This window comes from Trachemys scripta, chromosome 5 (genome assembly GCF_013100865.1).
Source record: "Trachemys scripta elegans isolate TJP31775 chromosome 5, CAS_Tse_1.0, whole genome shotgun sequence".
Classification (NCBI taxonomy): Eukaryota; Metazoa; Chordata; order Testudines; family Emydidae; genus Trachemys; species Trachemys scripta.
The window spans coordinates 26,567,264-26,711,442 of record NC_048302.1 but is presented as its reverse complement, the minus strand read 5'-3'; the positions used below and the strand labels follow the sequence as shown (position 1 = coordinate 26,711,442).

The 144,179-nt window shown below is 41.2% G+C and overlaps 3 protein-coding genes across 5 annotated transcripts in view; 2 read left to right on the top strand and 1 right to left on the bottom strand.

Annotated features, from left to right (window-relative positions):
- The window catches only part of DNAJB14 (DnaJ heat shock protein family (Hsp40) member B14), a 37,264-nt gene extending 18,820 nt beyond the window's left edge, over window positions 1-18,444 (top strand). For both annotated transcript variants that reach the window (XM_034771804.1, XM_034771805.1), the window contains 6 exons: window positions 1-35; window positions 9,065-9,250; window positions 9,646-9,740; window positions 11,344-11,453; window positions 12,458-12,630; window positions 17,438-18,444. The exon at window positions 1-35 is cut by the window's left edge and continues 111 nt beyond it. In XM_034771804.1, the coding sequence (XP_034627695.1) occupies window positions 1-35; window positions 9,065-9,250; window positions 9,646-9,740; window positions 11,344-11,453; window positions 12,458-12,630; window positions 17,438-17,562 (724 nt within the window). In that variant the 3' untranslated portion in view covers window positions 17,563-18,444. The remainder of the gene's footprint in view (window positions 36-9,064; window positions 9,251-9,645; window positions 9,741-11,343; window positions 11,454-12,457; window positions 12,631-17,437) is intronic.
- An 11,282-nt stretch (window positions 18,445-29,726) lies between these two features.
- Window positions 29,727-38,389, top strand: LAMTOR3 (late endosomal/lysosomal adaptor, MAPK and MTOR activator 3). Of its 2 annotated transcripts, none has more exons than XM_034771246.1 (7): window positions 29,727-29,859; window positions 32,132-32,188; window positions 33,125-33,159; window positions 34,015-34,073; window positions 35,058-35,191; window positions 36,282-36,345; window positions 37,514-38,389. In XM_034771246.1, the coding sequence occupies exons 2-7, from the start codon at window positions 32,180-32,182 to the stop codon at window positions 37,585-37,587; spliced, it is 375 nt and encodes a 124-aa protein (XP_034627137.1). In that variant the 5' UTR covers window positions 29,727-29,859; window positions 32,132-32,179; the 3' UTR covers window positions 37,588-38,389. The 2 variants fall into 2 exon arrangements, with proteins under 2 accessions (XP_034627137.1, XP_034627138.1); XM_034771247.1 differs by having other exon boundaries at window positions 29,790-29,816.
- DAPP1 (dual adaptor of phosphotyrosine and 3-phosphoinositides 1) lies at window positions 37,558-88,646 on the bottom strand. Its single transcript, XM_034771245.1, has 9 exons — window positions 88,231-88,646; window positions 64,976-65,098; window positions 60,406-60,539; window positions 50,907-51,037; window positions 47,934-47,981; window positions 45,153-45,215; window positions 43,571-43,656; window positions 42,816-42,903; window positions 37,558-40,724 (listed from the first exon to the last, which is right to left on the bottom strand). The coding sequence occupies exons 1-9, from the start codon at window positions 88,329-88,331 to the stop codon at window positions 40,674-40,676; spliced, it is 825 nt and encodes a 274-aa protein (XP_034627136.1). The 5' UTR covers window positions 88,332-88,646; the 3' UTR covers window positions 37,558-40,673.
- Between the last annotated feature and the right edge of the window lie 55,533 nt (window positions 88,647-144,179).

Here is a 144,179-nt window from a genome sequence, read left to right as displayed (position 1 = left end):
AAACCATGCACCTGGAGCAACAGATGCTTTTAAAAGTAAAAAAAATCTACAATTAAACTTTGTACATGGAGAAAGCCTTTTAGAATATAAGGGGCCCATCTACTGTACAGAACTAGCTGTGTTAAAACATAGTGGTTTAGTACTGATTAATCCTATCTGCATAGAATGGATCAAGCAACAGTTTGTTGTGTAGGTCAAAAAGGGCCCTTAAATAATTACTTTTTCAAAAAATGATTGGTTGTATGTATAAATTAAGGGACATCTCAATGTATGCATGTAAATAAGGCAAAATGGTTAATTTAATATGAAGACATTTTATATGATTATGCATACTATGCCATCACAACATTTACATATTTACCATTGCTTTTGGTCTGTGAGGCATTTGTAATAAGAAGGGCTTCATAGCTGAAGAACAGTACTTACTGGTGGTAGCTGTTACAAAACCATGTTTTCAGATATTTCTATCTTGTAGCATCCTAGCTAAAAGAACACAAAATGAGAAACTGATTTGCATTACTTAGTATATCTATACTGGCAACGAAAGTTTTATAATGTTAACGTATAAGATAAATTAATTATATTAATTAATGAAGACAAGTAATTTGTTTTCCAATGTAAACATTGACATTTGCCATTCTAAGCATCTAGACTGACTATGCAAAATCACATCAAGAAAATTCATGCTTGGTTTAATACCAGTGCAGTTGGATGAGAGATAAATTTGGTTGTGCTTTTGCTATTGGAGGTTTTAAAAAAAACAAGCAGTTTGCATCAAAGTGCAGTTTTCACTCAGTCACATGATATGCTATGTTACCTTTTCCTTAGTTTTGTGTGTGTGACTCTTTTTTCAGACAAAAACAGGTTTGTTCAAAAGGAACCAAATTCCAACTGCCTTTTGACCAATCCCTAGCTCGATTTTAATATCCAGACACCTAGGACTGCCAAGATTTCTCCTGGAGCAGGCTAAATTGCTGATGGGAAAGCTTTTGGTGAAAAAACATCCTTTAATATTGCATGCTTACTTGAAGGAAAATGTGAACTATTCAGAAATAATTGTTTTTCTCAAGTGCAATCTAACTATGGTATCTTTTCATTCTTTCATTTTACACGGTCTTTTGTTTGGTGATGGAACAAATCAAAATACTATCGAGTCTCTTATTTCTAGTTTAAACCTGGAATAAAACTTTCTGTGTAGACCTTGCCAAAAGTACTAATTATGACACATTAAGGGTTTAAGATGGAAAATACATTACTCATAGCAATCAAGTTAATGCTAATAATTGTCTTAATATAGTTAAACATGTTCTTGATAGCTAAACTTTACTTTATATATTATATAATTTGTTTTAAAAGGTCACTGCCAAATTTTAAAAAGTTTTAAATTTTTTCACCTTGTGACTAATAATACTTCTTCTTCGAGTGCTTGCTCATATCCATTCCATTAGGTGTGTGCGCGCCGCGTGCACGATCGTCGGAAGATTTTCTACCCTAGCAACACCGACGGGTCGGCTGTGGAGCCCCCTAGAGTGGCGCCTTCATGGCGCTGAATATATACCCCAGCCGACCCGGCGCCCCCTCAGTTCCTTCTTACCGCCCCTGACGGTCGTTGGAACTGTGGAGCGCGGCATAGCTGTCCTCCACTCTCCCTAGCTTAGTTTGTTGTTCGCAGTTGTAGTTATAGTTATAGTTCTAGTGTTTGTAGTTAAATAGTTAAGTAGTTTTAAAGTTGTTATAGTTGTTATAATAGTCCAGGGGACTAAGGGGGTCGTCTCCCCCTTTCTCCCCCGGCCGCGGGCCCGGGCTCATGCCCAAAGCTCCCGGCTTCAAGCAGTGCGCCTCCTGCGCTAAACCTATGCCCACGAGCGACCCGCACGACTCCTGTCTGAAGTGCCTGGGAGAGTCCCACCAAACAGATAAGTGCAAGATCTGTAAGGCCTTCAGACCAAGGACCAAGAAAGAGCGGGACTTTCGGCTCCGGCAACTCCTGATGGAGGCGGCACTTAGCCCGGACACTCCCTCTACGAGCCCGGCACCTAGCGCCTCGGTGCGCAGTGCCCCAGCGGCACCGGCAATGCCGACAGCGCGGGTGGTGTCGGACAAGCCTCCCCGGCACCGGACCTCGTCGGCACCGCAGCAGGTACCTCGACGCCGGTCATTATCCCCGGGGCATAAAAAAGCCCATAAGACGGGGGCCTCCGTGCCGAAGACGCCGGCTCCCCCAGTGCCGGGGGTAGAGCCGAGCCCGCCGGCGGAGCACCGGAAACAGGTGCCTCCAGCACTGTTGACTCCGGCACCGAGGCCGTTGAGTCCGGTGCAGATAGCGTCTCCACCGAGACCGGCGGTAATACAACTCCCGTCGACTCCGGAGACCTTCGTGGCGGCGAGAGACTTGATAGCTCTCACAGAGCCGGCACCGCCTCAACCACTGGCACCGACGGCACCGTTGACTCGCCCGGTCCAGTCAAGGGGGAAACCTGCCTTGATGCGCCCTCCATCACAAGGGCTGGAACCTCGGCACCGGTCCAGGTCCCGAAGCAGGTCCCCACGCCGCTCGCAGTCCCGGCACCGAATATCACCTCGGTACCGGTCGTACTCGCGGCCAAGATCTTCGTCGCGGCACCGTTCTACATCTCGGCACAGCTATGATCGTCGGCACCGATCAACGTCGAGACGTAGTTCTCGGCACCGCTACGGTCGACGCTCGACGTCGAGAGGCCGCTCCCGGCACCGGGCATACTCCAGGTCCTCGTCAAGGTCCAGATCCGGCTCCCGGCACCGAAGAGGTCATCGGCACCGATCGCGGTCCCGGCACCGTTCGCCGGCACCGCGCAGAGATAGATCATCTCCGGACCGGTACCGTGCGGCACCGCAGCCCACGGGAATCGTTTCGTCTCTCTCGGCACCGCCATGGCCGTCAAGATCGGTGTCTCGCTCCTCGGAGGACCTGTCGAGATCGGCATACCCCCCTCAAGGGCAAGCCGAGGAACGGAACTTGGGCCATTGGCAGGAGATGGCAGAGGACCACTCTCATGGCCCATCTCACTGGTCGTTTTGGACCCCGTGGGCGTACCACCAGGAGCAAGGGGCTCCAATACCCTCGACCTCTCGCTCGGGTCACTCGGTTAGAAGGGCCCCAGAATCCACCATCTCTCGGCCTCCGCCAGGGGGCATGGAGGCTTCCGTGTCCACGCCACCCGACACCATAGATCCAAGTACAGGTGATGCTCCGGCCCAAGAGCAGGGGGATCAGGACCCCCCCTTGGATCCAGTACCACCGGAGGCATCTTCCTCTTCCTCTCCGGATGAGGCAGTGGCGGGCACATCATGTACAGGTCCCCCTCCGATAGATCTTCGGGCTCACCAGGATCTCCTGCGTAGGATGGCCCGTAATATGGACCTGCAGGCGGAGGAGATAGTGGAAGTGCAGGACCCTATCGTGAACATCCTCGGAGCGGATGCCCCATCGAGGGTAGCGTTACCCCTGATCCGCACAATACAGATCAATGCGGATACGATATGGCAAACTCCTGCCTCTATCCCACCCACAGCGAGAGGGGTGGAAAGGAAATACTTTGTCCCGTCTAAGGACTACGGGTACTTGTATACCCACCCCCAACCGTGTTCACTGGTGGTGGCATCAGTGAACGCAAGAGAGCGCCACGGTCAGCAGGCTGCAGCGCCTAAATCAAAAGAGGCTAAGCGGCTCGATTTGTTTGGCCGTAAGGTTTACTCAGCCGGAGGGCTGCAACTTAGAGCGGCGAACCAGCAGGCGCTCCTGAGCCGCTACAACTTTAACTCCTGGAACTCTATGGGGAAGTTTAAGGAGTTGATTCCCCAAGAGTCCAGGGAGGAGTTTGGAGCCATGGTAGAGGAGGGTAAGAAGGTGGCTCGGACCTCCTTGCAAGCCTCCTTGGACATAGCGGACTCGGCTGCGAGGACCCTGGCTTCGGGTATCGCTATGCGGAGGATCTCCTGGCTTCAGGTTTCGGGGTTGCCCCCGGAGCTGCAGCAAACCCTACAGGATCTGCCCTTTGAGGGACATGGATTGTTCTCGGACAAGACGGACTCTCGCCTGCAGAGCCTCAAGGACTCGAGAACAATCATGCGCTCCCTGGGGATGCATGTTGTGGGCCCTCAGCGCAGACCATTTAGGCCGCAGCCTCAGCGCTTCTACCCCCCCCCCCCCGCCTCGTCAGAGACAGGACTCGGCCCGGAGGCGAGGGCGAGGGGGTAGAAGAAGGTGGACCGGCCCTCAACCCGGCCAGAACCAGGGGCCACCTAGACCACCTTCAGGCCCCAGGCAGAACTTTTGAAGGTGCGGTCGAGGACGGCGCCCCAGTCATCCCCCAGGATCCAGCCCCCTCCTTCCGGGATCGCCTCTCCCACTTCCACCGTGCTTGGTCCCTTATAACTTCGGACCGATGGGTCCTCCGCACGGTGGAGAGGGGATACGCTATCCAGTTTTCTTCTATCCCCCCCTCCCACCCCCCTTCCCCGTCCCTCTTCAGGGACCCTTCTCACGAGCAACTTCTTATGCAGGAGGTTTCTACGCTCCTGGCCATGGGGGCCATAGAGGAGGTTCCGATAGAGTTAAGGGGCAGGGGATTTTATTCCCGTTACTTCCTGATCCCCAAGTCCAAAGGAGGTCTGCGGCCCATCTTGGACTTGCGCGGACTCAACAAATTCGTAGTAAAGTTGAAGTTCCGCATGGTCTCTTTGGGGGCCATTATCCCTTCCCTCGATCCTGGAGACTGGTTCGCCGCCCTCGACATGAAAGACGCATACTTTCACATCTCAATTTACCCACCTCACAGACGCTTCCTGCGATTCGTGGTAAACACGGTGCACTACCAATTTGCAGTCCTTCCCTTCGGCCTATCCTCGGCCCCAAGAGTGTTCACGAAATGTATGGCTGTCGTGGCAGCGTACCTTCGTCGGCAAGGGATACAGGTGTTCCCGTACCTAGACGACTGGCTGGTGCGCGGTCGCACCAAGGAGCAAGTTCAAGCTCACGTCCACAGGATAGTGCACACATTCAACGAGTTGGGCATCCTACTCAACAAGGACAAATCCACTCTAGAACCTACCCAGAGAATAGATTTCATCGGCGCAGTTCTAGATTCCAGACGTGCACAAGCCATCCTGCCAGACAACCGATTTGGCACCATCACGAGCCTCATTCAAGGGCTACAGGCCTTCCCAACTACCACGGTGAGGTCGTGCCTTACCCTGCTGGGTCACATGGCTTCCTGCACGTACGTAACCAGGCATGCCAGACTTCGGCTTCGCCCACTCCAGACCTGGGTGTCATCAATATACCGTCCACATCGGGACAGCCTGAACATGGTGGTCACGGTCCCGAACTCGGTCCTGGCCTCCCTCACCTGGTGGCTAGATCACAATGTGGTCTGCGAGGGGATGCCATTTCACGCCCCACAACCCTCTCTGCACCTGGTCACAGACGCTTCATCTCTGGGTTGGGGCGCCCATCTCAACGAACACCATACCCAGGGCCTGTGGACTGCACCCCAGTTAGCCCTGCATATCAATGTTCGGGAACTGATGGCGGTACGCCTGGCGTGCCAAGCATTCCTCAATCTCCTACGTGGCCGTTGTGTGTTAGTTCTCATCGACAACACCACGGCCATGTTTTACATCAACAAGCAAGGAGGAGCACGTTCGTCAATTCTATGCCAAGAGGCCGTTCGCCTGTGGGACTTCTGCATCGCCCACTCAATCCACCTCACGGCATCGTTCCTCCCTGGAGTCCAGAACACTCTAGCGGACCGACTCAGCAGGTCCTTCCAGACGCACGAGTGGTCTATCCGTCCGGACATCATACATTCCATCTTCCGGAGGTGGGGGTTTCCCCAGATAGACCTGTTTGCATCTCGAGACAACAGGAAGTGCCACGTGTTCTGCTCCCTACAAGGTCGAGCTCCGGGCTCCCTCTCGGATGCGTTTCTCCTTCCTTGGAAAGACCACTTGTTTTATGCCTTCCCTCCGTTTCCTCTGGTCCACAAGGTACTGCTCAAATTGCGCAGAGACCAGGCACAGGTAATTCTGATCGCTCCAGCGTGGCCGAGACAACATTGGTACACCACACTGTTGGAACTCTTGGTTCAGACACCGATCCCGCTTCCATTATGTCCGGATCTCATCTCTCAGGACCACGGCCGGCTGCGTCACCCCGACCTGCAATCACTCCACCTCACAGCGTGGCTGCTCCATGGTTCACCCAGGCAGAGCGGCAATGCTCGCACTCTGTCCAACAGATTCTGCTGAGCAGTAGGAAGCCCTCAACACGAGCTACGTATTTGGCCACGTGGAAGCGGTTCTCCTGTTGGTGCGAACAACGAGCCACGTCCCCGTTACAGGCACCTATTCCTCTCATATTGGAATATCTCCTCTCCCTAAAACAGCAAGGGTTGGCGATATCTTCAATCAGAGTTCACCTGGCTGCTATATCAGCCTTTCACCCAGGGGAACTCGCGTCCTCGGTATTCTCTAACCCGATGGTCGTTAGATTCCTCAAGGGCTTAGACCGGACGTACCCACAACAGCGTCAGCCCGTCCCGACGTGGGACCTCAACCTGGTTCTCTCCAAACTCACAGGTCCTCCATTCGAACCACTAGCCACCTGTTCACTTTTGTACCTATCTTGGAAGACAGCCTTCCTCGTAGCCATCACCTCAGCAAGGCGCGTTTCTGAACTCAGGGTGCTTACATCCGAGCCCCCTTATACAGTTTTCCATAAGGATAAAGTGCAGCTTCGTCCACATCCTGCCTTTCTCCCTAAGGTGGTTTCTCCATTTCATATCAACCAGGACATATTTCTCCCGGTCTTTTATCCCAAACCACATGCCACCCGCCAGGATCAACGTTTGCATTCCCTGGACGTACGCAGGGCCTTGGCCTTCTATATTGACCGCACAAAGCACTTTAGAAAGACTACGCAACTCTTCGTTGCAGTGGCCGACCGAATGAAAGGCTCGCCGGTCTCCTCACAACGCCTATCCTCCTGGATTACGTCTTGCATCCGGACTTGCTATGACCTGGCAGGTGTCTCAACACCGCACCTCACCGCTCACTCCACGAGGGCCCAAGCCTCCTCGACTGCTTTCCTGGCACATGTTCCAATACAGGACATTTGTAGAGCGGCGGTTTGGTCATCAGTCCACACGTTTACAGCTCACTATGCACTAGTGCAACAGTCCAGGGACGATGCTGCATTCGGATCAGCGGTTTTGCACACAGCAATGTCTCACTCCGACCCCACCACCTAAGTTGGGCTTGGGAGTCACCTAATGGAATGGATATGAGCAAGCACTCGAAGAAGAAAAGACGGTTACTCACCGTTGTAACTGTTGTTCTTCGAGATGTGTTGCTCATATCCATTCCAAACCCGCCCCCCGTCCCCACTGTCGGAGTAGCCGGCAAGAAGGAACTGAGGGGGCGCCGGGTCGGCTGGGGTATATATTCAGCGCCATGAAGGCGCCACTCTAGGGGGCTCCACAGCCGCCCCGCCGGTGTTGCTAGGGTAGAAAATCTTCCGACGATCGTGCACGCGGCGCGCACACACCTAATGGAATGGATATGAGCAACACATCTCGAAGAACAACAGTTACAACGGTGAGTAACCGTCTTTTTCAAATATTAACTTTGAGATTTCCAGAATCAAACTTTCACTATTTCACTCTTCATTCAGGTTGGACATTTTAAACTAAATTACTCGTTTTCTGGTTCTTCAGCAAATGCACATTACTTCAGTGTATGGGTTGAAAATGATGCAGGGGAATGTTGGAGTCCCAATTGTTTTAATAGGAGTGTGTATTTTTCTTAACATTTCAGAAGTATCATTTGATCAGTCTCTAGAGTACCGCCAGACAACATGTATTTATAATTTACTAATCAAGAGGGTTGTTGGTTTTTTTGTTTAAGAAAACCTACTTAGTGTAGTGCCTGAGACTAGTAGATCACCTGGTATGAAATAAGAATGTAAGTCTATTTTCTCAATACAAAAACCAGATGAAGATTAAACTCACTTTTCAAATCTCTTGGAACATATTTTACTAAGTTGTTCAAGAGTCTATTCTTTTTATTTTAAGAACATTGATCAGTCTGTCTTTTTATTTCCTCTAAATTCTGTTTTTAAAAACAAAACAAAAAAACCTTTTTGAATTGCTATGATCAGTTAGTACTTTGTGATCTTTCATGGCACAACATAAGCAAAAAAAAGTTACTTTAAAAAATCTTGCGTAAAACATTTTTTGCAATAGGTTTTCTTCCTGTGTATGTTACGAGCTGACTGACTTCTCTCTAATTTCTCTCCACTACTGAGGATGTCAAACTCTCACCACCGTCTTTACACTGAGGCAGAGTAACGTTGATAACTGTATTTGAAGTGTGTGTCCTATAGCAGGGTTTCCGTGTAATCTCTGTAGCTTGGTCTGTCATTTAAAAGCAGCACTGCTAGCAGTGTCACATGACAGTTTAAAAAATATGGCCCTAACTGCACCTCAGTAACCAAGATCAAGCACGCACGAGTCAGGTAATTCCAAAAGTTAAGGTTGATTCACTAATATTAACTCTCATATTGCATGTGTAGTATTTTCTATTTGTCTTATTGAATGTAAATCTTAATGTATTATTCCTATTAATATAACCCACAAAATATACAGGAGATGCTTCATGGTAGAGCTAATGTTGTTGGATCAAGCCAAACTTTTCCAATTACCTGACTTTTGAGTTCACATTAAAGTTATGTTTTTTAAATTGCATCGAGGGGGAAATATTTCAGCAGATTAAGACATTCCTTTGAAGATATAAACATAACTGTCCAGCCTTCTATAGCTACTTTACCATGATACAGGGCCTTGGAAGGAGTAGGAAACCTAAGATGTTTCTGGACACCCTGTTCCACTGCAGTTGATTTTGTAACGTACAGTATCACCTATGAATGATGCTAATCTTCAGCAAGTTCTTGACTGAAATTACAACTGTAATTACAGAACAGCTCTTACTGTTCATTTGTGTGAGCACTCTTTGTTCCCTGTTTCAGAGATTGGAAACGCATATGCTGTGCTGAGCAATCCAGAAAAACGAAAGCAATATGACCTTACAGGCAGTGAAGAGCAAGCATGCAATCACGCTGGCAATGGTAGATTTAATTTCCACAGAGGTTGTGAGGCTGATATTACTCCAGAGGATTTATTCAACATGTTCTTCGGAGGAGCGTTTCCATCAGGTACTTACTCATTAATATTTCATGGGTATTTATCAGAGCTGTACTACAGAGTTAATATGATTTTTAGAATATTTAATCCAAAATATTATTTTCCTAATCTACCGTAAGCAAGTTGTTTTCCTCTGTGTATTGCTACATATTAAAGTTGTTAATTTCCTTTTCTGATTGCTATGGTGACCTCAGGAGCACATGAAATCATAAATATTGTAGGTTTTCAAAAATAAGACCTATTTTATTTAATGCAACTTTCAAAATATAAGAAGTTTAAATATGAGCTATTTTAAATGTCACACTCTTTATATTAATTCCCCAGTCTGTAGTCAAGGCATTTTAGTTTCTTGCTCATCTTGCGTGATTATAACTGCTGTTTTCTTGACTGATGTTTCTTTTTGTAGGTAGTGTACATTCATTTTCTAATGGTCGAGCTGGCTACAGTCATCCTAATCAACACCGTCATAGTGGACATGAGAGAGAAGAGGAGAGGGGTGATGTATGTTTGAGTGGTTTTGACCTGAATCTACTGCTAGAGAAAGAAGATTGTAGTCATATACCTGGCATGATTGCAGGGGAATCTTTTGCTCTTTAGGAACACCTAAATTTGCAAGTGAAATATTTTACAGGCCTAGTGTGGGACAGCCTAGCTCCTTTTGGTAAACAGACATGAAGATTTGCATAAGGTGCAGTAAACAGAACAAAAGGTCCCAAACTAACATCCTAAATTACTTAAATTAGTTTCTGGCCACTAAGAGCTTGTCTGTACTTGAAAATTAATTTGGATTAAGCAGGGCAGATTGATTTAAATCACCAAGTGGAAACCCTTGATTTAAATAATCAATTTTAATGAACTTTTCTATCCGTAGTTCAGTTATTTTCCAAAGAAAGTTTGCATTCTCATTGGTTGATATAACTATTAACATATGTTGATTTAAAACTAAATAGAGTCTTTACACTAGATGTGGTACATCTTTTTGCTACCTAGGAGGGTACACTCTAACTATATGCATTTATTTAAGCAATTATATATCATAACATTTTCAGGTTATTAATTTTAAATTTTAGTATTTTAAAAATAGTGACTGATATATCGCTTATATACTACGTAAATTTTGCTCATGATTTGTGTCAAGCTGAATTAGGATGGTAACTGGAATTTAATTAAACACCACAAAACAACTACAGTATTTATTTTTATTAAAACAACACTAAATGTTTTGGATATATAAACGTCTTTTATCAAAACATGTTGCACATTTACAACTAAATTATGGTAAGTTTAGGCCTTAACATAGTTTGTATTAAATTGAGATTTCATTTTTAAACAGGTTTATTTTTAAAAAGAAACTTCTTATAATTTAAATAACAAAATAAAAAAAAATCCAATTTAAGAAGTCCGTTTTTTTCCCCACCTTGATATTAAGGTAGGAAGTTAATTTAAAACACAATAGCTACTCCTGAGAATAACTTCATATGTGGACGCTCTTGTTCTGGAGTAAGTGTGGCTTATTCCCATTTATCTTAATTTAATCCACTTTTAAAGTAGATTAAGAGCATTCACACATGCAGTTAGTGCAGAACAGCTGTTCTGCACTAACTTCAGACAAGCTCTAAGTGTGGCCTGCTGTGTACCTGCATTTAGCTACTTATTTGACATCTACATAAACCTGGTCCAGTCTATTGTCAGTGAAAAGACTCATTCACTTCGATGGGTGTTGAATTACATCTCTGGAGTTTTAAATGAATCTCTTCAGTGTTGTATGATGCAATATGTATTGCATTCCTGTTAACTAATTAATGCTATTTATACTTAAATTGTAAGCTGTTTGGGACAGGGAAACATTTTTCCTTGTGTGTGTGTGCAGTGTCTAGCACAATGGGGTTCTAATTTTTGTTTGGGGTCTCTGGGCACTATTACAGTACAAATAATAATAATTAGTGGCTTTGGGGTAGGGATATCTGACAGTGCCTAAATTTTGTAGTTGTCTACAAAGTAGTTGGTCTTTTGGATTTTTAGATTATTAAACCCTGCCAAATTTGTGTACTATCTTGATCCTGATTTTATGAAATGCCCAAATCTTATCTCTTCTGTTCCATAGGGAGGCTTCTCAATGTTCATCCAGCTGATGCCTATTATTGTATTGATCCTTGTCTCTTTGTTGAGCCAGTTGATGGTTTCTAATCCTCCTTATGCCTTATACCCAAGATCGTAAGTAACACTGATTAAATTTGTTAAAAAAAAAAAAATACTACTCCATTTTTAAAATGCCCTTTTTATTTCTTTGCATGTCTTTTTAACATCTCCACTGCGGAGTCATCTTCTACTTACACCAAGTGAGGAAGCTGACAAAAACAACCTCCTGACCTGTGTTGTTAAGGTCTGAATTATAATGAAACTGGAGAAATTCTCTATTCTCCCCTTTCCCCCAGAGTAGACTTTGTTACAATATTTTAACCCTGCCTGTCCGGAAGGAAGTACAGGTATTGAAACTCGTATCTATTTAAGATGGAGGGATATCTAAAATGCCATTTTTTTTCTTTCAGAGTAATTTTTTTCAAGAAATTTTTTTCTTGAAAGAAATAACTCCCTTGACAAACCACCCACGAGGTAAATAGTGAATAGATTTAGCGTACTTGCGATCACTGCTTGAAGGGTTCTCACTCTCTTGCAGAACTGCTGAACTTCACAGAAGGAAGGCTCCTTCTCCTGCAGAGTTTGAGCTCCACAGGAGAGAGATGTTCTTCCCTTTTGAGACTAAGCTCCTGTGATACAAGCACCACTCCTCGGAGCATGCACAAACCATGAGGTTTTTAATGCACAGTATGCCATCATGCAGGTGGATTTGTCAAGGTCTGCAGTAAAATATTTTAGAGTGAGATGCTGCTGGTTTTGATGGCTGCAGGGTGGGGACCTAATTTTTTATTTTGCCAGGTTCCAGTGCTGTTATATACACCTTATTTATTTATAAAGTTTTAAAACAAAGATGAGTTACTAAAATGACTTTTGAAGATGGAGAGAGGTAAAAGGCAGAAGTTCTATTTTCATATGAATGTAAACATTTTCTTCTGTTAAACATGACGTTCACACTGCTTTTCATTACAACTCTGACTTATCTGTACTCAGTGAAACCTTATTGCTGCTCTTCACTAATGGCAACATTTGAAACATACACATTGTGTATATAAAAAGAATAACAAGCACGTCTCTTACAGTGGTACAGGGCAGACCATCAAAATGAAAACAGAAAACCTGGGTGTCATTTATTATGTCAACAAGGATTTCAGAAATGAATACAAAGGAGTGTCATTACAGAAGGTGGAAAAGAGTGTGGAAGAGGACTACGTGTCTAACATTCGAAATAACTGTTGGAAGGAGAGGCAGCAAAGTAAGTTTACCCAATGAGTAATGTTTGACACTTCTCAAAAACAAGTATTACCATGAAAAGCTTATTTCTGCATTAGAATAGAATGAACTGATTATTTTTACTAAAAAGTGTTTACATGTGATTTGTATGAAAGAACCAATACAAAGGCCAGTCTTTCACGTTCGTTGCATTTTAAAAATACACCAAGTAGTCTGTATTAATTCCCAGGGTTTTCACTTGATGACTGAGGGAAACGACTGCCACCTACAAAACGATCGATTCTTTGTTCTGTTACCTGTGATCATTTCTTAAAGTGAACTACTATAATTGTTTTGGCATTGAATGACAGACTTACTAATTTGACTACATTAGTAATGGAAAATCAATATTCTTCATTACCCCTACCCTGAAAAAGTTCACAGAGCAGTTCTTAATCTGTTTTATGTCATCCATGTTATGGCAGAATCACTTTTATTCCCACACATCCACTTCCTTATTAGCCATGTAGCTTAGCGTTTGTTCCTCAATCCAAAATGTATCTCCATACCTGGGGGCAAGAATGCTTTGCCTTTATTATTATTTTTTTTTTAATAAACACCCAATGAAGGAAACAAGAAGGAAAACTTACTCTGACCTGAGGTCTGGAACTTTCTTTATTAAGTCCTGGACCAGACTAAAAATGGCATATTGAATTTTCAATATCATATATATCGTTGGGGCCCAAAATAAATGTTTCACATTCTATCATTTTATCTCCCTCCCCAAGAACTAGCAACTTGTGCAATACCAGATCTTAAAAATAAGGTTGTTTAGACTATGAATTTTTTTTCTTACCACTTTAATTCTGATATAATTTAACCAGCTACTTTTTAAAAGGGATAGGGCTCAAATCCAATCCTTTAATACATGTGAGTGATATAAAACATTGTCAGATTCTGAAAGTAGGGCTGAAAAATCACCTCAAAACTGAAGTCAGAAAGCAAAATGACCTATTTTTTAACATCCAATATCTCTCAACCTACCAGGGCTAGATATTCTTTGGACCAGTACAAAGTTTACAAGACTATAAAGTCTTCTACTCACTGGTCATGAACCAATCAACAGACATAAACAAAAATTAGATCCCTATTTTTTGTCCCTCCAACATAAATTAACATCCTTTAGAGTAAAACTTAGAGCTCATCCTCATTAATACTAGAGTTGGCCAAAATAATTTTTTCCCATGGAAGATTTTGAACAAACATTTTTCATTCACGCTTTTTGAGAAATTTTGAAATGAAATTAAAACATTTTAATTTAAAATAGAATTTTGAATTCTGATATTTTCTCCTCTCTCCCCCTCTTCACATCCCCCCCCTTTTTCCCCAATTGGAAACACTGATGCAATAGAGATTTTTTTTAAGTGTGTGAAAGTAGGATGGGGTACACGTCCTCACTTGCTTAAACATGGAAAAATGGAAAGTAAGCGCACACAGTACTTTCTCTAATTAGTTTTTACTTTTTTAAATTTAGATTTTTTTTTTAAAAGAGCATATCCTCTACCTTCTCACACTAAAAAAACCCACACTTCTATCCAACATCATCCTGAGGGGGAAAGTACAAAAAAAAAACATATTAAAATAGGTTTTCCTACTTTCTGAGGTTTGTTAATCTCTACTGGCCTTATGCTTTCTTTTTTCCAGTCGTAAAAGGTGCGGGGAGTAAACAAGGGTGAAAAAGGGTGGGTGGAGATTCCAAAAGTAAAAATCAAAATAGTTCAGTTTTGAAACCTAAACTGAAAGGAGAAGTAGTTGGAAATGAAAACCTTTCATTTTGAAATTTCCTGTCATAAAATGTGGTCAATAACATTTTCCTGCTTAACCTTTTTTTTTTTTCCCCCCAACTAAATCCTATTTTTCTACAGGATACGTTTGCTATTTAGAATAGCAAACATATAGATTTATTTGTAGATTTGAGCTTAAATGTTGATGTGACTTCTCTTTAAAATATTGCTAAAAAAATGAGACATGCTCGGGTACTAAGATAATAAGAGTGTATAGGTACCATCTCAATAGATGCAACACAATCTTTGTGTGAAGTAATACCATATTTTTACACACCAAATTGGGATTCCTGCTTCAGAATTCTTAGGCAGTCCATTAAGTTCACTGTTTCTTCTTGATCTGTTTTTTCATACCATCCAATTTATGCTATATTTCTTTCTCTCTCTCTCTCACTTATTTCTCCTGGGCCAGAAGTTTCTAGCACAGTGACTCAATATTCCACATCAGTAACTTCCTTCTTTACTGCTCCAATCTTGGATGTCTGATCATGTCTTGTAGTCAAACTCAAAGATCTACTCCCTAATGTCCACCCTGGTTGGTGGTTGATTTTCTTCAGCCCACTTATTCCGCCCTGTTTTGGGTTCTATGTCTTCAAAATGAAGTCAGAGAGGCTTCCCCATACTGCGAGCCTGAAACACTTCTTAGTGAGATTTTTTTTTTTTTTTTTTTTAAGTTGGGAATGTTTTTGAATGGTCTTTCCTCTGCAACCCTGTGGTCTGCTTTTTTTGAGGGGGGGGGAATTAGCAGATATGGGGGATGAGGGATCAATTTAGAGGCAGATTACTTTGCTGTCTCCTCAGAACTCAGACATACAGCAGCCATTTAGTTCAGCCACTTGCTGATCCCCTACCTGGATTTGTTATTTTAACCATATTATAGTGAACTAAATATTCAAATTGACACGTTTAAATCTGGAAGAAAATAAAACCCCCAAAGCCCACCCCTGCTTTGATGGGATATTTTTAAAATCAATTTTTGATTTAGAGAACTTCTACAGAATTCCTACCCTCAGCATCCCTTCCCATCTTTTTTTGGGAGGGGGGGAGGGGCAGCAGCATCTTGCATTATGTAAAAACCACTGTAAAATAGAAACAATGGTGTTAACAAAGGGACTACACAATAACTTCAGTTACAGAGTTCATCAGAGCTCTGGCGGGCACAGAGCACATACGGTGCTGGTCTCTCCCACCTGGACCTCTTAACAGTCCTCTTTGTCATTGTGACATTTCATCACTATCAGCAGAAAGATTTAATTATGGGGGAAAAAAGAGGGCATCTGCAGCTTGTACTCAAAGGGAATAAGCTGCAATTTTTCCAGAACCTTTCTGTCCTAACTAGAGCTGTGTGCAGAAGATACATTTTGCAAACACTTTCAAGGTTTTGGAATTTGGCTTCATTCTGAATCAGAATGGAAGCCTAAAACTTTACAATGATCTGTGAAGGAAAATTCCTGAAGAAAATCATTTCAGGTTGAAATGTTTTGTTATGACAATCTGAATGTTTTGTATAGCACATAATACAAAAATTTAAAAAAAAAATCAAAATAGTCATTTCAAAATGAAAAATTTAAATGTTTCATTCCAAAAAGTTGAAATGTGATGTTTCAACATTAGAACTTTTTTCAGGGTTTACTTCGGAAATGAAAGTGAAATTAACCTATTTTTTGCCAATGGTTTCAGATTAGACAGAACCACATGTTCCAGTGGAATATGATTCCATCAAAATTCTCCAACCAGCTTTAGCCCAAGCTTTAAAAAAAGAGGAGAGAGCTAGGGGAGATTATAGCAGCTGTCAGGATGGCAGAGCTCTGCTAAAGATGGGGATTCCCACTTAAATTCTCAGCTTCAAAAATCAGTAGTATATAGTTAGAGACTTTAAACGAGGGGAATATACACTCCAGTTTCTTAGGATAGAAATCCACATTTCACACATACAAGAGGATATCCCAGAGGTAGAAAATACGATGATCTGATTAAAAAACATTGGCAGATTCTGAAACCAGGAAAAGGAGGGTAGGAAAAGACAGTACTCTAGAGTATGTACTGGCAATGGCAGAAGTGAAGCTGAACAAGAGTAGAGTCAGAAGTTTGACTCTATTTAATAAAGACATCAAAAACAATGTGTCCTAGATGGTGTAACGAGGCTCACTCTGTAATATGGTAATGCCCTGTTAAATTGAAGGGATTTGATGATAAGTTCTCATTATGCAGTAATATAATCATTTTGTTTGTGTTGTTTACATGGCATTGATGATGTAAACCTATTAAAACTTCCTAAATAGCTTTTAAAAACAAAAAATAACAAATCCTACAAATTAGAGTTTCTGTATGTGTAGTAAGTTATTCCTGCTTTGTATTTTATTTATGAAAATATCTGCTCTGTGTTCAGTGGTGGGTTTTTGGATGTCATTCTTCGCTATTTTAAAAACTTCTTTCCAAAGCTGTTTGTCTTTAATGAATGATTTTTAACCTGAGACCGAAAAAGACATTGTGCAAATTAGATACTCCACAATGTAGGACTGGTAGGCACTCCTATAAAACAGAACACAGGGATTATTTTATGCCTGAGAAATTGGTATATTTAGTGAACTGGGCAACTAAGTCTAAAAGGCATTTAACTCTCAGAATGGATTTTGAACACTGCCAGGATAACTAGAGGTGTATCATTAAGATCACACATAAGATCGTTGACCACAGGGGTGAAGTGGTAAACATCTTTATTGGTGTACGGTAAGTAAGCCAGTAATGGGGGATAGGGAATCTCTTTGAAATCGGTAAGTATGGATTGAAACTGGCAAGCAACGCTGATGGAAATCCAGCAGAGGGAAGCCTGCAATAAAACTACACATTGATGTCACTATGATTATTAGTTGGGAGCAGCAAACAGAGTGATGCAAGGTGTGGGGAGGTTTTAGATGTCAGATGCTTGGGGAAGTTCTGAGTGAGAGAGTCCTACATACATGTGCAATTAGTACTTTAACCCTAAAAATCTTTTTCTTTTTTAAGAAACGGATTTGCTGTATGCAGCAAAAGTGTACCGAGATGATCGCCTCCGAATGAAAGCAGACTCCTTGCCAATGGACAACTGCAAAGAACTAGAAAGGCTGACCAGTATCTACCGAGGAGGATGAACTAGAATTTTAGCTGTGCATCCTTAAGTACGCTATTATATCTCTCCGGTCAAGTGAGAAGAGATTTAGTTTCATCCTGAAAATTGAAAGGAGGGTGGATTTAAAACTCTACTGTGTAGCTGTTTCCAGAATCCTTATAATGAAATATCATTTAATGGCTTCTTTACCTACTATGAAATATAGAACAAAGTCAGTTTACATATTTTAATTGTTTAGATTTTACTTCAAAGGCTTCCGTGAATTCTTTCAGCAGAGAGTAGCTCAGAAAGGATGCCACACTTGTAGAGGCTTGGTGATAGTGGTTCTCCTCTAACATATTTGTCATGTAAATATCTATGGAAAGAACACTTTGTGTATATACAAGTTAAATGACTTTCTATTTAAAATCTCAGAAATTTAGCTCCATAAAATATTTTGTTTCACTGATTAAATAAATAGTATGACTACATCACTCCTTATTCAGATGTCAAGTGTGTGTAGTTTAAACAAAAAAATTTAAACACTTTATCTCTAACGTTATGTACAATCTTCAGGCTTTACCAGCTTAGAGGAACTTGATATTTTAAAAATATAGCAGTGTATATTCTTAAATATATGTTGGGATAAATTGATTTAGCATAGAGTAGCAGTTAGCTGTTGTTTTTAAGAATTTCTGACCAATACTAAGAAAACCAAGAGCTTCACTAATCTCTTTTAAAAGTAAATATTTGTAAAGTGCTGTACAGAAGTTATGAACATTGCTTTTAGTACTTGTAGTAATTTACAGCAACTCTGTCCTTTGGTATTTCAGTAGTATATAAGTCCATAAGCATGTTGAACATGCATTCCCAGGTTCCTTATTTTTCACTGAAAAGGTAGAGGGAAAACCTGCAATAGTAATTAGAGTTTAAAAAAAAAAAAAAAAAAAAAACGTTTCCTCTCGGGTGATTTTGCAGTTTCTCATTTCAAGCTAGTATCCTAAAACTAATTCCTTTTCACTCATCACAAGTGGAACAGGGAAATCACTGCTCAAGTCAAGCCTTGTGCCTTTTAACACTTCTGACAACTAACTATTAAATGCTTAGCTGGTTTGTAATATTCTGCTGTGATCAGAGCCCCACAAATTTGATCAAGTATAGGAACAAGAGGAAGTCACAAGATATAAAGTTGTTTCAGTCCACAATCTTGCTGGATGGACTTCATATAGATGAGAAAACATACTATTTAACTATTAAATAGAATAAAGTATAATTTAATTCCATGGACTGAACATGTAAGTTATATGTATCCACACATGCTGTCACAAAGTAAAGGACATTTTGAAACAGCTGGATACAGGGTATGTGGTGCCTATAGAAAGAAATAAGTGTTTTGAGTGTAGTAGGTGAAATTTCTACATCATTGGACTGTTTGTCAATGCAACATAGCAAAATATTTTGTCTTTCATTTGCGAATGCTGGCTATTTAGTAATAAGGGCAGTACATTGTTTTAGAGAATTTCTTTAAATAATTTATCAAATTGTGAGGAGGCAAATTGTGCTCTCAGGTTATACCAGTGTAACTACTTAACTGAAGTCACTGGCCTATTCGCTTCATTGGGCTTACTTTAGATTTACACTGGTGTACTTCGTGAGCATAGTTAGTCCTTAGAGCCACATTAAATGTTGCTAATTTGAGTGGCCCTTAAGTCTTGTGTGTGGACCTTTTCTAAAGTGTCTCACTGGAAATGCCCAATACTGTATATGGTTGTGTAACATGGAACAGGCTGGCTAGTGATGTAAAAAGCTAATAGCTAAACCAAAACATTCTTGGTCTTTTGAAAGAGGTAGTCTTCATAGTACAAATCAAAGGTGAACTTCAAAGCGAAGAGCTGAAAACTGAAATGAAGCAGGGTTTCTGTCCTGAATGTCCCCACTAATCAGGTTTTGGAGCAAGAAGAGAGGGATGATGTATCATCGCATTCATCTATTTATTTTAGAAATCATCCAAATGTTTTCAGTTTGCATTAGAAGTAAAGCAAGCAAGCAAATGTGGATTCCCTAAATTCTAAAAGTATCCCAAAAGCATCATAAATATGCTAATTTGGAGATCAAAATAACATCAAAGAACTTGTCAAATTCTCTATATAGTCTTAGTAGAGGAATTTTTTCAATGGTTTTGAACAAAGGCACTGGCCTCCTGTTTCGTAGATACACCTGTATGCTTGTGGGTGCCATTTTTTCAGTGAACACAAAGGGAAATGATTTCATAGTGCGTTTATAAAATATTGGGGCTGTGAAACCACAGTTAAGAAATGTATTTAATAAAGCTGCTTACAATAAAGATATAGTTACTGCACAGTTAGAACTAGGCTGCTACATTCCATTGAATTATAAATTATTAGAAAAATAATTACCTTTCTAAGAATATTCTGTTTAAAAAACATGTTTTGATTGGTTGAAAAATGCTGCTTAACACTTGATAGATTAAGTATTTGCAGTCTCTTACTGAGACCAGGGTATGGGGACTGGGGAATCATGGGTATTACTTCCCATACCTGCCTACCTTAAAGGTGATCTGTAAGGATTCTTTTAAAGTTGGCCATGTGTCCTCTTTTGCTTCTTTGTAATGTATTTTAAAAATAAAAGTCTGGGTTTTTTTTTTTACCTTTTAGCTTAAAAATATCAGGAATGTCAAGTCCTCCTCTTCCTTGGTTTTGCTGAAGGATCTTCTGGGTAGCTCAAAGTATGTTTCTTGTGAGCAAGATGTTTACTGAAGGGGTAAATAACCTTTCTCAAAAATGTTAATTAGTCATAAGTTAAATATTATCATAAAACCAAACCAGAATTTTAAGCAGTCTGACTAAAAATCCCTGCACTTCTTAGCTGCTCAGATTTTACTTTTAGACTCTTATGAGTCAAGTCACTTCACTAGTTCGCCAGTCACCAGAGTTTTCCAACATGCACAGAACCTGAATTTCTCAACTGAAAAATAAGCTGAGAAAAATTTAACAAAACAGATCCTTGCAGGCCAACTTGATATGTAATAAAGAAGCAAAACCAAGCCCATTTATTTCCTTTGCAAAAGTGACCTTTAAAAAAAATCCCCACAAAATAACATCTCTGTTTTAGTCAGTTGAGAACCCTGATTTGTTACCAGTTTAAGGTAATATATATTTTGCACATTTGGTAAACATTTTAGTGGAAGTTCTGTTTGTTTAACTAAAACCAAACTTAAAAGTGAACTTAGGACTTTAAAAAAACTTATTTGTAAGATTACAAAAGACAAAGTTTATAGCCATTAAAATATAGGTAGCACTTTATTTTAAAGGGACAGAGTCAACTTAAAAACTTCCCTCTGGAAATCTTTGACCTATTATTGTTACAAGAAACAAGTAAGAGTGCTATTATTGATTGAAGGGGGAAAATATCTATTTTTCAAGATTGTTTATTTTGTAGTAGTTTCACTGACTAAACTCACTATTCAGGGGAGTCCGTGTCCTCTGTGTGGATCTTTCACACAGCAACAAGCAGAGAAATACATAGGAAAATGCGATAGTAAAACCAAAAACGGACAGGGGAACTCAAGGGTAGGCATCATTACCTGAAACTTTCACCCTTTTTATTTAATTCACCAAAGTGATCATAAGAATGGCCATACTGGGTCAGAACAAAGGTCCATCTAGCCCAGTATCCTGTCTTCGAACAGTGGCCAATTCCAAGTACTCCAGAGAGAATAAACAGAACAGATAATCATCAAGTGATCCATCCTGTTGCCCATTCCCAGCTTCTGGCAAACAGAGGCTAGGGACACCATCTCTACCCATCCCGGCTAAAGGCCATTGATGGACCTATCCTCCATGAACATATCTAGTTCTTGTTTGAACTCTGTTGTAATCTTGGCCTTCACAGCATCCTCTGGCAAAGAGTTCCACAGGTTGACTGTGCATTTTGTGAAGAAATACTTCCTTTTGTTTGTTTTAAATCTGCCTATTTAATTTCATTGAGTGACCCTTAGTTCTTGTGTTATGAGGAGAAGTAAATAACACTTCCTTATTTACTTTCTCCACACCAGTTACGATTTTATAGACCTCTATCATATCCCCTCATTAGTCATCTCTTTTCCATGCTGAAAAGTCCTAGTCTTATTAATCTTTCCTCTGTTAGCACACCCCTAATCATTTTTGTTGCCCTTTTATGTACCTTTTCTAATTCCAATATATCTTTCTTGAGATGGAGCGATCAGATCTGCATATAGTAATCAAGATGTGGGCATACCAGGGATTTATATAGAGGCAATATGATACTTTGTCTTATTATCTATCCCTTTCCTAATGATTCCCAACATCGTTAGCTTTTTTGCTTGCCACTGCACGTTGAGTGGATGTTTTCAGAGAACTATTCACAATGACTCCAAGATCTCTTTTTTGAGTGGTAACAGCTAATTTAGACCCAGACATTTTATATGTTGAGATTACATTTTCTAACATGCATTACTTTGCATTTATCAACATTGAATTTCATCTGCCATGTTATTGTCCAGTCACCCACTTTTGTGAGATCCCCTTGTAACTCTTTGGAATTAACTGTCTTGAGTAGTTTTGTATCATCTGCAAATTTTGTCACCTCACTGTTTACCCCTTTTTCTGGATCATTTATTAACATATTGAATAGGACTGATCCCAGTACAGACCCCTGGGGGACACCACTATTTACTGCTCTCCATTCTGGAAACTGACCATTTATTCCTACCCTTTGTTCCCTATCCTTTAACCAGTTACTAATCAATGAGGACCTTCCCTCTTATCCAATGACCGCTTACGCTGCTTAAGAGCCTGCACTGCAGCCTTCTCGGTTTCTTTTCCAAAGAGAACAAACATCACATTCCATAGATATATTGTAGGTGTGATCGAAATATTTCATTATTTAAACCCCCTATTTTCCTGTCCCTGTAGTACTTGTAGTGTTACTCCTAGCAGAAACCAGAAAATGTGGAGCTCAGATTTCTCAGGCCCTTGGAAGTAATTTTGCTGAAGATACAGTGCTTAATAACCATTTTACATAGCCAAATACTTTCCCCTCCCTCTTAGGATCTGGGTTTGCAAGCAGACTCCTGTACACAAACACCGTGAAGCTGCTTTCATTGAAATCAGTAGCAAAATTCCATTTAATTGAAATCAATGGCAAACATACCATTTATTAAATGCAATTCAGTATAATTTAATTCCATGGACTGAGTATTTACGTTATATGTATCCATGCTGACAAATTAAGGGACTTCCTGAAGCTGTGGGATACAGGGTACATGATGCCTGTAGAGTGAGTGTGTTTTGAGTTTAGTAGGTGACAGTGATGCAGTTGCTCTTTGGGGACTTCCAGTGGGACTGTGGGGGGGGAGGCGGGGGGTGGAGGGAGGAACAAAAAAGTGGAATTAACCAATTGCAGGATCAGGCCCATAGCGCTTGGCAAAGCCATTGCATTTTACTTTAAATCATTCGTGGTGTACAGTAAGGAACAGTGTAATCTTAAACCTCTGTTTACCATTCACTCCCCCCCACCCCCACATGTAGCCATTTTAATTATTCCAGAGGCTCCCATGATCTGTTAATGAGGCTGTTGATTGCAGTTGAAGATTTTACAGGGATCTTATTTCATTGGGAATCTCTTTAGGAGTTACCTTAGTAGCACCAAATCCATTATCTTATCCTATGTTCCTATTAGTATTTTTGGTAGATGGTGGGTCCTCAACTTTCATTAAAACTAATTGCCCTTTTCATATTTTGCAAGAATGATTTGTATCTCTTTATGCCTGACCTGGTGGTTGGTTTGTTTTTAACACAAGGCCAAATACTCAAAAGTATTCAGAATTCGTTGTGGAGCGGGATTTTTCAAAAGAGCTTAGCTCCTATTTAGGCAATTAAAGCAGTCAGATTTTCAAAAGTTCCCAACACCCACAATACAATAAGAGCTGTTGGGTGCTGAGCTCCTTTGAAAATCTGCCCGTGGTCTTGGGGGTTTTGAAATTGTTCTTTGTTACAACCATCTGAACAAGCTAAATACTGAATATTTACAACCACTATTTGTATGTTATAAAAATACAGGCAATCTTGCATTATGTGACACCATATTCAAAAGGGGAAATGAAGTTATGTAATACATATATAGTATCATGCAGATCCATTGTCATATGATCCATGCACATGCAAATACTAATATATGCATACACGTATATCTATAAAAATGCATTTACAGGAAATGGGCCTCAATGGGGAGGGGCAGGTAAGTCATGAACTATCTTTATGAGGTCTCTGAGCATCCCACGAAAGCTTATGCTCCAATACATCTGTTAGTCTATAAGGTACCACAGGACCCTGTTGCTTTTTATAGATCCAGACTAACACTGCTACCCCTCTGAAACTTGTCACCTTCTACTGTTACCTTTGAGAGTTGGCATTCAGTTAAAAAAATTCTTTTTAATCCATTTGCTTTTTGGGTATTAACCATCATAGCAGAAACATTTATAATCTTCTGAAAATGGATAAAATTCCCACAATGCTTGATAGTTAATTGACAAATTTTAAATTTTGATCTTTCAGAATCTTCACCTTTTTCCTAACCGAGTCAGCCTACCACTTGAACTGTGTGGATTGTAATCCACTGAGTAACCATGTGGTAAATTTAGGTTCATGATCATGAACCAACACAAGAGTCCCTTTCGTCCATTAAATCTGCATGAGCCATGGAGATGCATTTTTTTCCTCCATATAGTGGGATAGAGGAATGAATGAACACAGTGATCAGCGTGTCCAGTTTTGGGCACTTAACAGAATAGATGGCTGCATCTACATTTCTAATCCCATTAGATTTAGCTGTAGAAGGCAAGGAGGAAGGGGGGGGGGGGAACTGATAGGAAAAACTTGGAGAAGGAAAAAGAAACCCATCCTTTAACCTTCATGCAGATCTAGTCTGTGTGTTTAAGGGAAAGTAGGTAGAATGAGGCCTCTTGGTATAATCTTTTGGATGACTTTGTAATCTTGAAGGAAAGCTTCAGGTTTCAGGCTCCCTTTTCAGTTTGGTTACTCACTATTAAAGATATGAATTTTTTCCAATGTGTTTAAATAATTTCCTTTTAAGCATGTTGAACAGAAACATAAATATTCCTTATATTAAGGGTTATGTGAAATGTGGTTTTTAAAGCTTCTTTGCATGTATAATTTCCCTGACAAGTACATGATTTCTTTTCACTCAATACCAAGGTTTGCTGGTCTTGGGATCACTAGACTTGTGAATACTGTGTGTGCATGTGTGTATAGGTGTATATATTTCTTTTCCAGTTAATACCTCAAACTTGTGATAGTTTAATATTGTGCCACTGTAAGTTTGCACAGAGCAGAGCTTCCATTAGGAATTAAAATTATCCATCCAATTTTGAGGATTCTGGTGTCACTGATCTTTAAATGATTTTTTTTTCCAGTATGTGGGTAAACATTCCCATTACAGCCGGGGTGGGCAAACTTTTTGGCCCAAGGGCCACATTTGGGTATGGAAATTGTAGGGCGGGCCATGAATGCTCATGAAATTGGGGGGGGGGTAGGGGGAGGTGAGAGGTCCAGTTGGGGGTGCGGGCTCTGGGGTGGGGCCAGAAATGAGGAGGCTCATATGGGACTGGGGATGAGGGGTTGGGGTGCAGGAGGGTGCTCCGGGCTGGGACTGGGGGGTTCAGAGGGCGGGAGCGGGATTAGGGCTGGGGCACAGGAGGGGGTCAGGAGTGCGGGCCCTAAGTGGCGCTAAGCTCAAGTAGCTCCCAGAAGCAGCGGCACATCCCCCCCCTCCAGCTCTTATGCAGAAGCGCAGCCAGGCAGCTCTGCCCTGTCCGCAGGCGCCGCCTCTGCAGCTCCCATTGGCTGTGGTTCCTGGCCAATAGGAGCTGCGGGGGCTGCGCTTGGCGGGGGCAGTGTGTGGAGCCTCCTGGCTGCCCCTCACATAGGAGCCAGAGGGGGCACATGCCACTGCTTCTGGGAGTTGCATGGAGCGGGACGAGCCCCAGACCCCACTCCACAGCGGGAGCTCAAGGGCCAGATTAAAACGTCTGGAGGGCCGGATGCAGCCCCAGGGCCATAGTTTACCCACCCCTGCATTACAGGGTCCATTCTTAGAAAATTATATCCTTTTGCTCTGCTCAGCAATCTGAAATCTGACCAGGTAAAAAGCATTTCTCAACGTGAATAAACTGTGAAATGTGGTTGGAAATCACTTACATTTCAAATGACATTTCTGAACCTGCTGCTGGCATTGGCTGTTTTACTCAGTTCTGACTGATATTTTACAAGTGTGTGTTGGAGAATGTAAAGTCCCTCACCTGCTTTAAAAATCTGAAGGAATTTAAATGCTTGTTCTTCAGACTTTTAAAAAAGCAGTGCAGGAGAGGTTATACAGTCTTTGCAAATCATGTTCAAGACACCTAATAAATGTAATGGAAGCCTTGCAAAAGAAATCTGGTGAAATGAAGGTAGTATCTTAACAAAGAAGATCTTATTTTATTTTGTCTAACTCTATAGCATTTTCAAGATTTAAAGGTTACGTTTAAAAAAAAAAAAAGACTTGTCTGATTTATATCTAATGTAATATTAGACATATCAAAATAAAATTATTTTCAATGTGAAAATGTGCAAAAATCTTACTTTTTTACATGTTAAAGAAAACCCCTTGTTGACTATTCATTGCAGTTCTGTTTTAAATTCAGTGGCTTGCATTTAAAAGGAACAACTATTTCATTGTATGCTCAGCTCATGTAGATATTGAGAACTAAGAACAGGAACATACTTTATCTAAGATCAATTATTCCTTTTTAAGGCAAAGTATTCTAGCTACTAAAATGGTGTCTAATCTTAAATTATTCTTATATATTTTGAAAATACTGAATTGTTTTATAAAGTGACTTTTCTACACAGCCATTAATTACCAAAAGGAAGACTGCCACCTTGCAGTAAACAATTTTTCATTTCCACTGGGAAAAAACTACTACTAATCATAAGCAATATTCTTGTGCAACTAACTCCCTTTAACCAAATGACTTAGAAGGTAAAAGGAACAAGATCGTACCATCTATTAGTTTGTGGTTAGTTTAAATGTAGTTGAGACACTGGGTGATGGTGATGCACGCAAACATTAAGAGCTCTGGACTTTGGCAGACCTGAAACAGGTTCTGTGATTTATATCTGCAAAGGTGAACTTAAGGTGAAATCCATGCCCGACACTGCAATCAGTGGCAAAACACCTATTGATTTTAATGGGGCCAAGATTACAATTATTTGGGTTTATGTATTTGTTACACACGTATCTGAGACTAATATTAAAAATGGGCATAAGATGTACTATGCTTATAGAAGTATGATGACTTTTTATGTAACAAAGTTCCTCTTCAAATTGAAAAGAAATTGAGTAGCAAAATTACAGCACATACGCATACCTCTGGGTGTGGAGGTGGGAATCAGCCTTATCCCTCACAATGTATTAAAGCCAGGTGGGGATCTAATATAATTGCATGTCTACAGCTTATATAATTAAATGGCACATAAACTGCCTTATATAAAAATGAGTAAACTGCAGTGATAAAGGAAATAAGCTACTCAGAAAAGTGGTGTAAAATTAAAATTCATCATTTTGGGGGAGATTTTTCAAACGATGACTGGACATTTCATTCCTGGGAAGGAGCATATAAACAGCAAAAGTCTAAACTTATTGAAAATGACATACTTGAACACAAACCCCATTTGGATAATCTGTCTTCTAGTAGTAAAAGAAGAAAATGATTTTTAAATCTTGGAGAGAAATTCATAAAATACTAAACTTCAACTCTTGTCCTGTTTAATTATATAAAAATCATCAAATACAGCATTTAACTTCACTCTAACAACTGTTTTTAAAAATACAACAATGTGACTTACTAGAACAAATGCTGCTTCCCTCCTCTACGTACCTAATGGCAAACAAAGCAGGTGAGCCTCTGTCACTATTTTTACTGAACTATACAATATCTTTAAGAAACTACAACTTACTTGGTCAGCCCCACTGCAGGTGGAAACACCTCCAACAGGAATAATGGATAAGACATTTGAAAATTTCCCTTTGAATTGCAACTGGCCTGTCATACCCTCCTGTTAGAGAATGTGAAAACTACTTGGGATTGCCTGTTATTTTGCTGTTCAAGCACTATTTTTTTCATGTTAGATGAAAAATTTAGCGTAAGTGACAGATGAGCAAATAGGGTAATTCTAGCTACATTCCAACATAAAAGCTAAAACAATTCATTCCATTTGTTCTTTATCCCTTTTGTTCCTGAATTGATTGGTATTTCCCCTCAAGCGTCACCCATTGGCCAGGCACCTCTAAATATGTATATTTGGCAGAACTTTCTTCCCTCTTTAGAATTTACCGGTATAATGAAAAGAGATTATCAAGATTTATCCCTAGTTAAACTGAAGAGTTATTGATGCAATCATTTCCTCCTGGTTAAGGCAACTCTTTGCACTATAGTATGTGAACACGTGATTTATATTGGTGTAACACATTTCGCCCAGAAGGTCTCAAAGTATTTACAAAATATGTTAAACATTATGCAAATGAGATCACTTTGCCAATCTGTAACATGATACTAATTCTAACATCAAATTTTGGAACTGTTCAACAGTGTAGAGCAACATTATACCATAATTTAGGATGCAAAGTGAAGATTGTCACATGAAACAACTAGTGCAATTATAGCTGGGATGCACATAACATGAATGGGGCCAGGAATTCAGGGTAATGCCCTCTACTCTTAAGAAACATACATGACCTTAAATAAGTAGCAGGACTGCAGTTTTGCGTTTCTGGCACAAGCCAAGATCTTTAGCAGCATATTGCCATCTTGCTGGGAAGAGAGTGACCTACCAAGTTACCACACTATTGTGTGCCGCATCCCTTTCCTTAGCCATTCTGACTCAGCGCAACTATTTAGGTTTACAAAAGCTGATCTGCTCATCAGGACGTGCTTTTTTCTTCTTAAGTCGTTCTAACGCATTTGGTGTAAATATACATAATTTATCTTGTATAACAATTATGCATAATGTCATTTGCATTTTTTTCTAAAGAGGATGGCTGTAAGTGATGAATAAATATTAAAATTGGGAGTTGCACAGGACTACACCTCTAATTCAGCCAAATCTTCAGTGTGTTGAGACGAGATCCCCTTCCATTTTCATGGGCTGGTGTCTCAACTGTAGACCAGTTACCTAACTCCCAAAATCAGAAACCTTGGAAGAGCTGGGCTGCCCTAGCAAGAATAAAGGCAACCCACCTGCTAAGGAGGGGATTATTTATATTTTTAAGATGATGTGTCATCCCTTTACTCCACAGCTGAAAGGAACTTCAGAGGAAATGCAAATAATCTCTAAACTACCTTTGTCCCTGAAATATCAAATTTTCCGAGATTCCACATTGCAAACTATCTGCTATCAGCTGTTGCATTTTCCTGTTATTACGTTGTTGTTCGCAGCGGTGTTGTAGCTCTGGTGGCCCCACGATATCTGAGATACAACGTGGGTGAGAGAAGTTTCTCTCTTCCACCAACGTGGCCCAACTCAGGTCGGTGTCACTATGAGAAGGGCTGTCCATAAACTGCATCGTGCATTAGGGTCTCTAATTCTGTGTGTGGTTCAGGGTTACTAAGTGTTACAAAGGGTGGCAGGGTGCGCACTGAAACCCCCCAACAATGGATTAGGGCAGGCAATTCACGGACAGCCCGAGCCCTTTGCAGGATTCCTGCCAAGCCAGAGCCTGCAGCACCTGCTTCCAGATCCCCCTGCGAATGAGTGCTGGGGCTCACTGCCCAGCACCCCACCCCGTGCCCTTGGGCAGGCGCCCCTAGAGCACGAGCACTACACTGGGGCGCGCGGCTCCTGAGACGGGCCCTGGGCGCAACCGCGAGCCCCTCCTGTCACCTCCCGTGCCGCGGCAATGCAGTCACATGACCTCTGTAGCAGTTGCTTTGGGGCGGAAGGAGGCAGAGACGCTGCCGTGGCTTCGCCCTTGGCTTGTCCCCTCCCGCTCCCACTAGCGCAGCCCTTTCGCTGCGCTCACTGAACAGGCGCCAACGGGTGAGCATGCTCATTAGCTACAAGGGAGACAGATCTGACGCTGCACCGGAAGTGAGGACGGCGCGCGGGGGGGGGGGGCGGCAGCAGCGATCGTTTCTTGGGTGGGGAATCATGTGATCGAGGGTTAAAGGGAAGCGGCCGCTGTCATCTGGGTATTTTGGTGAGGAATTCCGGAAGAAGCGGGCGGCCTGTTGGACCCTGGGGTAAGGGGGGAGTTCGGCTTTCGGGGGAGGGTGGATGGGCGGACCCCCCCTAAAGCAGAGGTAATGTGTTGTGGTAATTATTATTGTAGGGCCTACTATATTGACACACACCCGGTACTGTGGGGAGTCGAGCTGGAGGGGTCCTGCGACCGCCCTCCAGGTTCCCCCCCCCCCCCCAACCCTCTGTCCAGGGGCTGGGGGACTCGGAGTTCCGCAAACCCCAGCTCCTTGGCAGGGCTGGTGGGACCCTTTGTAGGGAGCCGGGGGGGGGGGGTGCTGAGCGCCTTAGAACCAAACTGCAACCCCTGGAGATGATGGAAACCCTTCAAGTCAGGGGGGTGCGGCTGCACCGCTAGTTCCAGCACCTCTGCTCCTTGGGCCAGGGAGCAGCCCAGCCTGTCCTTGCCCACCCCGTGCACAGCTGTGGGAGCCCTGTGGCCTGTCGGGTGCCAGGCCACAACCCAAGGAGGGGCCAGGGTTCTCGGGTAGCTAGCCCCGCTCCTTGACCTGTCTTTGGAGCAGGTGCAATCTGCTCCCTTGCCGGCTCGCTTCCCTCGTGGAGTCAGGGAAAGGCAGGATTTGAGCAACACACACACACACACACACACTACCCCACCCACCCGCAGGAGCAAGCAAACCTAGATTAGCCATGACAGGTGTTTATCCAACCTGTTCTAAAAACCTGTAGTGAGGGGGATTCCACAGTCTCCCTTGGAAAGCTGGTCCAGTTCTCAGCTATCCTGATAGCTAGGAAGTTTTTCCTAGTATTTAACCTAAATCCCACTTGCTGCAGATTAGGCCCATTACTTCTTATTCTACTCTTAAATAGACACAGAGAACAATTGATCCCTCTCCTTCTAACAGCCTTTTACATATTTGAGACTGTTAGCTCCCACCTCAGTCTCTTCTTCAGATTAAACATCCCTAGTTTTTTTTAACCTTTCCTCATAGATCAGGTTTTTTTAACCCTTCCGTTGTTTTTGTTGCTCTTCTTTGGACTCTCTCCATTTTGTTCACGTATTTCCTAAAATGTGGTACCCAAAACTGGACCCAGTACTCCAGCAGAGGCCTCACCAGTGCAGAGTAGACTGGGACAGTTACCACCCCTGTCTTGCGCATGATGCTGTCAGCAGTCAATACTAGTTGAAACTGCCTTTGGAAATAGTCGATGCGGAGGGTGTTTCCAGTGGGAAGGTGACAAAGACAGAGATGACTGTCTTCGTGACCAAAGGAACAGTGTACGTAGGCAACTGAAGAGTCAGTGGGCAGGGTTTGCAACACTGACGCTCCTGCTGTCTGAACATCCAGAAACAAACACAGATTCCAAATGGCAAGCTCTGGTAACAAACCACTGGGAGGCACAGACAGTGCTTTTAGTTACTTCTCCTGCTGTGCTAGTATTACATCTCTCTTATTTGGATTGAGTTAAAGCTGACTGACTTATCCATAGACCCCAGTCTGTCTGATGTGGTTCAGTGATTATAGCAGAGGCAGGAAAGAGATAGTCTAGGTGTTTTCTGAGAGCTAACAGCTGCCTAGTGTTGTCCCATTGAAACATACAAACTTGCTGGCAGAGTGGCTGTCAGGCAGTTTTATCGTGGAGAGTATTCAGGAATAACACGTGTACCTACCCTCACCTTACAGTCATTCCTCTCTTTAGCACCCCATCACTGAGGCCAAGTCTACACTACAAACTTACATTGGTATAACTACGTTGCTCAAGGGTGTGAAAAATCCACATCCCTGAGTGATGCAGTTATACCAAGCTAACCCCCAGTGTAAATAGTGCTGTGTCAAGAGCTTCTCCTGTCGACATAGCTACCCCTTCTCATGGAGGTGGTTGAACTACGTGGACAGGAGAAGCACTACACAAGCACAGCTGTGCTGCTGCAGCTTTTTAAGTGTAGATCTGTACCTGAGATGCTCTTTACCTAGTTTATGCAGCTTTTGACCCATGTTTCCTACTGAGATCGGGGGGACAGTTACAACAGGGCTGCTTGTGGGGGAAGGCCCTCTGGGGAACAGCTTGTGTGTAGCTTGTGGTAAGTCAGTTTCTTTTAAGAGCAGTTTAATGCCAATAATTCATTTTGTTGGGCAGGGTAGCGTGAGCATTATCCTCTTCACATTGGCACCAGAAGGAGAGCTGTGGGATGCTGGAAATTAATAGGGACGCTTCTCCCTCTTTCTTAATTTTGTGTGAGAGTAAGCAAAAGAGAGAGAGGGAGGTCATAAAAGCTTATGTGCATGACTAATGTTGACTCTTATTTTTCAGGAACCTTGACAGTACATCTGATTACTTTTTTTCCAAAAGTTTCTAAACATGGCTGACGTAAGTATTTTGAAAATACACATTTTCTGTTTGAAAATATTTTGTCTTTGTAATTATATGGTTTTGTTTGTTTGTTTTTGGGGGGTTTTGTTTCACTATTTGTGAAAGCTACCAAACAGGAAGAAACTATAGGCCCTGTCCAAAAAAGCTTACTTTACGGCCCCAATCCTATAAACTGATCCATGTGGACACACCCTTATGAAGCCTCATTCAGTTCAGTGGGACTACTGATGTCAGTAAAGTTATGCATGAGCTAAAGTATTTGCAGAACTAAGGCCTTAGACTGTAAACACTTTGAAAGGGGAACAGGCCTTGATTGATTGAGAATGACATGATTCTCATGATCATGTAGGAATGTAAAATATGTTTTGTTCCAGTTGCCAAAAAGAGGGAGAATCTGCTTTGTTCAGTAACTTGTAAGGTGATTATATTTGGAAGACACTAAAACAAAGTTCACATGTGTCTGGGATATGCATTTGTAGCAGTGACTATATTAAAATGTTCAAGCGCTATGTATTTAGTGTGTTAACATGAAACATTATATTTAAAACACTTTGGGAGGACAGAGAAATGCTTGCTGCCACTTCACTAAATGTATTGGATGCATTTTGATTAGTTAACAAATAGTTCAGAGCCATTGAAATGATTACAGAATTAAAGGAATAAGTAATATAAGTACTATACATATGCAAATTCTGGAACTCAGACTATTTTTATATACAAGCCCGAAAGGGGGGGGAGAGGAGGGTTTGATCAGTTATAATTCAAAATACTTCACACAATGCAATTTAAAAGAAGTGTTTTGTGGTAGAATGAAAGAGGAAGTTTTAAAAAAATGACGCAAATGGTTTCTACTGTGATAAAATTGTGAAAGTTTCATACATATGCTTTATTTTTCAAAATAATCATATTTCATGCTCTTATTTTTCTTTATAGGACCTGAAAAGGTTTCTGTACAAAAAATTACCAAGGTAACATAGACATCATGCTACAGTAAAGTGTTCACTTTACACCTGTGCTGCTTCGCAAGTAATATATGTTCATAGTTACCTGGATTTTAGTGGGCTCTAGTGAAAGTAATCCAACAGACTGTCCAGACTGTCTGAACACTTTTTTAAAAGAATCTATTAAAGTTTACATTGCAGGTTCCTGTACTCTGAATAATATTTATTTGGCTGCAAAAACCTATCTTTTGCTAACCCAGCTTAATATTAAAGAGACACTTATCTTGAAACTGAGTACACTGTTATTTTTGAATGAGTTAAGTCAGTTCAAGTGGAAATAACTCAAACTTTTCCATCTGTCCACTCCAAAAGAAATACAGTACGCTTCATTTCATTTTAAGTGTTAAATAATAGTGTTAAAAGCTCCTGTTACTGGAATAATTCTTCTCGAATTCAAGCAACACTTCGTACTGGCTTTTTGAAGAATTAGTTCATCTTGGTAACTTACAGTTTCTGGTAACTGCAAGTAGCTAGGCTAGGTCAGTCATTAGCAGCACTAAATAGTCATACTCTGGCACTGTGTGCAAATATAGTGAAACCTGCACTAAGAACTACCTCCAATAGCAGTCCCCTTACTGAAGCTGAAGGACCTCCACAGTTTCCAATTCCATTCTGTTTGAACTTCTAGTAGAAGTCTGGCAGTGGTCCCTTGGGTGATCACATAATGAAAGCTAGTTTAATGGTGGGCACTCCTTGCACTATCATCTCTCTCCTTGCTACTTCTTCTGTTTTCACTTTGGTACGTGTTTGCTGAATAAAAATGAATCTCACTGCCAACATTTAAACTTGGTAAAAACAACAGTTTTATTTTGTTTTCTCTAGTGTTGAAGGTCTTCATGCTATTTTAGTGTCAGACAGAGATGGTGTGCCTGTTATCAAAGGTAAATCATAACATCTGATCCCTAATGGACATCTTTAATTGAAAGACAAAAAACTGGCTTCCTAATGGAGAGAGGACTCTTCCTCCTGTCTGGCTTTTAGTTTATTGTAAATATTGGAGGTTGATCTAAGCATTTAGTCAGACATTCTCAAATTTGGGACATTTTAACAAGGATTTATTGAACACTAAATTATCTCTTAAAGGGAGCCCTCTATCTAGGTACATGCAGCGTGTTTAAAACCATAGTCTGTAGGCACCTTACCATGTCATCGGTGAAGAGAGTTGGAATCATGTAACGAGTTTATACCTTAAAGCTGCTTTAAGATTGGTAGACAACGCCAGGATTGGTTTAGCAGAAGTCTTACCCTCAGATTGATATGACCAAATGCTACCCACAGAGAGATGCACCAATTGCTGTTGACTTAATTCTGAATTTGTTTGCATCAGGGTTGTGCTATCCTTACCTTACTTTCCGGCACTAGTGTGAGACATCTAGTGCTACAGGCACAAAGGCGTAAGTTAAGAATCTGAAGATTCAGGCATCTGCAGATGGTTTTTATGTCCATCTCATTTAATGATGCTCAGTAGGAGTTGCATGTATGTGTGAATCTGAAGGAAGATATATGGCATAAGCATGATATGGGTGAAATGCGATGGGTCTGGCATGCTACTGCAAGTGACACAATAAAACAAAACAGCATCAGCACAGATCATGGTGCAACAAACAAGCATATAGAAAATAAGCCATCTCAGAACATTAGGAAAGCTGGCTGCTGAAGTGGTGATAAAGATATACAGAGTAAAACATTTACATGCATCTTCCAAAGCACATCAGTAGGTATTCATTATTGAGGGAAGGTGGAAAGCAGGTAGGGGCAATTTGATATGTATGAGATCTGATCTAGTTTACTGTTGCCTCAGATGCAGGATGCCTGACCCATATGTACAAAGATCATGTAGGAATGTAAAATATGTTTTGTTCCAGTTGCCAATGATAATGCTCCAGAGCATGCACTTAGACCTGGTTTCTTGTCCACCTTTGCACTTGCGACAGACCAGGGCAGCAAACTAGGACTATCAAAAAACAAGAGTATCATCTGTTACTACAACACATACCAGGTAAGGGTCTATGGGCCAGAGCTAGTCCTACATGACTTTTTTTTAAACTCTGTGCTGGCTTTCCACTGGGGTTCAATTCTATTTAAATGTGTGTGTTATTTCCTAAAATATGTAAGAGCTGATCGTGCTGAATGTTTGCAATATTCATTGAAATTAGCTTTTGTTTCCCAGCATCAATAATGAGTTACTGGTACAGGGCAGTACTTGAAGGTCACTGTGTTCTCCAGCAGATGGTGCCGGTTGCAAATCTCTAGTATCTACCATTCTAAATTTGTGTTTATTGCAGAGTCAATTTAAAAATATTTATCTTGAAAAACAAAATGTTCATATTTCTATACATGTAATCAGTGATACTGCTGAACAAGCTGGGGCTTCTGTCCACTTTAAACTGTGTAACCGTTAAATCCTGCTTCAGGAATAGTGTCTGGGCAAGGAAATTTACATAAAACAGTTCACCATTTATAAACTTGATTTTTTTTTTTTCATGTCTGCTGACATCCATCATCCTTCAACAGATTCACACGCCTGCTCAGTTCACAGTAGATTGATGAGCAGAATTTTACAGAAGGGCGTTGATGCAAACAAATGAAAAAAGTCTAACTGTTTAGACTTGCTATATTCAGCTTTGATGTAAAATAAATGCAAAAAAGTAGCTGTTTGACCCTGACTGCATTGGCCTGACATTCTTTTGACACTACTAGCATATGTTCAGCATTTCTGAATTATTCTTCGTTCCTCCTTCCCCTGAATAGTTGTGGTTTTTTTAATCATGTAACAAGAGGGAGGAAATAACATACACACTATGCTGCAGCTTTTAAATTTGGTTAGATTTCACAATGTGTAGCATACTGTACATATCTGAGCCACAAAATGGGATTGCTGTCTATCTCTGCTAGCACCTTTAAACTCTGAATCTTTAAAACGTATACATAAAACCCAGTCCTTTTTCCTATTTATAATTTAAAATAATGGGCCCAGTTGCATGAGTAAGGACTGCAGGATTAGGGAATGAGTATAGCAAATTTCACACTGTTTTTCTGACAAGCAGCATATTGATTTTTGAGGAACTTTTTGTTTTTATGTTTTTAAGGTGGTCCAGTTCAATCGGTTACCTTTGGTAGTAAGTTTCATTGCTAGCAGCAATGCCAATACCGGTACGTTTTCATTATCAGTAATTTCCTAACCTGTTATGACGAGAGTGATATATTTTCAATAAAAGACTTAAAATAATTCATTTGAAAAATGAGTTACATAAACTTAGGTCAGTATTCATTACACAACTGCATATTAACTTGTCACCAGCATGGAATCTGATTAAAAAGGGTGGCATGGTTGATTGGAAAAAAGTATTTTCATTAAGTTTTTCAAAACTGCATAAGTCCCAATGGAGGCTAATATTTGAAAATAGGAGTTAGGCAAAATTTTCAAAAATACCTATGATCTTTCTTAGAAGCAATTCATTTTCCCGCATGTTCTAATAATGCATTACCTTAAACAGGATGTGAACCTCACTTATTTGGAAAATGCACTGGTAATGATCCCACAATACAAACAGTTGACAATCTTTCTTCTCCCTCAATGCCCACAAACATGAAAACAAAAACTAACAAAAGCCTCTACATTATTCCATCCTCCAGGCTTCACAATGTCTAGTCTTCATTTTTGTTTGTTAGATGCTAAGGTCTGCAGGGAAGGTACTGTCTTGTCTTATGTCTTGAATAGCTTAGCATGTTAGTGCTTAATACTTTTTGCTAGTGATAAGGATGATGTAACAACGATTCTGCAGGTCAGATTTTGCCCTCTGTTGACCTGTGCAACACCTGGTCTCAGAATTATGCCCTGCAGTGATTGCAGGACTCTGAGTTTGGCACTCCAATGTGTCCACTTGACTCTCTGCTTGTTCCAGAGGAAATCCTCTTTTATAGAGTCATTGTTCTCTGACTTTCCAACATACACATTCTCCCACTACTCCTCAGAGCCTGCATGGCGTGGAAGCGATGCTGCAAGTGCCAGTGAAGAGAGAGACTGCTTGCATTGGCTCTGTTCCTGTTCTGGGGACTTTCCTGCCCTGTTTTGCTCTTATTTGATACCCCATTTGTGATTCAAAGAGGAAGAGACCAGAGGGCACTTAATTACAGTGGCAATTGCTGGTCACTGCTGTGATTAGCTCTCATATGCTGCTTCCTTGCAGAGTGATAAGCTGAAGTGAAATCAGTTTAGTTTTCATAAACACTTTCATTATTATTGACTGCTTTGGAGAGAGGCTTAATGGATGCTGTGTAGTGTAACTATTTTGTATCTCTTCTCTTCTTATTGTTACAGGACTGATCGTCAGCTTAGAGAAGGAGCTTGCTCCCTTGTTTGAAGAGTTGAGGCAGGTTGTAGAGGTTTCTTAACCTGATGGTGTCATCAAAGTGCTGCATCTCTTCACTACACAATGGGACATAAAGATTCAATAATTCTGAGCCCACAAAATAACCAGTGTTTGAGAGGAAATATCACTTCCCCCATTGTACTAAATAAGATTAAATTTGTACATAGTGCTGAATCGGAAATGAGCTACTAGTGTGTTGTAGATAGACTCTTTGGCCACATGTCTTGTATTGTGCAGTACTGGAGAGACGAGCAAATGGCTCCAGTGGAGCCCTTACTAAGGATCAGGTTTAACAGAGTTGACCGGTATCCGCATACTGTCAGTCCAGATAAGTGACCCACAGCTCCCTTGCTGTACAGGAAATGAAGCATTGAGTAGGGTTTACCCTCTCACTAGCCACCACTACATAGTGGGGAAGTAGAATTAATTTTCATTGTCTTCATTGCTTCTTTGCATGCACTAGGAAAAAGAGAAAATATGCTGGCAGTCCTAGCAGTACAATCAATAACTATCCCATATTTTTTTTATTTTTGTGATGCTTCGGTAAAGGAATACTACTAATCTGAATGTGAGCTTCCTTGGTATAGGAGAAGGATGCTGCTATTTCTATATAAATTACGGCTTCAAGCGTTTTCCTTATTACTGGGTACAAGTTCCCAATCAGTGTTGCACTTTCTTGTATTTCTTTTGTACAGTGTAGGTGTGATATCCATGTTTGTCTTTTGTTCTGGTATTTGTGGCTATGTTAGTGGTAACACTTGATCTGCTCATTTATTTTTAGGTTTTCCTAAGTAAATGTCTAAATAAAACAATATTTTTAAAAATGTTGTAACCTGATCCATTTTTATAGCTGCCCTAAAATATTGCTGGTAAACCTAATTTTCCATGCAGATAAGTCTCCCTTGTTGCTTTATAAATGTACAACTTGGATAATTTATGGGCTGTAAAACTTGTGTGGATCTCATTTAGATCTCATCATTTTTGAATTCCTACATTTTTATAAAAACTTGCATCATTTGCTGTCAAATGTCAATCTCTACACATGTTGGCTTTCTATAAGTAAAAACACTTGGGGCTGTATATTGTCTTTTTTTAAGATAAGAAGATACGTTTTTCAGATAATCTAGATCCAAAACATCTGCATTTTTAATATAATAAGGCAAACACTTTAAATTCCATCTAGAAACTAATCAACCAATGTAGACCCCTGATCAACCAATGTAACATCCTGTCTGTGTGAAGCTCTATTTGAAAACCCGCAAGCTGTATTCTAACCTGGCTTCAGTTTGTCATTGTTTGCTTGTTTGAGAGAGGTAGTGTATACTACATTTTGTTTCCAATATTCTGTAACCTGGCCTGTTCTCATGGGAAGAAGCTCTGATTGTGAGATGATTTGACTTCACACAGGATTTCCCATCTGTTAGTAGAGAGGCATGACTACTGTTGGCTTACCAACAGGGTTGTAACAAATATTTCTACTCTATTGCAGTTATCTTGTAATTTCTTTGGGTGGGGAAAAAGGAGATGGAAATCATTATTGTATAAAATTTTGTTGCATATGAACTACCATTCTGCTAACTTCCTTGACTACAGGCATCACAATCTAAGGTTTGAAAGAGTACCTTTTAATAGTATGGTGAAACTGTATTTACTCAGACATTTTAAAATATTTAGTCTATACAAAAAACATTAATCAAATACTGTGAACATCTAAGTTAAAACAAAATACTATTCCTGTAATTACAACTCTGAATTCTATCATAATGGAGTCTCTTGTTTTTCCAGGCTCAGGTGCCTCTCGTCACACAGTAAAGGCAGCTGTGGAAAATTAAACTGGTTGGTGTGTAAGCTTTATTTTAAAAATGCCATAGCAGTTTATATGGCGGGAGAACATAAAATGGCCTTCTCATGTAAAACATTTTTGAGCAGGTACAATTCAAGCTAATTTGATATTTAAAAACAAACTCATGATCCCTGCTTTCTTTGATTGGATAGCTGCCACATTCTTTACAATTCATTTCTAGAATATAACTTATCCCCTTGCCCCTGTCCCCTAAGACACACAAACCTAATCAACTAAAATTAATAGCTTCTTCTTGTAAACTCTCAATACTAACCAACGAAAAGATCAATTACAAGCAGATGCTGCTAGCAGAAATGCATAAAATTTAACGATCATCTTCATGTGGGTAAGTGAAGGGCACACGACTGTGCTAGAATTCCACTACCCACCCAATGGGGACCAAGGACTTCGCTGGCTGTAGAGCATTCTGTCCTCGTTCCATGGCCACCTATGGCTACTCCTTCATGGGCGTACTGGGAATGGAGAAGCTGGGGTCCAACTGCCCTGTGCCCTTATCACGCCAATGTACAAGCAAGGATGCTTTCAATATGGTACGTCTATTTAACAGCAAGAGAGAGCAGCAATCTACACAGTTACAACTACCACTGCCAAAATGTAGGATCAGACCACAGGCTAATAGCTTTCATCAAAACCAAGTATTATTCATCACCCACTTTGACACCGGACTTTAAAAATATTAAGTTTATATTTTCCATGTAATAGGGACTCACATTAATTACAAAAATATACTCTAGTCAGTTTCACATTGAAAAAAATCCACTCTGGAGCCATAATTTTCCTCTAGGATTTAAACCCTTAAGCCACAATGCAAAACAAATATTTAAGGTTTCCAGAATATAGCTGATTTCAAATGAGTGGGCTAACCTTTGCAGTACAGCTGTTGCTAGTAGTTAGTTATGTATTTATTACAGAAGCTTAATGAAGCTAACATGAGTACTTTACTACTGTACCGAAAGTTTCAACTACTGAACACTTTTGTGATCTATAAGTGAACAGAATAGGTGGTTGAATTAAATGTGCATTAAGAATATGTGATTGGGTAGGGAACCAGCATTGTTAGGATGCAACAGTTTTCATTGATAACATTTCACATTCTGAAAGTGTCCATCTAGCATTAATCCTATATATGCAAGTACATAGCTGTACACTGTAGGTAATGCAATGTGCTGAAACTGCCCTTGTGTGAAGTGACACATTCAATGTTGAAGGCTGAATCTCGGTGAGGAAATTATTTAGAGGAATAACTACAGAGTAGAGGTAGCATCACGCTGGTCCTGTTGTTTTCTTATTTGTGACTGAAACAAAAGACAATCCATTACTTATTCATATATTAAAAGTTAAAAAGAAATATCAAAGAAAATAAAAATTGGGCAGATAGATAAAATACTAGCTGCTGATTTTTGAGCAAGTTAGATTTATAACACATTGCCCTGCCTTCTTGACTCTCACCTGATCACCCAAAGTATGCTGTCTGTGCGGTCCTGTGTTATCTACAATCTCGGTAAAAAATTCTCTTAGTGCACTGGCCATGTCTTTCTATGTTCTGTACAAGATTATGAACACGGAGGGCACTCAAGACAACAGTACTGTAGAATATGCACATTCAAAATGCTTAACCAGTTTTGTGTGTGCCTCTCTTAATGCAATGCTTTTAAACTGTAGATCAAGTCTAGTTAGTCTTCCCTGTTGGGGATTTACAGACATGCAGGGGAATTCCAACAAACAAGATCCTGGGGAAAAACCTAACACGCCCTTCCTATATGGCAGATGCACTTTTAAAGGAACGAGGCTGTATATATGCCTTAATATCTTATTATTAATCATGTTTATTACAATAGTGCCTAGGGACCAACCAAGAACAGTGAGCCACATTGTGCCAGGCACTGCACAAAACAGAGTAGTAAATAGGCCCTGACTAAAGCGTTTACAGTCTAAATAGGCAAGACAGAAAAAGGATAGTAGTAAGGGGCTGAACATGTGAGCAGAGAGATCAATGTGGTGGTGACAAATGTCATGTAATGTACTTACCATTATGGAATGTATACAGGGGTAAAAATAAAATAACTCTTACTGGTACAGGGGCCGACTCTTCTCTCCCCCCCGCCCCCGGAAGGGGGGGGCGAGCTGGGGCTCAGCATCCCCCAGCCAGCCCATGTGTGCTGCCTGGCCCGGGCAGCGATTTAAAAGGCCCAGGGCTCCGGCTGCTGATGCAGTAGTGGCAGCTGCCCCGAAGCCGGCAATGTAAAAGGGCCTGGGGCGCCGGCTGCCACTACTGCGGCCTGTGGGGGCAAAAGGGGTAATGACGTTAAAGTGCTGCCCCGGTAGCGCTTTAAAGAAGGCCCTTTGCTGCAGCAGCACTTTAAAGTCAGCTGTACGGGCCGGTACTGGCGGGCACTTTTTATCCGTACACCGTACTGCCTTACTTTCACCCCTGAATGTATACCTCATAAAAAGCAGTCTTATTCACTTTATAGGTCTCACAAAGTACATATGTATAGGTTTCATAATGTGTTATACATGTAGTGGAATAGATTCGAAGCCTGCAATTCTCACTGAAGTCAATAGAAGTTGCATGGTAATCTTTGAAGGTTCAGACTGGCTCACTGAAATTTTAACTGAGTGGGAGCAATACTTTCTCAATTTGTTCACAGCATTGCCAACCCCAGCCAGTCAAAAATGATCATGAGTTGGGTCCCTAAAATCATCAATTAAAAAACAATAAGAATTTGGGTTCTTTTTATGTTCCTTCTAATTTTTTGAGCCTTTAGGTTTCATGTTTTCAAGCTTTTCTATGCCCTGCCATGATGGCTAGAAAGTCACTTTTCCCCCTCATGAAAACAGATTTTTCACATAACAACATGATGCTAGATGTTTAAGAAAAACACCAAGAATCATGAGAGTAATGATAAAACCATGAGAGTTGACAACACTCTGTTGGAGATTACTGTTTAATGTATTTTATATATGCACGCAGAGCCCTTTTTGGAGCATTTTTACATATAAAAAATTGCTAAGTGTACATATGGATGGCATACACACATTAGGAAGGAGAATACCTCATTGTGCAGAGAATCTCAAACCAACTCCACAATGATATTGCTGTAGCACTGGAAATAAATCCATCATTTAAGAATTTAAAAAAAAATATCTAGGATGACAACTTGGTCTATGGTAGTTCAAAATGGAGAATACTATATAGTTTCAACAAGGGCATGGCAATGCAATCATACCTGGCATTAATGCATTGTTATGGTAAATACATCTATTCGTTATACATGTAAATAGAGGAAAGAGCCAACAAATGCTTGTCTGATTTTTTTTTGGTGTGCTAAATCCTAGGGATTAGCCTTCTGCCCACACTGCCATTTAACACACCATTTCCTTACCAATTTCCATCGCAGTATCTTAATCCACTCATCGGCTTCAATGCCAGTCTTTGCACACAGGTAATATGTCCTTAGTGGGAATACTAAACTGTAAAGAAAACAGAATCTTAATCCATTCGAATAATCAGTATTTCCTCCCATAGCAGTGCTGCTTCCCACACTGGCACTGACCAATTTTTGTTCAGACTTCAGGTGTTAGAGTGATGCTACATTTGTGTGGCTAATGTCTCAGGTCCTGCCTACAGTCCGGTCTAAGCTGTTTAGCCAGCTGTTAGCTGTTCCGCTCTTGATAGTGAGAGTCTTGTTAATACATTGTGCCTAGCCAGCATAGGCAAATGAATTGTGTTTTGCAGAATTGTGCTGGGATTGGCTTTAGTGCACACCACAAAAATAACCATGTTTAAATTCACTCGTAGTGGTCTCACCTCAGTATGAGTTATACCTACTTACCCCTGGGACTGAATTCAGTTTTCTGAGTGGAAGTGGGAATCAGTAATGAATGAACCCCATAGCCCAAGCAAGAGTTCTATCTCCAGCATTGACTCTTACAGAGCTTTGTGGAACTGATTAAGAGAGCTGGTTGAGATACATGGATAAAATAAAGAGTGGGGGAGACTCTATAATGCTCACCCATTATCATCAGGTGTCTGGCAGGAGTGGCTGGCAATAACAAATCAATGTTGTTTCTTGAGTATATTAGGGCTTTCAGAAAAGCTAGGCAAAAGAATTAAGGGTTCATTTGGACTGCAACTTACCAGAAACAGTTGACCCGTTCCTGTGAGTAATCAAATTGCACTGCTGAGCATTCTGTTAAGTCTAATGCCCGGATTGGCTCTGTGGACTTCAAAATAACATATTTTTAAAATGAGAGTGTATGAAACTGGAAGAAAGACAGTAGCTGACCTCACTCCCACGGTTTCACTTTCTTTCCATGCGCTAACAGTGACAAGGGGCCAGATTCTGCTCCCAATTATGTTGGAGTAGTAAATGCAGAGTAACTACATTGACACCAGTGGAGTCTATCCAAATTTACAGCGATATATCTGGGAGCAGAATTTGGCTGAATACAAAAAACAGGAAAATATCTTTAAATTTAGAGTTGGGCTGATGACAGCATGGTACACCTCTACCCCTATATAACGCGACTTGATATAACACGAATTCGGATATAACGCGGTAAAGCAGTGCTCCGGGGTGGCGGGGCTGCGCACTCCGGTAGATGAAAGCAATTTTGATATAACGCGGTTCACCTATAACGCAGTAAGATTTTTTGGCTCCCAAGGACAGCGTTATATCAGGGTAGACGTGTACTGCTAGCTGGAAGATAACAGATTAGGGGCAGACTTACAAGGATATGATATAGCTGATGAATGACTCTGCTACCAAAATAGCAAGGCTTTTCATATAGCTTCCCACTAAAGTGGGACTTCCGGTGAAGAGGGTGTGTTGGTGGCTATATATCCCAAGATGGCAGGAAAAAGGTTATCCAAGCTGTTACATCTGGGGCAAAGTAATGTAAAACAGAGCAACAGAGAGTAAATGCTTGGAAAGGAATGCCAAAAGGGGGAGAAAGGCATTGTGTAACTCAGAATAATGGGGTGAACTGAGGAAAGGAAAATAAACCCTGAATATCAGAAAAAATATCCCAATAATAATTCAGTTAGGTTGTGGAACAGCATCCTCAAGTGAAAGTTCCACTGTGGTGTTCAGTGATCACTCAGTGATTAAAGGCTTGTAAAAGATCTGCTTTATTCTGTGTCTGGTTCCAACTGGCTGTGCATAAGAACAAGAACTTCACAGCCTGCTGCCCAGACTCTCTCTCTCTCTCTCTCTCTCTCTCTCTCTCTCTCTCTCTCTCATAAACTCAGCCCTTGAAGGCACAGTCCCCAATACCACACATCACTTCTGTCATTTAAATTAGATTTAATAAAGCAATTTAAAATATATTGTAAAGAACAGCTTTGTATTGGGTTATAGCCAAAATAGTAAACACCTACTAGGTTATAATATTTATAATTATTCTCTAAAGTCAATGACAAACTACTGTTGACTTCACTGGGAGCAGGATCAACCTGTCATCACCTGGCATGCGATGGCTAAAAACATGCATGAATTCCACAAGTGGAACCATGGCATCTGTGAAAAACATGAGGTCAGAGGAGCATGGCATTGCAGGGATTTAAATACTGGAATTGATGTCTATTGGACTCAGCCTGAGAAATGCTAGGGCACCTACAGCTCCCACTCAAATTCCAAAGGATTTGAATGCTCTCAGGATCAGGCCCTACTTGAGATCTGATCATTTTAAACCAGGTCAAATTACAATTTGCTACTCACCATCTGGTCTTTGAAATATTTAAGTTCATTCCTATGCAATGTAAACCACCTCATTTTCCAATTCTGAGAAATCAAGAAAGCAAGCAAATGGTTTGAGAATTTTAAAACAAAGTAAAAAAATACAGCAGTCAAAATCAAACAACCTTTTCCTTGAAACTATTTTGTTTCTTATAGATAAGAGGTTCTATGTATAATCAGAAGAACACTTTCCTTTAACAAAACTTTCTGCCTAAGGATCTTTACAAAGAAGAATAAGTTTTATCACCATTTTACAGATGGGAAAATTGAGGTTCAGAGAGATTAGATGACTTGCCCCTGGCCTGAAAAGTCATAGTATCTGCCTTTCAGATCAAAGCTCCTAGGGAAGCCCATACCTTGAGACTTCAAGTCACAGGTTGCCTTGTACTGATAGACGTTAGGGTCCAGATTGGTATATTATATTAAAGGACCTTCTATTGTGAGGTTCTCTGAACAGCCTCAAGAATGGAAGCTGAGAGCACTCAGTACCTTACATGAGTAGGACTGAAGTCATGAGATACAGAGGATCAGACTGACAGAGAGCTTTAAAAAAATCAATGAAACAAATGTGTATATATTACAGCATTTAATGTCAAACCAATTAAATGGATCTTTGTGCAACTGCCTGACATAAAGAGATCAAAGACATAAGAACGGCCATACTGGGCAGACCAATGGTCCATCTAGCTCAGTATCCTGTTTCTGACAATGGCCTGTGCCAGATGCTTCAACAGGAGTGATCAGAACAGGGCAATTTATCAAGTGATCCATTCCTCATCATCCAACCCAAGCTTCTAGCAGTCAGAGGCTAGGGACACCCAGAGGATGGGGTTGCATCCCTGACCATCTTGGCTAGGGACCTATCCTCCATGAACTTATCTAATTCTTTTTTTAACCCAGTTATACTTTTGGCCTTCACAACATCCCCTGGCAATGAGTTCCAAAGGTTGATGGTTCATTGTGTGAAGAAGTACTTCCTTATGTTTGTTTTAAACCGTGGCCTATTAATTTCATTGTGTGACCCCTGGTTTCTGTGTTATGTGAAGGTAGATAACACATCCTTATTCATTGTCCCCACACCATTCCTGATTTTACTGACCAATATCATATCCCCCCTCAGTCATCTCTTTTCCAAACTGAACAGTCCCAATCTTTTTAATCTCTCCTCATATGGAAACTGTTCCATATCCCTAATCATATTTGTTGCCCTTCACTGTACTTTTTCCAGTTCTAACATATCTTTTTTTGAGCTGGTATGTCCAGAACTGCATGCAATGTTCAAGGTCTGGGTTTACCATGGCTTTATATAGTGGCATTATGATATTTTCGGTCTATTTCTTTCCTAATAGTTCCTAACATTCTATTAGCTTTTTTGACTGCCACTGTACATTGAGCAGATGTTTTCAGAGAACTATCCACAATGAAGCCAACATCTCTTTCTTGAGTGATAGCTAATTTAGACCTCATAATTTTTATGTAGAGTAGGGATTATGTTTTCCAATGTGCATTACTTTGCACTTACCAACATTGAATTTCATCTGCCATTTTCTTGCTCACTCATCCAGTTTTGTGAGATTCCTCTGTAACTCTTCAGAGTCTGCTTAACTATCCTGAGTAATTTTGTATCATCTGCAAACTTTCCCACCTCACTATTTACCCTCTTTTTCCAGATCATTTATGAGTATGTTGAACAGCACTGGTCCCAGTAAAGATCCTTGATGGCCCTGCTTCTTTACCTCTCTGCACTGTGAAAACCATTTATTCCTAGCCTTCTTTTAACCAGTTACTGAGCCATGAGAGGACTTTCCCTCTTATCCCATGACTATTTAGTTTGCTTAAGAGCCTCTGGTGAGGGACCTTGTCAAAGTACACTATATCCACTGGATCACACTTGTCCACATGTTTGTTGACCCCCCTCAAAGAAATCTAATAGATTGGTGAGGCGTGATTTCCCTCTACAAAAGCCATGTTGACTCTTCCCCAACAGATCGTGTTCATCTATGTGTTGCTAATTCTGTTCTTTACTGAAGTCAGGCTTACTGGCCTGTAACTGCCAAGATGGCTTCTGGAGCCTTTTTTAAAAAATTGTTGTTACATTAGTTATCCGCCAATCATCAGGTACAGAGGCTGAATTAAGCAATACATACCACTGTTAGTAGTTCTACAATTTCATATATGAGTTCCTTCAGAACTCTTGGGTGAATACCATCTGGTTCTGGAGACTTATTACTGTTTAATTTATCAATTTGTTAAAAAAAAAACCTCCTCTATTTACACTTCTATCTGGGACAGTTCCTCAGATTTGTCTTGTAAAAAAGAAATGGCTCAGGTGTAGAAATCTCCCACACATCCTCTTCAGTGAAGACCAATGCAAAGAATTCATTTAGCTTCTCCACAACAGCCTTGTCTTTTTTGAGTGCTCTTTTAGCACCTCAGTTGTCCAGTGGCCCCACCAACTGTTTGGCAGGCCTCCTGCTCTTGATGTACTTAATACAAAATTTGCTGTTAATTTTTGTGTCATTTACTAGCTGCTCTTCATATTCTTTTTTGGCTGGCCTAATTATACTTTTACACTTCACTCGCCAGAGTTTATGTTTCTATTTTTCTCGGTAATGATTTATTTCTCATTTCACTAGATATAGGATATTAAACCACAGAGATGCTAAGTTAAACCTGGGCTTTTCTCTTCCTCCTCAACTTTCATTTCTTTCTATAGGCATGGGATGTAAGAGAGGAGTATGAAAGCTCTGAAGTTTTTCTTACCTTTACTATTTTGCCTTGTTTTATCAAGTATCCTTCTTTTGTACCGAGCTGCAAAGAACAAGGAAAGGGATCAAAATTAAAGGCTCAGCTGTGTTTATATTTTGTTCCTTTTTATTATGAGCAAAACAAAATCAAACTATAGCTCATTCTCCTCCAGATACCTCCCACAACCACTCATTTTATCCTTATGCTCGTGCAGCTTTCTGTACTGTCCCCACGGTGTGGGCCAAATTCCCCCAAAAGTCATTCCATTGACTTCAAAGGAGTGGTACCCTCTTACACCAGGGTAGCTAGAATCACAGAATTCTCCAAGTATATAATGACCCAAATTCAGTAACATATACACATCAATTAAGTCATTTTACTTAATTTACCTAGATGCCACTTGTCATAATACTTAAGTACTGTAATAGATCTTACCAGCCAATGGGATTATCCATGTAAACTGTTCTGTAAACACTAAAAAAACCCCAAAGACCTGGGACATATTTTAATTTGCTTTGGTTAAGTACTCTCTCTATGTGACAAAAGCCCTTCCAACTACAGATGAGCAGAGTACGAACAGAACATTATGTAACACAAAAGCATGTACTAGGGAATTTTTGATCCAGTTAGGCAAAAACACCTATTTGACTACAGTCGGAATGTTGGATGCACAATTTTGGCCTTGATTTTTAAAAATGATTAATGATTTGGGTGCTTAAAATTCTTGAGTGCGCCCCTTGAAACTTCAAGAAGGGCCTGACTTTTCATCATCTTCACAAGACACATCTGGAAATTACTGAATCATAGAAGTGCAGAACTTGGAGGGACCTCAATAGGTCATCTACTTCAGTCCCCTGCACTCAAGGCAGGACTAAGTAATAACCAGACCATTCCTGACAGGTATTTGCCTAACCTGTTCTTAAAAATCTCCAATGACAGAGATTCCACAGCTCCCCTAGGCAATTTGTTCCTGTGCTTAACTATCCTGACAGTTAGGAAGTTTTTCCTAATGTCCAACCTAAACCACCCTTGCTGCAATTTAAGCCCATTGCTTCTTGTTCTAGCCTCAGAGGTTAACAAGAACAATTTTTCACCCTCCTCGTTGTAACAACCTTTTATGTAGTGAAAACTATTATCATGTCCCCTCTCAGTCGTCTCTTTTCCAGACTAAACAAACCCAATTTTTTCAATCTTTCATCATAGATCATGTTTTCTAGTCCTTTAATCATTTTTGTTACTCTCCTCTAGACTTTTTCCAGTTTGTCCACATCTTTCCTGAAAAGTGGTGCCCAGAACTGGACACAATATTACAGTTGAGGCAGTATCAGTGTGGAGTAGAGTGGAAGAATTATTTCACATGTCTTGCTTACAACACTTCTGCTGATGCATCCCAGAATGATATTTGCTTTTTTTGCAACAGTGTTACACTCTTGACTCATATTTACCGTGTGATCCACTATGATCCCCAGATCCCTTTCTTTAGTGCTCCTTCTTAGGAGTCATTTCCCATTTTGTATGTGTGCAACTGATTCTTCCTGCCTAAGTGGAGTACTTTGCATTTGTCATTATTGAATTTCATCCTATTTACTTCAGACCATTTTTGCAGTTTGTCCTGATCATTTTGAATTTTAATCCTATCCTCCAAACCACTTGCAAACCCTCCCAGCTTTGTATCGCCCGCAGACTTTATAAGTGTACTCTGTATGCCATTATCTAAATCATTTATGAAGATACTGAACAGAACTGGACCTAGGAACCATCCCTGCAGGACCCCACCCAATATGCCTTTCCCGGTTAACTGTGAACCATTGATAACTACTCTGGCCACGTCTATACTTACAGCACTGTAGCGGCACAGCTATACTGATACAGCTGTGGCACTGCAACACGTCTGCTGAAGACACTCTAAGCTGACGTGGGAGAGCTCTCCCATCAGTATAATCAAACACCTCCATGAGCAGCAGAAGTTCTGTCACCGGGAAAAGCTCTCCCACTGACATAGCTCTGTGCGCATGAGCACTTATGTCGGTGTAATTTATGTCACTCAAGGTGTTTTTTTCACACCACTGAGTGACATAAGTTATGCCGACGTAGGTTGTAGTGAAGACATAGCTTCTCTGGGAATGGTTTTCCAACCAGTTATGCACCCACCTTACAGTAGCTCCATCTAGGCTACATTTCCCAAGTTTGTTTATGAGAGGGTCACGCAAGACAATGTCAAAAGCCTTACTGAAGTCACGCGAGACAATGTCAAAAGCCTTAATCTACCACTTCCCCCTATCTACAAGTCTTGTTACTCTGTCAAAGAAAGCTATTAGGTTGGTTTGACATGATCTGTTATTGACAAATCCATGCTGACTGTTACTTATCACTTTATTATCTTCTAGGTGTTTGCAAATTGATTGCCTGATTATTTGCTCCTTTGTCTTTCTGGATACTGAAGTTAAACTGACTGGTCTGTAATTCCCTGGGTTATCCTTATTCCCCTTTTTATAGATGGGTGCTATATTTGCCTTCTTCCAGTTCTCTGGAATCTCTCCCATTTTCCATGAGTTTTCAAAGATAATCGCTAATGGCTCAGATATCTCCTCAGTCAGCTCCTTGAGTATTCTAGGATTGTATTTAATCATTAAATTATTCTGGCTGTGATTTTTTTGTAAAAACTAATTAGTTTCAAAACTTTTTAAAGTTAATATTCTACGGGGATAGCGGTGGAGGTCTTTGGTTCATCTATAGTCAAAAATAATTTTAGTTCAGATGGAAAGAGTTGCATATGACACCTCTCTTATTAAGATTTTCTAATGCTCAGCATTGCTGATCTCCTGAGGAGAATGGTGGAAAGGTTCTTATTCATCACATGACTGTACCGGTAGGATTATTTTCTTGGCTATAACCATTTTTAAAAGGGTAGATCATCAGTGCACGCTCCAGGGCTCACTTGGCTAGCTGTGTTACACTCAGACCCTTAATAACAGAAAAGTAACTTACCGAAGGCGCATTTGGGACAAGATCATTTTCAGTTTTTCCTGTCTGCATTGCAGTGTGAACTCGGACAGACTCATAAATAGAAGGTTCTTCCACTTTCCGGGGATACGGATGTTTCAGTACAATTAGGGTGCCTGAATAAAAGATTGCCAGGTCACTCACTAGTGCTAAGTGGGTAATACAAAATGATTGTCCCAGCTGTCTGTGTGTGTGATTTTAAGACACATTTCCCTTTTAAATCTAAGAATGCATAGGAGTCATGAACAATATCCCATGGAGTTCTGGAGCACTCCCGTGTTCTCAGGTTCCTAAGACAAGAGTGGGATTTTGGCCACACACAGGTCAGAGGACAATCAGACATTATCATGTCATAAATGACAAATGATTGATGAAATAAGGCAAATCATTTTCAAAGTGCACAACCTAAGTAACTGGACTGTACATAAGGTTTTCCACAGGGGACAAGAATCCTTCCCCACAAACTGCAGAGCGGCTATGGGCAGTGACTAATGGATCTGGGTAGTGGCAGTTCCACCTGACTAGAGTGGATCCTTCACCCTTGACTCTACCCTGCCCTACTCCCAAGAAGTCCTGGACCTCTGTTCCACTGTGCGTGTGGAGTCAGGATCTCCTGTATGGTTTACCCAAATCCTGCCCCTCTGCTGTGTCTGAAAACCTCTGCTCTCCTATGCATGCCCAACTGCACCTCTTCTATTCCTTCAAGCAGGTGCTACGGTTGTGTCTACTCTATAGAGCTGATGCCGGCATAGCTATGTTGATACAGCAATACCAACATAGCCCCCTCATATAGCTGCAGCACCAACAGAAGGAGGAGTTCTGCTGGTTTACAAACACCCCCTCTCCAAATGACATCAGCTAAGAAGCCTTTCTCTTGGCATAGCTGAGTCTACATGGGGGTTTTGTCAGCACAGCTATTATGTTAGCTGGTGGTGTTTTTTTTCACATCCCTGACTGACATAGCTATACGTTTTAAGTGCAGACCAGGCCTGACTTTCTGAATCTGCCTTCAAGCAGATATTCATGTAAACCTCCTCCTGTGATATGAGTGGAAAAGCCAAGAAGGCAGCGCCACAGAACTTTCACACCTGCATGAGGCAAGAGAAATATGTTTTCTTTGTTCCCTTTAGAGCTGTAGTTTGAATCTGCTTTTGCTCATGGAATCATCAGTTATTATTAGGGTAACTGGATTAGACACACAACATATGGCTTTCGTGTTTCACAATTGGAAGCCATTTCTTGCCTCACAAAAATCTCTGCCATGGATAAACATCCTTCTCATTAGAACTATATATCTATAGTATCCTCGAGTTTTCATAGTTGTATATAAATACATTGTGCCTTTTTTAAGCATCTAAACTCAGAGTAGTGGATATAAGGACCCAAAGTTTTTAAGTCTAGTGCAAAGATGGAGAGATGTTCACTTCAGTCTTTTATGCACAATGAAGAGAGGGGCCAGAATGGTCCAGTAGATGGGACCCACGATCAGGCACCAGGAGACTGTAATTATCTGCCTGGTTCTGTCACAGACCAACTGTGTGACATTGGTCAAATCACTTCATCTCCCTGGGCTTTCATTTTCCCATCTGCAATAATAAAGCTCAGAATAATAAAGCTGACCCACCTTTGATAATTAATCTATGGATGAAAAGTGCTTTCTACTGTAAATGCTTCATGTTTGCTATTAGAGAAGATTTACAAATTCTATTTTTATAGAACTTCCTCAGTAAATACAATCTTGGCTGTAGAATGTATGAGGTAGTACCTAAAAGGCAGGGTGTCTTTTTTTTTTTTTTAAACACTCATTTTCTGTTTGTGAAAGAGAAACAAACATGAAAATGACCTTTTTGAGGCCTTCCCTCAATTTAGCATATGTTAAAATATCTGTTATTTAAATTCCATGATTGAAACTTGACTAGTTATGTCCTCTTGGGCTTGTGATCATCAGTTCTCACAAGCTAAGCAATGTTAAGACTAATAAGTACTTGGATTGGAGATCCACAAGGAAAATCCAGAGCGCTGCAGGAAGAGGTACTGCTGTCAGCTGAACCAGTGACTTGGATAGAGTACTAAGGGACACTGCTGCTACCTAAGGCCCCAATCCTGCAGACACTTATGCACATGCTTAAGGTCTGGGGGGACAGGGGTCACTCAGTGCTTAAGATGCTTTCAAGAGATCTCTTTATTCTGTGTCCAGTTCTAGCTGTCTGGGCATAACAACAAGAGCTTCACAGCACCCAGACTATCTAGGAAGTTCAGCCCTTAAAGACACAATCCCTGATACCACAAGGTCCCATCTACACTAGAAAAGGTTTAGTGGTATACCTATATAGGCAAAGTCTCCTAACATAGCTGCATCTTATTCTGGCAACAGAGTATTTTATCATAGGTTGTACCAGTTCCCAAGCAAAACAAGCTGTACCAGAAAAAGCCCTTTTTTTGCTAGTATAACTGTGTCTACTTTGGTGGCACAAATATTGTGTACAAAAATTAAACCCTTGCCTAACAATACTAAACTGGCAATGTTTATAAGAATAGACCTGGCCTAACTTTTATGCACTGCAGTTAGTCCCATTTAAATCAATAGGTTTACTTGGTATATAAAGTTAACCATATAATTAAATCTTTGCAGGATCAAGGCTTAAGAGAGCCATCCTACAAGCGGTACAGTTGCAGCCCTGAGCAGTTGTGATCAGCTGATGAGGTCTGTGTTTGTGGGTGTGGTGTTAAAGAAGAAGGGTGTTAAGGGTGTTGTTTTAGCAATATTCTGACTCAGCTACAGTCTGTCCACTTGCAAAGTGCTAAAGTAAAACTAAAAAAACCAGGAAACCAGTGATGAAACAAAAATAAGTCCCTTCCAGCTGGTAAGTATTTGGCTCATGTTTAGTTTTTCTTTTTTTTTTCCTTTCTTTTCCAGGCAGAGAAATGCCTTTCTGGGCAATTTTTAAGCCACACTCCAAGCTTCTCACACAGACTCAGCTCACATAATTAATTAAACCCCCTCATCAAGTAGCTGATCTGGTAGTTAATAAGGCTGCAGGTATCCCAGATAGAACCTGCACCTTTCCCTCAAAGTAATGAAAAGACTAAGATAGAGCAGGGTCCACGATTGATGAATCAAACATGCCTCTATTTGTCTGAGCTTATTCCAGTAGGCTATAGGAACCCCTGTATCTAAAGAATTTACTGAGCTCAGCCAAAGGGACGAGCAACCTTTGGTAATAAGAAAAGGAGTCTCCATTCTCTTCTCCTACTCCTGAGTAGGTGGCACAACCTCATTCTGCTATATAAAAGTAATACAATAATATATTTAGAATTTTTATCTATATGTATATCTCAAAGCATTTCATAAAGGTGAGTAAGCATTATTATCCCGATTGTACAGATAGGGAAACTGAAGCACCATCACACACTGAATCAATATAAAGTCAGGAAGAGAAACCAGGTTCCTTGACTCCCAGTTTGGTAATCTGGTGGGTCACATTACCTTATTAAAACAAGAACATATTATTCTACTTGGTCAGTTTGTTCCAGTTAGCACTATGACTTGGTTAAAATGTCGTAACATTTAACTTTGTTTTTTGGGTAGAAGTAACACCTTTTCTGAACCAAGCAATTAATATTCTTGCTCACTATAACATTGCTTGGTAAGAGGATGTTTTATACAAGTGTCATCCAGTATGTTATCCGCATGTCATTCAGACTAACCTTCATGAAGCTCTGACTAAACAGCAGAGAGTTTATGTTTGCAGCAAAACACTAGCAAAGGAGATCTCTAAAATTAGATTGGTGCTTCAGATCCAACCTTTCTCACTACCCATATGCATTTTCTAATACTACAAAGCTCACAAGCCTAGTTGAAAGAGGAGATCAAAGAGACAATACAAAATAAACTTTCAAAATGATTGTTAATAACGTATTAAATTCTGCAGATGAGTTATATTTTGCAAGAGGGGATGGGGGAAAAGAATATTTGAAATAAATAGCTGACATCTGATCACAGAAACAGGGAAGCATGCAAATGTGATATGCTTAACTTGAGCTATGTGGTGTAGATCAAGGGTCATAGTCAGTTTAATTCTCCCTAGCTCTATGGAAAATTTCTTTTGCATTTAATAAGGATGGAACTAAGAGGCCTCTATTAGCAATTACTTGAAATATGCCTATAGAACTGAACAGAGTGATATCCTGTGTATTAGGTTCTGTAGACAATTATATACTTACTGCAGAATTGCATACACTAGTTTAAACATTCTATAAAAATGATATTATTTTCTATTAATTTCTGTAGGATTTTTCCATAAGGAATATTTTATGTAGAGTCATTCAGTAAATACATAAGAAATAGAAATGTCCAGTTTAATCTGTTCCAAGATTTTGTGGTGTGGTTTTAGTTTTTTGGGGGTGGGAGAGGGCGGAGGGGATTGGTATATATTTCTGTTTTCCAATTAATAGGGATAGTCTGTCTGAAAACTAACAGAACAGGAAAATATCAGTATGTGACTGTATTCTTGGAAATTTAATCTGATTAAAGCCACAATTTGGTTTTTATGTCTGGTTAATGACTCAAAGCTTACACATAGCTTTTAAAAACATTAGCTGAGAACTCGTAAAAACAAAAAAACAAATAGAAAAAAATAACCTTTTGGCTGTGTTAGTTTGGCAAAAAGACAGAAATATGACTGTATATTGCTTCTATCCTTGTTACTGAAGTGAGCTTTTATAACAGTCAGTTGTCTATTCAAGAAACTGCCTCACAGCAAATACTAGCCCGAGTCACACTTTTGTTTGTTTTAATTTTTTGCATTATCTGAAGTAAGGGAAGAAGTGCGCACATTGGAACACTGAAGTAAAATCAGCATTAATGTGTATTTGCAATGACTAATAAAGCTATAGACAGAAAGAGGACTAGTTAGAATTCTAATGCTTAGGCCCCAATCCAGCACAAAAGTACCCCTGTACCCATATGCATCACTTCGCAGGATCTCAGGGTAGGGTTGCCAGGCGTCGATTTCTAGGCCCTGGTGGCTTCAGTCAGCACTGCTGACCGGGCCGTTAAAAGTCCAGTCGGCAGTGCAGCGAGGGCCTGGGCTAAGGCAGGCTCCCTACCTGCCCTGGCTCTGCGCGGCTCCTGGAAGCGGCCACCAGGTCCTTGTGGCCCCTAAGCACATGGGTGGCCAAGGAGGCTCCATGTGCTGCCCCGACCCCAGTGCCAGTTCTGCAGCTCCAATTGGCCGGGAACCATGAGCAATGGGAGCTGCAAGGGCGGCGCCTGCAGGTGCGAGGGCAGCCCGCGGCACTTCCCTGGCCACCCATGCGCCGAGGGGCCGCTAGGACTTGTCAGCCACTTCCTGGGAGCCATGGTAAGTGCCGCCAGGACCCCAGTTCCCAAACCCCATCCCGCACCCCGGCCCTCTGCCCCATCCCGGAGTCCCCTCCCACACCCAAACTCTCTCGCAGAGCCTGTACCCCACACACACCCAACACCCTGCCCCAGCCCTGAGCCCCCTCCTGTACCCCAAACCTCGGAGCCCCCTCACCCCCTCCCACACTCCAAACCCCTCGGCCCCAGCCCAGAGCCCCCTCCTACACCCCAAACCTCTCATCCCCGGCCCCATCCCAGAGCCTGCATCGCCAGCTGGAGTCGGCACCCACCCCCGTACCCTAACCCCCTGCCCTAGCCCGGAAACCCTCTTCCTCACCCTGAAGCCCTCATTTCTGGCCCCACCCAGAGCCCACACCTCAAACTCTATCTCTGGGCCTTATGCAACTTTTCAGCCATAGATCTCCAAGCGCTTTACAAAGCTTGGGTGCATAGTCTCCTCATCTGACAGATAGGTAACTGAGACCGAGAGCACCTAAATGACTTAGCTAAGGTTTCACAGAGATACAGTGATAGAGTGGGAGGAGAAATAAACTCTCCTGACTCAGTGTGATACCCTAATCCCTGGAACTACACTAAAAAACACACAATGTTTAAAAGTGAGCACAAAACAATCATTAGTGTTGTAGACAAGTTACTAGAGCTGGTCAAAAAATTAGTACAATAAAATATTTCACATTTCCATTTAAATAGGTTGAAATTTTAACCAATTTTTCATTTTAAAAAAATATTTTTCACAACTTTTTTCAAAATGTTTGTCTAAAACATCATTTTCATTTAGTGATTTTAATTTTTTTAATAAATGAAAACATTTTCATTTACTGAAAACCTGAGTTTTGGTAAATGGAAATTTTTGAATTAAAAAGACTTTTTTGTGAAAATTTCTGATAATGACAATTGATCACAAAAGTTTACATTTTCAGAAGTCGTCTATTTTTAAATAAATAAACTTTTTGTTAAAAAATGTTGACCAGCTGCACTAAGTTATACCTTCCTTTCCCAGTAACATGGAACTTAGGCTTGAGAACCATGAACTCGTTTGAATTTTTTTCCTGCACCTCTACAGCCTTTCAGAGCCCACACTAACTGTACTTTTAAATGTAGCAAAATGAAAATTGGATGGGGGGAGCCTTTAGAGATGATTTCTATTTCTCTGTTGGTGATAGTATGTGCTTGTGAAGTCCTTTGTTTATAAACCAGCCAGAGAATAAAATAATTAGGTTCCTTGTTTATTCCGTCATATGGCTGAGCTGCCAGTTTTACCATATAACATTCCGTGCCAGTATTTAAAAAAACAAACAAACAAACATTGATTATACAATTACTGTCCACTAGTGCCTGAGACAAAGTTCTCACTTTATCTGTCATTGAGTGAGAGCATGGACTGGGAGCCAGAACCGGATTCTGTTCCCAGCTCTGCCACTGATATGTTTTCTGACCTTGGGCCAGATATTTTACCTCTTTTGACCTAATGACATTTACCTTCTAATGGATAACAGCGAAGTATTATAATTCTTTTAAAAGGCTCTGCTTCAACAGACAACTTACTGCTCCTGCTCCATTAAATTTGCCATTACCCCACAGGCAGCTATTATTATTAATCATGTTTATTACGGTAGTGCTGGAGGGGTTTGACATCAGCATGTGAAATCAGCATTGGTGCTCTCTCTTCCTGTATATTGCTGCATATAGGAAAGTAAAGTGGAAAGGGAACAAGCTTGTTGGCGAGATACTTTAATACCCATTTCCAGCCTATAGCTCTGTCTGATTTAGACAGATGAGAGGGGTTTCACTGAGCTAGCAGAATCTGATTAGGGGGCCATAAGCAAACTGCCATGCACATCATTCAGCTCTAGGGATCTAGCTTGCAGAGATCATATAGCACCAAATCCTTAGTTACTAATGGATGTCACACATGGAGTGAAGGAAGGAAAAATCATAATTTTCTACATGTCATCTGAAATATTTGAAAGGTTAAACTTGCTGGTATATTTCTGACTTCAGATAAGAATCTTCTCATAACCCAAAATGGATATTTAGATTGAAACATTTTCATCTTACACTTTAAACCAGGGTTTCTCAAACAGGGGTCGCGGCTTGTGTAGGGAATGCCCCTGGTGGGCTGGGCCGGTTTGTTTTCCTGCCCCATCCGCAGGTCCGGCTGATTGCAGCTCCCACTGGCCGCGGTTCACTGCTCCGGGCCGATGGGAGCTGCAGGAAGCGGCGCGGGCCGAGGGACTTACTGGTCGCCGCTTCCAGCAGCTCCCATTGGCCCAGAGCAGCGATCCGCGGCCAGTGGGAGCCACGATCAGCCGGACCTGCGGACGGAGCAGGTAAACAAACCAGCCCCTCCTGCCAGGGGCTTTCTCTACACAAGCGGCAACCCCATTTGAGAAACCCTGCTTTAAACCAAAACAGTTCTACAAACTAGTACTTTGAAGCATGGTTCATAGTATAGTTGCATTTTTAAAATAAACCTTGTTAACGATGTGATTGGATTAATACTTGTGTCCCAAATATACAGAAGTGCTTGAGTGCATATTTATTGATGTATATGCCATCACAACAATTGCACCTGCAGATAATCATTTAGGCATCTATCTGATCATTTGCATGTACAAATACCACTACTGCACATACAAATTATTTGCATATTTTTTGCACGCACAAATTATTAGCAGTTTTCTGCCTTACAAATGTTCATTAATTCTAGCAATTTCCAATGTGGAGGTAGGTAAGTCTTAACCTTATCTTAGAGATAAGAAAACCACAACAAGAAAGACTGGCCCAAAGCCACAGAAGCGATAGTGCCAAATCTAGAATTAGAACTCAGGAGTGCCTGGCACCTACACCTAACCTATACTTTTAGCACTAGAATATATACCACTCTTTCTCAGAATTAGTACTAGAAATTTGAACTCAGGGTTTTAAATTTCATTCCTACAAGTGATCTGCTGGTAGGAAGAGTCTTTCTCCTTCTCCTTGACCCCATTCAAGCAGCAGCTGTCTGTTGAAATGGTCTGTGCCCCTCTTGTTTTAAATAACACTGATTAAGCAAATATTTAAAAAAAAATCCCAGTTTCATGGCAGAGCAAGTCAACAAGCAGGCTGCTCTGCCTCAGCAGAGGAAAGGCAAAGGAGATTACTTGTTAATGGTGAGGTATAGGGCATGTAAGCTGCAGATGAAGTGAGGAAACCATTGTGGATTGCTGGGATGGAAAGTAGTGGAAATAAACTCTTTCATAGCTCTCTCTTTCCTCTACTCTTAGCCCCCTCCCTCCACGCTTCCTCTTCTGAGAAGATGTTTAAATGTTATTTTGGGACAGTCATCAAATTGTAGTTTTTAACCCTGTATTTCTTAACCTAGTAAAATAAAAAACTGGCAGGAGAGGCGTTTAAGGGGCCTACTCTTCTCAGCATATGCACATTCTGAAATGCTTCTTCTGGGCTAAGATTGTGTTAGCAGCAAAGACGAGGCAGCAACAGAAGCTTCTTATAGTGTGTGATTGTTTTAACCTATCATCTTGTTAGACAAGTGCATAATGAGCACAGGTATTTCACTGGTAAACATCATGTGACCATCCTCTGTTCTCAGCAATCAATTCTGTTCTCAGTAACAATGGAATAAATCGAAACTAACTCTATTGACTACACTGCTGAGAGCAATTTCTATAGTTCTGTGCCACATCAAACTGCTCTAACCTGTTTCAGGCACCAGCTGACTGTAATAGAGACAAAGTTCTACCACGTGGCTCCCTGAAACAGCTACGGTTCCCTCCTTTATCCAGGGTGGATCCAAGCAAAGGCCTCTGCCTCAGGGATTGGAGACAAGATCCTGTTACTGGCTCTACCCTGACACCAAAATGGGCTTGTGTCCCAGGCTGGTAAAATCACAACCTGCTTACTTTGGTTTGTGTTTAGATTAAGCAAAAGGCTTAATCTAACCTAAACCTCTGGTACGTTTAAGATTGGCATACACAAAATAATATCCGAAGAGGTACATCTGGGTAGGTTTTGAGTAAAAATGGCTATCTGGTGTAAATATGAAGTGGGTTCCCTAAAACTATCCCCACACACACACACATGACACACATTGTTTACCTGTCTCACTTCCAATTAAAGGCTGGTTTGCAAAATGCATGACTAACTCCTTCAAGCTGGGAAATTCATTAAAGCCAAACTTGAATGAAGACCCCATGTATTCCACATGGAAATGTTTCACAGAATCTCTTGCTCTAAAAGGAAAAAGAAAACCAAATATGTAAAGTTTGCAAATTAAGAAATGTCTCTGGAGGAAAATGTAAACACTTATTTTTTACACTTATTACTTTGTGCTTACACAGCACCAACCATGTTTAGATTTTGGAGCTTCATTGGGATTGATTTTTCAAAGATACAGCATGTTCAGAGCTCCCATTCACTCCAGTTGGAGTTGTAGGTGCTTGACAACTCTGAAAGCCAGGCCTATTAATTAAAAGTTGCAACAGCACTGTGAGGTAGGGTAAGTATTATCACTATTTTACAGATGGAGTAATGAAAGCACAAAAAGCTTAAGTGACTTGTCCAAGGTCACATTGGGAGTCAATGACAGAGTCAAGATTAGAAACCAAGAGTCCTTTCTCCTCCTGTATCCATCAGGATGCCTGTCCAGTTAGCAACAATACAGACGCTCCCCGATGTACACAAGCATTCCATTCCGAAACGCCTTGCGTAGCTCGAATTTTGCGTAAGTCGGAAACATATACCCAACAATTACGCGCAAAAAACAAACAAAAAAACCTCCTATTTCTAGTTTACGGAACTTTTTCCGTAAGTGCGGATTTGCATAAATCAGGTTTGTGTAACCCAGGGGGCGTCCGTACTGCTAATTCTTAAAATATAATCCCTCCGTTCAGTGTACACATTTTATTTATTATTGGATAACATTTTCAAAATTTCAAAATTAGGCACTTTTAAAGATGGCCTGATTTTTTTTTTTTTTTTAAGAAGTCTCCCTAATCTTAAATCTCCCTAATCTAAATCACATTGTGTTACAGGTGCTCAGTACCTTTTCAAAATCAGGCCTCCTTTAAAAGTGCCTATAGTGTAAGTGTCTAAATATATATTTAGAGCTTAATTTTAGGCATCTGGGTTTGAGAATTTTTGGCCTACTATTTACTATCACCAACAAAGGCTCCAATCAAGATAGGGGGTCCCTTGTGGTAGGCACTAAACAAATTCACACAGGAAGAGAATCTTATCTTTATCAGTACAATGCCATTCAGGAGAACTTGTGGATATACAAAGAGTTATACAAGGCCTGACTTCCTTGCTGGATGTTATTCATCCATAAGGCAGTGAAGCAATTCATATAAGAGCATTGGAGCAGGCATTTCTCTTCTGTTAAAGTGGATCCTGTTAACAATAGCAGTAAGGTAGTCCAGAGAATCTTTAAAAGAAAAGGTTAGGAAAAAACAAGAAACAAATATAGTGGAGAAAGGGAAGAGGTTATGAACTCCCATTATTTTCTCATCATTTAGTAGGAACTACTTTTCCTAGTGGATGCTTACAATCCCTGATATATTTTAATGGGTTTTATTAATTATATTTAATTATGTTAAAGAGCCATGTTCTAAGCACAGCTGGCCACTCCAGAGTGTGCATTCATAAGCTTTAGAGCACCACTCTTGTGGCTGAAAACACCACCTTCCTTCAGCCTCCCATCACATAATGCAGGCAAGACATGTGCCAATAGCATACTAGGATGCATGTTGTCATGGCTTCTTGGTACAGTGAGGTCATGTTTTCATCTCTTCATCTAATTTCACAGGAAATAAAGTGTGGCAATGAGATTAGGATCTATTCATTGCTTAGTTCCTCTTCAAAGTTAGTGAATTTAACTACTCACTGGCTTCAGACTGCAAATGTCCATCAAAATATCAAGGGATATCTGAGCATAGTTTCATACTGAAGCAAGCCACTAATGATGATTGATAAAGTGTGTGACTGTGTGTATGTGTGTGTGACTGTGTGTGTGTGTGTGTGTATAATAAAGGACAGATAGAAGGTATTCGGGAGAGTAGATTAGCTATACACTAAGATATAGAGCTGGCCAAAAAATGTTATGTATGTTCCATGAAAACTATCTGAACAAAATTAAAACTTTTCATTTTGTAATGAACATTTTTTATTAGTTTCATCAAAAAATCCAGGGAATAATTTAGAATGAAACAAGCATTTTTCATTTTGTTTGAAAATATTCATGGGTTCTTTCAATTAACCAAATTTTTGTTTCAAAATGAAAAAAATTCACTTTTCCTCCCTTTTCCCTCTCCCGCCCTTTATTTCTGTGGGGAAATGAGAAGGGGGCAGTATAATGGAATGAAATGAAAATTTTCACTTGAATCAAACTTTTTCAATTCATTTTGCTGAAAAATAAAAAAAATAGTCAAGGGGAATATATTTTTGCTAAAAACTTTCATTTTCTTTGACAAGCCATTTTTTGTATTAAAAAAGTTATGATTAAAACATTTTGACCAGTTCTACTGATGTATTTTCTGATCCACAGCATCAAATGATGGAAGCAAACATTTATACCAGACTGTAAAGCACTCTGAGGACTACATTTAATTACACTCATTGACCCTGAGTTTTGGATACTAATTTTTCACATGAAACCTATTTTCATACATCCAAAGTGTCATCTTTGGATGCTGTATAAAGACTTACTCTGATTTCATCTTTTAAATAACAGGAGATACATTCCCTCAGAGGGAATTTGCTAGATGTTTGTTTTGTGCCTTTCTTCCTCTCCTTCACAATGCAATCAGCTACCCCACAACAGTTGGGTAACTAGGAAAGCATTTACTCTGGCTGATATGCACCATGTCCCTTCATAATAAGTTATTATTATATGCATCTCTGAAGGAACTATCACTGGGCATCTAAAAGATCTGGACAGTCTGAGCTGTCAGTGAAACTTAATATTCTCTACTCCACTCAACAGTCTTGTGCTGGAGTAACTCCCCTGACTTCAATAGAGATAAACCAGCCTAAAAGTGATGTAACCGAGTAAAGAATCAGGGCCAAGGATCCCGACCTGTGATTTTTATTTCAGCTAACAAAGTAACAAACCAATGACATTGTATCAATATTCATTACACAGTTGTCAAGGATGAACAAACCCTTCCAGCATGAACCTTAGTCTTGCAGATATTATAAACTGACACTTAGGGAACAATTCTCTTTTTATCAGTTGTTTACAAATATTTAATTTATTCTTAAGTTATTGCAAGAAGCAACTCTTTTAAATACATTTTCTGGTTTACTCTATATAACTTTCAGATTGCCATGCAAAACTGGCCTGGGTTTTGTTTGAGAAATTGCCAGTGGCAGAGGGTTAGTTCAAACAGTGCTTAATTTTTCCTGCTAGTGTAAAAATATTCAGGCCACTGAGAAATTATACTCTTTAAAAACTAAGAAATAAATGTTTGTTTCTACGAGTTTTCCTTTTCATGTTTTTTACACTAGGCACCTGTCATCGATACTTATTGTTTGTGTTGCTGTACTTTTTAGAGGCCCCACTGTGCTAGGCGCATAGATGAGGGTTTGTGTGTTTGTTCGTAAGGCATTCCCTGACCCACAGAGCTCACGGTCTGGGAACATGTCTGTACTGAAGAGATTTATGCTGGTGTCTATACACTGATGAAAACCACTGGTGTTGATGCTCTGCACCAGTGTGAAACTGGACTTCACAAGTGCAGCTGACCTTGGTTTCAAAGTGCAATATATTACAATGACCCCAGACAATGCATAAATGGCAAGTTATTAATTTAAAGGGCGTGTCAAATGTTCTTGTCTGCAAGTTATTCATAGCAGTTCATGCAATGTCCTGAATGCGTCCCCTTTAAAATCCTTTTGTGTCCTGGTTATTGGGAACTAAAGCTCCTTAACTCAAGACACTGACTCAACAGTCAAGTATGTAAACTTTGAGCATGTTTGCACTGTATGGGTTACATCCTCAGCTGGTATAAATCATAACTCCAATGATGTCAGTGGAGCTACACTGATTTACACGAACTGAGGATCTCTGGCTTTTTGAGCAGTCACGCATTGCTGACTAAAGTACTGGCCTAGCATGCTGTAAAAACCTGGGATGGGTCTCAGGGGGCACTCTTAGGTTTCCCTAAGCTGTGGTCAGGATGCAATCAGGAGAAGTTATCTCCAGGCTACTAGAGTTAACTGTTGTGTTTACTACCATAAACTTCTCACCATGGAGTCTTTCTGCTCACTTCAGTCTGCCTCCCTTTATTATTATGTCTGCTAATCTAATTGGATTTACCATTATAGAGGGTTTTGAGTGACTGTACAATGTTTTAATTTTAAAGCAGTTCATGAAATAAAGCATCTCTCAGCAAGATGAACTCTTATGGACCTCTGAAGTTGGACACAAATATTAGGTGTTGGTATGTTTGTTTCTTCCTGGTATGACATTCAACAGTATTTCACTTTGTCACAGCTTGCTGGTCAAAACTGTTTTTTAATTACCTAGATCACAGAAACTATTAATGTGATTTTTATAAATTAAAGCGCATTACTATTGCAAATAAACATGGCAGTAAGTGAAGGATTCTTATAATTGGTAGTAACATAAAGTCATGTAAGTTAAATCAGTTTCCCCCCCATATTGTACCTTACTGAGAGAGAATATAAGTCATTCCTTTCATTACTCTTCCTTAAGAGATAGCTTCCATCACATCCATTGGAAAGAAGAAGAGCCTCTGCTGCATGGCGGGTGAGATTATCGTGGTACCACCTAGCAAGACATAAAGGTTAAAGCTTCACTCAATTTTGGTTGACATGTAGTGAGTTGTGAAGCAGTAATAACTCCATAGTTGGGGCTGCAACCAGCTCTCTATTATAATCCTGAATATTCGCACATGCACGTTCTCTCTTGCACACACACACACGCACACATTTAGCAGGACAACTCCTTTTGGCCTGGAAATTTTCAAGAGGAGACTCTTTTTGGGAAGTTTGAAAGAAACTGGCTCAGTCAAAAATTAACACAATTCTGACTTGGGGGGGGGGTGGGGGTGGAGGCCAGCTATTTTGTTCAGTTATATCTCAAAAAGTGGATGGTTTTAAATATCCAAACTTCTCCTTCAGTTAGATCTTCCAAGGAACTAGTTCAGACTTTGATTGAAAACCCCAAATGTTATGACTATAAAGCCGCTTGTTTCCTTCCATTGAATGATGCAGGGGGTAGCAAATTGTGGCATATTATGGGAAAAAATCCAAGTTCTCTCATCTTAGTCTCCTGATACTACTGCAAACTGGGCCTCCAGACACCACAGTGAACAGGAGCGTTGTGGGGGACAGACCCAAAGCAGGGCAGGGCAGGAGCTCGTGAGCACCCTGGTTTCTGCAGTATGCTTCCTTCAAGTCTAGGTCGATTTCTGATTGGAAATTCACCCATGAGTTACTGCTGTTTTCACCAATAGTTACAGTCTCTCCAGGACTGTGAACTTCCACCTTCAGAAAGGGGGATTGTAGTGATGTGTCGCTTTAAGCCACTGTACCATAACAGAACCATTCCAGTGCTTCTTGTGCAACATTGTCCTTTAGCTTAAATACCTCTTCACCTCTCTGATGTGTACCCTTTGATCTATCTATAAAAAGTAATCATATCCCCTCTCAGCCTTCTTTTTGCTAGGCTAAACAAGACAAGTCTACTCTCATAAAAGCAATGCTTGTACTCTAACGGCATCAATAAGCATTCAGAACTGGACAATGAAAACACAGGTGGTGAGATGTGCACCCTGACTGGATTTATTTACATTAACAAGGGGTTAAGGCTGGATACACAAATGCAATGCAAATAGTATATAAAGTCACAAGCCAATCTGCCACCTGTTCAGCTCCACTGGTGTTCACAACGTTGGGAGCCCGATGTGATGAGCTGCTAGAATTTTAAGCACTATGTCATACAATTCTGCTCAGTATCTTGTTCACTTAAAAAGCTCAGTGGCAGCTGTTCTATGCTGGGACTCCCAATATCACTCTGGTGGGGCTGAACCAGTGGTAGCAACTACATTTTTCACAAAATTTCCCTCCAGGGCCATAGAGGAATAAAGGAAGTGTGGAGCCAGACAACATTTAATGCATTTGATTATGTAAATCACAGGTTTATATTAGATACATTATGAAAAACAGCCTTTCAGCATGGATATTAAAGAGGGAAGATCCTACGATGGAAAAGCTAATAGTAGTACACCTCTACCCCCATATAACGCTGTCCTCGGGAGCCAAAAAATCTTACCGAGTTATAGGTGAAACTGCGTTATATCGAACTTGCTTTGATCCACCGGCGTGCGCCGCCCCGTCCCCCCCCCCCCCCCCCCCCGGAGAGCTGCTTTACCGTGTTATATACGAATTCCTGTTATATCGGGGTAGAGGTGTATTCTCCTGGAATAATAGTATTGTGTGCCTCTCGCTCTTTTGACTCAGGTAATGCTGAAGATTATTTAAACAGAAAGGGAACCACAAATGACTCTATTATATTTTTTCAGTTTGTGCACTTTATGCATTTGACAGCACTTTGTGTATAGAAACTAAGTGAAAAGACCCTTTCAGACGTCAATAGGCAAGCAGAAAAACCCATTTAAAAAAAATCCAGGTAGACTGTTTAAAAGGTGCTCTTTCAGAAAATGAATTTTAATTAAAAAAACAAAACAAAAAAAACCTCAGGTTGACAATGTCCCTCTAAATACTTATTCACAGCTTATTGGTTGTTGTAGTTTCTACAACAATCTGAGTTTAGCTTTCTATAATTTTTTTCCTTTCGTCCTGCAAGAGACATTGATTTACATGGAGGAAATTTCTTTACCCTTTTCAAGCTCTGTCTACTATCTTCTAAAGCTGTATTTCCTGAAATGTTTTTTCTCTGGTACACTTCCTCTTTTTGGCAAATGTCTCATGCAGCACATACTATTGTAACCAAAAAGATAATGGTGTTAAGAAAAACCCTGTACATTAACGTATCAGCTCAGCAACACAGTTCATCCATATCACTAAACAAACTGCAGACAAATAAATCTGTCTCGATTAGAATCTTCAGTGGAGAAAGTATAACTTTTTGCAGCCGAGGGAAAGTGAGTGAAATTATTCTGTCATTTAAAAATGTTAAGTAGTCCCTTATAGCCAGGACTCCATCCTGCAAAGTTCTGAGCACTATTTGTGGGACGTAGGTTACCTTGCTTAATTTCTAGAGGAAGGTAACATAGAATAGAATAAATCAGAATAAAAAGGGGCATTGAATAAATGGGAAGCTCTCACAGAAATTGTCCTGGTACAACTTAAGGGTAGACTGGACACCAGAAAGGGCACAGACCACACAGGCCAGACTACCAAACCCTGTTAAAGGCCCTGTCCCTATATAAAAAGTCTAAAAATGAGTGGGAGGGAGAGGAGAGAATACAATATCTGGCAGTCACATGGTTGACTGGGCCCTGTAAGAAGGAACTGGTCCAAACCACCTGTGCCTCATTAACAGCTTCACCTGGCATCTGATAGAGGACAGCTGATCTCTATAAACATAGCGAAACAGAGAGAGGAAGCTGTGACAGGGACTGTAGGGTGGCACTGAGCAGGAGCCACCTGCAGAAGACTCTTGACCAGCGAGGGAGGGCTGGAAGCACCAGGCAAGACAGAAGCCTGGGATTTGGGAAGAATTGCCAACAGCAGATTCCAGGGGAGAAGAAAAGAACCCCCCAGCTTGGAAGGTCTGGGAATGGTCTGCTAAAAGCAGGGAATTGAGTTGAACTTTGTAGACTTCGAGTTTTGTTCTGAACTTGGATATTAATAAACCCAGACCCTAAGGAGAGGTGTCGAAGAGAGAGAAGTCTGTTTGTGGAGTTTATTGAGGATCCCTGATGAGGGGGAATGAAGCAGGGTGCTGCAGAGCCACCCTAGCCACCAGGGGGCCCTCAGGAGGTAGCTAGTCCATATACCCTGGCAAGTGAAACTGTACTCTTGCTAATAAATAAATTACTAATGATACTGTGCGTGTCTTAAAAGACAATTGTGATTTAGAGGACATGCTAGGCATGACTTGAGTTAGCATTTTGTTTTGAAACCTAAGGAAATCTGAGTATAGCAGGGCTCTTGTTTTTTGTTTTCCTTTCTTTGGTCTGTATATATATAAGAAAAGTTATTAGGACAAATTCTGCTCTCCACTACACCAGCAATGCAAACAGTTTGAATTTAGACCAATGTAACTGAAAGCAGAAGTTGGACCACAGCATTTCCTGGCATTCATGATACAGCAGTCACTAAACTGACACTTGGTAACAGTGTGTCCCCCTTTTCTCCTCATTCCTCATTGCAATTCAGTATTTAAATGGATACTTCCTATGAAGTTTTAATGATCATTTAAGATTGCTGCTTGAAGCCTATTTAAGAAACAAAGGCCAGTTAGTCTGTATATCTCCTTATTAAAAAAGACTTCACAATTTTAAGCTCTATGAAAGACAAGACCCCAATGAAACCTAATGCAGATAGAAACTTAACACTACCAAGATTGTTTGGGTTTAAGACCTGCTCAGAGAACCACCTACACAGTATGCAATAAAACATAATGCACATTTAAAGATCAAAGCATCATCTTTTAAAACACCTGTTAGCCAAAATGGGCTTTGTAACCAAGCCCCAGAATAACTAACAGTCAAAGGTCAGATCTGTGTTGTTCCAATACCATGGTGATGAGACCAGTATCAACATGTAGCCAGTTCTAGAGCTAGAAGAAAGGGCAACATGTTTTTTTTTTTTTGTGAAATTTCATATAAAATGTTTCCTCACTTCAATCTGTGATCAAGAAACAAAGGTTTTCCCCCTAACATTTCCAGAAAATATTTATTTTCACATTGAAGGCATGTTAAACTTGAAGTTGTTCATGTACACTATTGTTCTGTCAAAAGAAATGAGAGGTTTCAGAAGGCCTTTTATTTTTAAATCTCAGAAAGAAGTATTTTGAATAAAAAGCCATTTTCACTTTCAAATACAGTTTCTTTTCAAGCACAAAAATTAAAATAGTTTTGATGAAATGGGACCTTTTTAACAAATTGAAAATTAAATGGGAAAACTTAACATTCATAAAATGGGGGCTCTAGTTTTTGTTCAAAATGTTCTCACACCTTTGATTGGATGTACTGTATTTTGGCTTTTAGGTTGAGGGGTTATTTTGGGAAGTGTTTGTATGCCAAGAAAGCCCACACACAAACAAAAATCCCTGAAATCCTGGTCAGTTTATAAAGTATAAATGGATGTGGCAATATCAATTAGCTGTTGCTACCAAAGCAACTGTGTCAAACTTAGTAGAATTACATTCTTTCTTCTTTTTGCTCTCTGACACAATTAAAGGTCTCAGTAATCTGGACATTTTTATTATTGACTGATCCTTGAGATGGTCACTCAAAATCTATTTTCTTTCACCTACTATATATATTTAGGGACAACCTTTTTTATTTTAATTTGGTTAAAGCCTGCAGACAAATCAAATATTTTCATGTAAATATCACCAGGAAAGTCTGTAAATGGCCATTTATGCATATAAATAGATGGTTTGCTCTCAGTCATAGTAACAGTTTTCCTCAAGTCAGCAGTGTGGATGTTCAAAAGGTCAGAATTCATCTCAGTACAAATCTGCTATGAAATGTACTTGGCAAACAAGTTTTTAATTACACTTGGCATTGCTGCTAGTGAGGGTCATCTGTTTGCAAAGGGAGTTCATGTGTGACACAAACGGTGGGGCTGTCCCCCTGTAAAAGGCTTACAGATCAGTTTCCGGCCTGCACTAGCCTTGGTTTTACAGTCTGTAGAAATATTTTAATGTTAAATATATAACTAAGACGTATTAAACCCATTGACATGTCACATTTTTATATTGTTCTTAATTTAGTTCTACTGCAGTACTGCCGAGGAGCCTCACTTGTCCCATTGTGCTAGGCACTGTGCAAACATAGTCAATAATAGTTGTTGATACAGTAGTGAAACAAGATCCAGACATCTTTTTACTGTCTCTCACAGTGAACTCTACTTCTACACAATTTTAACCACATACAAAACTCATTAAAGCATCCTAGATTAACTCAAGGAGCCACCCAGAGCCTTATTTATTGACAATACAAATAACTGTCAGCTCGATTTATGCATCTTCAGGAAAACCCCATTTGGAAATAAACTGTTAACCAACCCCCATAAATTTGACTGAAGAAAAGCAGTATAAAATAGTCATATTATGTATAACTGGGTTCAAAAAAGAATTAGATAAGTTCATGGAGGATAGCTGTATCAATGGCTATCAGCCAAGATGGGCAGGGATGGAACCCTATGCTCTTGGTGTCCCTAAACGTCTGACTTCTAGAAGCTGGGACTGGATTTCAGGGGATGGATCACTCTATAATTTACCTGTTCTGTTTATTCCCTCTGAAGCAGCTTGCTCTGGCCACTGTCAGAAGACAGGATACTGGGTTAGGTAGATCACTGATGACCCAATATAGCCATTCTTATGTGAATAAACAATCCATTCTAAACATGTCTGCATACTACAGTACACTTGTTATTCACACATTGACGATAAATAAAACTTCTGGGTGTGAATATAGTACATCCAGCTAGGAGACCTCGATCAAAAGAACTTTACACTGGGTGGTCAACTTTAACTTAATCTCTGTTTTCATTCTATGTGATGCCTGAAGCAGACAGCTGTTTGGATTAGGGAATCCCATCTAGCTCAGTAGCTTCTTAAATACAGAAGGGATTGGGCCAAGATGAGAGGGAAACAATGGGCAGGTGGAGAAGGCAATTTATAGTCTTCACTGGTAATTTAAAACAAGTATTGCTAATGTTATGAGGAGGAAATTAATATTGCTGCTAGTATCATATAAAATGAAAGGACTGTTCACTGTTAAAGTATCTGTCTCTTTGAATGCATCACTAAGATCAGCCACATGTAATTCCAATTCTTTGCTTTCTTTGAATACACTGAAAGCCATCTTATATAATATTTGTTTGAATTTGCACCATGGTTTGGATTCTGTACACCTCTAAGATTCATCAAAGGGATTTTGGGAAGGTCCCTCCAAAAATAACTCCCCTACTTTACTCAGAATAAATAGTTTGCTTCTATGAGTAATGTTCCAAAAACAGAGCTCTACACACTGCAGACGTATTGTACTGAAGGTCACCCAGGGACACACAGCCTGCTTTGGGTTCTTGGGAGGGCTTTGTGTGAAAGGAGAGATTAAGGCATTCTAGTGCCATAGCTATCTCCACTGCCATTCATTTATGTGGTGCTAATATTTTTACAAAGAGCTCCTCTTTGTCTGTGCTAACTCCTACATACAATATGAGGAGAGAAGGAAGGTTGTTTGCAGAGAGGAGGAATGAGGGACCATGTAATCTTATTTATTTGTATCATCATTTCCACAAAAGTCATTTCTTGGAAACATAACCAAAGAGACAGGTGATGCTCTCAGACAATCAAACTTATACTGAGTCCTGGTAATGTTAATACTTTGCTCGAGAAATTTATTTTAGGCTTAATTGGCATATGCATACACAAACACATATGCTCTCATGGGATTGCTGTGTCCGACCAGGGCATGATCCCCAAGGAAACCCAAGTAACAGTCCCATCACCATCCTCCATTTGGGGAAGGCCACTTTAAATTACAACTTTTTCTACACATACCCTCCCCTTGTGCTGAATCAGTGCCTTTCCTGGGTACATTCACCCTGACTCTTTGGCTTTGGAAGTCTTCCAGTAGGTCTAATAGATGTACATTATTGGTTGTAACTGTTTCTCCAGAAGTTCTCATTTCTCCCAGCAAAACCTCAGCTCTTCGGTTAATTTTCAATTTCTAGATTCCTGCTTTATTTTTTTGTCTGGGCTCTCCACTTCTCACAGCTCCACTCACAGCTTCTGTGATACAGAACTTCATTTTTTCACCTCTGCCAGAGGACATTCTTGTTTTCATCTGTTTGTTGCTTCAATTACTTGTTACCCTGGATAACCTCATCTCTTTATCCCAGGCTCGTAACCATGGTACAGTATGTGAGTGTCTAAGAGCACTTCTAATGAATTTACTATTGGAGGCTCATCCTCTGATAGGGTATTTTCCCTGCTCATTCAGGGAGGGAACAACATTTCTTTCTGATTCTGGTCAAAGATGGTGCTGGTCTGATGCTGGCTTTTTTTTTTTTTTTTTTACATACATAGTAATAATGAGCACTGACTTTTCTTGCTTCAGAGGAGAATAACTTTCAGGAATTAAGGTCACCTTCTGCTAGCCTACTGTTTTATTGACAGATTAAATGAGGGATAGAATAGGCTTTACTGGAGCTGCTGTTCACAGAAAAGATGACAAGAGATAGCTCCTCTGAAAGGCAAGAACAGAGCTCAGCCTTGTTCTAAAGCCTTATCTACACTTGGCTTTTAGCCGCCAGTGCAAACGCCTGCTGTAGAACAAGGTAAGCTCTGCAACAGCACAAATTGTGTCTATGCTAGGAGTGTGCATTGGTGCAACTACAGTGGTGGTTAAAATCCCAGTGTAGACAATGTGTTAGTCGTATAGCCTCTTATTTTACAATATTCAGATGTACTTAGCATGGTGACAGGCATTGTACAGACAAATATGAGAAGAAGCTTTTCTTCCAATTTTTTTTTTAACTCTCAGCAATGATACTTGTCTCAGCAAGTGTTATCTGAAAATCAGATAACATTTTTTGCAAGAACAGACTTGTCTGTACCCCTATCACATTTTTGTGTCTTGAGCAGAATATCTACCCAGTAATAAGACTTAATGGAGAGAAACTAGTGGTAAATCAGAACATCCACATAGTTCCACATAATAAGAATTTAGGCTACCTTCAGTGTCTTCTTAGCGACACCAATCACTATTCACTTGGGTCGCTTCCCCACTTCATTTTATGAAGCAGCAAGTGAATGTAATATTGCACTTATAGATGGGTCATTGGCAGCAGGGGCGGCTCTATGTATTTTGCCGCCCCAAGCACGGCAGTCAGGTGGCTTTGGGTGGCGCGCCTGCGGGAGGTCCGCCGGTCCCGCGGCGTACCCGCTGCCGAAGCCGCAGGACCGGCAGACCTCCCACAGGCATGCCTCTGAAGGCAGCCTGACTGCTCCCCCTTCCCCCAGCGACCGGCAGGCCACCTCCCGGGGCTTGCCGCCCCAGGCATGCGCTTAGTGCGCTGGTGAGTGGAGCTGCCCATGATTGGCAGCAGGGAGTGAACCTGGGACCTCTAGATCTTAATGCATGAGCCTCTTCCCTAAACTAAAAGAGCCTGCTTTGTTAGTTGAGGCTTCTGAATCTCTATATGTGGCCCAGCCACCATGTGAAGGGGACAGAGCACTGCATTGAGTGGATGTGGGTTACACATGGCTCCCCATCAGGGATCTTTTTTTTTCCCCTCATCAGGTGAATTTTCACAGATATACTCTATAAAACAGAATTTTAATTGAAAACGACATTGTGTGGAGGTGTCCTCCTCCTAGCCCCCACCTACACCAAGACTGACCAAAGATTCTCTCCTGTCCCCAAGATATTGCCAGCCTGAAGATTCTTTCATAGATTCATAGATTCTAGGACTGGAAGGGACCTTGAGAGGTCATCGAGTCTAGTCCCCTGCCCTCATGGCAGGACCAAATACTGTCTAGACCATCCCTGATAGGCATTTATCTAACCTACTCTTAAATATCTCCAGAGATGGAGATTCCACAACCTCCCTAGGCAATTGTTAACCACCCTGACAGTTAGGAACTTTTTCCTAATGTCCAACCTAAACCTCCCTTGCTGCAATTTAAGCCCATTGCTTCTTGTTCTATCCTTAGAGGCTAAGGTGAACAAGTTTTCTCCCTCCTCTTTGTGACACCCTTTTAGATACCTGAAAACTGCTATCTCGGTCTTCTCTTTTCCAAACTAAACAAACCCAATTCTTTCAGCCTTCCTTCATAGGTCATGTTCTCAAGACCTTTAATCATTCTTGTTGCTCTTCTCTGGACCCCCTCCAATTTCTCCACCTCTTTCTTGAAATGCGGTGCCCAAAACTGGACACAATGCTCCAGTTGAGGCCTAACCAGCGCAGAGTAGAGTGGAAGAATGACTTCTCATGTCTTGCTCACAACACACCTGTTAATACATCCCAGAATCATGTTTGCTTTTTTTGCAACAGCAACACATCCCCAGTGTAAAGAGTAAAGAGTCTGGCAGCATAGTTGTAGTGGGGTGGACACCCGCTCCTGCCTGAAAGGGCCTGAAACAGCCCTGAGAGAAGGCTGGGGCAGGGAAGGCTGAGCTGATTCCGGTGAAGTGGCTGTAGCTGGGGCCACGCCACAAACAGACTCAGCTGGCCCTATAAAGGCTGGGGAGCCAGGAGCTCAGACAGTCTCTCTCTCTCTCCACTCAGTGAGAGAAGGGCCTGGCTGTAGGGAGCTAAGATAGGGTACCTGAGTGGAGCAGGGCTGGAGAAAGGCTGGGGAGCTCCAGCCTGGAAAGCCCCAGGCTGTGGCCTAGCATTGGGCCAAGGGGTACTGGGGGTTGCAGAGGGCAGCCCAGAGGTAGGCCAAGGCAGCAGGTCCAAACCCTTCTTGCCAGTGATGAGTAGGCTGATACTGCAGTCTGCCCCAGGCGTGGGGCTAGACAATGACTGGCAGTAGCCTTACACTGAGGCAGTGGGATTACTGGGTGGGGGTTCCCTTGGGAGGGGAGACAGAGTGTGTGTGGGTACTGCCAGGGGGCAGCACCCAGAGCAAGGGGCACCGGGGTCCTGGGAGGGACACGGGAGCCAGCAGAGGACAAGGCGGATCACTGGCCTGCAGAGGGCGATCCAGGCAGGATTGAGCTGATTCCCCAGATGACCAGCAGGAGGCGCCACAGGGGTGAGTCCAATCCCTTACAATAGTGTAGTAAAATCTCATTCTCTGGCAAGTTAGTGACAGAAAGGTAAGAGGGCTGTCATTTGATTTGTAAAGATCTACAGAACCATCATTTCAATGGTGTCACCCTCTGCAACATGGTGGGGGGGACTCACTGTCCCACCCACCCTCCTCTGGCTCCCAGGTCCTCCAGTTGATGGAAATTTTGATAATACAATGTCATCGGAAATGGGTCCAGTTAGGTATCATTCAAAAGCCCTTTCTCCCACAAGCACAATGGTACCAAATATGACAAACCTAGAACAATTATGTAGATGTATATTTGAGAAAATGATTTTAAAATGAATATTTTTAAATTGTACTTTAACATAGAGATGCACCGCTTACACCAAAAAGACATTGACCTTAGCTAATCCTAGGGAAGCTAGCCTTGACATGTAGGACTGAAAACATTTATTCATCAAAGCCATCATCTGTGTCATTTCCATCTAGGGCACCACTGCTAGACACATTATCACATAGAATCATAGAATATCACGGTTGGAAGGGACCTCAGGAGGTCATCTAGTCCAACCCCCTGCTCAAAGCAGGATCAACACCAACTAAATCATCCCAGCCAGGGCCTTAAAAACCTCTAAGGATGGAGATTCCACTACCTTCCTAGGTAACCCATTCCAGTGCTTCACCACCCTCCTAGTGAAAGTTTTTCCTAATATCCAACCTAAACCTCCCCCACTGCAACTTGAGACCATTACTCCTTGTTCTGTCATCTGCTACCACTGAGAACAGTCTAGATCCATCCTCTTTGGAACCCCCTTTCAGGTAGTTGAAAGAAGATATCAAATCCCCCCTCATTCTTCTCTTCTGCAGACTAAACAATCCCAGTTCCCTCAGCCTCTCCTCATAAGTCATGTGCTCCAGCCCCCTAATCATTTTTGTTGCCCTCCGCTGGACTCTTTCCAATTTTTTCCACATCCTTCTTGTAGTGTGGGACCCAAAACTGGACACAGTACTCCAGATGAGGCCCCCCCCCCCAATGTAGAATAGAGGGGAATGATTACATCCCTCAATCTGCTGGCAATGCCCCTACTTATACAGCCCAAAATGCCGTTTGCCTTCTTGGCAACAAGGGCACTGTCGACTTATATCCAGCTTCTTGTCCACTGTAACCCCTAGGTCCTTTTCTGCAGAACTGCTGCCTAGCCATTCGGTCCCTAGTCTGTAGCAGTGCATGGGATTCTTCCGTCCTAAGTGCAGGACTCTGCACTTGTACTTGTTGAACCTCGTCCTATTTCTTTTGGCCCAATCCTTTAATTTGTCTAGGTCCCGCTGTATCCTATCCCTACCCTCCAGCATATCTACCACTCCTCCCAATTTAGTGTCATCTGCAAACGTGCTGAGTGCAGTCCACACCATCCTCCAGATTATTAATGAAGATACTGAACAAAACCAGCCCCAGGACCGACCCTTGGGGCACTCCGCTTGATACCGGCTGCCAACTAGACATGGAGCCATTGATCTACCCGTTGAGCCCGATGATCTAGCCAGCTTTCTATCCACCTTATAGTCCATTCATCCAGCCCGTACTTCTTTAACTTTCCGGCAAGAATACTGTGGGAGACAGTATCTAAAGCTTTGCTAAAGTCAAGGAATAACACGTCCACTGCTTTCCCCTCATCCACAGAGCCAGTTATCTCGTCATAGAAGGCAATTAGGTTACTCAGGCATGACTTGCCCTTGGTGAATCCATGCTGACTGTTCCTGATCACTTTCCTCTCCTCTACACTTGCACGTCTCCATATAAGGCAGGCTGTTGGCCCAATATTTGCAGAGTGAACATCTGGTCTTTGCACATGAGCATTTGACTAGCTGAAGGATTGATTGGGGAGAGCATGGTATTTCACACACAACTGGTGCAGTCAGACCATCCTCCAAGACCATCCATTCCTGATAGGGCAGGACAGCTTTGGATGTGCTCGATCATTCTGGAGCCATTCCATTGCTTGATAATTTGCCCTCTTGATAGCTGGTATAAATTCATCCCTTGTCGGTGGTAATTTTTCCTCTATATGCCTGCTTGTTGGAAACCATTCACCAAGGTAGCTCTGCAAGTATCATAATATCAGTCTTCATAAACTTAAACTCAACATATGAATGCCTCCACTGCATTTATGACCTCATCAGCAACTGTCTCAGCCATTCTGAGCACCTTCAGAGTGAGGAAAGCCTTTTAGAGATTGAATCAAATGCCTTCCATTAGGATAATTTGGTCTTTCTAGCCAACCTTCCAGTAGTGTCATGTCCTGAAAGGGCATGGAAACTTGGCAGTGTGGCAGCTTTTAATAGTTCAAGTGAAAGGAACACATCTCTGAGGGATAAACAGCAATGCTGTCCACCAACAGCAGGCACAAAAACAAAATCTGGCAGAAGTCTTGGGTAGTATCTCACAGAGAGCACTAGAACATCTGTGTCTTGTGCAAAAATCTGGAATTTAGTAACATCTCTCTCTGTGGCATTGATGGCATGAAACATAACTTTAATGTCGGCCTCCTCATGGAAACTATGAAGAAACCCCATTGAACAGTAAGAGGCAGCAACTTCATTATGCCATGTGATGACAATTCTCTGGGAAATTCTTCACATGCTGGAGCATTTTTCCTGCAAGATAGTTAACTCATCCTTTGTGTGAGCACGAGACAGTAGCTTCTTCATTGTGACACCACAGGCGTTTGTGGAGTCAATGATTTTGTAGTGGAGAGGTGCAAAATCAAGGAGTCTCTTCTTTCTGGTAATATTTTTAATTGATTCCTCTGCATACGTGTCCTACATGAGATGGACTTTGTCATAGGTCTAGTATTTTCTTTTCAGCCTCCAAAGTGTTCAGCCAAATCTTGGCAGGCGTTACCATAGTAACTCGGGCCCTGGCACTGGCAGCTGTGGTGTAGCAGCACAGAATGCTGTCCTGGTGGTGGGAGGGGAGAAAGAGAGAGAGAGAGACCAGGAGAGGGCAGCTCAAGCTCGGAATCTGCCTGCAGTGGGCAGTTGGAAAGTGGTTCGAGAAGAATGGGTGAAAAGTGACTGTGTCGGGGTGACAAGGGGATTGGCCAGAGGAAGCTGTGTTAGAGGAAGCTGGATGGTGAAGGACCATATGCAAGGAGCCCGGGCGCAGAGTGTACAGAGCGTGAGACCAGCGAGATTGGTATTTGGGACACTGACCGTTTGGGCGCTTGGGTGTAGTCCTCCAGGTGAGGAGTTGTTGTTCACTGATGGACCTGTTGGAAAGAGGTGCAGTTATTGCAGCCTCAAAACAAAGGAGCATCATAAGCTGGAGAGAGGTGAAGGCCAGACAGCAGGGGTGAAGCTGGAGTTTGCAGCCAGGGAAAGGAAGAATTGATTCCACCTTCAGCTGACAACAGCATTTTGTTGAGAACTTTTTATTGTGACAGTTATTTACAGTTTATTATTTTCCTAAGCAAGCATTTGATATTATTTTATATTACATTCTTGTTCTATTATTTATATTGTTCCTGTCAAATTTCTGGGCGTTTTCCCTTTATAAAGTTTAAAATTTAAGGTTATATCCATTGTATTGGTTTGCCTCTGCCTCTCCTCATAGTAGGGATAACCTAGCCAAAGCCTGGGTCACTGCATTAACAGTTTCTGGTTTGTCACTAACTTGTGCCTTATCTATAATTGCTCCAATGAAAGCCCTCTGGCATAAAGTACCAGTTGTGTTGACAGCAGGTGCTGGCTTAGGAACGCCATGCAAGATGTGCATTAGTTAGCTTTTTGTCTGGCACATATACGTTGTTCTGTTGCATTCAAACATCAATCGGGGTACTTTCCCAAAGACTCACGTAGATCAACATCATGATGGGGTCTGGACATGACCAGGAGACAAGCAAACTATTACCTGTCTGCAGTGAGCTCTGTAATAGGATCTGCTACCTTCACTTTGACTTTCTTCTTTTCATTCGAGTACAGCTTTTGTCTGTTCTTCTTGATTGGAGCCCATCCATTGACAGAGCCTTGGATAATTCTTTGGGTTTTGAAGGTTACATACATATAATGATCCAAAGTATCCATTCAACTACCATCTTTAGCTAGCTCATCACTGAAGACTGCTTTTCTCATTATATTAATGAGCTCCGGTTCATCATATGTGACTAAGCTCAACCTGTAGTTTTAATGCCAAGAAGGGGCAATTTTAAACACTCAATGAGTCTAGATGGAGTTTGGTTACTTCTGGGTAAGTCATCCCAGCCATGATTAATGTTTCATTCCAAATTCAATGGAGTTCCTTTTTTAAATTCTTCCCATATGTCCAGGTCAGACTCCTCTACACCTCTTATTTCAGTGAGGTACCAGGCAATCATCGCAGAATAGTTCATCTAAAGCAAAAAAGTATTTCATGAAGTCTTCCAATGCTGCAAGGTGCAAATTCCAATTAGCAGTCCTGACAAGTTGAATAAAAAGCAACAAAGGCTCAACCATCTTCAGGTATTGCTGCACCATCCCAAAAGTTGACTTTGTCACCAATTCAACCTGATGAAATTGCTCGATCCATTCTGTGATGTTGCAGCTCTCCAGGGTGCTCAATAGGTCATGGGGAGTGGAATGTAGGCCGGGTGTGTGGAACTGGTTTGGCAAGTCCTGTACACTTTGGAAAATGACTTCAAACACATCAGTCTGCTTTTCACAGAAGACGTAGAATAATATTATGTAATGTACAGTAGAACCTCAGCGTTACAAACACCTCGGGAATAGAGGTTGTTCGTAAATCTGAACAATACATTATGGTTGTTCTTTCAAAAGTTTACAACTGAACAGTGACTTAATACAGCTTTGACACTTTACTATGTAGAAGAAAAATGCTCCTTTCTCTTTATATTTTTTAAATTTTTTTTTTAGTAGTTTACAATTAACACAGTACTGTACTGTTTGGGGTGGGGGGGGGGTTTCTCTGCTGCTGCCTGATTGTGTATGTCTGGTTCCAAATGAGGTTTGTGATTGGTTAGTTTGTAACTCTGGTGTTCATAACTCTGAGGTTCTACGGTACATAAGTACAGAAGAACCTCAGTTATGAACACCAGAGTTACAAACTAACCAATGTGCATGCCATTTGCGGATGGATTCCAGTATTTCTGGAGATGCTGACGTCTTAACTAGTGCCTCATTACGACTCTTTTGACGTAATAAACAAAGCTGAAAATTAATACCACTGAACTACTATTTTTTTTGACAATGATCATAAATCAATTTGAAGCACTGCTTCCACTTATTTGTAACATCAAAAAATTAATTGGCTATCGGGTTCTGAGTATTAACTGGTAACACAGGACTGTCAGTCAAGGGTCACATTTTAACTGTGTGAGGACTGCATGTTTGACATGCCTATTTTAAAACATTTTCTTGAATATATATATATCTGCATAGAATCATCAAACTGGAAAGGACCTCAAGATGTCACCTAGTTCAGTTCCCTGCGCTCGTGGCAGGACTAAGATTATCTAGACCATTCCTGACAGGTGTTTGTCTAACCTCTTCTTAACCTGCGTAATTGTACTAGGTTTGTCATGTTTGGTACCATTGCCCTTGTGGGATAAAAGGATTTTGAATCATACCCAATTATGATTCTGTAGATTTTTTGCAAATCAAATGACATCTCTTACCTTTCTATTGCCCATGGAATTATGCATGTTCCCAGACAGAGCCAGATCTAAAGCCCACTGAAGTCAATAAGAAAGCCTTTTATGACTTCAGTGGGCATTGGATCAAACACAAAGTGGACCACTACTCTGAAAAGTGACTTTGCAATATGGCATCACTGGTTCCTATATTTATTGTCTCATTAACTTCCAGATCAATTATGCTGTGTTACTAATTTAAAAAAAAAAAAAAAAAATCTTTTTCTACCCACCAGCCCTGGAAACTCCATCTGGTATCTGAGGGTACGTCTATACTTATCTCCGGGTTTGGCGGTAAGCAATTGATCTTCTGGGATCGATTTATCGCGTCTCGTCTAGACACGCTAAATCGATCCCGGAAGTGCTCGACACCGGTACTCCTGCTCCCCGAGAGGAGTACGCGGAGTCGACGGGGGAGCCTGCCTGCCGTATGTGGACCCACAGTAAGTACCTTGTAGTTCGAACTAAGATACTTCAACTTCAGCTACGTTACTCATGTTGCATATCTTAGTTTGAACTGGGGGGTTAGTTTGGACCAGCCCTCAGAGTCAAACTGGGTTCTTTCTGCCTCACATGTCACTAACAGTAAGGATTCTGCAATCACCACATAGCTAATAATTCTGCTGACGGAGTGTGAACAGAAATAACATCAAACTCCCTCTCCCTCTCTAGGGCTAAAATGAGTAAAGGATAGCAGAAGATTATTTTAGTCAGTAAACAGAAACAAATATCCACAGGGAGCAGAACTACTGAGTAAGAAGGGGCCTACTTTGCAAAACAAAACCAGGCTTTAAGGTCAGAGCCTCCTCCATTATTTTGTTCTGCTAGAGAAAAAATAAAATGTAGGAACATGAGTAATTGAAACTAATTTATCCAACCTTAAAGGCTTACGTCTTTTCTAGCTGTATTCTTTTTCTCCTTCCGCTTCTTTATTCTCTTCCACTCTCACTTCCGTTTTCTCTTCCCCTTCTCTCAACTGACTAGCTATTTCTGTGTGTCTCCAATTTCCTTTCCTTCATCTTTAGATCCTCATCTGCTTTCTAATATAATAATCTATTTCCCTAAGGGTCTAATTCTGACCTTGGTTAAACAGATACAGGAGGCTAGAACAGGACTCTAAGCATTTAACCTGTGCTCATCACTCTGTCAGAGTACATAATAAAAATGTATCACTACAGTATAAAGGCCTGAATGTGGTCTAGTTTCCTCCCTCCTTCTACCTAAAGAAATATGTTGTTCAATATAACATAGCGTACTACTTAAGTATGTACAAAACCCATCAGTGTGGAAAAACAAGAGATGAACTGTATACACATTACAAAAAAGAAACTCTTGGCATGTACAGAAAAACACTTCAAAATATTACACAATATTGCTGTCACCTCCATATCAGAACAGAAAATGAACCAGTAGCACTGCAATTCATACTTATTGAAATTACATTGCAGAACTGGCCTCTTGCTTCTCAGATGACAAGCTGATCCACATTCTACTCTCTTGTGCAAATCTGTGGATTACAAGAGGATGGAATTCCCCTATGCCCCATGATTGCATCAAACGTGTTTCTAATCGCAACACAAATAGAAGTTAGCATATATGAACAGAAACAGCTATAAACACTATAACTAAGTAGATCCTAGGAGCAACCAAATACAGAATTTTTAAAAATTGCCTTTTTTCGCCCCTTTGTCAGTAAGAAGTCTCACTAACAATCTTTTGCAGGCACCTCTGTGTATCTCTCAGTGAATTTCAATTTTAATCTTTTTAGTAATTTCAGGGAAGAGTGTTTTAACTGATGACTCCAATCTCTTAGGCTATTCAGGATGTTCCAGCTTTTTCCTTTTCGCTCCTTTTGCCAGACACCTTCTAAGTGCACCAAACACCTTCCTTGTGGCGTTAGCGACATTTGAGTTTTCACACTTGATTCATAATTATCTGACCCCCAAAAACTCTTGGCTATCAAAAGAGCTCCAAACATTTACTGCCTATACTGGCCATCATCCTTCCACCCCCACTCCCACCCCCAAGACTGGGTGGCCAAAGGGAAGAGAATGCGAAGAGGAAAAACTTCTTGTGGTGGTGGGGTTCTCCAAGACTGTATAGTGGCTAAACAAAAGAAAGAAGAGAGTGAGGCATGGCTAGTTTCTGGTTTTGATTTGAAAACTTCCCCATTAGAAAGAGTAAAAATATGTCTCTTGAAAGAAAACTGAGATTCTGGAGAAAAATAACCCAATTTGAGGAAAATCTGCAGTCAGACCCCAAAGAACTAGATTTACAGTGCTTGAGATTATCTGTTTAAAATTTTCAGGGAAAAAATGTTACCTCCTGATTGTTGACATTTTGAGTGATATATGTTTTTGAGTTATGTCAGAGGTGGGAGGGAAAAGGTGCTTTTTGCAAACATTGGTTTCAATGTTTTGACACAACAGCAATACAAACAAGTGTTGTCAAAATTAGTGCACAGAGTACTTGACGTTACGGCATTATTCTGAGTGTCTAGAGAAGGATTTCACCATGGATTGCATGGGTTCTAGTTATTGCAGTCATTTTACGTTCCTGTCCGCTTCTGATTTGATGGCAGGGTGACACATAAGGCATTTCCTGTAGCCTCTCTCCTTTGTCTCAAACATGAAGAAATTTTTTCCTCACACTTCAATTGACATGGTTTCCCATTTCTGATGGCTACTTCTTCAAAGCCTCTCTAACTTCTTTGTTTCTGTACAGTGAAGCAGAATGTATGTCTGGTGCAGTTTCTTCACTGGCACATGAATTGCACACCTCTTTTGGAGGTGTAGTGTGCCTTATGTCTAATGGCTTTCAGTTTAGCAATGAGCCACTATTGCTTGGTCCCAAGTGCATCCAGGTGCCTTCAACAACCCCAAAAGTTTGCCAGTAACCTATAATGATTTTGTGCTATTAGCTGAGGCTCATTGACTTTACAGTTAATTTAAAAAACACATTACTTAAGTGGTGTTTATGCAGTGTGTATCCTTCCACTACGAAAACTAGTTTCTACTCAAAAGCTGATACAAAATAGTAGGGAAAAGGTTATAAACACCTGTTCTAAACTATTCTAATTATATTATTTTTTTTTTAAATTTTCTTCTAACATTTACTTATTTTTCCAAGTTCCTGGGGTATTTGTGTTCCTAGCTCCCCTGTCCTGTGGCCCAAATGTCTAGCTGCCTTTTCAACAGCAGTTTATGGCCTAAAAGCCAGTTTCAACTCACTTTCTTCTATTAAAAAAACAAGTGGAATAATGAACAACTCAGTTTTAGCTTTTATAGTAGAAAATGGGTTAAAAATAGCTGAAAGGCCACAAACCATTGCTTAAAGAGAAGACTGGCACTTGATCGAAAGGAACAGTTAAAACTTCACTTTTTCTCCTCTTGACCTTCCTCCTTTTTGTTTCAATTCAATCTAACCCTTCCACCTCTTCAATTAAGGTGTGACAGAACTCACAATAAACATCTCATAGTACCCCAACAAGGCCTCCAGCAAATCAAGGGAAGACCAGAATTGACATTTCTGATATAAATAACAACAAGCAGACAAAAACATTTCAAGTAAATGAACAAAAAGACAACCAACCATTCAGGCCTCCTTTATACACCCTAAGGAAACAAAAAAGGGTTATGGAATTTAAACTAAACCAAGTCTTAAACTTGTTTAGATGTATCTATAGTAGGAGTTTGCACTGGTGTAACTAGATTGATTTTTAAATTGTTACACTGGTCCAACTTTTCTAATATAGGCCAGGTCTAATCCAACGTATTACAAAAGTCCCAGCATCTTTCCTTTTATTTTTTCCTTTAGTTATTTTCCCATTTGATTCTCATATTACACATTGGAGTAAATGCACAGGCATTTCTTTCAGTGTATGATCACTCATTATCTATTTTTTCTTTAAAGAATTTCAATTTAAAAAAATTACATTACTTATATTAAAGTAATGCTGAGAGGCCCCGAAAAGGTTCCAAGTTTTGTTGCACAAGGAACTGCACAAATGTATGGGTAGTAATTTGTCCTTGTCCTAAAGACTGATGTTAACCAAAAAAGCCTGCATTATAGGTGAGAATTTAAGGATGTGAGCTTGCGAGATGATCTATGTGGATGGATCCCCATGTCCAGTGTAGGTGAGAGGCTTCAAGGAGCCAGCTCTCAGACCCAAGAGATAACTAGTGAATCCTATTAACCGGGAGAAAAAAGGGGGGACTCAGTCTTCTCCGACTGAGGTACCCTTCCTGTATACCCTCGTTCCCCCTCATAAGGGAAGGGTGAGAGCATTCAGAGATGGGCTGAATCCTAGCAGTTAGGCTGAAGGGGACCAACCCTGAATATTGGTTATTTGGCAAGGGGCCTTTTAACATTGCACTGCGCTCAAGTAGATGCCTGGTATTTGGGGGTAGGTGGGGTGGAGCCCCTTCCATTAAAATTAAAAGTAAAATAAATAAAGTTGCAGCCCTTCTCCTTTTCAATCCATCCCTACATCTATGTTTCATTCACCTGCATGTCCTGATGTGCTATGTCATGGTTGAAAATTTACAGCTGTGATTCTGCAAGATTGTCTCTTAGGATGGATTCCCATGTGGGCAGAGGTCTCTGCCTACTCAGACTAACTTACTGGATGGGGATCTAAATGAATAAGTCAGGTAATAAGTTATGATTCGCACAGCAGCTACAACTCAGCCTATCTGCACATGGCTAAAGTGTACCTTTTAACATCATGACCAGTAATATTACAAATGAAAAAGAGAAATAAGTTACAGTTGCTGTGGGAACCATTACTCAGTGCTTTCATTTCACTTTTGCTATGAGCAAATCTTCCAGCCTATACACTTTCAAATGGGGATGGGGGGGAATATCTGTTGGGAGGAGGTTTGAATTCTGAGTTTCTGCAGAGTGTCCAATTTACTTACTTCATTAATTAAACTGGTCATCAAAAGAAATACACACAATCTCCACCCTTACATTAAGCATTTTTTTTTCCTTTGTGGGTCTTCTAATCTTCACCAACTTCCTCAGAAATTATAGATGCCCTCCCAGCCTTTCTGCTTCTGGGATTTTATTGGTGATTTTCTCCTTCCTTCTTTGCCTCTTCTGCTTCAATTTCATGACTTCTCTCCCCCTCCTCACTCCCATCTATGCTGTTGCTCCCATCCACAGCTTTTGCCTAGAACAATACTGCCAGCCTGAAACTGACACAAGCCTAGTCAGTTTCACTTTCTTGGCATGATGAAAGCACTGTAGGCAGATCTTGCAAAATGCACTCAACTAATTACCAGCAGTGCTTAAGGAACTGGCCCATAGTTTAAACTTTCGTGTGTGTATGTGTATGTATAGCTAACATTTTCAACAGTGGTTAATTTTGAGTGATTCCATTTCTGGACACCCAATTTGACAAGTTTTCAGAAGTACTGTGTAACAAGACTGAAATCAAACACTATCAGCAGATGATGATCTAGTGGGGAAAATGTTATGCTTGTTTTGCTGAACTCCCTGTTGCAGATATTTTGCTAACTCAATCAGGTATTAAGGAGAGAAGAGTGACACTCTAGAGATGAGGTGGGCTATGCAGTCCTTGGATAGGAACTTGGGGAGCCTGGTGAAAAGGCTTTGGCTGGATTTTGTGTTTCAGCAGGAGTTATTTGGGTGAATAAACCAAACTGCAGGAAGATGGGTAAAGCTTTGACCTGCTGAAGCTACTGAAAACATGTTTCCATCACTTTTGTTCTGCTGCTGCTCCTTCTGTTGTCAGTGTGGGGACGTGTGTGTAGGGGCAGCAATGCCAGCACAAACACTGCCTTTGGGATTGTGCTGTAGGAGAATATTTAAATTGTGAATAGACTATATTGGGTATCAATGGGATACTTGCAATCTTCAGCCAGCCTTGAATCCCACTAAATTTTAATTTCTTGACCTTTGAACATTATATTTACAAACATAACTGCCTCAGCATTGCAGTGGATCTAGGGCATGATGATGGATGGAGTCAGCGGAAGAATCTAGATAGATATCTTTTTACCATTGTGTGGCAACTGATTTCAACAGAAATACGTAATTATGAAATACGTTATTCAAAGTGCAAGAATGAATTTGCTGCAGTCCAAGATACACATGAAGGATGCTAATTCCCTGAAGAATTACAATCTAGAAACATATTACAAAATCTAGAATCTAACGTAGTTCTAAGCCTTCACATACATTAGACCAAATCTGAACTGAGAATCACTAGGAACCATTGCTCCAAATGCTGTGGTCAATGGCACCCCATGCAACCTTATTAGAAATTAAAGGAATTGCAAAGGGTGTAACTCAGCACAGAATTTGGCCATATCAAGGGAGGCCAAATTCTGCTCTGGGATGCATACACACAGCTTCCTTTAAAGTTAACTAGAGGCTCAGGTGTAGTTGCAGAACAAGCATTTGGTCTGTGTAATTTGCCAGCTACTACCATTTTAGTACAGTCATATTTCTCATTTCTGATCAGGTATAAGGACACATTTTAACTCTTCATTATCTCCCAGTTCATAATGATAATAGCAAAGGTACCAAACACAAGCAAATAGTAATTCAGAACCCTCATATTATTGGGTTGTTTTTTTCTCTCCTCACGTCAGGGAAGCCCTATTTTTTTCAACTGTGCATTCAAAATAAATAAATCATAATTCTGTTAAAATGTTCTGAAAAAATGCTAACTCTCAAAGACTATTCAGCAGCAGCAGACAAACTCAAATCCTAGCAGCTGCTGAATCGTCCCTCTTTAATCTATAAAGCTTCCCGCAGGCTTTTCTGCATTTTTTGTTCATTCACATTTTGGGTGATTTAACAGATCATCCTCTTTAAAAAACAACAGCAAATTCTCAAAGAGACACTTGCAATGATCCCTTCAGGCTGACGCTACACACATACACCCAGCTGCACTGAGATCCGCACACAGGCAGAGACCCAGAGCTGGTGACAACAACTTCCTCATTCCTGGTGGGGAAGGAGGAGGACAACCATCACAGCCGTTTTTTTGGGCTGGAGGTCCCAAACCCACCCGCCCTCCTGCAGCTGCCACCGTAGAAGCAGCCCAGGGCATTCCTGTGATTGCTCACCATCCACACAATGCAGAGCGATTCCTGCTTTCCCTCCGGCTTCCAAGCCGAGAGGGAAGGGAGGCGACATGCCAGCAGGAGGGAGGAGTGACCTGCAGCTAGGTACCAGCTGGGACAGCAATGCGATTTCTGGGGGGAGGGCTTCAAACACTGGCTTGACCCCACGGCGCGGGGTGCAGGGAAAGCCCAGGGCCGTGCCGCCCCTTACCCTAGGCTCTGCAGCTCCTCTAGCACTTCTTCTTGCTCCTCGGGGAGGACCCTCATGCCTCGGCTCATCTTCGCGCCTCCTCCCGGCTCTGCTTTTCCCATCCGCACCACCTGCTGCTCGCGCCCCGCCGCGCGCGGGAAGGGAAGGCAGAGACAGGGGACTCCCTGCCCCGGCTCCCGCTCCCCGGGCAGCGGCAGCGGAGACGCTCCCCAAGAGCAGCAACCTGCTGCTGCAGGGCGAGCGAGCCGAATGAGGAAGTGAGAGCGGGTCCCTCCCTGCACCTAACCACCCTGCCAAGCCGCCTGCGAGGCGCGGGCAGGGAAGGAAGAGCCCGGGGAATGCAGCTGGCCCGGCCAGCGCGCGCTGCGCTGCGCTGCCCTGTGTGGAAGGTGTTGTGCCTCTAGCCGAGGAGGTGGAGGAAGGCTTGTGGCTAAGGAGCAAGCCTAGGCAACTCCCCGCCTCTAAACAGCCTTTTCTCTGCCTCCTAATTTTCTGTGACACCGCCCCGTCGGAGACCTGGAGTGGCCCTTCCGCACTCCAGGAACCGAGTAAGCGGTGGGCTGGTCCTAGGCTGAGTTAACGTGACAGACACACGTCCAGTACTTGTCAATTGTGCAGTTTACCTAGCTCAGCGTGTAGCTCTCGGTTGCAATCATTGTGTTTGGGAAAGGGAGTATTGATCTTCCCCTGACTCCAATGAGTTGTCTCCCTGATGGAACAGATCATTTTTCAGATAGTTTGTGGTTTGGATGGGCAGTGGCCCAGCTCGGCTGCTTTCTATAAACTGTGCTCTTAGGACAGCGGAATTGCAAGACTGGGTCAGGCCTGAGGGCCATCTCTGACAGGTGGCCAGTACCTGGATGTTTCAGAGGAAGATGTAAGAACCCTGCAGTAGGTAGATGGGGGGTAATTTCGCCTCCTCCTTCTTCCCTCCCCCCATTATTATGGCATATTAAGGTGTCATTCCAGTCTCTAATAGTTAGAGATTGGCTTAATCGTAAAGCATAAAGTTTAATATCCTGTCCCAAATTTTTGCACGACTTAATTATAACTTTTTGTGATTGTGTCATTCCCACTGGAAACAAAATATAAAAAAACGCACCTGAAAAGATTCAGGCTTATTGTATTATGCAGGCCTTCCTGACATTTTTTTTCCTATTGTGAATGTAAGCTCATGCTTCCCAATGTTTATCTGACTTGTAAGTGTGTCATATAATAATCTGTAAACATTACATAAATGTTTGCAGATGTCATAAAAATGAGTTAAAATCTTGGTTTACACATAATAGTCTTTTATTTAACATGCTAATGTAAATGTTGATAACAAAATGACACACTTTTCCTTACCCATAACAGCTGTGATTGACACTGCTGCATAAATTACAGTTGCCCTTAAACTGGTTTTAAAAGCATTACACTTTTTTTTCTGCAGTGAAAAAAGGGGCTGGCCTTTTATAGGGGATGGTAAATTCACAGACAGCAAATCTAAGGCTTAATAAACCAACAGTTAAATTCCTCTGTAAATATGCCTTTTTTACATGAGTGTAACATGCCAATGATAGCATTTGCAGATCCGATGATAAGATTGCTAGCTACTTTCTTAGCCTGTGTATTAGTGTTTTGAATCCATGCTCAGAGAATGTCTAGATTTAGAGTGTGCCAATTAAGTGCTGCCCTGAGGGTGGGACGCAGTCACCCTGCTTCAGGGGGAGGTCCCAAAGCGGCTGTGCCTCAGAAACACAATCCTTCCATGAGTGACAAGTGTGCAGGGGATGTATGCAGGCTGCACTATCCTTGACAATGGTGTTGTGAGAGGCTACCGGTGTGGTGCTTCTGTTTTCTCCTGTTGATATCACTTGGCTGCGTGCGTGTGTTCCCTCTGTGTGCTGCCCCAGCTCTGCGCAGATAGCTGACACAGCAGACCCGATGAGAATCCCCAATAACCACAGAGTCTACTAAGATACAAAGGCACCTCGGCCAGGTTTATTGCGATCTCGGACACAATTGCAGTTCCCCGTAGATTACTTAGTCTACCGGGCATACTACTAATAGATGCCTCTTGGCAAGGACCCGGCTCAGTGGCGGGACTTTCCACTGCCCCCGTGGCCGGACAAAGACACCACCCCAGGGACACATTCTTATACACAGGTACAAACAAGTTACACATCACTCCTGACGTATTGAGGTGCAACCCCTCTACGTAGCAAGGTATAACCCCTCTATGCAGTAAGGTGCCGCCTCGCACCTTGTACCTGTTGGTTCGATCAAAACAACTCTATCCATCATTTTACCCTTTTGCCCCTGTCATTGGGATGGGTCGGCCTGTTCCATGTTATCTGTGGAATGTTCCGGTATGGTATGTCTTGGTACCATGTTTATACTGTAACTATGCTAAATGAATATGTATTTCTGCAACATCAGCCCTTTCCTTGCCAACTTCTGTGAGCAGGGCCTGCCTTTTGCTCACAGCTTAACTTTGCTTTCTATGCTAGCAAAGCCTTGACCATTACTTTAGTTTGGTTCAGGCCTCATACTGGGCCTTCATTAGGCCTTTACTATGTTGCCTTCACTTACTACAAATGGTACAGCTTGATAACCTGCACCTGACCCACTCTGGCTGCTTATTAGGGAATTAGAACATGTAATTCACTACCAGTGTGGCTCCACAGGGGGTAATGCCAGCCATCATGTCACTCAGAGCTTGGACGTATGATGTGGTGGTAAAAACACCTGCGGCCTCTCTATGCTACATCTTCTAATGTTACTACCACCCGTGGAGAATGGGCGGCCGACAGGAGACTTGATGATTACCTGTTCTATTCATTTCCTCTGGGGCATCTGGCATTGGCCACTGTGGGAAGACAGGATACTGGCTAGACGGACATTTCGTCTGACCCAGTGTGGCTGTTCTTATGTAGCTGGTCCAGTGATGAATTACAAGTTTACATTTCCTAATGTAAATAAGTCCTGTCAGGTGGTTTCTGGGGAGAGGTGGGAGATGGAAATAGTCTGGATTCATCTCCTTCCGGCCCATCATTACTGCTACATTTGCGTGATGTGTATCCCCAGCGATGCACAAAGGGAACAGTCTTTTTTCCTGTTACTGCTACCTCCTTACCTTCCCCATTCATACCCATCACCAATATATCTTCTCAAGGCTATCCTGAAGTCTCTCCTCCACACACAATTCCACATCTACCTGTTAGCAGATTTGGGATTTATCCTCTGAAGTCTGCAGAGAAAGGGGCAGGCCTGCTGATTGCCTCCTGAAGATGTCAATGGCCCTGTGGGTTTAGTAGATTATCAGGCCTCCTCCATCTCAAGAAGATAATATCAAGTATTCTTTGAGGCGGAGGCGGCGAAAGTAGGCTTCCAGATCACCGCAGAACTGTATCATGTTCGTGGGGGTGCTGGGGCAAAAAGAGAGGCCCCGAGATAGGACAGACTCTTCTGCTGGGTTGAGTGTGTAGCTGGATAAATTGACGATATCAAGTAGTGAGAGCCACAGAGTGAGGGGAGTTGTGTGAGGACTGAGCCTCATGGGATGTGGTTTTCATAGCTTCAGAAAATCAACTACCCGATGTTTAATCAAGCCCAAGAACCTTTAACATTTCTCCATTGCTGATGTTTGTTCAGTTTTTCAAAGCTGTTGTTAGTTTTCGTGGATGTTCTTATGATTTTTACAGTGTAGTGGCTGCACCGTGTGCATCTTTTTATGTGTTTAAGGCAATGTTTCTGCTGAATTTTCTGGGTGTTATGTATTTTTTCAGTGCTTTTTAAACTGTTTTTATTCATGCACTTATATTTTATACACTTTGAATATGCAGATACTGACAAATTCTTGTCTTTGTTACGCCACTTTGTTAATGTGAAAATCTTTCAATGAACCTGTTATGTTCATGATATAGAAACAGAGAAAATAGCAAAAAGCATAAAATACTCTTTCTGGGAGGCTGAATTGTAGTAGTACTTTATTTCTTAAAATACGGAACTTTTACATACAAGAATCAAAAACAGAGAGAGAGAGAAAATAAGCTGCTTCTTAAGGCAGAGAGGCATAACTTAACCCACCTTGCTGCAGGCTGGCTCCTTTCAAACTGACTGCTGATAGACTCAGATTGTACACTTCTCTGCAGAGCCCCTTAGTCTACAAGCAGGACTAGGAAATCCCCAGAGAATTTTAAGTGATAGTTTACAAGTTTAACACAGATTTCAAATGCACAACCGAACCAAAAATTGCTTGTAGCAAATACTTCAATGTAATACACTCAGTCTGAAATTTGCACCTTATACCCATTGTTGAGTGAGTGGTATATACTTAAAAGAGTGAGCAGAACTGGTATGGACTTTTCTGATATACACAGTAACGTGAATAGCACATGCTGTTACTGTGTATTGGTCAAACATGAAAGGTTGGCAAGAACAGCTTGGTGCCCTGCTAACTAAAGATTCATAGATTATAGGCCACAAGGGAACACTGTGTCCTCTTCTATAACACAGGCCAGAGAACTTCCCTGAATTCATTCCAGAGCAGATCTTTCAGAAAAACATCCAGTCTTGATTTTAAAAGTGAACCTATTAATATTATGTTGCATATAACCAAAAATTCAGAATATATTCAGGCACAACCATCCAATAGTTGCAAATCCCCCCCAGAATCCCATTTTATTTGGAGGATTATCCCTTGGAAAAAAATACGTAATGTTGACAACTATGCCTATTTACATATTCAGTGACTCCAGAGATCACCACACTTCCTTCCTCTTCTCCCCCCCTATCAAACTCAAACAGTTCCTGAACTTATGAATTTACCAGTGTATCCTGGTTAAACTCACCAGACCTTTGTATTTTTGAGTGGTGGTTCTGCAGAGCCCCACTCTGTGTCCTACCTTTAGACTGCCTTGCTCATTTGTTGATTTGGGACTTTATCCTTACATCTTCTGTCAACCTTCCTTTCGTTTCACATCAGGGCTTGCTTTGCCATATTAAGAAGCTGTACATTAAAGATATGCAAACATCCTCCCAACGGTTGCTATTTGCGTGTGAAAGCAAAATATCATGTGTATGAAAAGGTCATGCTCTTTGTCTTGGCACTGATTTCTCAAAAATAAAATATGCACTAAAATGAAACTAGTATAGAACAATTTATTTGATTTGCAATGAAGGCCTACTTCTTTGTTGCTCTTTGTGTTACAGATTAATCATTTTAGAAGGAAAGAACTTTCGTGACCTCAGTGATGGCTAATGCTCTGAAATATTTTCCACGGGTTAGGCAGGAATTGTTTGCTGGTTGTACCTATAACTCTTGCTCTCTCTGCCTGCAATGTGCCACCTTCTCTCATTGACTGTACATCTCATATCAAAACAAATTCTGCCCCAGATACCATTTTGGCTGGTTCAAATGAGCTTGCTTGTTAGCTTTCCATAGGTTGATATTGGTCATAGTGGGAGATGCTTTTTCCCAGCACATCTTTGTAGCTTTTTTATCCACTAAAAAGTTCACTAGATAACATTTCCTTTGGGAGCCTGGAACTGTAATCCATACATTTCTTTCAGGCAATCATAGATATTTTTGACATCTTCATTGTCCTTTTGAACTTGATTTTTTTTCTTTCCTGTCCTACCAGCTTCCTTACTTCTATCAAAGTTTGCAGAGATGGTTGAAATGACCTTTTTATTTCTTTTTTTTTCTTTTCTTTTTTTCTCCATGGCTGGGTTATCTCATTTTGAGAAAAAGAAAGGTGCAAATAAAAATTTCTCTTTAGTTGAAAAAAGACTAAAAGAAGAAATTTAATAAAATCCAAACAACAAACCATCACAAGCCTTTTAAAGGGCTTTACCAACTGTATCACAAATCAGCATAAAAGCTCATAGCTCAATGCTCATAGCTTGAGACAGGCTTTTATAAGCTCTTGTGTTCTATGTAGCAATGCCTCTTGGTTAGGGTTACCATATTAAAGGTTTTTAAAAAGAGGACACTCCATGGGACCCTGGGCCTGCCCCTTCCCACCCCCCGCCCCCCCCCCCCTCTGCCCCTTCCCCAAAGTCCCCGCCCCAACTCCGCCCCCTCCCCTGAGCGCCCTGCATTCCCCCTCCTCCTCCCTCCCAGCCACGCGAAAAAGGCTGCCCGAGTGCTACCAGCTTCACGGTTTGCCGGGCAGCCCCCAGACCTCCAGACCCTGCGCCTCGGGCCGGGCGCTTTCCCAGCGCAGCCAGAGCCTGGGAGGGGAAGCGCCCGGCTGGAGGCGTAGGATCTGGGGGCTGCCCGGCAAACCGTGAAGCCGGTAGCGCTGGGGCAGCTCCGCTCTTCAGCTGCACAGCTGAGATGTCTGGGGGGAGCTGCAGGCGGATTCTCCCGCTACACCTCAGCTCGCAGCCTGCCGGAGCCACTCAGGTAAGCAGGGGACTGGGGCAGGGATGCCGGCATTTTCCCGGACATGTTTGGCTTTTTGGCAATTCCCCCCAGACGGGGATTTGAGCACCAAAAAGCCGGACATGTCCGGGAAAATCCGGACATATGGTAACCCTACTCTTGGTAGGTGAATGTTCCCTAGCTGTCAAGCTCAGCTCATTTTAGAGAAGTTGCTTCCTCCTACTTGGCATGTAAATTTCTCTTCATACAGAAAAAACAAACAAACTTGCATGTAGTGCCTATTGGTTGTCACTCTAATCAACTACATCTAATAATTCTTAAAATCACATTCTTCACTTGAACCAATTACAGACACACCAGGAACTGAAAGGCCATGTGACTGCTAAACTACATTTCCCAGAATACCACAGGCTCTAGGGTCAGGGTTCATTCCTCATTCCCAGATACATAAGCTGCTGCCACTCAGCAATTAGTGTATGGAGAAGACTGGTAGGAAAGGGTAATGTTCCAGCTCACTGGTCAGCCTGAAGCATAGTTCAAACATATGAACATCATCAACAGAAACAACCAAAGAAGGTACTGTTTTGATGATGAAGGCATAGTTTGGTTGCATCCCTCCTCTTTCCCCTGTCCCCACTATGTGCTCAGCTTCATAAGTCTTTCTTTTTCCTCAGAAATGATCCCTTAAATAATTCTCCCTTTGATACTCAAATAGCCATGGAAATTATAGCCATGGAAATTTAAACACTTTCCCCTGCCCCCCAACACAACCTCTGTCTCAGAGTAGTACTTGCATATTTCACATTCACCTCATAAGAAAAACAAAACTTAAAGTCTGCTGGCCTGCAAATTGGGGGGAGGGGAGAATCATGCACCCCATAAACATAGTAGCAGTGCCCTTTGTTTCCTGTCTTAAGTATTTTTATTGTTATTCCATGCAGCAGTAGGGCACCCTAATTATGGCAGGCTTTAAATCCTGATAGATACTCTCTAATTAGAAGCTCCCATGCTCCATAGACTCCTGAAGTCTTTGCCTCAAGATTGGATGTCTTTCTAAAAAGTATGCTAACTAGGTGAGGGTCTATGGCTTGTGTTATGCAGGAATTCAGACTAGACAATTATAATGGCCCCTTCTGGCCTTAAACTTTATGAAACAGTTGTTTAAAGTTGTTTGGAATAATTTCAGTTAACTTTAGAATGAACAACAACTAATTATTAAACGTATATAATAGAAGTTTATCAACATTCACGGATGTAATAGGAAATAATTAGGAGATACATTCTGCTCCCATTTATACTGCTGTAAAGGTGGGCTTCAGTTGCAGTAGACTTATGACTGTAATACAACGCAGAATCTGCTTTATATAGTTGTTAACCTGATAAACATGTTAAAGGGATACTATCAATTTAAAAATCTCATTTAAAACCACTTATTGCCTCTTATTAATAATGCTTTAGATAATTGAAACTGAGAGAATTTGAAAACTCTCATGTACTTATCACCATTTATGCTGGTTTATTTTTTCATTTCACTCCTCTTAAGCAATGTAAGTAGACTCATCAGGTTCAAGATCACTTGTACTAGCACAATGCAGTAATATTTGTGTTGTAAACACCAAAAGGGAATGTTTTCATCCAGACAAACTTCTTGACATAAAAAAAATATTTCTGAGTCATGAGGTCCTTGCTCAGTTTTTACTCAGTCAATGAAAGTTTTGCTCAAATAGGGGCTGAGCCAAAATCTGAAAATTTTGCATCTCTAGATTTGTCCCTGTCAGATCAAATTTGAGGTTTTAAATACACTGAAGTTGCCATAACTTGTGAGTATTCTATATCTTACTTCTAAATATATAACTCTATCCTTGTGCAATCTTGATTAGTTCAATAGGGTTGTCTGGGTGTAACTGAGGACAGAATCTGGTCTGATCACTCATGGTGGTGATTTGATGTTTGTTTTTTCCCCAAATCCATCATTCTGCTGAAGAGAAATGTCTCTGGCACATCTAAGACATAGTTGAAGACAAGCTAATGGGAGTTTTGTGTGCCCTCTACTGGCTCTGAAACGGTTAACTAACCACCTCTTATCATGCTGATGAGCATACAACAGAGGGATTAGACCTTAAGCAAGGCTTAGAAAGATTAGATATTTATGGGTAAATGTTGGTAAACATCACTTTCACTGTACATACACAAACCAATGGGAAAAAAATGTTTCCATCAATGATAATTGATAGGCAAAATAAGAAAATGCTGCTTTAGAACTTATTAGAGCTTGCTTTAAGGTTATTTACTTTGTATATTTTGATATGGGATGCTACCAATTTGTGTTTTATTAGTTATAAAGCTTTAACTTTTTCTAATCTTAATGTCTACTGACATTGAATAATTGTCTGACCCCCCCCCCATAATTTCCTGTAATTGTGGAAATTTAAATTGATTAAAAAATAAACTGTTATCTGTCAAAATTATATAAAAAGACTGAATTTTGCCAAGCCAGCGTTAAGGCACTCCCCCTCCAGCCCCTGAGAAAGTAAACAAAAATGGGTTGTTAATGTCAAGCTCCAGCAGCATTACTGAGTGGAAAAGTCTGTTTGCAAGATAAAAAGAGACAAAATTGCTAGGAAAATAAAATGCATGTTTAGACTTCCAAATGGTTTGATACAGGAGTAGATTAAAGCACACTGACCAGGTAACTTGTAGTGCACAGCAGCAGGGTCCACATAGTACACAGCAGGTTAGTGCAGGGTAATATTTACATCCCATCTTGCTGCGAACTTAGTGTCTCTATAGACTAGCTCTGAGAGTATTTCAAATCATGGAGTAAAACTGTTAAAATAGAAAACAAGTAAAGCTCTGAACAGTTTCACGCCTGCTTGAGAAACTTTCTTTAGTTTTGCCAAAAGAACAAATTAGAGTCTTGGGATCTGATTCTGCAGCCCCCTTACATGAGCAATTCCCATTAAGTCAATAGGAGTCACCCATGTGGAACAGCTGCAGAATCAGACCATAATCCTAAAATAAGTACATTAAGTGGAGCATTCTGAGGGACCTAAAGATAAATAAGGTAAAAGGAAGCTTCTCTTTAGTAGCAGAATAGTTTAGTAAATGTGTAATTGTCTCTAGCATGGGGATGCTCATCTTATGTGTAGGTTAATTAACTCTGCTACTGCAGTTACCATCCATATGGCCCCAGCTCTCCAGACCTTATCATCAGGCCCCCGCCCCACAGGCCTTCCCGGCTGCCCCCTTCAGATCACCTGAGCCGGCAGCACAACATGTAGCTGGTCCACCTCTGAACCGCACCTAGGAAACATCCATACGTGCTCATGCGCCACACCCTTCGCTTCCTCACCCTTGTGTCCTGCCCCGACACCCCGTGGTGGGAGCCTCCTATCACCGATGGAGGAAGAGGAGCCCCAGTGGGCCAGTCCATATTCCACCCTGGTCCTACAGCCTGCCGTGGACATTAGTTGGTGGCTCCTTCATGGAGCTGTGAGCATGGGTGTGTAAGGGGCATGGTTCATCACCTCTCCCAACACCTGCCCCTTCTGTGTGGAGAGGGAGACTCTGGCACACATCTACATTGAGTGACCAGGTTGCAGCCCCTTTTCCAGCTCCTCCAAAACCTTCTCCTTCTGGCTGCACTTTTCCCCGCACCTCCTGATCTATGCACACCCTATCCATGGCCCCACAAAGTCATGAGATCCTTGTTAATCTCCACCTGGAATTGGCCAAGGTGGCAAGCCACCATACCAGGAGAAAGAAGCGGGACATGAAGGTGCTCTGCAACTTCTATTTCCGAGCCTATTTCTGCTCCTCCCTGAAGTCATGTCTCTGGATGGAGTTCCTCTGGGCCGTGTCCACTGGTTCCCCGGATACCTTCAAGGAGCAGTGGGTGCTGACTGGGATTCTGTGCTCGGTATCCCCCTCTGGATCCCTGCTTTTGAACCTGTGACCCTCGCTCTTGTCCCTGTTTTTCATTTGTTATCCCCTGTAATGTTTTGATGCTTGGGTCCAGTGGCTCCTCCCCTGAGGCTGGCGGGGGCCTTTAGATGTGGTTGGGCTTGTGCCCACCCCTCCCCAGAGGCTCAATAGGTACTGTCCATATGGCTGCATGGATGTAACTGAAGGCAGAATTTGGCTCTTGTGTTTCATTGGCATAGTCTAGATTCTCATATCTGTAAATCCATGAGAAGTCTGACAGATCTTACCTTTCTCCAACTTCAAAGGCTAGGTTCAAATAGCATAGAGAATATATACTTAAGTTATCAAACTTCATGGCCTATTTTTTATGCAACATTGGCTTATTGAACTTTTAACTCTGGGACAAATTGCATGAGCAATAGGTGCTGACTGATTGTTTTTCCTAAATAAAGTTATGGTTTGTCAACAAATGTAACATCCCGCAACATTCAATGGTTTACATTAATTACAATGTTATATCAAAGAGTACTGTTCATAAACTGAGTTTAAAAAAAAAAAAAAAAAAAAAGGATGTAAATTTATTTCCGAAGACAATGATATTGGCTTAAATGCCTCCTCACTTCTGGAGGGACATGGGTTAATGTGCTGCTTACATCTGTGTAATTGAAACCCAGAAGGCACCAAGCAAGATTTATGGACACAAGGCATTTTCCAAAGTGGTGTTGACAGCTCGGTTCATTGCCAGTTGCTTATTTAAAGGTACAAATGCCCTCTGGCATGAAAGTCTTCTAAAAAGAAAAAGATCCTAATCTTATACAGCATGCAAATGTTTCACTGTAAATATTTCATAGACTTTATTCAACCCAATTTGTGTTTAATGCATTGCTTACTGTGTATTTTGATTGATCCTTTTCTCTCTGTCCTTCAGCAGCAAATGATATGAGTGATGTATTTACAAGCCATTGGCAGTTTCATCTTCCATTTGAGTTGAGGCATTTTGGTGACTCTAAAAACCAGTATTTTGTCACATTAACACCCTGTACTGACCACCTATCAGGCTGCTAGTTATAAATAGAGATCCTCTCTAGAGGTATAGTCTTAAATAGGACAGCCATCTGTGAGAATTACACGGCATGATCCTTGCATGTCTATTACTTGGCAGTTGCTATTGATTTTGCTTTTGAAGAGAAGAGGCAGGAAGTATGCATTTCGTTACTGTGTACAATGTGCTTTGCCAGTTAATATTAAAACTCCCAATAAATGAAGGAAGCAAGTGCACTGCTTTTTGCTGAGCAGAGGGACACATTTAAGCAACCTCAGAGGCATTATTTGAATAGCTGGTGGAGTGGGAGAGGTAGGCAATCGTGACATATACTGATCCAATTCTTTCTTAGCACATGAGCTATATATGCTGCTAATAGTGTCATCTTCACGTTTTAAACTGAAAGTATGTAATTGTTGCAACTTTTCACTTTTCCTACACCAATTTGTAGACATTTGTGTAACCAAGTGGCACAGCAGGTGGTATTCCCCCCAGAAAATCTATTGTGACCAAGCACCTTCTCATGGTTATTTATTGTAACACAGACTACAACAGCTGCACTCAAGTCCCATGTGATATACATGTTGGGTCTCTGCCAGCATGTCAGTCCATCAAGTCCTTTATTTTTATATAGCGCCTTTCATAGTAGCAATCTTGCTCCTCTTCACAAAAGTTATAATTAGACCTTCAAAACCAGTTCAGATAAACAAAAATCCAATTTTACAAATCCCCAAACTGATTCAAATGAGACCATGATAGCTCAGGAGACTTGGTTTTGATGTGCCCTTGTCACCATTGCTGTGACATAGCAGAGTAGCTCTGCTTTGGTTAGTGACAATGCTGCTTTTTGTAATGGCTCCATTTTATGGTCCCAGAGTTCATCCCTGGGAATGGAATTAAAGTCACTTAGTTCACAAGGGATGAATATAGTTAATTCTACTTGCAATGTAGCAGTCATGGTTATATTAACTAAAATGGAGTGGGTTTTATCTCTTTGTTCTGTTTAAAACAGTTTACAAGTTTGTGTCTACACAGTTGGTTTGCTCAAGTTACGGCAATTAGTGTAATTGCCTTGGTGCAACCAGTAGTGTAGATAGGCAAAGCTGCTCTAAACCATGACTGTATACAGCAATGCTAATAACTGAAATCCTCAGTGTAGACAAAGTCTTCATCATGGCTCAGCTAGAAGTATTCCTGTGCAATAAGCAATAAAATTGACTTTAAAGAGGACTATTCCCCAGCCCTATAGATTCACCAGTGAAGTATTCCTTCATCCGTATGTGATTAGAATAAAGCTCTGAGGGTTGGAGCTGAAGGATACGGAAGGATTGAGAAACGGAAGATTCTAGACACAAACAAACATGTTTTTCTAAGGGGACCTGGGTGTATCCTGATTTGGTGTATCACGGTGGTGTATCCTGATTTGGCTTCAGGGAATTAAGGGTTGCTTTTCTGAGACTCCGAATGGATTTGTGTATGTATTAGCCAGGAGAGTTTGCTATCTGTACAAGTCCTGATGTTATACCCATAGCCAAGCAAATTTTGTCAGCTGGTGTATAAACTAGACACCGTGCATAGATACGTTTATTTCAAATATTGTAAGATCTTCATGCACAAACATTCCTTGACAAACATTCCTGTAAGTAACATAGGATCCTGCTAATATCTCATCACCCCTAAAGTCTTGGGAACAGGGCACTAGTAATGAACACGAACGAACACACACACACTCACTCTCTGTAGAGGCGAGTCACATTTAGGATAGCAGAGATGACTCTTGGCTCTTCAGGACATACCTGTAGAATCTATGCTGTCCACCTTGTTTTATTTGGGTATAATGTGTCTCAGCTCAGGATCTCAAAACGTTTTACAGACATTAACTAGTTTGCACAAGGTGCTGGTGAGGTGGGTGAATGTTATATGCATTTTTAGAGATGGATGAACTCAAGCACAGTGAGGATGAGTGATTTGTCCAAAGTCAAATAGTAAGTAGCCTAGCTAAGAATAGAATTTTACCTGCTAATTCCCTTCTCTACTCACAAGACTAATCTGTCTCCCTTATGATTCCTACCTGCCTCAGAGGTGTCATGAGGTTTAATTAAGTAATTTGCCCAGTACTTTGAGTCTTCAGAAAAAATGTCCTACAGGAATGAAAACTATTATTGTGATTTAGGAACTTTTTATACTTCAGCATAAATCTGAATCTCAAAATGAGCTCAGTGAACTGGTTAGATCTGATCCTATACTGTTGAAATATAGGGCAGTTTTGACATTGATTTAGTAGGAATTTTGAGAAGGATTTGAATAAACTGAAGCCTTGTAAATTAAAAGTCTAGTTTTACAATCACTTTGAGCTGAAGTGGAGACCCACTGTAAGGAACTGGGGATACAGTAAAATTTTCTGTTTGCTTTAGGTGGCAGAGGTCATTCTGGCTGTCACATTCTGGATGGATCCCAAGTCATGTAAGAGTGTTCCTGGCAAAGCCACAAATGAAAAATTTACAGTAATCCAATCTGGATATAACAAACAGCATGGGCCCGTAGGAGTTGGGCAGCATTTAATATGTGAAATATTTCACAGGTGATATTAAGCTGTTTAAATAGTAAATATATATTTTTAAACATGTTTGTGAAAAAAGAGACGTGCAAATCTAAAATGAGTTGGAGGTGGCTTGCTGATGCATAAGTAGGGATGCACTCTCAGAAGCGCCTGAAGAAATTGAGTGTAGTTGGATTAGGGTGTGCTTTCTGTTTAATGCCAAAGATGAAAATGTCAGCTTGACTCTGGTGCTTTGTCAGTGTGCTATAACGAGTTCAAGAAGCAACCCAGCCTCCAGGCTTTGCCAGTTCTCTATAAAACAACCATCAGGTTTCACTTTGTGGGGGCGAGCAAGGGTGAAAACTGCTCTTCACAGCAAGGACTGTCATTTACTACCTGATTGTGCATCACCGAGTAAAATGGGGTCCCTATTTGGTTGGCCTCCCCGTGCTACCACAATATACATATTCATAAAATATTATATTTTCCTGAACACTTTTGGATCAGATTCAGGGAGAATGTTAGCTCTTCTGCTGGCAAACACAGCTCTTTGACTTCAGGAAATACCTTATCATATCTGTAGAACCTTTCAATGCCTCAGCATTGCATAATTCTTTAAAATTGTATAGATGTGTGAGAGAGAGTGGCAGAGAAGCAGGCAACTGGTGAACAATGGTAATGGGGGAGGAAAGAGAAGGAAAAATTTATCCAAGAGGAGTTTGTACACTGCTGTTACAAAAAGCACACTGGGGTCTTTAAAGTTCACAGAGAGCAGATAGAACCTTGGACTTTAAGGTCTCATCTGTAGGATTCCACATAGGGTAAATTGCAGAGAACTCTGTCCAGCCACCTGAGAAGGATGAAGGCTGAATCAACCCTCTGATGATCTGAACCAGTGGTTTCAGGAGTCTCAGTATTTTATTTCTGATGCTCAGCCCAGTAAGCCCAGCAAGATATTTCTTTAGTGGACATAAATTTTTCTTTAAAGAGAAATTTTGCCAGTGTTGGCATTTTACAGTGGAACATCTATCAAAATTACCAGTTAGTTACATTGAAATCTGTTGCAAAGTTGAGGGAACATATTGTGTGTTGCCTTCAATAAGAAATTATGGATAGAGCTCTTGTATCTGCAGAACAATTTGGAAAGCGCAATCGAGTGTGAAAAGGATCAGTCAAGAGCTAACTGTGACTGTGGACAGGTTGTCTCCTTAGATCTAAAACTTCAGACTTGTGTCGTAATGAATCCTTTGAACAGGCAGCAGCTTTTACATACAAACAAGTAAAAGAATATATATACAAAACCAGCCCCTATTGGAGCTTACCCCAGTGCTGTACCAATAAACCAGTTGTGAATAATGTTCACCCAAATTAACAGAGAGTGAGTCCTCACAAAACTATTGTATGAGCCAGGCCAATGTGTACTGCCTGAAAGGCCTGCATAGCTTTGAGAGTCTATCCCAAGTGTCAGTAGAGTCAATGTTCCATTCCTTGTGAGTTGCTGAGTGCTCTCACATTCGCAGGCCTTCCGTTAGAATCCTGCTGGGAGTCAGATTCTCAGCTGGTCACAGTATCCAGCCTAAAGTGCTCTGTTGGATTTAAAAGCAATACTGCACCCTCTCTTTATCTAAGTCAGCCTTGACTGCACTATGAAAAAATGTTTAAACATGATTAGGAATCATATTTGTGGCCAGACTGTGCTGGGGGGGAGGGATAACTCAGTGGTTTGAGCATTGGCTTGCTAATCCTAGGGTTGTGAGTTCAATCCTTGAGGGGGCCATTTAGGGATCTGGGGCAAAATCAGTACTTGGTCCTGCTAGTGAAGGCAGGAGGCTGGACTCAATGACCTTTCAAGGTCCCTTCCAGTTCTAGGAGATAGGATATCTCCATTATTTTTTTTTATTATTATTTTATTTTATAACTTGGTGTAATTTTGCCTCCTTTGAGCAGCAGAAGAAATTAACCCATGTTATAACTGTGTTGGAGAACCATGTTTCAGCATGTAAGTATGTAGCAGTGTTTAAAATATGATTATAACATATCTTTGTCCATCTACAAAGAAAATCAACATTAATTATAACACTGTTTGGCCACAGCTATGTTTAAACATGGTTATTTTTGAAATGCAGACAGGGCCTAAACTTGTCTAATGATTATTAATAATAATAATTAATACTAAAGCAGGTTTTGTTCAGTAAGTAGGCCCATGTCCTCATCAATTCCATGGCCACAAAATCTCACCCTTGTTGCAAAAGTGTGCTCCAAAATCTAAGCCTTCATTTACAAATAAACAATCCAGCTCCCCAGACTGTGAAAAATAACCTTGAGAACATGACCCAAAAGTGCTACAGAATTTTTAGTCTGCCACACTGAAGTACTATTGAAACAGAGTATGTAGGGATTATATAGTTCTGAAGAGATCCAGAGTGAAGCTTCTCAGCAAAATTACAGCAATTCAGATGATTTTCATATCCACCATTTGTTTTCCTCCAACAAATATTCTAAAAGAGAGAAAATTACTAAAAGAATCTCCATTGGCAAAGACCTTTACTCAAATTCAAGTGTCACTAAACCAGCTGGAAGGAAGGTTCTCTTATGCCTGTTACATGCCTACAAAACCCAAGCAGGCTGGATAGAATGATAGTCAATCTAAATCAGTTTGACTAACAGCGGTCTTGTTTAGACATCTGCTCCCTACAGTAACCAAAGGTAACTGATCTCTTAGTACGTGTTCATGTCTAGACAGGCCTGCAGGTCCCAATGACCTCAACTAAAATTATCCTATTTGGAGAGGAGTTTCTTGTTAATCTATTTTGAATCTTATATTCCCTTCAAATAAAAATGAAAAACCAGAGTAGCAGCTGACTTGCAGACCTTTCTTTCTTGAATGTTTTCATGTTCATGGTTTCCTTCAAAGTCTGGTGATACGAAAATGGTCATTTGTCTATGGGAGTGAAAGGAGTCTGGACTGTAGGTTCAGCTTCTTTCAAACTACCACTAACTTCAATATGTAGGGCCAATCCAAAATCAGTGGAAAGACCCTTGTTGACTTCAGTGGGTGTTGGATGAGGCCCTTTGGGAGGCAGCGTAGTGTGGTGGACAGGGCACTTTAGTGGGAGTTGGAGAGCTGGGTTCTATTCCTGGGCTCTGTCATCAGCTCCCGGTGGACTCCTGTGTAAACCACCTCAGCTTTCTATGCCTCAGTTTCCCCATCTAAAATGGGGTAATGATACTTACCCACCTTTTTAAAGCACCTTGAGATCTTGTATGAAAAGCAGTGTGACCTAGTGGACAGAGCATTGGCTTGGATTTTAATTCCATCTTTAATTACTGGGTGACCTTGAGCAAGTCACTTTGCCTCTGCATGCCTGAGTTTCCCCATCTGTAAGAAGGGGATTGCGATATCTACTTTGTTTGTACAGCTCTGTGGATGAAAATCACTATATAAGACATGCATTTATATAAATGCCTATTATATAGGTTTGTATTATATTTTAGATAGTAATTCAAAAAGTTACGATCCAGGTTTGTTCAAATGTTAGGTAAATAAATAACTTTGGGCCCAAACCAAGTGCAGTAGAACCTCAGAGTTACAAATACCTTGGAATGGAGGTTGTTTGTTAACTCTGAACAAAACGTTATGGTGTTTGTTTCAAATGATTATAACTGAACATTGACTTAATGCAGCTTTGAAACTTTACTATGCAGAAGGAAAATGCTGCTTTCCCCTTGTTTTTTTTTTTTTTAGTAGTTTACATTTCGTAACTCTGAGGTTCTACTGTATGAGATGTTTCAGCTTAAAAGAAAAAATATTTCCAGTGGGTGCTGAATGTCTGAAAGGAGGATTTTAGACTTGTGTGCCCTTCTCAACCTGGAGCCAGAGTCTCTGAAGCTTTGGCTACTTCTGCCTCAAGATAGATTTGCCTCAGTGGATGAAATGTGCTGTTGCCCCCAGCCCTTCTGCCTGTCTGTTTCTGGTGGGGCGGGAAGGGCAGCTTTAGTTTTAGGCCTGAGCTCTATAGAAGCCCCACTCTTGGCGCTGCGGAAAGGGATGCACTGAATCAGCACATTCCTCAGCTACTTTGACCACTTGCCCTTCCTGGCAACTCTGCTCGCTCTTTGGGCTTCCCTGGCCAGGGGCGGCTCCAGGCACCAGCGCCCCAAGAGCATGCCTGGGATGGCAAGCCGCGGGGGGCGGCCTGCCGATCGCTGTGAGGGTAGCAGTCAGGCCGCCCTCAGTGGCATGCCTGTGGCAGGTCCGCCAGTGCCGCGGTTTCAGCGGCAATTCAGCGGCGGGGACGCCGAAGGCATGGCACCAGCGGACCACCCTCAGGCATGCCGCCGAATCCGCATGACCAGCAGACCGCGTCGCCGAAAGCTGCCTGACTGCTGTGCTTGGGGCGGCAAAAACATAGAGCCGCCCCTGTCCCTGGCTATCTGTCTGCCTAAATGTATTATGCTCGCTAGACACTATAACGATGAGCGTGTTTGTCTAGATTATAGAGCACATTCTTCACTGAAATATCTGAATGTGGTGTAAGTATGATTGGACAGAAGCCACAACCTCCCCTCTTCTGGGGAGCTCTGTTTCCTGCAATTGCAATTTCTTCCCCTGCTGAACTTCCTGTCTTGGGTCTTTGTGTCTAGGTTTACATTGAAGAAAGATAGGATAAACTTGGGCTGAATCGGTCCTTTTAGCTGTAGCATTGCTCACAGCAACAGTCTAATAGACTCAACTGATAACAATACTTTGCACTCAAGTAGCTCCGTAAACCCAAGAATGACAAAGGGCTTTATAAACATGAATGAACCCCCACAACAGTCCATGAGGGATGGGTTCCAGACAGGGAAGTTGAGATATAGAGAGAGATTAAATTATGTAGTCAAGAACTCAAAGCCAGTTAGCGTCAAGTCCACAAAACCCAACTCCTGACCTCCAGCCCTGTGCTCTAGCCTCAAAACCATCTTTCCCCTCACAAATTGGGAAACTGAAGTGCAGGGTGATTAAGTGATAGAGCCATGGTCAGACAGGAATTTTGTGGCCCACTAATTTCTGCAGAGTTCTTTATCATTTATGCATTCTGTAGTTTCTTGTCTGGGACTTGGAACTGATATTTTTTAAATGCTTAGAAGTCCTTGAATGCTAATATAGCTGCACAGCGTTTCTCAAGTGCGGCCACCGGGGGCTTTTCTTGTGGCCACAGCCTCCTGGGCAGTTATTGGGGGGGCAAAGCAGCTGCCCCTCCGTGTTGCTTCTGGATGTGCCACCTTGGTGTTGGTTTCTGGGGCTGCCAGCAGGGGTTGGGCCCTGTCCCCCTCTGGAGACACCTTGCACAACCCTGGAGGAGCAGGCAACCTGTGAGTTCCCCACCTTCCCAGGGGTGGTGGGGCTCGGGCTTCAGCCCTTGGATGGTGGGGTGGTAGGCTCCGCTGATGGGGCTTCAGGCTCTGGCCCCATCCCGTGGCTGCAAGGCCCCATCTCCTGGGTTCAGACTACAGCCCCGGGTCTTCAAGCTCCTTCCTGGGGCCCCATCCCTCAGGCTTCAGGCTCTGGCTCCCCGCTGCTTCCCCCATCGCTCATCACCACCCCGGCCCCTGCTGCCTATCCATCCACCTCCCCATCGAGGGCTTAATTTGTCCCCAGGCTTGCCGGGGCTGAGTAATTCTGCTGTGAAAAGTGTTAATATCCCTTTTCACAGCAGAGACTTGTTAGCTACCTGGGAGACTATGAAAAGTGATAGTAACAAACGTACAAAAATCATTTTTCACAGCAGCAGACTTACAAACTAGCAATAAATAAATGACACGGATTTTGACGTGTATTTATTTGAAAATTTTTCCTAAAATATTTAGAATGGCCACCAGCAAGAGTTGGTGGCCATACTCTGAGGCCACCAAAAAATTTGTCTTGATGCTCGAGATACAAAAGGAGCGCTTAAAGACGATAAAGTCATTGCGGAGAAACTAAATGGATTCTTTGCTTCAGTCTTCACAGCTGAGGATGTTAGGGAGATTCCCAAGCCTGAGCCGGCTTTTGTAGGTGACAAATCTGAGGAACTGTCACAGATTGAAGTGTCACTAGAGGTGGTTTTGGAATTAATTGATAAACTTAACATTAACAAGTCACCGGGACCAGATGGCATTCACCCAAGAGTTTTGAAAGAACTCAAATGTGAAGTTGCGGAACTGTTAACTAAGGTTTATAACCTGTCCTTTAAATCGGCTTCTGTACCCAATGACTGGAAGTTAGCTAATGTAACGCCAATATTTAAAAAGGGCTCTAGAGGTGATCCCGGCAATTACAGACCGGTAAGTCTAACGTCGGTACCGGGCAAATTAGTCGAAACAATAGTTAAGAATAAAATTGTCAGACACATAGAAAAACATAAACTGTTGAGCAATAGTCAATATGGTTTCTGTAAAGGGAAATCGTGTCTTACTAATCTATTAGAGTTCTTTGAAGGGGTCAACAAACATGTGGACAAGGGGGATCCAGTGGACATAGTGTACTTAGATTTCCAGAAAGCCTTTGACAAGGTCCCTCACCAAAGGCTCTTATGTAAACTAAGTTGTCAAGGGATAAAAGGAAAGGTCCTTTCATGGACTGAGAACTGGTTAAAAGACCGGGAACAAAGGGTAGGAATTAATGGTAAATTCTCAGAATGGAGAGGGGTAACTAGTAGTGTTCCCCAAGGGTCAGTGCTCGGACCAATCCTATTCAACTTATTTATAAATTATCTGGAGAAAGGGGTAAACAGTGAGGTGGCAAAGTTTGCAGATGATACTAAACTGCTCAAGATAGTTAAGACCAAAGCAGACTGTGATGAACTTCAAAAAAATCTCACAAAACTAAGTGACTGGGCAACAAAATGGCAAATTACATTTATCCACATTAAATTTCAAGTAATGCACATTGGAAAAAATAACCCCAACCATACATACAATATGATGGGGGCTAATTTAGCTACAAGAAGTCAGGAAAAAGATCTTGGAGTCATCGTGGATAGTTCTCTGAAGATGTCCACGCAGTGTGCAGAGGCGGTCAAAAAAGCAAACAGGATGTTAGGGATCATTAAAAAGGGGATAGAGAATAAGACGGGGAATATATTATTGCCCTTATATAAATCGATGGTACGCCCACATCTTGAATACTGCATACAGATGTGGTCTTCTCATCTAAAAAAAGATATACTGGCACTAGAAAAGGTTCAGAAAAGGGCAACTAAAATGATTAAGGGTTTGGAACGGGTCATATGAGGAGAGATTAAAGAGGCTAGGACTCTTCAGCTTGGAAAAGAGGAGACTAAGGGGGGATATGATAGAGGTATATAAAATCATGAGTGATGTGGAGAAAGTGGATAAGGAAAAGTTATTTACTTATTCCCATAATACAAGAACTCGGGGTCACCAAATGAAATTAATAGGCAGCAGGTTTAAAACAAATACAAGGAAGTCCTTCTTCATGCAGCGCACAGTCAACTTGTGGAACTCCTTACCTGAGGAGGTTGTGAAGGCTAGGATTACAACAGCGTTTAAAAGAGAACTGGATAAATTCATGGTGGTTAAGTCCATTAATGGCTATTAGCCAGGATGGGTAAGGAATGGTGTCCCTAGTCTCTGTTTTTCAGAGGATGGAGATGGATGGCAGGAGAGAGATCACTTGATCATTGCCTGTTGGTCCACTCCCTCTGGGGCACTTGGCATTGGCCACTGTCGGTAGACGGGATACTGGGCTAGATGGACCTTTGGTCTATCCCGGTACAGTTGTTCTTATGAGAACCCCTGGCTTAGGAGTCAGCATGTGCGTTATGTAAAATTTATAATACAACTGAAGAAAAACCCAAACTCTCCCCATGCCCCACGATCCCTTATACTTTCTATTGGTAAAGGTTTTGGTTAAATATCTGCTTCAGGGTTTTCAATATATATACCTCTACCCCAATATAATGCAACCGATATAACACAAATTTTTACTCCAGGAGGGCGGGGCTGCGCATTCCAGCGGATCAAAGCAAGTTCGATATAACGCGGTTTCACCTATAACGCGATAAGATTTTTTGGCTCCCGAGGACAGCGTTATATCGGGGTAGAGGTGTATGTCCCCAAAGGAAATAAATACTAAAGACTCAAGTGTTGTTTTGTGAAAGTTTAAACACTCAAACTGTCAAACATGAGAATTCCGGAGGTTTCATTATTTCCTTTAATGACTTGGGTAAAAAACTGAAATGCTGTCCTCCACTATCACTAAGCACGCAAGGCTCTGTTGGGTTTTTGTTCTTAATAGTTCAGTGAACAATTACTCAATGTAACAAAGGAGTTGGTGTTATTTTTTAGCAAAGTTAATTATTAAAAAGATATATACTCCCAATTTTGAAACGTCCTCCAAAAGTGCAGGCACAAATGTTGCCTATGTCCTCGTTGTTTGCAAAGAGAATTCTGCCCAGACAAGTTGAGCAAATGCATTTCTAATGATAAATTCTGAGCTCTCTCATGTTGGTTTGCACCCACAAAGGCAAATTTTGTGTGCACAAATGAAACACTTTCTGGAGCAACTTTGAAGGTCATTTTGAAAATTTGGCTTGATTTATTCAATAACTTTAAAGAAGGTGGGTAGAGAAACTACTTTTGAGACAGCAGGTGACCATCTGCAGCTGGTTGCTATGGAGGATGTGAAAGAAAATTGCAAACTGTCCCAGGCTCTGCTTAAAGACTAGTCTGCTGAGTGAAAATCCTGAACCCCCTGTCTCCCACGTGCGAAATTCTTGCAGGCTGCCTAGATAAGTTGTTGGGATGGCCCATCACCTAAATTTAAAGATAAGATTTATACTACTACAACTGGGGATACCACATGATATCTGAGGCCAGAGGGGGTGTGGGGGAAGGAATTGTCTTTCTTGGCAACACTTTTGTCTGACTGGCATGAAGCCACCTCCTTTTTCTTGCCACTGGGATATATATATATATTAGAGTGGAAGAAACACAGACAGGTTTTCAGCTATCAGTTGTGCTCTGAGCAGAGTTATAGGGTGACCAGATGGGACAGTCCCAATTTTGGGTTTTTTTGTCTTATATAGGTGCCTATTACCCCCCCACCTCCTGTCCTGAATTTTCACACTTGCTGTCTGGTCACCCTACAGAGTTATGATAAGGCAGCTAGGTTTCCCCATCCTGCTGTCCAGTGAACTGGGAAAAAAATCAATATAAAAAAATCTAGCATATATAAACATTTGTCAAACCTATTATTGATTTCACATCTGTGGTTTGTGTACTGTATTGCTCTGAGCTTCCAAAAAACTTCACATGCATTCAGAGCTGTGTAAGGTGATGAGACATGACTAGGAGTAGGGAGAAGGAGAATTTTCTGTCTTGTTTGGTGAATTAGATGGTGACTGTTATTTTGTCTTTTAAAATAATACAATGAACTCTGGCTATAACGGTCTGTTCTTGTATGTGATCCCTGTAGCATTATAAAACTTTGTGGTGTATGGATGGTTGGACCAGTCCAATATAAGTCACTCCTCTATAGCAAGCAATCCAGAGCTCCCAAGACCACATTCATAAAAAAACCCCCACAAAATTCTAAACTAATTTTTAAACGAAATGGAAGTTTTCATTACATTTAGAAAAAAAATAGAATTTGGGGGGGTTCCCTTCCTTTCTCTCACTTTTTAATTCCCCCTGCCCCTTTATTTTATTTTATTAACTTTTTCTCATTTGAAAAAGAGGAAATAAAAGTTAAAACAAAAGATTTAAAAAAGAATTGAGTGACACCTTTTTTGTTTGTTTGTTGGCCATTTCAAACAAAACATCTTTTTTAAAAAGAAATTGTTGAAATATCTTCAAAAAATGAAAAATTGTAATGATATTGAAATTTTTCCATGAACATTTTTGCTGTCATTAAAACTCCATTTTTCAGCAAAGAAAAAAAATTATATTCAGCTGGCTCTAGTCAGACGAGCAAGGAATGCTGAAGGAGAAAACAACTAGCAGCTGGAATATATAGCCCAGCTCATTCCAGGATTTTAGAGGCTAATGAAAGGAGGGAGACAGGTACATAGCTGGAGAGGCCAATAAGATTGAGGGAAAACTTGTTCATTTCCCCCCCACACCCCAACATAGGGATACAAAGGCATGCTGCAGATACTTAGACACATGTGGCAGATACTTAGAAGTCAGATCTGGTAGAGAGCAAGTAAATAAAGGAGTGTAAAGAAGCCAGAAAACTGAATGAGGAATGAATGGAGATGGCAAGGGATGGAGTTGAGGGGTTAGAGGCAGACAGGAAAAGGGCGAACTTCGAGTCTTGCATTAGTCCCATCTAGTACTTTGTCCAGACTATATTTAAATAGCACTCAATATTTGTGGCTCATGGAAGAGCTGCTCCATCTCAGCTGTAAAATCAGCAAAGACAACATATATTTCATAAAAATTATAAACACATGTAAATCTGTGGGTTCCAAATACAATTCGTACATTTAAAATATCAGGTGTATTTGTTTCTGATGTGGAGTGGGGCTCTACAATACTCACCATTTCTAGAAGGAAAATAAGGACTTCCCTTTTTATTGACCATATATGGGTATGTCTACACTGCAATTAGACACCCAAGGCTGGCCTGTGCCAGCTGACTCAGGCTTGTAGGACTCGGGGTAAGGGGCTGTTTAGCTGCGGTGTAGATGTTTGGGCGCGAGCTGCAGCCTGTGCTCTCGGACCCTCCCACCTCACAGGGTCCTGCCAGAACCCAGGCTCCTGCCTGAGCCCAAACATTTGTGTGTGTAGGGAGCTGGAGAAAATGTATTTGGAAAGCAAGGGATGGTGGGCAGGCTTGATAGGTAGGTTGAGTGAGGGCGGCACTCAGATTAGCAATGCCATGGTCAGTGGGGATTACTTTCAAGGGATGAAAGCTATTGACTTATCTTTTTTTTCTTGGTAGTTTAGATCAAAAAGGCTAATCTGGTTTCCCTTAGGAAAAGGGTAAATCTAGAGATTTTTAAGCTAACCATTTCTTTGGTTTTAATTCCATTTTTTTCTCTATTCCTAATAACTCTTGTTTTTGTTTTCTGGGTTATTTTACACAGCCTGCCCTCAGAGAAGGAAAACACTCTAACCTCTAACAGGAGGTGTAGAAGGGTAAAGATTTTCTGAAACATACACCTCCTATGCAGTCTTAGTCAAGGAGCTTGCTTGACGGTTCCAGTCCCAAGGAGTTACGTTACAATCAGGATGCAGTGGGTGAGCTCAAGGAAAGAAGCCAAAAGACTAAGGAGGAGACAAAAATTGATGGTGATGTTGGCTGTGCAAACAGTAGCCTTAAGGGCATGTCCACATTTCAGAAATTACTAAATATGGATTTCCCTTAATGTAGGTGGGACCTAACTAATGCTTATAATACCCCCTGGAAGGGAAGTTAGTAAGTATTATCCCCATTTCCCCAGATGGGGAAACTGAGGAAGGGAGGTGAAGAAGCTTGCCCAAGACCACAGAGCAAATCAGTAGCAGAGACAGGATTATAATTCAGGAGTTCCCAGTTCCATGCATTCATTCCTCTAGACCATGGTCTCGCTTAATTTTGCAAGGGTGGAATTTGCGTGATATTTAAAGAGCAGTGTATCATTTTTCCATGGAGTTCAGACTAGAAGGCACAGACAGCAGTTGATAGCTATACATTGGCATGAAGAGGGTGATATCATACCCAGAGGAATCTGAGCCCTGAAGCCCTGTGTCCCCCATTTGGAATTCTCTGTACATGAAATAGCTGATGAACAAAGGAGTAAAATTAAGGGTTAGAATACAAACTTGCATGTTGAAGGGTTTGCCTACTGTGCTTGTGGAAATGATTATAATGACTTTCCTACGAAGATCTCAATGCACTTTACAAAGGTGGGTAAGCATTAGATGAGAAGACGATTTGATGAGACATTTACTTTTTAAAATCCAAAACAATTGGGTAAACCAAAACAATGCCAGGAGGTCCTTTTTCTCAAACCCCAATCTGCCTTCAGGTAAACTGGAGCTTGGAGTGCAAAGGGCCTTTAGCTACCTGTGGAGGTGTGTGTTCATTGTTTTTGCAGCTAAATCCTCCAGAATGTATATAAATTAAATTAAAGTAGATATCCTATCTCCTAGAATGGACCTTGAAAGGTCATCGAGTCTAGCCCCCTGCCTTCACTAGCAGGACCAAGTACTGATTTTGCCCCAGATCCCTAAGTGGTCCCCTCAAGGATTGAATTCACAACCCTGGGTTTAGCAGGCCAATGCTCAAACCACTGAGCTATCCCTCCCCCTGGAGCAGTCCATGATATTGTACAAAGTGAACTCAGTGCCCTTCTTATTTTTTTCCAGGAGGTGAGGAGGTGGTGTGTGCAATTGTGGAAAAAGAGTAATATTTAGCAAGAAAAGCAAAAGCTTTGTAATATCCTGCACTTTGTAATATCCTGCACTGAATAATGATGCACTTATTTTTAGAAAGACTTGAGGATCAGATGCAGCAAAGTGCAGCTATGCAGCCGTCCCAGGGAGGAAACATGAGGAAGACTGATAACTTGTCATTCTGTTACATGTGCCACAAGACTGAAAAGTTTTATTGAGGAAGTCTTGCAAAACCTAGTATTGTTTTGCCTTGTAGAATGTAAGTGTTCATGCTGGTAGCCTCTCTGTTTGCTTCCTTATAAATGCTATTTTCACCAGTCTTTTTCTAAGCCTCTTGTTTTAATCAATGTAGATTTGATTTAATCTTGATTGCTCATATGACAGTCGGGACCAAATGAACCCTTGAATCAATCAATGGATCCCATTGACTTTAATAGCATCTTGGCATTTGAGGGAAGAATTTTGGCCACTGAATGCAGATAAGCAGAATGGCAGAGGTGAGGAAGATGGATGTGGGCTGTACAGAACCCAGTAAGAGAAGCTGATTGGTCTGAACAACCACCTTTCACTGACTGCAATACAATATATTGGTTCCATCACCTAGACACTTATTGGTTCGTATTTGTGTTAGGTATGGAAGTGGTTTTCAAGTGAAAATAATGGTAAGATGAAGGGGACTGTGACCGCTTTTACACACTCAGTAGCAGCAGTGTTTTACACTCCAGGGGATGTTTGTGATAGTCCCAGCTGTCCTGGGGTTCTGTGATTTGAGAGAAGAAATACTGAATTGGGAACAGCTTCCACACTTGTTGAATAATGTTACAAGAGCTTTAAATTAGCAGCCCAGCAGTCAGAGGGGGCAGAAGTTTGATAGGATGCAGTACACAAGCAGTCAGAGGGATGATGAATTCAGAGGAGTGAAAACTCAGACAGGTGGCCGAGCTTTGTGGTTCACCCTTTGTGTTTACCCTCGGCTTTTACTTGAATTTGGTATCTGGGCATGCTTCTTCAAGAGGCCGCTGTGTATTCCCATGTCTGGGATAGAAAAACTCCCACTCTTGTGGCCATGAATTTGGTAGACCCCTAAATATAAATGCTGCGTGTGAGACCTGATGAAAGGGTAAAAGTTTAGTGAATGCATCTGTGATGGATTGTCCCCCACTGGGTGCCACCTGATATACTGGGGTCCCACTGAGCCCATTCATTCAACCAGCCTGGGCTCCCTCACTCTGCCCTGTTATGCATGGCCCTCAAGCCTACTCCAGCACACACACACAGGTAGGGAAACACCCAGCTGCATAAAGATTCACAGACACTGTGATCTGCTCTGTGTGGGAAGACTCAGCTTGGGGATTGCTCAGCAGTCAAGTGTGCACCTCCTTTGGAATGCAAACCCAAAATCATATTGTCTTGCACTGCATAGAAATCTAGACAGCGTAAGCTCATGAAATTCACCTCCTCCCTCAATGTGGAGGAAGCTATGCACAGCTTTTTGCTACCCCCCCAGTTATGAATTACACAAACTGGTTTTAGAATAAACAAACAAGTTTATTGACTACAAAAGGTAGATTTTAAGTGATCATAAGGGACAGCAAACAGATCAAAGCAGATTACTGAGCAAATCAAACAAAACATGCATTATACTTATTATACTAAGCTTATTGTACTAAATTAACTGGTTAAAACAAATTCTCACCCTAAATGTTGTTTTGTGCAGGTTGCAGAGTTTCTTGAAGCTAAACTATACTGCTTGCAGCTTAAATCTCCAGGTATTCCTTTCACAGGCTGACCTTTCTCGCCTGCGTTCAACCCCTGTCTCTCCTCCCTCCGCACTCCAGCTTAGTTCTTTTATTTCTTCAGGTGTTTTCAGTAGTCGTCTTCCTTGGGTGGGGAGGCAGTTGAGAAGAACCTAGATTAATTGACTCCCCAGCCTTAAATAGGATTTGCATATGGTGGGAATCCTTTGTTTCCCAGTTTGACCCCCACCCCGTCCTAATGGAAAAATACCAGCAGTCCAAGATGATGTCCAGTACAAGGTGACATGATCCCATGACCCTGCAGTGTCAAAGCAGCATCCCAGGAAATGTCTCAGGAAGGAGTATTTTCAAAGTCCTATTGTTCTCCCTAATGGCCCATTCCAGGCTGATTGCATACTATCTGGTGGGTGTTCCCCAGGTGCAAACACAGTTGTAATTGTTACATAGTCAATATTCCTAACTTCAAATACAGAAATGATATATGCATACAAATTGGATAATCACATTCAGCAAATCATAATCTTTCCAATGATACCTCACATGACCCAACTTGCATAAAACAGTTCTTAGTTACGCCATAAGCATATCTCTATGAAGAATATGGCGCGTAGCATCACAGCATGGGTTTTATTTAGCACAAAAATTAAATCATGAGCAGTGAAAGTTTTCAGGCTAAGCATTTCTTCTCCTGTGAAAGTCATAAGAGTCTTTGATGGCTATATTGTGAAGAGATCTATATCTCTGTATAAAAAGATCTATAAGCTTCACACGTATTAGGGTTTATTACTTCATTTTGACATCCTTCCTGAAAGGTCTGTCATGTGACTACGTTAAGTTCTTCATGCTTCTTCAGTGGTGTTAATGCTGTTAATTTTGTACTCTTTGATCCTAGTCATACGACAAAACCTGGACACTGTACAATGCTTTATGGCTATGGTACATATGATTCAGTATTAACATAGCATGTGAGATTAAACTGGGCTTAAATAAATTAAAATAGCTTTCCAATTATACAATACCAATGTACTCTCCAGGAAAAGATGTCTTTCTCATCAAGAAATCTTTTCTTCTCTCTCTTTAAGAACAGCTTTGTCCAAGGGCAATATTCTCTTTTTTAATATATGGAGAGGGAGCTCAGCACCTGTTCTAGGCTTGATTCATATCTGCTGCCACAAGGAGCCAGTTGTGCCCCAGTAAGTATTCACCCCCAGAGGAGGGTGGTGGCTATTTTCAATGCTGAACTAGGGAAGATTTTCAAGGCGTGTGTGGCTCCATAGGAATCCTGTCTGCAGAGGCTGCCTGAGGGATGCATTGAATCAGCACATTGCTTGGTTTTCCTACTCAGGCCCTCTCCACGACCATTGTTGCCTGCTTTTGAGGCTGTGTCTTGCTACAGTGCAATTCCCGTTAGACTTCTCACCTCAGGGAAGAGGGCATTACTCAGAGATGAGACCGATCCTGGAGTTACTCAGGAAGTTTAGCATATAGCTCCTATTAGCAGAAACAGAAATGTTTGTAAGATCACAATTATGTCAGTCAGTTCCCATTGGTTGAAGCAAAGCAGGAGCAAGTTGTCCTGTGTGTTCTAAAGGAAAGTGGACACATCCACGTGACTGTTCCTGATCCTCTCTCTCCTCCAAGTGCTTCAAAATGGATTCCAAAATGGACCTGCTCCATGATTTTTCCGGGGACTTAGATGAGGCTGACCCATCTGTAGTTCTCAAGGTTCTCCTTCTTCCTTTTTTTAAAGATGGGCACTATATTTGCCTTTTTCCAATTGTCCGGGGCCTCCCCCTATCACCACAAGTTTTCAAAGATAATGGCCAATGGTTCTGCAATCACATCAGCCAACTCCCTCAGCACCCTCATCCGGCCCCAGGGACTTGTGCATGTCCAGCTTTTCTAAATAGCCCTTAACCTGTTCTTTCACCACTAAGGGCTGCTCACCTCCTCCCCATACAGTTCTGCCCAGTGCAGCAGCCTGGGAGCTGACCTTGTCTGTGAAGACAGAGCTTAAAAAAAGCATTGAGTACTTCAGCTTTTTCCACATCAGCTGTGACTAAGATGCCTCCCCCATTCGGTAGGGGTCCCACACTTTCCCTGACCACCTATGTGTTGCTCACATACCTGCAGAAACCCTTCTTGTTACCCTTCACATCCCCTGCTAGCTGCAACTTCAATTGTGCTTTGGCCTTCCTGATTACACTCCTGCATGCTTGAGCAATATTTGTATACTCTTCCGTAGTCATCTGTCCAAGTTTCCACTTCTTGTAAGCTTCCTTTTTGTGTTTAAGCTCACTGAAGATTTCTCTGTTAAGCCAAGCTGGTCACCCACCATATTTGTTATTCTTTTTGCACATGGTGATGGTTTGTTCCTGTGCCCTCAATAAGGCTTCTTTAAAATACAGCCAGCTCTTCTGGACTCCTTTCCCCTTCATATTAACCTTCCAGGGGATCCTGCCCATCAGTTCACTGAGGGAGTCAGTCTGCTTTTCTGAAGTTCAGAGTCTGGATTCTGCTGCTCTCCTTCCTTCCTTTTGTCAGGATCCTGAACTCGACCTTCTCATGGTCACTGCTGCCCAGGTTGCCACCCACTTCTATTTCCCCTACCAATTCTTCCCTGTTTGTGAGCAGCAGGTCAAGAGGAGCACGGCCCTTAGTTGGTTTCTCCAGCACTTGCACCAGGAAGTTGTCCCCAACACTCTCCAAAAACTTCCTGGATTGTCTGTGCACTGCTATATTGGCTTCTATGATGAGATAACTGGCTCTGTAGATATGGGGAAGGGGTGGACAGGATATACCTTGACTTTAGCAAAGCTTTTGATATGATCTTCCACAGTAATCTTGCCAGCAAGTTAAAGAAATATGGATTGGATGAATGGACTATAAAGTGGATAGAAAGCTGGCTACATCTTCTGGCTCAACGGGTAGTGATCAATGGCTCCATGTCTAGTTGGCAGCTGGTATTAAGCGGCGTGCCCCAGGGGTCAGTCCTGGGGTTGATTTTGTTCAACATCTTCATTAATGATCTGGATGATGGGATGGATTGCACCCTCAGCAAGTTTGCAGTTGACACTAAGCTGGTGAGGGAGACGTAGATATGCTGGAGAGCAGGGACAGAGTCCAGAGTGACCTACTCAAATTGGAGGATTGGGGTAAAATAAATCTGAGGTTCAACAAGGACAAGTGCAGAGTCCCGCACTTAGGATGGAAGAATCCCATGCACTGCTACAGACTGGGGGCCGACTGGCTAAGCGGTAGTTCTGCAGAAAAGGACCTGGGGATTACAGTGGACGAGAAGCTGGATATGAGTCAACAGTGTACCCTTGTTGCCAAGAAGGCTAACAGCATATTGGGCTGCATTAGTAGAAGCATTGCCAGCAGATTGAGGGAAGTGATTATTCTCCTTTATTCATCACTGGTGAGGCCAAATCTGGAGTACTGCATCCAGTTTTGGGTTCCCCACTACAGAAAGGATGTGAACAAATTGGAGCGAGTCCAGCAGAGGGCAACGAAAATGATTATGGGGGCTGGGGCACATGACTTATGAGGAGAGGCTGAGGGAACTGGGCTTATTTAGTCTGCAGAAGAGAAAAGTGAGGGGGGATTTGATAGCAGCCTTCAACTACCTGAAGGGGGTTCCAAAGAGGATGAAGCTAGGCTGTTCTCAGTGGTGGCAGATGACAGAACAAGCAGCTATGGTCTCAAGTTTGCAGTGGGGGAGGTCTAGGTTGGATATTAGGAAACACTATTTCACTCGGAGGGTAGTGAAGCACTGGAATGGGTTACCTAGGGAGGTGGTGGAATCTCCATCCTTATTGGTTTTTAAGGCCCAGCTTGACAAAGCCCTGGCTGGGATGATTTAATTGGGGTTGGCCCTGCTTTGAGCAGGGGATTGGACTAGATGACCTCCTGAGGTCTCTTCCAACCCTAATCTTCTATGATCCTATGATTTTTATTAGTTTTGAGTAACGTTTGCCAGAAGAGGATAGTTTTTGTCCCCCCACCTTATTTTAATGTGACAATAGCTCTGCTTTGATAAGAATGTATCACTGCAAGCAGGGCAGGCGATTGAAAAAGCCGTGAAAAATGCATTTGAGGATTGGCATAATGTCATCATGCTGTAACACTGAATCACTACACGAGGGCACAATGTGATATCACAATCTAGTGACATGAGGATCAAGTCTCAGGTGGCAGTTATATAGGTGGAAACGGCACAGTAGACTTAATTCTGCAGCTACAGTCCCACTTCTTGGTAGTGCTAAGGGACCTTGTATAGTACCTTAATCCTGGTGGGTGTCGCTTAGCAGCGTTTTGCTGGTGGTCAGGCCACAGGATGTTACAAATATCTGTGTGAGCTGTTGTGTGTCATAATCAGGAGATTCAGGATGTATATGCAATGTAGGAACCTCAGCCAGCAAATATGAATAGACTAACAGCATAAGGGGAAAAACTGGGTACTTTGAGCCCGGTCACCACAGGATTTACTTTCAGCTAGTGAGCTTCAAAATCAGGAGAGTCCCTCAAACAGTTTGCAGCATCCTTGCAGGCATTAAAAGGACTGTGTAATGTCAGCACCTTGCAGAAAAAACTTACCAATGACTAGACCTATGGTCATTACCCATACTTGCTTTGTGAATATTTTGCAGCTAAACAAACATTTTCACAAAAACTTGGACCTTTGGTCAAATTTGTACTTAGGGTAGGGATAGCCCTGTGGATCTCAGACATCACTTCATTCTAACTGTAGGTAAATGTTGTTGTTGTTTTAATGGCGACCACTGTATGAGCAACATAGATGAGTTATAAGCTGATATTGCCAACTCTGAGTGAATCTCACCATAACTGGTGTTTTTCTTAAAGCCGCAGCACCTGGAATCTGTGACTAGATACAAATCTCAGCTTTCATATAAAAAATATATTTCTATCCTTCACAGTTGCAGAGAAAAGGATGAAAATTTGAACTCTCAAGGCTCAAACATCAGAGAACAACTAAAAGGACCCCTACTCTATTATTTTTTTAAAAATCTCATGATCTTTAGGGGCCAGACACATGATTTTTAAATGCTTGGCATTGGCAGTACTGTTAACCATAAGGTCACGACTGTAACATGTACCTAAGAGTGTCCACAATGCGTGATGTGCTAACATGAAATTCTTTGCACCACACCACCCTCGTCTTTTAAATGTATGTGATCAAAGTGCTACGCTTTGTGTGACTTAAAACTGCAGTTAGCTTTAGGACTGATAGGGAACCTCGACAATTCTGCCCTTTTCTTTCTACCCCCAAGTTTCTTAATTAGAGTTATTTCCAATGCTCTGACTTACTATGTAATAGATATTTACACCAAGTACCATAAAAGATGTATGTTATCCTTCCAGAAACACCTGTTTGAGCACCACATAATACCTTTATATATAGCCAGTCCAGCTAGCACATCAACATTAACAATGATGTACTTCCATGTGGAGGATACCAGGTTTTAGAGGGTATTTAATTTCAAGCTTCTCACTCTACCTACCCATGTTTTATGGGGGTGTCCTCACAGTTTCCAATTGAGGGGAATTGTGATCGTGTACTGAACTTTTAGCAGCTCACTGGTTTTAACACTGCTCAGTCAATGTGAATCTTGCCAAGGGTTTCTCCATTCTTGTTGTTTGGAAACTGAAGTTCTCCTTTGCTTTTGGGAATTGTCAGCTTGTCTATAAAGGAATATTATCTCCCATTTCTCCTGTTTACTCATAACAGAAAAAGTTGGACACACTTAGTCAGCAAAATATTTAGCAGAAAGTTAGGGGTCTGATTCTGCTTTCATATTGGTAAATCAGAACTAACTCCCTTGAAGTAAATGAGTTAGATCCTCCACTGCAGTAAATGGGCATAGCCCCATCATGACTTCAATGAGATTTGTGGGTGCTCAGCACTTCAGAGTCTGGCCACTAGCATTTAGATGCCTAAATATGAATATGAATGATTTTAGGAATCCAGCTTTGAAAATTTTGTCCTATATTTTACATCAGAAAGTGAGCATGTTAACTTTTTTTAAATCCTACCTTCTCTTTCTCTGACACATCAAAAAGTTAAAATGTTGAACTTCTATACACATAATAAACAGCCTAGCTACATTTACACATAACAAACAACCTAGTTACATTTATAATAACCCATCTGGTACACTGTTATGCTTTCTTGACACAAAACATTCTTTGTCTCATTTGTGTCATTCTACTTCCTTATGAAAGATTAGATAATCCATATTGTGATGAGTTAACATATCCAGCTGGCCAGTCAAGAAGTGGTTCGCCATACGACGTCAGCTGTTGTTAATATTCATGTCTGGGAGATTTTGCTAGGAGGGTGGTGAAGCACTAGAACAGCAGCAGACTTATATAGATGGAGAAAACTTCTAGCAAACATGACTGTGTTCTGCAAATAAATGCAATATCAAAATGGAATAATTTCCCATTCAAACAATACTAGCCCCTCCATATATATATATATATATGGAGGGGCTAGTATTGTACATATATGTATGTATGTAAAGGGACAGATTGAAGACAACTTTAACTTTGTTGCCTGATTTTTTGTGTGCTTTGATTTGCAGTTTTAATGCTCTTTTAATGTAAATGTTTGTAATGGAATAGTTACTCTAATACTTTGTGTCCCATAATACTAAGTTACAATATCTGGAAATAAAGCCTGTGCAAAATATGGTGAAAACTGGCTGCTCTGTGTATACAAATGCCTAAATTCTTTTTGAGCTATGTCATGATGGTACAGAATTTTTAGAGGTTCATTTATTAAGTCATTCCTGAGTGTAACAGCTTTGGAACAAAATCCTCTAAAAGACAGAATGTGAAAAACCTCCCCTATGCTAGTACCCAAAGAAGTCTCTGTGAAAGTCTAGTTTTTTATGTGCTGAGAGAACATGAATGTATTTGGGGTGGAAGGGCAGGGGGGTGGGGGAGGGAGAGACCATGTTTGTACATATGTTTGTCTTGTTTGGTTGGCTTTTGTGCCAGCGTCAGAGCCATCTGCTCTGGAGTAGAAAGCCTGCCTAACAGACTAAGGCAGCTGCTATGAAAGTTTTTGCACACTGCTCCTTCAGTTACCTCTGTTGTAACCTTGAATGACCACCCTTTCTAGGTAAAGGGAGAGAATTTAATCTTATAGTTGATAAGTCCCAGGTTTCTCCTACATGCAGACTACTTGTTATGTTAGCCTAGCTAAATGATAAGATCTGATATGGCTAAATCATCTAACTTGAGAAGCTGTTCGTTTATATTAGTGGCTGGAGTTACTTGATTCCCTGTCTGTTCCATCTGATTAATTGTCACTATTTTTAAAAAGCATTTGATAGGATATATTGTCTCCTTACCCTTATATGGTTATTTTATGAAAATAGGGACTGCTTTCAGGTTGTCTCCACTTTTATAATAATAATTTTTTATTTTCTTCTGATCTGTAATGAAAAAAAGATGTGACACCATTCTCCTCTGTCATATTCCCTTTGCATCTGCTCCTTAGACCATGCAGCCTAAACAAGAGGATATACTCAGGACCTGCTCTAGGTGCCAGCAAACCAAGCACGTGTTTGGGGCGGCACAATTCCAGGGGCGGCATTCCGGGAGGGTTTTTTTTTTTTTTTTACTTCGGCAGTTGCACTATCAGAGGTGTGTGTGTGTGTGTGTGTGTGTGTGTGGGTTTTTTGTTGTTTTTTGGGTTTTTTTGCTTGGGGCGGCAAAAAACCTGGAGCTAGCCCTGGATATACTGTTAGCTACCTGCTACCTTGCCTGCTACCTGCTTCATTTTATTCAAGATCATGTTATCATTGCCACCTCCCCATATTCACCTCCAACATGGTTGCAGTATATGTACAGGGATATTAGCTCAGTGTGGCGGTGATATTTAATAACAGTGATTTGCATTTCCTGTGGACAGAAACCAGCTTTGACTGGCTATCGTTGGGAAATTTCTGTACATTTCTATTATGTAAATTTTTTTGTTTTGTTTTGCCAGATTCAAAAATCAACTTGCTTAGGGGTTCTGAACACCCTCATTTCCTATTGACTTTGCACCTTCCAGAATCAGGCCTTTACTGAAGAAGCCTTGTGTAATGAGGCAATTATGTGCAACAGAGGAACACTTGTAAAATAATAATTTTTCACTGGAGCACTGCCATGTATAAGCAGTTAAATTAATTTTGGGAACCTCTTTCAAGCTAAATATAGCATTAGAGTGTAGGAGGCGGTATTAGACATTAAGCTCTTATCTGACTGCACTTTTCCATACAGAATCATTCTAACGTTTTAATAGGATTTACTGTCATTCATAAAAGCAGCCTGAAGGACAGACAGACTCGCATTTAACATTTCTTTAAGCAGCTGTAATGTTTTCTTAGGTAACTCTGCCCTAACAGGGATCCTCACTCTCTCTATTTTGCAGATATTTCTTTTACCAGATATGGGGGTGTAACCGGGGTCCCAGGGAGCCACATTGGAGTTACTTAATTAGGGTGAACTGCAAAGAATGGGGCAGACAATCCCCAAAGCTGATGGATAGTTCAATACTTAGATTTACCAAACCAGCACAAAACAGCTTCTGCAATACCTCACTGGTTACCCAGAAGCCAACAACACAGTTCCCTTAAAGCAACCCAGCCTCAGGCTTCCACCCAGACACCCAAGTCAAATATGATGAGGATTACTGAAAACCTTATTCATCGTATCAAAAAGTTCTACTGATCCCAAAGGCTCAGACACATTACCTCCCAGGTTAATGAATATTTCAGATCTTATCCAAATATACGCTTACAGCCAATCCTTATTAACTAAACTAAAATTTCTTTAAAAAGAAAAAAGCGAGAGAAAGTGAGTATTGGTTAAAAGATCAGACGTGAGTACAGTTTCTGAGATCAGATTCACAGTAGAGATGGTGAGCTTTGTAGGTGCAAAGAGTTCTTTCAGATTTAGTCCACAAGTTATAGTCCAATGTCCATATTCAGGGTGATCCAGCTCAGCACTGGAGAGTTCAGCCTTACGACTTAAGCTTCCCCTGCATGAAGCATCAAGTAGGTCTGAGATAAAAAGGATTGGGACCCCAGGCATCTTTATACAGTTCCAGGCCTCCTTTGACAGCTCAGAGTTATCAGGTGAACAATAGGCAATTATGGAGACTTTGAAGGAAGTCTATTTCCTAAGCATCACCGGTAATTAGCTATACAGATTAACATAAGGCAATTGCCCGTTTTCCACCATTCTCAGGTGATTTGCTATACATTTCAGAGAGAGATGAATACAGTGATATTACTATATTTACAGTTCATCTAAATGTTAATATTTCCTTTTGATCTCTGAATCAATAGCTGTAGTGACAGACAGGAACTGTCTGTTTACATGGCTAACATCTGACAAGATACAAGTACACACATACAATTAGTATCACCTCCAATTCTCTAACAATACAGGTTTGCATTTCAAAGTTCTAGCCTATCTATCATGGAGTGGCCCTAATTACCATTCACACACTTTTCTAACATGTCTCTAATAGTTGGTTCTGGACATTTATCCTGCAGGATGCTTAACGCTTTCTGGACAGGCTTCACAGGGATTTCCAGTCCTGCTGCAGTACTTCGTTTAATCTCTGCAAAAGCGTAAAAAATTACGAAGGATCGGGTAGGGAATCCCTCTGAAACTTTTTTATTTTCTTTGTAAATAGAAAACAGGGCAGCTGTTTTATCAGTCACTTCCTCAGGAAGTTGATCACTATCCCTCCCTGAATAATGCTCTAGAAGTCAACATTCCTAAAACTTTGTGGTTGGTGAACTTCCAAAAGCTTAGGCAGACCAGCATCCAAATGGGCAGATTCTTATGCAAAGCTTATTTTAAAACTCTTGTATCTCAGAAGTTGGGCTGGAAGCTTTATAAAGACAGACCACCTGTTTTCTCTTTTCCGCATACTTTCCATGTATATCTCCAGTTTTGGCTGGCATCAGAAAATGCAGAGGATACAAAAATGAAAAATGATTTCAAAGGGAAATTGACCAAACTTTTTCTCCCCATTTCCCCACTGCCATTTCTAAACAAAGGATGGAAGGTTGGGAAAGAGGTTTGGATGGATTCTTATTAGAAATGCTTCTCTAGCATGTCACAGTACAGAAGAAATTGTAATGACTATAAAAGGGATTCTTCATTGACACTGTCCTGTGCTTCTCTCTGGCCGCCAGTAAGCATGTCTACACAGACCACGGAAGTGAGCCTCCCAGCCTGGGTTGACAGACTTGGGCTAGTGGGCTCACACTAGTGCTCTAAAAATAGCTCTGTAGAGGATGCTTTGAAGTTGCGGCTTAGGCTCTGAAGCGTAGGGAGGGGGATAGGCTTGCTTCCACAGCAGGGGCATTGGAACAATTTGTATAGTGGGGGTGCTGAGAGCCATCGAACCAAACTGTAAACCTTGTATATGATGGAAATTTCTTCAAGCCCAGGGATAAGACAGTACCCCTAGTTCCAGCACCTGTGTTCCACAGGGTGTATAGACATATCCAGAATGCGAACACAGCCTCCGTTGCCTAATGTCACCGCATAGGGGGTCTTCCTAATAAGTCAGGTCTCGAACTAAACAGCAATGGAAGAAAACAATTACAGTTCCCCGGTTTTTGAACTTGAGAGTTTAGATTGGCATGTGGGTGCAGGGGTATTCAGAATCAAGAGATTTGGTTCAGATCGATCTCTAGTTTTTATAACTGGATTTTTTTCATCTCTAATAAAATATTACTGTGTTAGCAGTTTTTCTTCTTCGTTCCAGTCTTACCTTGATGTATCAATAGGTAGTGGCTAGGCAAGTGCAATATGTGGAATACCACCAATTTGAGAAGGAAGGCCTTATTGAAACTACCTTGTTTTTCCTTTCCCAAGTTAGTGCAGCAAGGAAGCTGACCACGCAGCCAATGACGAGATGAAAGGGTGTCTTGGAATGGTACAGCCACCTTTCAAAGTTTTTTATTCCAAGCCCTATTCAGAGCCACAAACACTAGGTTCATTAGTCAAAGGCCTGATACTGCTGCTTGTGCTGAAATGTTAGATTTAAAAGGAGGTTGCATGGCATGCTGCTAGTGCCACAGCTGCAACTATATTTTTTGACCAACCACCTTAGACCTTCTTTAATTGGTGTGGGGAGGAAGGATTTTGGGGGAAAACACCAAGTACGAAAATCTGCATCTGAACAAGAGAAACGTTTATTGGTATCAAGAATGGGGTCAACATGGGGCATATTTTTAAAATATATGTTTAAAGATGGCCCAAGCCTACCCCCAAGTGAAGGGGGGAAAACATTTCATAGAATTCAGTGGTGCAAGATAGGCCCGAAATTATTTAGGGGACAGAATGAAGAGATGCTAGTTGCAGCAATGGTTTCATACACTAGTCATTCATCTTTTGGGCCCTACATTCAAATCTGATTTTGGCCACGGACTAGATGACTATGCAGATTTTTGGCCTTTTGCATTTCCTGTCCTTAAAAAAGGTTAACTGTGCAGCTTGAAAGTTCTGTCTGTGCATAGCTTAGTGCATTATATAGACACTGTGTGTAAGACCTTATCTTAAAATGTGATGGTTGCTTTTATCTATACCGTAGGAAAAATTACCAGGCTTTGAAAATAAAGTTAAAAAAATAAGGATCCAGTTATGCAATGCCTTATTCACATGAGTAGCCTTTACTTAGCGGAGTAGTTCCACTGATCACCATGGTACGACTTACAGGAGCAAGGACTTTGCATCAGAGTGAGGTGTGGCAGGATCAAGAACTAAATTTGAAATTTAAAAAGAATATGCAGTCTAATTTAAACAAATCCCCCCTCTCACATTACCCAGTTACCTTCTGCCAAGATATTATTTTTCAGCCTCATAAAAATGTCACATCATTAGAGATTTGGCATGATCTCCTTGTGAACCTGACCTTTACAACACATTTTACAACTAAGTTTAGAAATCTCACTCTTGCTTTTGTTTAAAGTTCTTTCTCAGGGATTTTTTATTTTGGGACAGTTCCCATCTCAGGCTGACTAAAGTAATTTGTTATCAGATAGCAGCTGATATGATTTATAATTGCTTATAATATATATACCCTCACTTTTAGGTATTGATTGTATCCCCCTAGTCCCAGGCAGGCAGATTGCATACTGTTCACAAGGGTTTTTATTCCACTACCCTATATATAGAAAGGTCCAGTCAGATAGAGGCTTTGCTTTGAGAGCTGTTTGATCCTCCTTTTCATCACCATGTGGTGAAAAGCACTTTGGCTGGCCCTCAGTGCAGGCCAAGGGAGAAATACCCACAAGACTTTTACTGCACGAACTTCAGCTACTGTGACCAAACTTAGACCCCTGTGACAGAAAGGTTTGCATAATAAACCGGGATTACTTTCCGTGTGATCTTTCAAATATACTCATTGAACTTGGCAAACAAAATAACTTCAGGAAAAGGTTGGCTACTGTCCAGAGTGCAGCAATTTCATGTTTCAGTGTGACAGGCCAACACTATTAATCTATTGCTTAGATGCCCTAGGCACATTCACGCTTTCAGCCCTTAGAAACTGTTGGATGTAAACAAAGTGTTGCCTGCATTCAAAATCCTTTTGTACTGCAGTTGGTCACATACGATCTGTGTGTTCTTATTCAACATAATACCTAATCTGGACACCTGCACTGTTATTTTTAAAGCAAGCAAACAGCAGTGACACAAGGCAAAAGCAATAGAAATCCCTAATTAGATTATAGTCAACCAGTAATTAGTAGAGCCATGCAAAACTTTACATTCACATGAATTTGTGGAAATACTTCCTTTGATTCAGTTTGGAGGGCTCAACACCTTGAATTTTGCTTTAAATTTCTGTGTTTGAATAAATACAAAAACTTACAGAAAAACTCTATCAAAACATCTGAGTGGTAAGGATGTTACGCTCATACAAAGCACACGGGATCTTTATAGAGGAAGGTAAATACACAGTGTTTATTGAGAATACCACAGTTAGCATATGCTTTTTAGACACACACACACACACACACACACACACACAGAGAGTGAGTCCTGCAGTGATGTTTATAGTTACCAGTCCAGAGTCTGGATCAATCTAGTGGCCAGCCAGATTGGTCGCAGAGGGGAGCGGGGTTCTATCAGTCGCGATCCGATGCTCCTGGAGTGTGGCAAGACGAACCCAAAGTCCTATGGCAAAGCATCCTGTTCTTATAGGTTTTCTTCTCTGTTGAAACCTATGGATTTTGCTGTGTCGCTTTGTGACCGGTTACTTCTTAATTGGTGTAAACATTCCAATACACCTCCGAGAGGGTCATCCTGTCCTTTGTTCCGATTTAATCAATTGTCCGTAGGGGTGCCAGCCTTTACCTCAGGGTCGTCAATCTGCCCTTTATTATGGATGCGCGTTGATGATTCTTTGATGTTTAAGTTTCTTTACTCCTCCTTCCTTGACTCTGGCTATAACAATGGCCTTCACACCTTATCTTTTCCTGATGCATACATTCCTCATTCACACAAACAGATTGAGAATACAAACAGTAGTATTTTATATTGAGCAAAAGGGCATTGCAAATTAAACCTTGCTAAGTTTTACAATCAATAACCAAGACAATTTACATTGAGACCCAGGCCTGCAATGTTCCTCTAATCTACTTAACATAGACACAATAGAGAATCTGTCTCTTACTTCCTAATTTGTAATACATATAGGAAACCATAGTAGCTTTATAACTTATTCTAAAACAAAAGGATGACCATAATTAGTCATAAGGATTGTTCTGGTCTGTTATTCCTTTCTGCTATTCAAAAAGGGTGGCTGACAAGATGAAATCAAATCATACATTAATTCTCATAGTACATTATAAAATCTAGCTCCTACAAGGTGAGACCATGCCAAATGGGTAGAGACAGATATGAACCAAAATCCCCATTCCAAACACCTAAACCTTTAGATCCAAACCCAGACTTTTCTAAACTTTCTAGTTTAAGCCCATTTCTAAAAATGAGTTTCACCTGATTTTAATAGGAAATCATAAATCAGCTCAGGTTTTCTCAGCCTGACTAACAATATGAAACCATGCAAGCAACATGGTTTCCTGTTTTGTTTCAAATGCTTTGCACAGCTCTAATGGCCAAACATATCTACAATCAGTTTTTAATCACACAGTAATGCAATATAAATAGCAGTCATGTCCAGGTAACCACATATCGCCCCATCTGGAAAACACACACACACATAAGTAACTTTACTTGTATCAACAGTCCCATTTTTGATGGGACAATCCTGTGAAAGCCGTTATGTTTAGAAATGTGTGTGTGTATAAATAAATCGTTGCCTGCATTCGCAATCCTTTTATACTGCACAGTCCGGTTCACATTCATTGTTGCTGATAAAGCACAGATAGTCACCTATTCTTTCATATCCGTGGCACAAAAGACCCAGTTTAGCTTGCTATATGAAAAATTAAGTTCAGCCTAGGACAGCAGGTAATTAACTCTGAATTTATGTGAGCCACTGAGCATTGCATAAACGCATGGACAGATGTTGAGTATATCTGCAGATGAGCTGAAGCATGTCTAAGAAACCTGAGTACTTGTGGGTTTTTTTTTTTTAATATTAAACTTTGAAAGCATTTCAACAGCCAGCAAGGAAAATCTTGAAAAGTTGAAGGTTAACATTCATCACTTGGACCTGACAGGGTCTGCAGACCTTCTAAGATGACCAATGTGACTTGATTAAGGCAAAGGCCAAAGAGACATTAGAGTGTAATGCAACAGCCAGAACATGATCCTTTCTCATCCTGGAAGGAAATGTAGCCTTCCATTCTAAGGGCCAAGTTAGGCTTTTACATTCTTTAAGCTCAAACACTCAGGTTAGGGTCTTGAAATCCATCCAGCTCTACGGTTCCTTTTCCTGGAAGAGCGTCTCATTTGCCGGGGAAGGGAGGATTGAGAGGGCTGCCAGGATTAAATCCACAGAGGTTTTAAATTTGCAAGATGATTGATTAAACGAGGCCCCTAAATCTCTCAAGCAGACTTACAGGCTGAAAGGAAACAGGGGATCTCTCTCAACTTGTTACCTTCTGAAGCAGATTGGGGAATGATGTCTAGAGGTGCTGACTTCAGTTAGAAGCTCAGCACTTCTGAAAATCAGACCTCATGTTACCAAAAGAGGGACACTGTCTTAAAGCAAACTAAAGTGACAGCTCTGAAAATCCAGAATTTCCAGTGAGAGTTTGCTATAAGGGGAGAATACCACTTGGCCCTTGTGCAGTGTGTGTGTTTTAATATAGGCCAATAGCACCCAGAGATTGAATCAGGTTCAGGGCTCCATTAAACGTGGCCAAAACAGAACTTGTAATCATCCCTCCTAAACCTTCTCTGCTTCTCCCTCTTCTGTCAATGGTCCTCCCTGTTGTTCAAACCCTCAATATGGGAGTTAACTTTGACTCCTTCTCCTTTGCTCCACAATCCAGGCTATCGCTAAATCTTGACTTACTTATTTTGGTTTTACACAATGAAAAGATGTCTATACAAAACTCTGACACATAATTAATATTACAAAAAATAAAAATCCAAACAAACACCCCCTATCAAACCCAGCAGCATTCAAATGATAATTCAAAAGGAGCTCTGCTCCCAACACCTACAAAAAAAGAAAAAAGCTCCTTTGTACCCCTCTGTCACTATGGGAAGAAAACCATCAGCCCGTTCCAAACATCCTGTGAAAGAGATGTCTTCTGCACCATGTTCAGAAGGTCACCAAATCCTGCTGCTGCTTCCGTCTCAACATCACCAAGATCCATCATTTCTTTTCATCCCCACAGCCAAATCTCTTATTTGAGCCTTCTTTGTATTCCACATTGATTACTGAAACAGCCTCCTTCCTGACCTTTTTAGTCACTTTCAGGGTCTCATGCCATGCGCTAATGTTCTGCTGCGGAGTTGGTTTTGCAAATGGTATAGAAAGGAGTGAGGAGTGTTTTAACAAATCAATCCAAAACTTAACAAATAAACCTTCTTGAAGAACTATGATCACTAGCCATATAGATATCATAATATATCAAAATATCAGCATAAAAAAGGGAAAGGAGTCCTTCTTTCTGAAAGGTCTGCTAGTCTATTTTTATTAGTGCAGAGCAATAGCCAACTATTTTATATAACTTCTCCCTGCCGTGACTCAAATAGCAGCATTTGGCTTGAGACAGGATAACGCGGGCTTGGTACGGGCTCTTAGGGTCTTTTATGTCTAGGTAACTGTGTCAAATCTAACCAAGGTCCCATTAGTTTTTGGATGGTTTTTGACATGGGGGGGGAGGGGAGGATATGGCTGTTTTGGGCTGAGCAAGTTTTTCTGAGGGAAGTCATTTGATTTCTCTACGTTTTAATAGAACTTGGCAGCACCTGACCACTTTTGTTGATAGTTATATAAGATACTAAACTAGATTGAAACCACGGATTATTTTAATGTTTGTCCACATTATAGTTGACACTTGTTGGGCCCCTCATTAGCAGATGCATCCAAGAGACCAAGAAATGAATGGGGCTAAAGACTGGACTACAAGAACAAGGCTGCGGCCTTTGCCATGATGCCGTGGGATAAGCCTGTACTACTATTGTCTACTATGCAGCATCTGTTCTATAGGTAAGTTCAGTGTTCAGGGAGGGCCTGTCTGACACTTTTCATAAAATACTAAATTCTCTGATGATTTTAAAGGGGAAAATAGCAGTTGAAGCTAGTCTGCTAATATAGATACCAGAGAACTGATTTCGATGGTACCATGACTGGGCCCTAAATTCATAACGTATTCAAAATAAAGTACAAGAGTGGGGTAATATCAGACAGTTGACTGTTTTTTTTGTGAACTATGTAAAATGACTTGTCTAAGGGTTGCAGAACACGGACCCTAAACATGTGGGTGATATTGAGTCATACTGGTAGTAGTAGTAGCTGAAAGCCCATGCTGTCTAACGGGTGTAATTGGTAAAGTCAAAATGTTCTGAGCTAAAGTTCTGAAAGGCTGAGAACTTAAAAACTTGGTGGTAACAGACAGCGAATCCCAGTGATGATTGAACGTGGTGATATTCTAAACAAAAAAGAGCTCTCCACCAGGCTTGTAGCAGTTTCCATCACTTCACACTGACTCAACAGCCATCCTAGGCCCATTGATAGTTCAGAATGACACTCGGGTGATAATCCTGGAATCTTATCATATACATTGTTGACTGTAGTAGGACTGGGCAGAAGCCTTAAATTACTTATTTACCCTCTTATCATTGTATACTGTAGATAGGATTAAAATTACTTAATTTCTCTATGTTGTATTAGTCTGCTGGGGATTTACATGAATGAAGAATTGCCTTGGTTCTATTTCTACTCATGTGTCCAAACATTCAGAATAAACATGTAAGAACATGAATTGGACCAGATGTTTTGCCTGTTATAAATAGAAATGAGCTGAGGAAGAAGTGTCGGGGTATGGATTAGTTTCAGGCTAGAGTTTGGGTTCAGGTTCATCACTGCCAATATCTTTTGGCATGAAATAATGCGTGTTCTCCTCCCTCCCACCCCACCCCCCCCCCAAAAAAAGTCTCTAGAGCAACTGTTTTCATGAGACTTCTGGCATCTTGGACTGAAGTGCCTCAAGGTTTGGTTTTGGGACCCATTTTATTTAATCTATTTATAACTGACCTCGGAACTGATTGCAAGAGTGGGCTGATAAAGTTTGCGGATGATACGAAGGTGGGAGGAGTTGCAAATTCGGAGGAGGATAGGGATATTCTGCAGGGAGACTTGAATGAGCTTGTGAATTGGAGTATCAGAAATAGGATGAAATTTAATAGTGAAAAGTGTAAGGTGATGCACTTGGGGATGACTAATAACAATTTTAGTTACAAGATGGGGACGCATTGGTTAGAAGTAACGGAAGAGGAGAAGGACCTAGGGGTCCTTGTGGACCGCAGGATGACTATGAGTTGACAATGTGACGTGGCGGTGAAAAAAGCCAATGCGGTCTTGGGATGTATTAGGCGAGGTATATCTAGTAGGGATAAGGAGGTCCTGCTTCCGTTGTATAAGGCGCTGGTGAGACCTCATTTGGAGTACTGTGTGCAGTTCTGGTCTCCAATGTTTAAAAAAGATGAACTCAAACTGGAACGGGTGCAGAGAAGGGCGACTGAGATGATCAGAGGAATGGAAAACCTGTCGTATGAAAAGAGATTAGAGGAGCTTGGGTTGTTTAGTCTGACAAAGCGAAGGCTGAGGGGGGATATGATTGTTATCTTTAAATATATCAGAGGGGTAAATACAAGGGAGGGAGAGGAATTATTCCAGCTTAGTACTAATGTGGACACGAGAACGAATGGATATAAACTGGCCGTGGGGAAGTTTAGGCTTGAAATTAGATGAAGGTTTCTGACCGTCAGAGGGGTGAAATATTGGAACGGCCTTCCGAGGGAAACGGTGGGGGCGACGGACTTGTCTGGTTTTAAGATTAAGTTAGATAAGTTTATGGAGGGAATGGTTTAATGGTAAAACATAGTAGCCAAGGAAAACCAAGCAATGGTACGTAAATAGCATAATGACCAACAAGGGTCAGGCTAGAGACTCTTGCCTACATGCTCGGGGTATTACTGATCACCATATTTGGGGTCGGGAAGGAATTTTCCTCCAGGGTAGATTGGCTCAGCCTCTGGAGGTTTTTTGCCTTCCTCCGCAGCATGGGGCAGGGATCACTAGCAGGAGGGTCTCAGACGATTGAAGTCACTAAAACACAGGATTGAGGACTTCAACGGCAGAGTCCAGGGAAGGGTCTTGCGGCCTGCAGCATGCAGGGGGTCAGACCAGATGATCATAATGGTCCCTTCTGACCTTAAAGTCTATGAAGGCTCAAGGGCACACATCTGAACCACAGTTGGAAAATAGGCCCCCTCCAGCTTTGGATATAACCTGTGACTTAAACAGTGGCAAAGCTTCCAATTTGAAGATTAAAATCCAACTCCCACCTCACCCCAAATGTTGGAAGAGATTGGATTTGAGGTTCTGGTTTTGGCCCATTGATAGTTCTTTCTGGTTTCAGGCCTTTTTCCATGGCTGCCCAGAGGCAGTGAACTGTTGTAATTCCCTGCATGGGGATGAGACCAAAATTTGGTGAAACTGTGCACAGCATATGCCCTGTCTGTATGTGGCTTGGAGTACAGCTACATGAAACACTGTTGCATAAGTAAGGAGAGTTGAGGCTGGGCAATGATGGGCCAAGGGAAGAGCAGGGGCTGGTGGGTCCACTGCTGTGAAGAATTATTGCCATTGTCCCCCATTTTATGGAATACAACAGGTCACTGGAGCTAGAGCAGGCTCTGATTTTCAGGAAGATTTATAAAGCCACTCCTTTGCATATGGGAAAAAGTCCTTGTGCCTGGCTCCGATGGAGATCCTTAGTACACGAGCTGGCTGCTCATGCTGTGCTCTGATTCAGCCCTTAATGACCACTGTCAAACATAATGTGCCATTGCAGATATGTAGACTTCTAAGGACTGGAACTCACTAGCGCATCATCTTCCAGATACGGGAAAACAGCTCCACAGTGTAAGCAAAGTCAGTTCTTCTTGCAGTCTCTTTCCAACTGGTAGCTATGAAATATTAAATGTTGTTATAAAACTGTCAGCCTCATAAAGTTAACCACATTTTTTGACTAATCATTGCTGAACTTTTAAAGACTGTAGATGGGCTGTGCTCGTTTGACCTGGGAGACAGTTTAGGGGTGTTGTGGGTCAGTCTGCAGTCATCAAAGAATTCCATCTGAGACACTTACTGCACTTTCCCAACTGAGCTGCAGTGTATCCTTCAAAGGGCAAGGTTCTCTTAGCTATGGGGATGGAGGAAGAACATTCCATTTTTCCTAGTTTATGCTACTAGTAAAGCATGAAGGCCCATTAAGCTCCAAGCTAAAGCATGTGGAGTGAAAATTTTACTTTAAAACATCTACTGAATCCATTCTCTCTTTATTGATCCATAAGCCTGGGTGCTGTGGTGCATACCGGTCACGATAAAGACAAAGAAATTAAACTGAGTCCAGGGATCCATGTGCCATAGATCGCAGCCAGTTACACTCTTCTTCTCCGCTCCTTTCCTGTTCCCCTTTTTAAGGCCTAGATTGCAAGCTGCTCCACGTGGGCAGGCCTTTATGCCTGCCTGGAGCCCCACTGAAGTCAGCACAGCAGTACCTGTGCTGTGATTTGTGGCTGGCCCAAGGCAGCACTCTGTAATTCCTCTGAAATGGGAGGAATCACCATTGTGCAAAAAGAAAGCAATGCTGTCTTATTTTGTGAGTTTTACTAAGTCTCTGCAATTCTGTAGCGGTGTACACCAATTATTGCAGCTCTCCCTGACTCCTCTCCCATCACCTGGCCACAAAAGATTATTTTTTTCAGGAATGGGAATATTGGCTACACAATGGGGGAAATATCCTGAGTAGCTACTTTTCTTATGCTCAGGGCCCAGTAACTTTGCTCCCTTTCACACTGCACAGGTAGGGATAGGAGAGCATAGGGGCCCACAGTGCTTAAATTTTAAAACATTTCTATTAACTGAAACTCTAAATCCATAGAAACTAACAAATTCCAGTGAATACTGAAACTCTGCATCAACTCAATTGTGCCTAGTTATACTAGGGTTCTCCCAAATTCTAGTAAGTGACCACATCCATGAATTGCAACCATGGCCCTGATCCTGCATTGTGTAGCATGGGGGGAGACTTCTGCATGTGGAGCCTTGTTGATTCTAGTGGAGCTCTTTGTGGGCATGATACGCAATACACAATTAGAGCCTGTATATGCAACACACAATTCTAGGAACAAGGACTATGTTGCATCAAACTCTCTTTCCAACAGAATGTGCTTCTGAGAATCAATTTCTGCTTGATTACACCAGTGTAAATCCAGAATAATGTAACGAAAGCCACTTTATTTAAGGTTTTTGGTTTCCACAGATTGCTGTTGCTCATATGGGGTTTCTAAACCTTTACCATTTTAGTTTAAACTGAAAAAATCTGATTCTGCCACTGCCTGGATGTCTTGTGAAGAAGCAAAGGAGCTTAATGGTCTGACAGCCACTTTGCCTTGTTCTGTGGAGCAAAAGGTACCGCTTCTCTCTTAATTGAGTAGCATTGTTTCCAACGTCCTTGCCCCTATGAGATAAGCATACTTCATGCTAGTTCTGACAAGAGAATTTCCTCAAATCTCAGGCCCCTGTGGGAATAGAACTGTTCCAAATTTCCTTGTTCGTGCATGGGAAGAGGATCCATAGCTGGCTGATTTCCTTGAGCTATGAAGGAGCAGCCCTAGGTGGTCTGTCTCCTCTTGTTCAGTCCCCTAAACTGGCAGCATTATTGAGTTGAGGGAGGTAAAGGGCAGGGGGTAGGAATATTGTTAAACTCTCTTTGGATTATAGTTATTCCCTGATGATTTTTGTTAAATTCAGTATTTCCAAGTTAATTTAACCCTCTTCTACCTCCAAACACATTTTTTCTTCAATTAATAGAAAATGTGTAGACTGATTTAATTAAACAAATAAAACTTGGGAATCCTAACTATATTTTACCCTCAGGATCTCACACCTGTGTATAATACATACACACATATATTCCACCTTGTAAAGTGTGTGTGTGTGTGTGTGTGTGTGTTTGTGTTTGTACAATATAGTACCTAGCTCTTATATAACAATTCTCAACCATGGATCTCAACGCGTTTTACAAAGGCCTAAAAAATCATTATATATCATCTCCCCAGATGATGATCAAAATAGGTGAGAAAATCCTGACAAAGGATAAATAAAAGACGAAAAAAGGAGGCATTTATTCTTTAAAAACATGCCCTGCTCTACCTTTCATAAAGAAGCTAGAATGATATAGTATTTCAACACTAGGGGGCTGCTTTGTATAATCTAACCATTCCTAGGGCTATTACCAAATTCCGTAGCATGGTGTGTAGGCTTCATAAAATGCATTGTATTCAGATGTTCACAAGCACTTTGTGGCATGTTTTGTGTCCGCCAGTAAATACTGTTGCACATATTGAAATGAATAGTTCTAAGACCATTATAATGGGGTGAGAGATGGCAGATTTAAAAAAAAATTTAAAAAAAGAAAAAAAAAGAAATAACTGAAATGCTATAAATGCAAATTTTCTTAGGTTGAAATTTCTTAGGGTGGATTTTTTGGGCTGCCTTCATTTTCTATTCTTCATCCCTCTCTCCCCGCAAGCATCCCAGGGCATCAAAGCATGGACACATGCTTGCATGGTTTACTTCCCTCAGGTATAGACTCAGAATATCACCGTGTGTGTCTGTGTTGGTCCTAAGCTTTTTCATCCACCCCTTCATTCCAAGCCCACCTTTTGCCATTTATAAACCCTTCCTGTGTTTGAAACTTTAAATATCACAGTCGCCTTTCCTGAACACTGGAATAGCTCTTCATAACCAGCTGCTAAGGAGTGTGAAATTATGATGCATTTCCCTTCTCCTCCCCAAAGGCTGAAATACTGCCCCCAAACCACATGCTCTCAACCCCAGGTGATTTGAGAAGTGAATGTTCCATGCTGATTCCCAAATGTGGGTGTCCTATATGGCAGATTATTGAATTAGACCCAGTTGTGTGACTGGCTCTGTTCCCTATTCTAACTGATTGATTGAAAATCCATCCTGTAATTTAATCTGAACACTTTTCCCCCAAGGAATTCTGCTTTAGTAATAACTAGCACTTAAAATTGCATATCTATTTATAGGTGTTTCACTGGTATGGTAATTATCACCGTTAGTGAACAGTTTAACCTCTAAGTACTACAGTTTGTATTCCTGTATATGGAATGTGAAAAGAGCATTTAAAACTCTTTCTAAGAAGGTATTCTGTACATTCTGTCTCCAGTGAATCCCACACTATGTGTGGGTACATAGTCTGACTTTGAAAGGCTTACCCTGAATATACATGTTACATGCCATCATTTTATAGTTTAATAATAAAACAAATAATCAAGCTACAATTATAATCCCAAAGAAATGATTTCATTAAATTGGAGTTAACATGGTAAATATCCATCAGTTACTTCATGTGTAAAAAACCTTAATGAGAACTCTATAAACCAAATGCTACAAATTTAAAGTCAAGGTTACTTTAAAAGAAAATGGAAGTATGGAAATGCAGAATTAAGGGCATCCAAACCGCCTCAACTCTGCCTGTTCTCCAGCCACCTGCCTGCACCACTTTGCCTATTCCACACCACCCTTCCATCCTGACAACTTGTACTTTGTTTCCCCAGTGGAGATATTTTGACAAAAGAGCCTTATTAATTTGATTTAATATGTACTTCGAGAGGTTTGCAGTCAGAGCTACAGGCATCTTCTAACCACTTTATTTGTGCATTTTGTCTGAGTAGCCAATGAACTGATAAGAACATAGCTCCAGTTTTGTATGTGCATGTGTGATAGCTAAACGTGATTCCCCTGCACTCATGTTGTAAGTGACCTAATTTCTGGCCTGGTTGGTAGCAGGTTTAGGGCCACAGCTATAATCTCTACTTGTCTATGCTAAATCTCACAGAATGACAACACTTTTACTTTTGAAAGTTCTCTACTTTTGGGAAGTTATCCTAACAGAGTTATCCTGTCAGCAGGTGGTTAAGATATGTAACAATCTGGCTTTTTTTGTGATGACAGTTTACGGCATTATAGACAGTAGCAATAGTTTCATGTGACATGATCGAATTATACAGAACTGTACTATTTAAATGGAAGTGCACTATGTATCTAGCAACAAGAGAAGGTAGCCCACATGTCCTAGTTATCAGTTCTTGTGTGGCATAAGAACAGAAGAATGGCCAATGATCTATCTAGCTCAGTATCCTATCTTCTGACTGTCCAGTGCCAGGTGCTTCAGAGGTAATAAACAGAACAGGTAATCATCAAGTGATCCATCCTCTGTTGCCCATCCCCAGCTTCTGGCAAACACAGGCTAGGGACACCATCCCTGCCCTTCCTGGCTAATAGCATTGATGCACCTATTCTCCATGAATGTATCTAGTTCTTCTTTGAACCCTATTATAGTCTTGGCCTTCACCACATCCTCTGGCAAAGACCCACAGGTTGAATGTGTGTTGTGTGAAGAAATACTTCCTTTTGTTTGTTTTAAACCTGCTGCCTATAAATTTCATTTGGTGGTCCCTAGTTCTTATATTATGGGAACAAGTAAATAACTTTTCCTTATTCACTTTCTCCACACCACTCGTGATTTTATATACCTCTATCATATCCCCCCTTAGTCTCCTCTTTTCCAAGCTGAAAAGTCCTAGTCTCTTTAATCTCTCCTGATCTCTTTCCTGATTAGTTGTAGCTAAATTAGCACCCATCATATTGTATGTATAGTAGGAGTTTTATTTTCCAATGTGCATTACTTTACATTTATCCACATTAAATTTCATTTGCTATTTTGTTGCCCAATCACTTAGTTTTGTGAGATCTTTTTGAAGTTCTTCACAGTCTGCTTTGATCTTAACTATCTTGAGCAGTTTAGTATTGTCTGCAAACTTTACCACCTCACTGTTTATCCCTTTCTCCAGATCATTTATGAATAAGTTGAATAGGATTGGTCCTAGGACTGACCCTTGGGGAACACCACTAGTTACTCGTCTCATTCTGAAAATTTGCCATTTATTGCTACCCCTTGTTCCCTGTCTTTTAACCAGTTCTCAATCCATGAAAGGATCTTCCCTCTTACTCCATGACAACTTAATTTACGAAAGAGCCTTTGGTGAGGGACCTTGTCAAAGGCTTTCTGGAAATCTAAGTACACTATGTCCACTGGATCCCCCTTATCCACATGTTTGTTGACCCCTTCAAAGAACTCTAATAGATTAGTAAAACATGATTTCCCTTTACAGAAACCATGTTGACTTTTGCCCAACAATTTATGTTCTTCTATGTGTCTGACAATTTTATTCTTTACTATTGTTTCAACTAATTTTCCCGGTACTGACGTTAGACTTACCGGTCTGTAATTGCTGGGATCACTTCTAGAGCCCTTTTTAAACATTGGTATTACAATAGCTATCTTCCAATCATTGGGTACAGAAGCCGATTTAAAGGACAGGTTACAAGTCATAGTTAATAGTTCTGCAATTTCACATTTGAGTTCTTTCAGAACTCTTGGGTGAGTGCCATCTGGTCCTGGTGACTTGTTACTGTTAAGTTTATCAATTAATTCCAAAACCTCCTCTAATGACACTTCAATCTGTGACAATTCCTCACATTTGTCACTACAAAGGATGGCTCAGGTTTGGGAATCTCCCTAACATTCTCATCCACGAAGACTGAAGCAAAGAATTCATTTAGTTTCTCCGCAATTATGTTGTTGTCTTTAATTGCTCTTTTTGTATCTCGATCGTCCAGGGGCTCCACTGGTTGTTTAGCAGGCTTCCTGCTTCTGATGTACTTAAAAAGACATTTTATTACCTTTTGAGTTTTGGGCTAGCTGTTCTTCAAATTCCTTTTTGGCTTTTCTTATTACATTTTTACACTTAATTTGGCAGTGTTTCTGCTCCTTTCTATTTACCTCACTAGGATTTGACTTCCACTTTTTAAAAGATGCCTTTTTATCTCTCACTGCTTCTTTTACATGGTTGTTAAGCCACGGTGGCTCTTTTTTAGTTCTTTTACTGTGTTTTTTAATTTTCTACATTTTCAAATAGATTGATTTCAATTACAACACAGACTGCAAAGTGTACAGTGCTCACTTTATATTTTTATTACAAATATTTGCACTGTAAAAATCAAAAGAAATAGTATTTTTCAATTCACCTAATGCAAGTACTGTACTGCAATCTCTTTATCATGAAAGTTGAACTTACAAATGTAGAATTATGTACCAAACCCCCCCCCGCATTCAAAAATAAAACAATGTAAAACTTTAGCGCCTACAAGTCCAATCAGTCCTACTTCTTGTTCAGCCAATTGCTCAAACAAGTTTGTTTACATTTGCAGAAGATAATGCTGCCTGCTTCTTGTTTACAATGTCACCTGAAAATGAGAACAGGCATTTGCATGGCACTGTTGTAGCCAGCATCACAAAATATTTACATGCCAGATGCGTTAAAGATTCATATGTCCCTTCATGCTTTAATCACCATTCCCGAGGACATGCGTCTAAGGTGATGATGGGTTCTGCTTGGTAATGATCTAAAGCAGTGCGGACCGATGCATGTTCATTTTCATCATATTGTCAAATTTGCAGTGAAAGTATTCTTAAAATGAATAACGTGCTGGGTCATCATCCGAGACTGCTATAATATGAAATATACACAGAGCAGGAGACATACAATTCTCCCCCCAGGAGTTCAGTTTAATTAACGCATTATTTTTTTAACAAGCGTCATCCGCATGGAAGCATGTCCTCTAGCAAATAAATATCTTGCAATGCCATCTTACAACAGTGCCATGCGAACGCCTGTTCTCACTTTCAGGTGACATTGTAATTAAGAAGTGGGCAGCATTATCTCCTGTAAATGTAAACAAACTTGTTTCTCTGAGCCATTGGCTGCATTAATCGCATGAGTTAACCATGATTAATCAACAGCCCTAATTCCAATATATCTTTTTTGAGATGGGGCAACCACATCTGTATGCAGTATTCAAGATGTGGACATACCATAGATTTATATAGAAGAAATATGATATTCCTAATGTCCTATGATGTTCCCAAAATTCTGTTAGCTTTTTTTTGACTGCCGCTTCACATTGAGTGGATGTTTTCAGAGAACTATCCACAATGACTCCAACATCGCTTTCTTAAGTGGTTACAGCGAATTTAGACCCCATCATTTTATATGTATATTTGGGATTATATTTTCCAATGTGCATTAATTATTTGGCATTTATCAACAGTGAATTTCATCTGCCAATTTGTTGCCCAGTCTCATCCAGTTTTGTGAGGTCCCTTTGTAACTCTTTACAGTCTGCTTTGGACTTAACCATCTTGAATAGTTTTGTACCATCTGCAAATTCTGCCACCTCACTGTTTACCCATTTTTCCAGATCATTTTTAAATATGTTGGAGACCCTTGGGGGACACCACTCTTTACCTCTCTCCATTCTGAAAACTTATTTCTATCCTTTATTTCCTATCTTTTAACCAGTTCCTGATCTATGAGAGACAGAATTAAGGTTGCTGGGATGATCCTATCTCTGCATTTTCATTTATAAAGTGTGACCTTAACTTAGTATTTTCTGTCTAAATTTGTGTTTTATAGAAAATGGCCCTTCAAAGTCTTTCCCCCTGTAAATTTCAATAATTATAAAGAGGGGAGGACAGAAAGTTAAGATCACATTTTAAAAAATCCTCACTACCCTAACACCAGAGGGATATATTTTTTTATTTTTACTTTTTTTGCCTAGGAATTTAATAATTGCTCAGTGAGTCAAGTTTGCAAACTCTGCCACAATTCCAGGTATGGACCCTTCTCAGTCAACTGTAAAATCTACTCTGCCACAAACTGCTCCATTTCTGTGCCTGGACGTCCTACTGGTATTAATGGGAGTAATGCATATCAATCGCAAGACAGAGTTCTCAACTGCCTCCAAGTGATCTCTAGGGGGAATGGTTGGTGGCAGCTGAAGGGACCTATAGCAGGTCAGTTTGTTCCATTAATTTATCTGCTTCTTCCCAATAGTTTGATTCCACTTCCTTTTAAAAATTGGCTTCATTCCCTAGTTATAGCTTACCCTTATGCTTCCTCCATTAAGCATCTTACCATTAATTACATTTCCATTTTCTATCAGGAAGACCGTGCAAAATCATCTATTTGGTGACAAAAACAACTTCCTTTGGCAGATCTGCTATCAGATACTGAAGATATACAGATCTGAACAGCTAT

Bases quoted from the DNA above. Each gene is read 5' to 3' on its own strand.
- DAPP1 (XM_034771245.1), bottom strand. From the start codon at position 88,331: ATGGGAAAAGCAGAGCCGGGAGGAGGCGCGAAGATGAGCCGAGGCATG. The intron at 60,540-64,975 runs GTACAATATGGG...TTTTCCTTTTAG, and splicing joins TTATATTCTCTCTCAGTAAG to AGCAAGAGATTCTGTGAAAC. The intron at 42,904-43,570 runs GTAAGTTGCAGT...TTTTCTTTACAG, and splicing joins GAACGGGTCAACTGTTTCTG to TTTAGTATTCCCACTAAGGA.
- LAMTOR3 (XM_034771246.1), top strand. The intron at 33,160-34,014 runs GTAACATAGACA...TGTTTTCTCTAG, and splicing joins CTGTACAAAAAATTACCAAG to TGTTGAAGGTCTTCATGCTA. The intron at 36,346-37,513 runs GTACGTTTTCAT...TTATTGTTACAG, and splicing joins TAGCAGCAATGCCAATACCG to GACTGATCGTCAGCTTAGAG.